At 42.0% G+C, this 144,179-nt stretch overlaps 1 protein-coding gene across 3 annotated transcripts; it reads right to left on the minus strand.

The window, feature by feature from the left end:
- Positions 1-5,416: 5,416 nt before the first annotated feature.
- On the minus strand, positions 5,417-94,234 carry SPSB4 (splA/ryanodine receptor domain and SOCS box containing 4). 3 transcript variants are annotated; one of them, XM_069865066.1, is made up of 3 exons: positions 94,025-94,234; positions 70,069-70,924; positions 5,417-6,699 (listed from the first exon to the last, which is right to left on the minus strand). In XM_069865066.1, exons 2-3 carry the CDS (start codon positions 70,760-70,762, stop codon positions 6,572-6,574), a joined length of 822 nt encoding a protein of 273 aa, XP_069721167.1. In that variant the 5' UTR covers positions 70,763-70,924; positions 94,025-94,234; the 3' UTR covers positions 5,417-6,571. The 3 variants fall into 3 exon arrangements, with proteins under 3 accessions (XP_069721167.1, XP_069721168.1, XP_069721169.1); XM_069865067.1 differs by lacking the exon at positions 94,025-94,234 and adding an exon at positions 86,929-87,051; XM_069865068.1 differs by lacking the exon at positions 94,025-94,234 and adding an exon at positions 84,863-84,971.
- Positions 94,235-144,179: the final 49,945 nt, after the last annotated feature.

The following is a 144,179-nucleotide window of genomic DNA, read 5'->3' on the forward strand; positions in this document are numbered from 1 at the left end:
TAGAGCTATAAAACAACAGTCCTACAATAGAATTAAAACCTACAGAGGCACTAAGTATAAAATAGGGAAGAAAAATGACTGCTATTTTGGATGTACACAGGGAAATGATGAAAAAAACAATAAAACCCATAACAGCAAATCATCAAGCTGATAAGAGTTTCTGGCTCAACCTCAATTTCAACTTAGATCTTCTGGAGGTCTATGTAGTACTTAAAATATCGTTTCTTTTTTGAGAGGGCTTTTTCCAAGGGAGATTTATTTATAGATGGTAGGATTTGGGAAATATTTTAAAAGCAGCAGCACCTAATGCCAGGCTATGTTTACCCAGGTAGTTTAATCTGTGGAGGAGTTTGGTTTTGGTTTGTTCAGTCTCCACAGAAGCCCTGGCAGAATACTAATTAGCCCAAGAGGATTCATATCCCATGAATTCCCAAGAATGATGTGCTGTTAAAATTTATCAATAAATAACGTAAAACTGCCATCCCCAAGACAATGCTTCAGGCACTTTTACTGTGCCCGAGAAGTCATTTCCAAATGAATATATTGACATTGTGGCCCCATGCCTCAGAGCTGTTCACACTTTGCTACACAACAAGCTATGCACTTGTTGAACTGATTTTCTTAAAAGAAAAGAAAAAAAGGCTGAAGCATTCTGCCATTAAAAACCTGCATCAGTTTCCCAGGCACATGTGCTGCACTTATTTCTGTCTCTGTTAATAAAGTCTTAAGTGTAATTTCAGTATTTTATTCATTAGAAGATTGAATTTTCAAATGGAGCTTGCAAGTTGAATATCATTATTTAATACCTTTTTTCTCTTTACAAAACAAATAAATACGGAGGGAACTGATCCAGGTACCACTGAACAGATGCTGACCTCAACTAAATGCCTCTGTGGAGACAGGCTTGTGACTGGTATCTGAAAGTCAGTAGAACTCGTTGTATATGAGGACTGTCAGAAACATCAGCTCATATCTATGCTTTGTTGCCTTTTCCTCAGCAGTTACAAGACACCTGCCTTTGGTGTTGTAGCCTGCAAAAGCCAGAGAAACAATACATTAAAATCCAAGACCACAGCTGTCTCAACTCAAGTACCCTCTAACATGTTAAAGTTATTACAAACATAACAACTCTACTTGTATAACTGCTGTCACCTGGAGAGATTAGAGACTGTGTATGTTACACATTTTCACAGCTACACAAACGAAACTGGAAGTATCTGATCCTGATACCTATTTTAAACAGGATTTTCAGCTCAAGCATTTATTTATCACTTCAGATATGCTGATACTGCTGTCTCACTGCTGCTTGGCACAAGCAAATGGCCCCATAATGAGCTCACTTCTGCCAGGCTTCTCCTTGGCTGGTATGGAAGTTTGGGTACCACAAAATGTTACTGCACTCAAAGCAATAATGACAGAGCAGCTATGCTTCTTGCCTAGAAGTTACTCATTAAGTGCCAAAAGGACAATATGTGGAATAGGGTGCTACGATACGTGGGTAGGGTGCTACTTCTAAAGCATATGCAGTCAGTGGTAGAGCTTTCGCATGCTAAGGTTGTGCAACAGCAGTTCAGTTGGGAAAAAGATCCTATTGCTTAAACTTCGGACATCCACACCAAGGTCCCGGTGGCAGTGGAAGTGTGAATGACTTTTCTTTTTTTCTTTCCTCCTGAACTTACTTGTACTTCACAACAGGGCTGAAAAAAAAGAAAAGGTAAACACTAAGGGAATTGCTGTTCTCTAGCAATCTGGTCCTTTAATCTCTGCCCCTACCGTAGCACATTCTAATTTGCTTCAATATACCTTGGGTGTTCTGCCTCGTAGCAGATGCTTTAAACATTTTTCTTTTAGACAGTGCCTGCAAAACACACGGAGTTCTTCCCCGAAGGAACAGCTGCAATCTCAAGAGACAAAATAAAAGAAGTAGGAGGCAGCACTCAGGCTGATGTGTTGTCTATTTTTCATGGCTCTGTATCTACAGAGAACGCTTCCCAGGGAGGAAGGGCCTTTTCTGGGTGACTTTTTAAATCAAGGAAACAAAGGACTTCCACTCATGACCATCAGACATTCTTTCTGAGATAAACAGGGACGGCTAAAGATCATATATGCCTTAAGGTACACAGAATAAAAATCACTGTGAGATTTTAAAGGTTTATAAACTAAAAAGCTTTTGAAAATCATCAAGGAGCCAAAAAGTCTAGCTTCCCCTTTGAATATTTCTGTTAGCCTCGACTAGACGCATTTTTTTGTTCAATGTTCTCACAACATTTACGTAAGTCCACTTGCCAGCATGTTTTGCAAAATTAGAAAAACTGCTGCAGAAACCATCTGCTTGACATTGCTTACATATAATAAAGTATCGCTCAATACAATGTATTGGAAATGTTTGGAGATTTGCACATGGGAACCAAATGCAGCAGTGCTGACTCAGGCAGATCTCCCGCTGATGTCAGTGGGAATTGCACCTGAATGAGTACTGCTGGATCTGATACAAAGCTTGCTGCATAGTGATTGCCGCTGACTAACATGAGAACATATGGTTATAGTTTAACCATACCAACTGTAAGGGAGATGAGAAGGAAATTTTATAGCATTTCTGGCTTGCTGCTCTTTTATAACTCTCAGAAACACCCAAATGATTCGTATGTATCTGCCTCTGTAACAGTTTTTTTCCCAGTGAAAACACTGAGAAACTTGCAAAGTTAGAGCCTACCTCAACATGAACACTTTGAGTCAATCTGTTGAGACAAAAACTTGAACACCAGAAAGACTACACATGAAGTCTAAAATAAGACACAATTCCCCTAGAAATTGTATTACATTATGTCTGGATGAGAACGCAGACATTTCAATGCATCTCCCTCGGTCCAATCTGAAGCAGAAATAAAACCTTCATAGCACTGACTTTGTTGGTCTAGTAATAGGGATACATGTGTGACAGCTGCTATACTAAAGCACAACGGATTCTCAAATCTGACCCCAAGTTAAGGTGCTATAAAGCACAGCTTTACTAAGTCTAAAAGCTAAGAGTGGTCCAAACCGTCACTGAGGTTACTGCACTTGCAAATCCTAACCAGAAAAGCAGCGACTCTAGGCAGATAAATTGCATCCCCTCCCTTACAAGAGTTGTAGAAGGATAAAGAACAGCAATGCAGAGAAAATGATGAAGAGAAGTTATGATGCATGTATCCACAAGTCTTAACCACAGTTTTAATAGAAGGGATCCTGCACCTTCAGTGCTTCTAAGGAAGGGGCCATATTAGAGACCCAAATTCAAGGAGTAAGTGCGATATATCCTATTGCAACCCACTAATTTGCACGCACCCATCACAAAGGTTGCAATTAGCAGCTCCCAGGCATGTGCCCTTTTCCATTGAATACTACAATAAAGACTCATGTGTTTTGCTTGGAAAGGTTTCAATTAATCTTACTTTACCAGCCATGGGAATGCTTCCAGATCACAGCTAGAAAAGCTACGCCCCTTTTGCTTAGACACAAGGACACAAAAGCTGAAAACCACATCTATTGCCTATGTATCTTCACATGATGAAAGCCAAAAGTGGCTGGAAATTAAAAATACCTATGTAAGAGAGATCTTACTGCAAATCTCAAAGAAGTAGTAAGCAATAATTCTCTCTGTTAAGATAGGCCTGACAGTGGACTTCTGGGTAGGTATCTTGCTGCATTTAAGCTTACAGGATAGAGAGACTGAGAAGTTTCAACTGCCCTAGTGAAGAGTGATCATAACTTAGCGTTTGACCTCTGTTTTCTGCAAAAACCAATGCATTGCCACCTTATAAATTATTGCTCAATCACACCCGAAGCTGTAAGCAACGATTGCATGCCAGTAAAGTGACCTTCAAGAATTAATGTGAGGGACATACCACCCAGGCTGGAATTCAGCAGCACAGAGACGGGGTTTTTCAGCACATTTTGTGAGAGGGTACTCCGAGTACTTGCTTAGCCTTAATGCTTGACTCACTCTTATCAATGCAGATGGGCACTCTAGTTTCCCCACAAGTCCTCTTGAAAGAGCATCTATTTGCAAAGGGACAATTAGCAGGAACACTGAAATATCACTAATATTCTCCACGGTACAACCTCTGCTTACAAGACTGCTGTGGACCAAGAAAACTATCTCAAAAATATACTGACCCCTGAAAACATGGCCCTAATCCCGCATGTATCTACCGTTCGCAGCATCAGAACATGCAAATAGGGAACAGTGAAAGAATAAAACTATCATTCCTGGAATACAGCTAAGTGTTAGAAAACCATTGCAAAGTTAAAACAAGGACATTTGGTTTAGAGGAATCATCATACAAGGGGCACCGACTGAAATTCCAATCCAACTGTAAAATAAGTAGGGTAATCAACATACAGAGGCACCATTAATTTTTCTCATGATATTAGTTCCCACTTTACTGTCACATTAAAAAGCTGTCAACCTGGGTTAAGTGAAAGCACAGAGAGGACAACACTGAACAGCTGTGTCACTGCAGTTATTCATAAGAACATGAAATCTACTTACAAACAGTAAGACGCTACTTTCAGGAAATGCTTACCTAAAATGGACTTCAGTGGTGGAAAAATGAAGTTCTATTGGGATTACCATGCCATTCCTGAACAGCTTCTTACCTTGCTTATGAAAGACCACTTGACACAGCTACGTCTTTCCTTTTGACTGAGTTAATATACCCATATATCTCCTTCTTCCTACATACCTGTTGAGACAAAGGTTTAAATTACACAAAGAAAATGGGGAAAGTAAGCAATACAGATCACAGCTGTCATTTCTTCCCATTTGCAAGACTAAGGTAAGGAATATGGTATGCACCTCTTGCCTTATGTGAAAGCAAGTCCAAAAGAAGTTGATGCTGAAGCAAGCATCAACTTACACAGTTAAGCCCAGAGGAGCAGTTGTTTGTTATTTAATTTCTGACATCCTTCTGTTACCTTGCCTTTGTTGCTTCCACTCTTGCTCATGGTGTTGTATCTTGTTTATCTCATGTTTCTCTCTTTCAATTGCAACTGTAATCCTGTCCCATGGGTGATCAAGAGAAGGGCCACCATCTGCAGCTCAGTAGGTTTGCCTTTATCATCAGTGCACAGCGATCAAGCTTCAGTCTAACTCCAAAGCAACAAGTCTCAAAGTGCAGCTTTGCACAACACTGAGGTTTGGTTTAGATGAAACAGGCCAGAATTGTGTTAAAAGCAAAAGTACAGCTATATTGAGAGCAAGTGGGATAAATGAGGAGCAGGACGACACTGCCTGCCATGTCTCTCGCATGTGAAGCCAAAGCACCAGCGCCAAAGAAGTGCTGAACAGAAACATTTGTAAAGCTGCAGGAGGAACTGAACTTCAGCACTGTAAGCAGTGTTATGTTATTTAGCACTTCATCAAAGGAGACCAGAGTTTTATTTTGGACAGTAGGCTTTATTAGAAATTTTCTCCTCATTCATCAGTAAATTCACATTAAAATATGCTGAAGGCAGCTCAGTCTAAACATTTGACATCCTGTCATAACAACAACTTCCAGTTTAAAAACTAGATAACTGATCAGGCCGATTAACTTGACACACGTAAGAAATGCGAACAGAAAGCAGCATCTTAAAACATGGGATGAGCCTGAAAAATTAATACGTTTCAGGTGGAGCTGGGGAAAAAACCAAAATCAGTCATCCCAAGATGGGAAACAGTTAAATGAGTACTCCACAGACTCTAAACAGATAAACAAACATTATAACCACACATACATTAAAAAGAGAACCAAGTACTTAAGAGTTCATACCACATAAAAATTATAAATTTGTTCAAATAAAAAAGTGACAAGCTTTCTAAAATACAAATATCCTAAATTCTTGGGATAGTGAACACTTTGTTATATAAACCGCAGAACTTTGGAGGGACTAGATTTGGTCTCGAAAACAATGGACTGCATCTCACTGTTACCACATCCAAAACCTGATTTTTCTGACATACGTACCAGTTTTTTCCTCTAGACAATAATCTGTTTCTTTTAAATGTGAGAACTTTTAGATATTACAGGCCTGATTACATTGAGGGCTGAATACTCAAAGCTCTCAACAACTCTGGATACCAAAGGCAAGGTTTAAACATATTTCACTAGTTGCTGTCAAGATTTTTCCTTTGATAATTTGTTTTTAGCTGTTGGGGTGAGGTGTAGGAGAGAGAAAGAAAGCAAAACTAAAAATCACATTATTGAAGAACGCTCTGTCCAGCCTGACAGCAGATCCTGCAGGTCAGAGTTTCTATTGGCATTTACCAGAGGCAACGAAGATAAACCCATATACGAGAAACGAGAATAATGGCCTTCAGGACTGTAAACACAACAGGCAACAGATAATGCACAAATCCTGATCAAATCAATGTTTTCACATTCTTTAATAGTCCCTCACAGTGATCTGCTTTCACTGGGTCAGAAAAAATATATATTAAAAATTAAATAACACTTCAGTGTCCATCATGAAGATTTATATTTTGCTGTAAACAATTTTCTGCCATTTGCATTGATGTAGTCCACTGTGAGGCCAGAGGGTTCTTGACGTCTTATTGGTACTGTAAATAATTTTTCAGAGACAGAGGCAAAGGTAGAATTTCTATGTCATGCAGGCGGTCTCTACCAAGAGCAAAACGAATTGATCTGCGGCACAGGTCCATTAAAGGCAGGGGTTCCGCTGGAAAAAAAAAAAAAAAGAAGAAGAAAGAAAGAAAGAAAATAAAGAGTTAATTTTTCCATTTACAGGCAATGTTTTATTTATCAACATAGATTCTGTATTGTATTCAACAATCATAAAGATAGCAATGGTATTGTGAAAAACCTGACAACCACGAGGGAATTAAGATAGTCGATAGAAGCAAAGACAAAATTCTCTTCATTTCACCCACAATAAGCAAGTACAAAGTTTCAGACTGAGCTTCTTTATTTGTCAGGCTTAAAATAATAACCCAAAGTGACTCTTCAAGCTTACCAAGTTGCAGCATAAGAAATAATTACATTTCCAAATTTCTAATGAGACAAGGAGCTTCTACTCTGTGTGTAGCACAACATCTGTCATGTTGTGTTAACGTGAACTACGTGGGCAACTTCTGACCTCTACATACCAGTTCCTTCTGCATATCAGGAACTAGAAACAGTACTGAAGGTTTATCAAACTTCTCAGCAGACACTGCTTTTCTTGCAACACTCTTTTAGCCTTTCTTTTTTAAGGAAGCAAAAAACTAAACAAAACACCCTCAGAAATCTAGAGGGAATTTAACCTCTTCCTCCATTAATAAATTAGGGGAGGAGGATTCAGCTGACTAGAAGGCAGGGAGTGTGTTCTCAAACATACACAACAAACATACACAAACACCATCCGTAGGTGCTCTTAGTTTAATTCAACAGAAGTTAACTAAGTATCTGTCAGAAATGTCTGGCTCACTGCATTTAAGATTGGAGGCTCAAACCTAGTGATCTGCAGCACCTCAAACCACCTCATCCCCGCATCCCATTCTGGCCTGCAAGACTCAAAGAACCGTGGGGAAAATCTCAGCATTTCCTTTCAATAGTAGTCTGAACCACCTTTGGGACTGCAGAGTTTGCAACGGAAACCTTCCTGCAGCAGAAACTAGAATTAAGCTGTAAAGTCGTTAATCAGTGATGGCTATCTTCAAGAACAACTTTAACCAGATGGGTTTGGTGGCACGTATTTGTTTAAAAAAGCTCAGAAGACTACATGGAATTATTCCTCTTTACTTGATAAAATAGTAGCAGCTTTTAAAACCTCACTAGCACTTTCAAACGGAGAAAAAAAAAATGTTGTGCCTATATTATAGTGACAACCTTTTATAAACCTATAAGTGCTCAACATTGTATAGCACTGAGAGGTTTTATCAGTTCTTCTACGTACCACACCCAGACTGACACAAACAATGTTAATCTACCAGTACTTTAGCTGACATTATTTTAAAACCTACTAGAAAAAAAAAACATTACAAAGCACAAAATAGCCTATTTAAGGATTGGTTTTATATGGCATAATTGTCTGCTCTGGTGACACACTACAGACTTAATGGATTTTCCATCATTTACCCCAGCATCACATTTGATTTGTGTAGTCCACAGTTCACTACGGCTTTTCCTGAAGTGTCTAGGGAAAAAGCTTAGAAAGCATTCTGTTGTACACTGAGAGACTAAAAAGCTTAGGTAACTTTATAACTCATTCAGGGACTTAGCTATGGAGTCTACTCTTAAAATCCACTTCATCTATAATTTTGGCTATTATAAGATTAAAAAAAGAGCTCCCACACTCCAGTAACAAAATAACATTTTCTAAACACCAGTGATTTTATCTTTTATTTTCACATGCCAGAATTAGAAACATTAAATCTTAAGGGATGAAGCTGTAAAATTCATTAACCAGGATTAATAAGTAGGAACAAAAATAGCTCATGAGTTCCAGGACACAGAACACAGCATCTCTACAAGTCTTAACCATAAACAATAATTTTCTGAGTATCTTCCCAGAGTCTCTGGGGTGCCATTAAGAAGATGTAAAATAAAGACTATGAGTGTTAATGCCATTAACTGACCATGTGGTCTCTTTTTTTCCCCTAGACAAAGGAATATGTAAAACGTAGCCATCTGTGCAGCCAGGCATAGAGTTAATCCTAAACTCCTAAACACAATTTTAAGGTTAAAATATTTTTCAAGCTTGAAATGCTAAATGAATGTCTCCTGTCTCACTTCGACAGGGAATATTCAAATGCTAAAGAAAATGCCCCCAAGTGTTTGCAACTGCTGCTAAATTACACATGCCGAATGTGGTTTTGCCACCTGAAAATTTAACTATACTCTTTTTATTCTTCTTTCTATCCAAGAGCACTTCAAGCCTACAACAAAATTAGAACTGGTCTGTCTCACAATACTAAATAAAAATTATGTTTTCTGGGGTGCTGGTTGTAAGAACCTGAGGAAAAATTGCAATAATAGTATTTTAAGTAAAAACTTTTTTGCAGCTGTGAATACTCCTAAATAATAAAAAATTAAATGCAGGAAAATAAATCATTTTGAGTTTCAAAATTGTTTATGGGATAAATGTAAAACTGTTTAAAATTAACGACTGACAATTTTCAGTCAGCCTAACTCACGGAACTGTTATTAAACATTTGCTATGTCCCTTAAAGCAAGCACTCTCCCACTCATCACATCTCACGTTTTTTTACTACATATTTTACAAAGGAGGATGATTTGGAAAATAGTTTGGGTTTTAAGAAGCACAAATTCAGGTTCTGCAAACTCTGTGAGTCCCAGGGGAAGCGCTGTTATTAATATGGGGAATGGGCAGAAGAAAGCTCATAAGGATTGCGCGGAGCTTTCATCCTGTGCTTTCCAGCAGCTAGGAGTGCTTTTCAGCTCCGCTATCTGGGTGCATTCCTCAGCAGCACCTTTCTCTGAAGTTGAGAAGACAGACTCAGTTATGCAGCCTCTTCCAGCACACAGGCCAGATGGGTGCCACTGGATGCCCCGCCAGGTGTCACCTCCCTAGGAACCCAGAGAGACGCTGCCCTGCAATCGAGACAGAAGCATGTGGTAATTCAGAGATGCTCAAACACTCATCAGGTGCCAAGCTGTGGCAAGCAGCCTGGCTGCCAATATCTGGCATTCACGCTGGATGCCAAGCCCAGGCTCTGCTGTGCCCGCCTTGCAGCTCTGATGATTCAACAGTTGCAAGGCAGTTCCTGCACTGGAGCTCAGGGAGAGGTAATTGGGATGATGTTAACGGAGCACAGCATGCTGGTGAGGAAATGGACCGCTGCAAAGAGGTTGATCATCATCTGCTGTAATGGCTGAACTGCCTCTTACACACACACAAATGCCAAAACTGCTTCAGCTTTTCAGGGAACATCAGTCAGAAATAAAGTAGCATCACCCTTTCAGAAAGGAAAAGTCTGACCATCCCAAGTACGTATTGTGATGCACCACCTAACACATAGTCACAGACTTCATGGATCCAAAGCACTCAACAGCACGTTCCAGTTTCCAAAATTTAGGATCCATTTGGGATCTTACAAACAATTCTGAGAATGGAACATTCTAATAATGCAAGAGTTGGGAAGAGGAATATACTGAAGTCACGTGGTTTGCTATAAGTGTGGCTGCTGAAAAAGTCTTTATTTCACAACAGTAAATATTTACCTTTGAAAAACTTTTACATTCAGGGATATTAACCAATTCTCAGAACATCTCACCACTTGGTATACCTCTAATATGCACTGGAAGTGGTGTATTTTTAGAATAATCTAAACCGGAATGGGACTGGCGCATTCAACCCCCCAGAAGGCCAAGAACCAGCCATTTGGCTGAAGTTATGTTAACTCCAGGCACGTTCTTGCCATTAGAAAAAGGAGGAATGAACTGCTGAGCTGGAATGCAAAATTGTAAAGAAAACATGATTCACAAGAATGGTTCTTTGTATTAAATTCCCAACCAGGCTAAAAAATTCAAAGTGAGACACTCCAGGGCACAGGAGCAAGCTTTGCACAGGAAACCCAGTGCTTCCTCTCAGGCTCCAGCAGAACTCGGAGAGAAAGCGCAGCTACAGCTTGGTGGGTAAGGGGCCAACCTCCACCACCTTCCTGAACAGGCTTGAAGGAATTATCTTCTCGTTTAAAAGTTTACTATGAAACCTCTTCATCACAAGGTATCTCCTCACAGCTGCCACATTACCAAAAGCTATTTTCGAGAGGAAAAAAAATAGTGAAAAATACTGCTTAATTTACATTCAGAGTTTAATTCCTGTGTCTCCCAATTTTATCGCTACAGTTTCTAAGAAGGACTGTGAAAAAAACCAAACCAGCCAAGACACAGAGCTTGGCTTCTGCTCCTCCTCAGAATTGTATCTGCAACAGATCCACCATGGGCCACAGTACAGGATGCTCCATCACTAATATTCCTCTCCCTACATTCCATGCATGCCTCTACTGGAAAACCTGGGAGCTGGGGTAAGGGCCAACATCAACTGCTCCTTCTCACGTGGAGCTGCATTTCACCAAGTGGCGTACAAAATAGCTTCAAGAGCTCTTCAACAAAACAGCTAAGAGCTTTAAAATAGCTTAAATAGCTATTCAATACATGAAATCAATTAAAATTAGCTACTTAGTAGCAATGTAGCTATTAATAAGACAAAATGGCTGGTTTTATATATCTAGATATATACGGTCTAATGGTATCACTGATGGTTTAGGGGCAAAGACAAAGAAACTTCGGAACTAGAAACAACTCTGTGCTTTTGAGTGCTTCTCCAATAAATATGCATCTGTGATAGCAATTTGCACATCATTACCAGCTGTAAAGTTCATTAGTTTTGGCAACCTGTAGTTATTTAACAATCTGGCACTCCAGCAAGACTGCCTCATCTTTGTAAACAGCCTTTAGAGTTGAGATAAAGTCATTCAGCATCCAATAACACTAAATGTTATTAACTGCAATGTTACAAAAGGCTCCTACAAAAGAGCAGCTTTCAGCACACAACAGTTATTTGCCAAACGACAATACTTATTTTTTAAAGGATTTTTTAAAGCTGTAACAGCACCCAAGGTTCAAGGCTTTCATTAATCTATCAAGCACATACTTTTATCTCATTTTATAAAATCAGTTGTCTGGAAGAAAAAAAAAAAAGAACCCACAATCAAAGCAAACCTAAAGCTGGTTGAGGAAAAAAAAGAAAAGGAATATTTCGTGAGTATAATCTGTCAGTAAAAGCTAAGAATTTTAAAAAGATCTACCTAAGATACCAAGTTATCTTATATTTTGCTATTTTGGGCCTTAAACTTAAAACTGTCATGGTTTGGCACTGCTCTGCTACCTGATGCCTGTATATTCCTATGGACAATCCTTGTCCCCAGGAGGGCACCCGAGCGCCTGCCACAATCCTGATAACAGCATGTTTTTCCTTAATCCTTTTTCCTGAATTTTCCCCCTTCCTCCAGGTACTGGAACACCTGCTAAAGGGTAATGTGGCCTGGGTGTTTCCATTAGGGTGAATAAGAGTATACAGAAATGTCTAACTATCATTTAATTATCACATACAATAAAAACTAAGATATATTTAAGGCAACGGTTTTCCTTCCAACCTTTCTGCCAAAGCTTAATTATTGTTCTAACTTCACACAGTACAGGCCAAATTCTTGCCCCAACATAACACAGTACATAAGTACACCCCCTGTGACATATTTATGGCTTCCCTAATGCATCTGATGGAAAATTTGAGTTGTGTTGCTTAAATGGCACAATCTAGAGAAAGGAAATTGCAAAAAATACAGTAAAGAACACAGGCTATGACCAGTCATAAAAGACACTAATAAATCTCTTAACAGTAATGAAAATTCAGTCTAAGGATAACAGGATAAAAGAAATCACTTGTCTATTTTTCCCACAGATGTCTTTAAGCTCTACAGCCTAACCCAGCAAACTATCTCGACAAAGCACTGTAGAACATCATATTTTAATTACAGCTCAGGAGGTCCAGAGGAATCACCGCTCTTAGAATTCTGTAATTCAAAAGGGAACACAGTGGTGTTTCAAAAGAGCACTGTCATTTTTCCCTAACTCCCACATGTACCCATCTGAGAGCTCCAGACTCTGGCAGATCATCACCAAAGTCACACTGACTTTGCAGGTCGCACACCACAAAGCCCTGATCTCTCCCCTCCTGCCAACAGATGCTGTTATGGCAGGCAAAGCACACCCACATCCTCCTCCAACATCACTCTCCCACCCATGCAGCCCCTTCATATACAGCTGGCAGCAATCACGCTTGCTTCTTCAAAGCAGAAGGGGTGGCAGATGGAGAGATTTTGTGTTATCCGTCAAGGCTGATAAAGAGCTGCGGTCTCCAGCAGTTGTCTACTAGGACAAATAAAGCCTCACCTAGTACCACATCAGCACATTCCCTTAGCGTCAGCAGTCAGCGTGGGGGTGTAACAACACAAAAATAACGCAAACACCTCCCATATCTGAGCTAACCCACATCCCACAAAACTGTAGTACTGGAAATTAAACATGTTAAGTAGAGAAAGGGAGGCAAGAAAGCTTGACTACAGGCAGGAGTCAGGGGTAAACCTCCCTACCCCTCTCCTTGCCTGCATGTCCTGAGCTGGGAAGGGGGGGCTGTTTTACAGACACCTTTAGCTTTTAAATGTTAAATGCAGTTACAGTTTAAAACTGTAACTGCAATCAGGCATCATTTTGCAGAATTAAGCTGAGAAAGCAGCAGTGAACAAGCAGATATTCTGCAGCATCATTTGCTTTCCGTTAATGCTCTCCAGATGTGCTTTCTTGAGAGGAAAAGAGTTGAAAAGCAGAACCAAATGAAAACAAACCAAAACCAACCCCAAAAGCCAGTGGCCTCCTGTTAAAGATTTGATTAAAAAAAAAAATCTGTCATTTGAGCACAAGTAAGCGTCTCTGCAGCATCTTCATTTGCATTTCAGTGTTAACAATCTTCTATGAAGAAGACACAAGACTTACAACTGGTCCTGACTCAAAAGCACCACAGCACATGCCCAAATCCAATGAATTCAACACAGGCTTAAAATTTATTGTTAAAGATCTCAATGTAGCAGAATTATGCATATGCCTAAACACTTTTTTTGAACCCTATTTGTTATAGGAGTGTTTTTCCTATAAGTAATTTGGCTGCATACATTTTTAGGAAGGCTGTAAATAGAGTCATATACAGGTAGAAACCTTCTTCTGACAGGTTCAATGTGCTCCACCGTTCTTATCGTCCAGGTGGGCTTATGATCCACCTAAAAAGGGCTCCAGATCAAGAACGTTCAATACGTGGAACAGGAGCAATGCAAAGTCTGGCCCCAGGCAAATACAAAAGTAAACTTCACCATGGAAGCTTTTCTGAAACTCTTCATTTTCTGAATTACACAAGCTAATTTACACACACCTATACTTTATAATAATTCCATTTCCAGTTATGATTTATATTTGAAAACATTTTACCGTGGTGTTTCTCCAGTGTACAGATAACTAAATCGTACTGCTCTATGTAATTTGGAAGCTGCAAACCAGAGCCAGAAAATAACAATTTTTTTTGACCAGCTAATAATCAGTTCTTGTTACAGCCTGGTAGATTTGCGTGCCGCCAGAGAGTGCGAGTGACAGCAGTGGCCACTTCCCTCCCAAAAAAAAGGAAGCGCATGTTCGATTTCATTCCTTGTGTGCACCAGCAAAATGCAAATAGGAAGGATGACCTGGCAAGATTTGGTTTCTGGTCTTGATTTATTTTTTCTTATCCTCTCCTCAAACACTTTCACAAAACAGCTCTTCCCTTTGTTCTTGAACACAGCATGACGGTAAACAGAAACAGTTATTTCGGTGATGATCTAAATGCTCTGTAGTGGAAAATACTCTCCCATAAATTCACACTCGTTTAAAACCAACAACAAAACCAAAATAAATGAAGTGCTCGATGTTAGAATATGAGCCTAAGTACGACTGTTTGTAGCTCCTCCCAACTCAAACTTCCCCAAGTTTAATGTGCTGGGAATGAGGATTTGACTTAGATTAATCTCTAATGTACATTTTATGGCTTTTCCTCTTATAAGTACATTTACCACCACTAAATTCAGCTTGCGTGCCAGGCCATAAAGAAGGAAGTTAAAATACATCAAGGTGAGAGAAGATGAAAGCTTGGATGAGAATTTCACTAAGCAGAGGCCCTGGAGTTCAAAGACAATGCTGTTCAGGGGTTACAGAGAGATTTAAATGCAAAGTAATAACTGAGAAAGTTGAAGGGAAGTTCAGGTTTCAGCATCCAACTATTGCAACAGGAGTTCACAACACACAACGCAATGGCTGCAACAGGATGGAGCCTGCGTTTTTGCTTCATGAAACGTGCTTCAGCAATGGGCAAATGCACAAGTACACATCTATATCGACCTTTATGGCTGTGAACAAGACTTTACCATATGGGGAACGGGGGGGATCAGAAAGAGATTTTAGGCGAATCATTTCCTATCCCTCAATTCAATGGCACATTTCTGCCTTAATAATATTACAGCAGATGATGAGATATCGTGGTGGGAAACCTAATCATACTGATTAAGATATTCTAAAGTTCAAAACTAAGTTGTCACAGCCATTCTCAGGCACATTTATTTTGGGTAAAGCTAATCAAGTACACTTTCTTTTTTTTGCGAGAGAGCCAGAGAAAGAGAGAGAGAATGAATGAGATGCATGCAGAAGACAAAATGTCAGAACTACACGCTGAACCAGGGGGTGCTTGGTTGCCTGACTGCCCTCCTCCCATAGCCTGTTTTATCTCTTCATTGTATGGGATGATAAGGCACACTCTCCCATAATTTCTTGCCCTGTGCGCAGCACATCAGAGCCTCACAAAAACCTCTAAACACTACCATAATTAACCAGCACATGTTCATTCAAGATTTCCACTGCTCAGAACTCAAACATTCTCATCTGGAACCTGACACAGTAGTTTTCTGTATGGGTGTTTAGTATTATACTAAATAATAGTTATTTACTCTCGTTATCAATTAAATTGATTCAAAACACCTTTGCACCACACCGCAGCTTTGTCCAGTTTCACCATATTGACAGGGCAACAGAGTTGATTACTCTCTGCCTGAAATTAATACAAATAGCGCTGAGCTGTTTCAGACAATAAATATTTGACTGTGCTCCTCATATCATTGTTACACAAAATTTTTTTCAACTGCTTCAATTTAAATTAGCTGGAAGCACTGACACATGCAGATTTCCTCAAACCAAGCAAAAAAAATGGCAGCAGCGTGTCATTTAAATTTTAATGCAATTGTATACAAGCTCATGATCTCCAGGCGAGATCCGCAGACAACAGACTGACTCATCACTTTGTTACTCTAGTTTTGATATTAATAGAATGGGAATAAATTTGGAGCAATGAAGTTGGAAATAGACTTTATATAATGAATTTGATTGTTAGTTTAGTACCATTTACATTTTCCATTTCATGAAAGTGAACTTTGCCTTAAGCATCATAATCTTTATCAGAAGAAAATGGGTGCTGGAGACAATCTGTATTATTTTCATGCTGAATTTCGGATTTGTCCTCATTCCTGGTCTGCAAACACAGCTGATACATTCTAAAGACATTTCTTAAGTATTCCTCTTGAGCACAAACACACTCTTGTATCACAGGTAGAGCTTTGCCAGTGAAGTGTCTTATCCTGTCTCTGGGTGTGGGGGGATCCAACATGATGAAAAGCATTAAAACTCACAAATAAAAAACCTGGAATTTCACAGAATCACTGGTTTGGAAAAGACCCCCAAGATCATCACACACAGAATCACTAGGTCAGAAAAGCCACCCCCGGATCATCGAGTCCAACCATTCCTATCAAACACTAAACCATGCCCCTCAGCACCTCATCCACCCGTTTTTTAAATACCTTCAAGGATGGTGACTCAACCACCTCCCTGGGCAGCCTGTTCCAGTGCCCAATGACCCTTTCCATGAATTTTTTTTTTTCTGCTGTCCAGCCTGAACCTCCCCTGGTGGAGCTTGAGGCCATTCCCTCTTGTCCTGTCCCCTGTCACTTGGGAGAAGAGGCCAGCACCCTCCTCCTCTCTACAACCTCATTTCAGGTAGTTGTAGAGAGCAATAAAGTCTCCCCTCAGCCTTCTCTTCTCCAGGCTAAACAACCCCAGTTCCCTCAGCCGCTCCTTGCAAGACTTGTTCTCCAGCCCCCTCACCAACTTCGTTGCTCTTCTCTGGACACTCTCATTGAGTCCAACCATAATGTTGGACCATAATTTCACATGGGTTTACTAGAATCTTACAGCTAACTTAGGTTTTGCTCACCTTTTCTTCACCTCCAGGTCATCATTACTGGGCAAAACTTTCCCGTATTTGGTCCTACTGGATACGTGGACAGGAAGAACCCTCTCTGAGCTGCCTTCTCTGACCTGATCATCTGAATAGGGGGGTGGTAGCTGTGGTGGAACCTGCTGCCATTCTCCATCCATCCATCATCCTATTTCTAACAGCACTGCTTAACACATTTGGAGAATGCTGCCTGCAGCAGCATACCACTGATGGCTTCTTCCTTGTCCTCCTCCAGCTCACCAGATCTAGCTAACATGTTTTCTCTGGACCTTTCAAACTACAAATGATAACTCTTCCCTAATGGTGTCTGCTTACTGTTCCAATGAATTCAGACACAAAGGGAAGGACAGAAGGAAGTAACCAGCATAGCTTTTACCTCAGCTCTCTCCTCTCACACACTTCCCAGCTTCACGCTTGGTCCTTCTGTCCCTCACGCTTTGTGTTTCCCACTCGTGGTTTTATGACCACCATCTGCACAGGACGCCACTGATGTCAAACCAGATGAGGAAAAAAACAAGTGCAACTGAACCACTGAGCAGTGTGGCTATGCTCTGGAAGAAACCATAAAACACCACAAAGGGTTTGGGCTTACTGCTTCTTACTGATTTATTATCAAACACACTTTGTCCATAACCAGCCTTTTCCAGCTCCCGCTCACTGCCAGCTGGTGAATGCAGTTGCCCAGGTGTAAATGAAAGCATAATGTGGCCTGCAGCAAAGCTATTATGAACAAAGATTTATCCAGATTTTCAGATTCCGAAGTCAATCTGTAAGGCTGGTAATTAAAAAACTGCATCTGAGTGCAACAAAGCACAGCTAAGCAACTCACTCACCTCTTTAACGTACGTGTACGCCTTATTTCTGCAGACAAGGGAATCCTATCAACCCACTAATACAGATGACTTCCAATAAAAAAACTCGAATTAAGAAAACTGAATTTGTACTAAAACTCCTATAACAATTACTGAGTTTGTATTTGCAGATTCCAGAAGAGATTCGGGCAGCAGCTTGAGGCACTCAGCTCACTCCTACGCATGTGTGTGTGTGTATTTACACATGGACATCTATAAACCAGACACGCACAGCAACAGGAAAAGGTATGAATACAAGGGGAACCATTTGAACCACCCTCTCCTCCTTCCTACACACATACCTTCTTTATTTTAGTGGCAGTAACATACCCTGGAGTTTAGCAACACAAAATAGCTGTTACTATTTGATTTTAGATTAAAGCAAAGGGAAAGAGACAAAAGAGATGAAACTGTGAGACAGAATTATTATTATTCTATTATACTAAGAACAATACTGTGATTAATAGCACAGAAAAATATTTCTAGAATTCTACAACTTACGGAGATGTACAATAATTGCTTACTACAAAATATAAACTAATTTCAACATGGTTTTAGCTACAAGAGAATTCATTTTCTTATCTGGGCTCTGGTACGTATGCAGGTTAAGGTTTTCAAGAATAAGTGAGTTTATGCAAGCCCATACTTAAATACCCCAGTGAATTACTTGACTCATTACAAACTGGCAGAGATGATAATAAGGTCACTTCCAGCCCCCACAACAGGATGACAGTTTTGGTCAACTTGTTCTTTGATATTTACAGTTTGGGAAACAATTTCAAAATTACATAGTAAGTTCTTTAATGGGAAGAATTGTACTTTTTTTTCCCCTTTTAATTAGCCGAATAACAGTTTGATAATTTCCCATTCTATTTTAATAGATACTGGACAAACTCCTTGACTATCAGTCTTGCATTTTGAACACTAGTTTTTACCTTTTCCTTAATGTCATTACAAAAAGAAAAAGACTGTGACAGAAAAATATAAACCCCATTTTATGCTTGTGGTATGTATAAACATTTTTCTATATGCATAATATAACTTCATTGTTTTCTTTTCAACTAAATCTTCTGAACTCTTAAATCATTTCAGACTGTCTTATTTTCTCCTCTTACCAGCCACATCCTTCCACTTTTTCTGTGCTCCTGCTTTCAAAGCAAGCAGTGCCACTTGGTGAAATGGTGTTTAAAAATGAAAAGCCCTCCTACCTGTGGGGCTGTAGACATGAGGCACAGTGTAGTTTGCTTTTTTTAAATCTAAAGTCTAGGTGACACTGGTGCAACAGATGACATGCTAAGTTATCAAAACAAATTCTGTAACTGGGTACTTTATCCAAAGTACAAAGCCCCAAAACATTAACAGCACATTCAGAATTACACACAGCACACAAGAATGCCTCCCACCAAATTCCTTCTGCTCCCTGTCAACTCAGCCTTTTTCGCTCCACCAGTATTGTCAGCAAAGCCAAAGGGAATTTTGCCAGGGTAAATACTGCTAAATGGGGTCTCCCATCCATAGATATTTTGCCTTTCTCTTGTGGCCAAGTCATTTCTGATGTCAATCTGCCTGAATTAGATTTTTTTTTTTCCCAAAGTACTCACAGTCTGGAGATAATCATAATCACTGACCCCTCAGGCATAAGAATATGCCCAGGCCATTTTGATGTCTTGCATATCTCTTAACTAATTAAGTTAATCACGCAAACAATGACTGAGTATAAAGCTATAGAGGTTTTCAAAAATCATCCTCCACAGTGGTGGAAACAGCTACCCAGACCAGACTTGCCAGGGAGTGCTCAATTTAACACATCCCCGAACCCATTACGGTCGTTAGTTGGTTACTTTGGTTGTGCTTTTACTCCTTTAGTCCAGGAGAGATCAAGACCTTGTTCTGGTTTTAAATCTTAGTCAGCGATACACAGAGTCAACAAAGCAACCCCAAAGCAGTCTGTTGTCAATCACTAGGGACAAGAAAACTCAACTTGACCCACTCATGTATTCCATTTCCCAAAGTATTGATAGTCATTTTGTATATCCTCCTTGTCATTTCAAAAATCAGAACACCTTTCTCCAAATAGGTTTAATAAATCAAAGAAGATGCTCTCCTTCAGAGCCATGAGACAGCAGCAAACACCACCACAGCAGAGACGATGACCAAGGGTACCACAGCAATGAGAAATGGACTAACTTCATCCTTCCAAGCACCTCCCAGCTCAAGAGACAAGGACGAGAGAGGGGCAGCGATCCTTCCTGAGGAACTCAAAAGTACAGCTCTTGAGTGTACTGCTCACCCAGACCATCCCTGCTGCCAGCAATGGTGCAGAGACCTGGAGTCCTCCGTCACCTGGTTTCCCTTGCAACTTGGGAGTGGTAGGCACTACACCAAGATCAGTAGAAAAAATGTCAGTGAGCAAAGGAAAATGAAAAACAAAGTCTCCTTCCCTTTCTCCGCATTAGTTTAATTGTATTGTTTTCTTATACTTCACATTATCACTGCTAAGAATGACATGTTTGTATATTGATGTCATGCATTTCATATTCTGGATGAAATCTTTTTATAACACATACTTTGATTTTATTTACAGGCATAAAATCAGAATTCTGGAAGTGGTATATTTGGGAATCGGTACCAACTGAAATACGTGTTTCACTGTCTCCGACGTAACTTGCCAGCTTAGTGAAAAAGGGTAACGTTTTCACATGATTTGCTTTATTGATACACCTTCCAAAGACAAAAGCAGGACTGTGTGTTATTCATCACTGCCTTTCCCTTGTTAGGTGACACCAACTAAAACAGACCTTCCAGGACATTCTTCCCTTTAAAACATCCAAGCCAGGTGACCTCTCTACGATACAGCTTTTGAACAAAAACTTCTTAATGCCTGAAAAGTAGCCACATTGACACCTGACATGCTTTGGCTTTCCTATCTTTCCAAAGATAGGATCCTGGCAACGTGGTACATCAGACATACAATAATTACAATAACACTCAGTAGACGTAACACAATGAATGACTGTAACACTCAGCAAAGGTCTATATACCATAACATTAAACAAGGTCTTTGGGAAGCTCTGCTCAGAAGAAGGTAAAGCTACTGCCTGCTATCAGAAAGTCAAATAATAACGCCTCCCCCTAGGTGCCATAAACAATTCATGATGCAGGAAATACAGCAGCTTTTGAAAACGTAACAACTATAAAGCATCTACCATTTGCAAGAACTTGAAATATCACTTCAAAACCCAAAGTTCATCTGATAAGGGCAAAACAGTACTGCTCACGTAACGCGACAAAGCTCTAAATCTCATCCAAGTCTCTAACCTTGGCTTTCAGAAACAAGAACATAAGTTTCTAGTTGCACCTCTGAGGCTCCATTCTCTCCAACAGAAAAAGGCCATTTATTACCACTCAACCATGAACTTTCCGCAGCACTGGGAGCCCCTGACAGGCAGTGGTGACAGCCACCTTTGTCAGATGGCTGTGGCCCCATTCCCAAAAGCACCAGCCAGCTTCAGCAGGTTAAGAAGCGTACACCACATTTTTCACCAGGATGTGGTCTGCGATGCAAATGAGGTTGGTCTCTAAGCTTTGGAAAGCACTCTCAGGAACTTAGATCAGCCATTTCCTCCTCAAAACCTCTCATTCCCAGAAGGAAAGAAAAAACCCTAAGCTTCCCTAGCAGTAAGCATCTGCCAAGAAATTTTAAGTGTTCCCATCCAAACCCTCCTCCTTTTTCTTAGGCTTTCCATTTCTTGCTGTATTATAAATCACTCCGGGGAAATACGATGGACTCTGAACATTTAAGTTGTGTTCCTAAGTGGTAGACCATCGAGTTTTATTAGACTCTTGAAAATAAAACAGTGTGGTCTATCTGCAGAAGCAAATTATACATTGCTTTTTCTATAATAATTACATGTTACACCTATTAATGGTCATAGTAACAGAAAGTTAAACTGGCCCTTATTATGGACAACTGCTACATCTGAAACAGAACAATGACCGCAAGGGTTGAACAAAGCTTTGGGGAATGCACTTGGCTCCAAAACAGTTTGCAAATACCAGCAAAATATCTTCTAAAATTCAAACAGCAGAGCACAGGCCTGTGGTCAGGCAACAGGCAGTGCCTTTCAGAGTGCTGGGGCTCTGGTTCAAGGCAGCAGGTACACTTCCCTCCGCAAGGGCTTCGCTTAGACATATATCCTCCAGTTTCGGTCTGTGAATATCCCTTACCTTATTAACAATCTCCTAATTAAATCCTTTGTTGCAGGAAGGTCACTGTAGGTTAAGAATAATGCATTAAAGTGCTTTCAAAGTATTTATAAAAGATGATGTAGAACAGAAGGAAGAGCTTACGTCCAACTGAGACTGTGCATCCCTAATGGAAGTTTCCACAGACGCTGTGCATTTTGGCAGGGCATCAGCCTGTGAGCAAAGTTCCTAAACCGGCAGAGACACAAACAAACAGCAGCGCCGGCCAGCAGTAAATGCCTTCACCTGGCATCAACTGCTGCTCTGGTTTCCTTTACTACTAAAGGATGATGCCAAGGAGCATTTCAGTTTCCTGTCAGTGGTGACAGAAATTAGGAAATATCATATGAAAGGCATGGGACAGAGCATGCCACGTTCACTGAGGCCCAGGGATTGTTTTATTTGCGCTTCAATAAATTTTCAGGTATCTAACTTTGGATATCAGATGTATAATGAAACAACACTGGGAAGTTATTCTCACATCAACAGGGAGAATAAAATACAACGTCAGCCCCTTGAAACTATACATCTAACTAATGAAAACCAACATCAGAGACATTAATTATCATGTTGCATCACTTTAACAGTGTGGGCATGCAATGTAAATGCACGTCAGCACTGGTTAGTCAGAGCCTACAAAACACAATAAAAAATCGTTATTTCAAGCTTGTAAAAAGAACAGTGTTTTGGGAGAACCTGAAGGCTCAACACCACAGCACGGCATGTGTGAAAACAGAGCAGTTGCAGAGCACTCATTCCTAGCCTTGACACATTTGCACTCGATGCTGGCCAACCTCCTTAGGTTGGGGTAACTGAGTGAGCTCTGCGGCACATCCACAGAGAGAGAAGCGGCGTGCACCACGATGCACACACCACTCGGCTGTTTCCAAACTGACACGCTTGTGCTGCACTTAGACCCGGCACATCCCCAGGAGGCCTTCTGCTTATGTACACTACATCGCTTTGCTGCATCTTAAAAGCATTTTGTAAGAGAACATTTACATGTAGGCTTCTGCCAATGCCCTCTGCTTCAACTGCTGCAGCAGCAGAGATCCAACTCCAGAGGCTGAGGTGCAAGGTCGGCTCATATTTGGAAACCCACTGGATATGAGATGTAGCAAAAAAAGGCAGACAACCCTGCCAAATACTGTGTGTGCATAACGCAGGCCTGAATAGAGCAGAAACCATGTGTGAATGAAAGGCCACAAGTAACATATAACACAACGAACTTTTATGTCGATTATTAAACTGTTCTTATCTCAACCACAAGTTTCTGTCACTTTTTTTGTTACCTCTGCAGTTCTCTTTTCCCCACACTGCTGAGGGGCAGTGAGCGAGTGCCGAGTGGCTGTGTGGTGCTGAGGGATACCACCCACTGGATCAGGTTGCTCAAAGCCCCAGCCACCCTGGCCTTGAACACCTCCAGGGAGGCTTTCACAACTTCCCTGGGCAACCTCGGCCAGTGCCTCACCATCCTCATCATGAAGAATTTCTTCTTAATGTCCAATCTAAATATTCCCCCTTTCAATTTAAAGCCATTCCCCCTTGTCCTATCACTCCATGCCCTTGTAAAAAGTCCCTCTCCAGCTTTCCTGTAGCCCCTTTCAGTACTGGGAGCTGCTCTAAGGTCTCTCCGGAGCCTTCTCTTCTCTAGGCTGAACAAGTCCAACTCTCAGCCTGTCCTCATAGAGGAGGTGCTCCAGCCCTTGGGTCACCTCTGTAGCCTCCTCTGGACCCATTCCAATAGTTCCACATCCTTCTTATGCTGGGGATTCCAGAAATGGACACGATACTCCAGATGGCGTCTCACAGGAGCGGAGTAGACGGGAAGCATCCCCTCCCTCGACCTGACGGCCACGCTTCTTTTGATGTGGTCCAGGACACATAGTTGGCCTTTTGGGCTGCAAGCGCACATTGCTGGCTCATGTCAAGCTCCTCATCAATCAGCGCCCCCAAGTCCTTCTCCTCAGGGCTGCTCTCAATCACATCACCTCCCATCCTGTATTGAAACCATGGATTGCCCCAACCCAGGTGCAGGACCTTGCACTTGGCCTCGTTGAACCTCATGAAGTTCACACAGGCCTACTTCACCAGCTTGTCCAGGTCCCTCTGGATGACAACCCATCCTTCTGGCGGACAACTGCTCAACCCTGCCTTTGAGTCACAATCACCAAATTTAAAAGAAAGAAAGAAAAGAAGGTGAGATGACGTTCTCACTTGCCAGCACCAAAAGCCTAAGTACTGCTGGCAAAGTTGTTAGTGCCTGTCAAATTAATTATTCATATGATGAATACCCACCTTAGTTTGCTGTATCATGACAAGCTGGAAAGAATCACAGTGACTCTTCATGCAGGCAGGAACGACATCAGAGTGCTCTAGTTCGGATGTTCCCAGTCTAATTCCATTATTAAACCGTTCAGTCTTGAGAAGCGAAGCTAGACGTCCTTTATTCCACTTAGTCAGACTTAAGTGCCTCAAAAATATCTCTTCCTCCAGCAGCTTTCAGCATATTTGAGTAAAACTGACTGTGAAATATACTGAGAGAATAACAGATGGCTTGTTCTGCAAACAGGCAGCAAAACACGTCAAGGGGATGGACACAGAAAGTGTCTTTCAGCAGTGAATTATGACGCGTGAGTCAAAGGCAAAGCTCAGCCATACCTCAGCTCCATCTAGTTTGAAACAAGAAAAAAAACAGCCTTCAATTTCTCAGATTTGCTGTAAAATCAAATCCCTAATCCACTTTCCTGGTACAGAACCATTAAATGGCAGTGTATGGCAAATGAATGGATTACATTAGTACACTGCTAATGTTTCTAACATTCACACGCAATAATTCAACGTTCAAGCCTGATCTAAAATTTACTGAATTTAGCTTGGAAGGAGAGATTAGAAGAACTTACACCACAGAAATTGTTAAAATGAAAGCAGTAAAGGGGAGATGGTTGTAAATCTCAGCACAAAGAGTAACTCATAAAGAAATCACACAACTCTGGAATAAAAGTGGTCTAAGATGAATACCAGAAATGAGCTGTGGAACAATCTCCCAAGGTGGAGTACGGAAGTTCCATCAAGTGATCCCTGTATAAAGGAAGGAGGTGGAGAGGAAGATGCTAAAACCATTCAGCCCAGAACAAGTCAGCCTTCTGTCAGATGAACAGAAGATATTTAAAAAAGGAAAAACCAACCCACCAGGGGAAAAAAAAAAAGGACTGAGTCATTGAATTTAATATCATGCAATATAGACTATTCCATTAACGGTTATCTTAGAGTAGCCCACAGTTCCTTGCCTTGTAACAACCATTGGAAAGAGTAGTAAAGGCTCAGACATAACAACTACAATTAGAGTTGGTAAACTAGAGAACAGATAAGCAAAAATTTTTGGTTTTCCATCCTCTTCTATCACTCAAACAAGCACTGAAAAATGAAACACCAAATATATAGCTATAATGTAAACAGAAATATCATCTGACCTACAGAAAAGTTACTCTGCATTTCCGCAATGAACTTCTGGTTGGCTTCTGTTCAAAGTCCGTTTAAATTACATGGGGTTTTAAAAGATTGCTGATGAACAGTGGAATGTAATAAAACACATCATCTTTTTCATTAATTTATGTTTTGCTTTGAATGTACTCTTGCTACAAAAACATACGAGCTATTACCAAGGACCAATGCAAAATGTGCCCTGAAAGCAGGTTTCACGTGTTACTGTCTGAAATTGCCTGGTTGATTAAAAAAAGCTATGGCCTTCGGTTTAAATTTTGCAGATTATTACCCGCCTTCCAACCAGTTCCCGAACTATCCCTTCCTCTCCTCTGAAAGGCCAGGCTGCAGGAGCACTGCATGGCATGGGATGGTAGCACATCCCATCGGGCAACCCCTCCAAGCGCAAGCCCAGTCAGCAGCCCCTGCTGCTCTCAGTAATGCCTGAGCCACTGCAACCACAAAGTGCAGCTGGCACAGCGAGAAAACAGCACAGCACTGCCTGACATTAGGAAGGCCGTGGTCAGGAGACCTTTTGTTCTCATGGAAGTCTTTCACACAGCAAAAGAAGAAAGAGGGAAAAAGCCGCTGTCCACTATACACGCATGGTGGGACACGTGTGGGTGCTCGGAGTCAGTGGCAGCGGCTGGAGTGACTGGTTATTAAGAGTGTTTCAGAAATGGCTTAATTTCCAGTTGATAATATGCTTATAACTATTAGCTTCTTCCACTGCCAGATGGGCTGTATAATGTGAAAAATAAATTATGAAACACTTCCCAGGGTTGCTTAAATGACAGACTTGTCGCTGCAGGCATCTAGTGCATTGTGAATGATTCCTGATGCAAAAGAGCAACTCTGGTGGGGACCAGTCATGACTCAACAAAATCCAGAGGCACATTAGCAGGGTAAAGAAGAGGAGACACAAGCAATTTATGCACCACAATTCACAACTGTTGGAACTTGCAAAAATTTATACTAGACGGACAAATACAGCATAGAACATGCAGCACCTGGAGACTTACTATCTTATCTAACAGTACCACTCTTCTTCTCTAAGAAAATATCAATTGTGTTAAGCATAGCAAATAACACACTATTTCATCCGCCCAAGTTCCCGCTTCTACTGCCACCAAACAGGTTTCTCCAATGATCCTCCTGTGCCAAGAAACCCTCTAAGTGTCCTCCCTTTCTCATTTTATTTATCGTAACACTTAATAAAGTGAGCCAGGTATCCAAGGAATAAACCAGCTAGGAGCTATTAAATTAGCTGGTGCCATAATTTCTTGCCATTTACATGCTATTAGCACAATAATTATGAATATTACAAAGTAACTTAATTATATAACACATTTAGAAACTCATTTTGATAACTATAATTGAAATATACGTATGCATGTATGCATATGTATACAGAGAAAGACATAAAAACGTTGAGGAAGAAACAGATAATAAATGTTTTTGAAGCTCAACACAAAATGAACCTGGAAGAAGCATGACTGTTTCCAACCTAAAAACCAATGAGCTAAGGAATCCAACAGAGCAGTTCCATTTCAGCTGCTACTGAATCTGCTTTCTGCCTGCACAAACCCCAGGCACTTCACAGGTAAGGGCAGTTTAGGGAGCACAGCACTCCCAACGCCAATTCATCCAATCCAGTGCTCTTGATATAAAACTGCACGCACTCCCAATGTTACGTGGTCTTTCTACATGGAGCAGTGTCTACTAACACTCCTCAATTTGAGAGCCAGCAGTGGAAACAAGCAATTTTACCTTGGAAATGCAGCAGCAGAAGGAAGGCAGCAGCAATGCTGGTAGAACTATTTCTTTGCAAGAAAACTATTCAGACCGACTGGATGCGACAGAGAGGTTCTGACTACATGGCACAAACTCCTCAGTTTTACCGCCAAAGCATTTATTGGAACAATATGGTAAAGTCAAAGCCAGGCTGTTGCTCACCAGCAGAGAATCCCACCCCCTACCTCCTGCCTGCCAGTGACAGCAATGATGATAAACTGATGCGATATATAAGATCCATCACTGAGCTGTTAGCATGCTATACCAATAAATCTCACCTATTCTCAACTGTTTTAGGACTGTATATAAATGTCACTAGATGCTACAAAAGAATTTTAATATTCCTGACACTCCAGTCCAGCTACGGCTTTTCATGAATCAAAAATCATCGTTAGGGTTCAGTTACTCTTTACAGAGGTCAGCACATCAAGTTAAAGAGCTGAAAAATTGTTGAATATAGTGCCTTGAGAAAAAGTACAATGTGTCAGGACCTGGTTCTACCTCCCGCCATCCAGAGAGGCTTGGGCTATCGGCACATGCTTCATAGCCTAACAGCCAAAGTTTTCCCTTTTAAAATAAACATTTGAATTACAGATTACAGAGAGCCGTCTGTTTTAGCAGGTGCACTGTCAATCCCTGCCATTCTCAAATTTTGCCCTACCTACTTAACATCAAGAGAATACGTTGCTAAAATTAACAGAGCACACAAAAAATTTCTGTCCAGCTGTGCTTGAGAGAACAGAGAAGAACAGATTTAAGCTTTAACAAATACATTCAAAAGGATATGTCATCCCAACCAAGAGAGAAAGGCAAGTCTCTATTTCTTAGCCATTGGAGGAAGGGTGCAGCATTTCAACAGTCTTCTGACCTTCAGAAACAGTGTAAAATATCCGAAGTACAAATGCAACAAAGACTGCAAACAGCAACCGTGCCAGTCGGTACCTCTGGGCTGTGCTAACTGGCAGGGTCAGGCCTGAGTGGGAGCACACGTGGAATCAAGCAGGAGCACACGCGTAAACAGTTGCAGGTCTCTCCCGATGCATTGCGTGTCCCAAAGCCTGCAGTTCCCAGCTCTCCTTGCCTGCTGTATCGGGTGCTCCCCTCCCTTGTACTGCAACACCCAGAGGGTTTCACAGAGATCTAATAAGGCTCTATAGACAAAATTATCCGAATATTGTTACACCAATGATGTCTGTGGCACAAGGGAGACGTTTAGTAACTCTACAGAGACAAATCTCTGCTGAAGAATTTGAGCACTGGAGCTGCTTTATTCATATAATGTAAGTGTCCCCAAAATTCACCAGCGTTTGTAGACTTGTGGTTAATTCATTCCCTTCAAACAGGCTGGCAGCTAAGTAATAACAGGGGGAGAAAAAGCCTTTAAAGACCAAGAGAATTAACTGTATCTTACTAAAGCTAGTAAGGTCATGCATTATTCATGCCTGGAGGACAGAAGTACACTCCTCGGCTTAAAGGGCTACAGGGAACTCAATCTGAAGCACTCATAATTTGCAGCCATTAAAAAGGCTGGCTGCGCTATTTTATCTGAAAGTAAATGATGTTTAACCGCTGCATTTCTTCCAGAGCCACACACAGGCAAAGGGGCGGACTGCTCCCAGTTCTCAGACACTGCTGGAGCCCTGTTGCAATGCCAATACAAGAACCTGACTGTTCCCCAGATGCAGCGGGGGAACACAGAGGAATAGTGAAGCCAACTGATATTCCTAAACACAAGAAAGAATTCTTTACTAAAAGATGTCAAAGCCTGTGGCTATTACACAGCATGCTTTCCTGGGCTCTAATGAAACCATCAGCGTTTAATGTTGGCCAATAGACCATCTTTCCAATTAATAAAACCACACAGAACAGCTACTCTGTACTAAAAGTAGCCTTCTCACTTAACCATTTACATAAGCTATGAAATGCCAGTATAAGCCAATGTTTGTGACCTTCTTTCTAAAAATACACCTTTATAGCACAGTAGCTATTATTTCTCTATAGTATAATCATGGAAACTGCATGACTGCACTACTTGTAGTCCACATGTTAAATAAGTGAGCTCATTTTGTAGAAAATTTCACACCCACGTCTGAAATCTGCCTGGTATAATACAGTATTTACTTTTCACCTAGCCTGTAAACTTTTAAAACCACAATGCTAAACCTTGCAGACAAAACTCACATTCACTGAAATCCTAATTGAAAACTGCAGAATTTTGCACGATGCTGTCGATGGTGAGGACAGTGATGGTGAAGGAGGGCTGAAGAACTTCAAAGAAATATTTCATTTCTGTAAACAAGCTCTCTTTAATAGGGTGCCTTTCCCTAAACTGGGCTTTCCAAGCTGACTATCCCTAATTTCTACTCTCCTTCATTCTTTTACATACACTGATATGAGCTATTTACACTACTTATGGTGGCTAAAACATGGAACATGAACAAAGACTCCACTCAAACACTCTTGTGTTAACCAACCACATGTGACAAACGAGTCTATAGATCTGATGAACTATTGATCGGTTTTCTCCTCCTTCCACTCTACAAATCTAATGAACTATTGATTTTCTCCTCCTTGCCCCATTTCCTGCTTTGGCTATGCATGCCCCTCCTCCACTGTCTAAATCTTTCCTGCATAGCCTTCAGCCGAGGCACAAGCTCATTCTGCTTCTCTATTTCAGCAGTGCCTTTCTGTATCCGAACAGCTGATGGTCTGTCCCGCAGTGGGGATCCAACAGCAAAACTCTTGAGTCAGAAATATATGACTGGATGTCGAGCTGTGCTCAGCAGTGGAAGAGCATTGCAAAGGAGCTGGCTCTCAACACCTCTGTCCCTTGTCCTATCACATTCTGGAGGTGCTGCAGGACATACCTGCCACCTCCTGCCCTCCACGAGGCCCCATCCTGCCACCGTGAAAACCACCATACAACCTGCAGGCGATGCTACTGATGAAGCGATGTGGAAGAGCAACTCTGCTCAATCCATCCTCCTCACATGCACAGTTCAACACAAGAGGACCCTCCCTGTTTTCTGAGAGGGCTGGCACAACCCAGACGCCCCAGAGACAGCCCAGCCACAGTAGAAAATTTCCTCCCAGTTCTTGCTGGTGCAGCACGTCAATGGCAGCATATTTACTGTGCTCCACAAGTCATCTCCAAGTGATTTCTCGGATACTTTAAACAGCAAAAACTCCAAGCCAAATCCCTTCCCAGGAGCAAACCGGTTGGTGCTGAGACTGCCCAAACCTCTTTGCTCATCCATCTTTCTTTCCAGAACAGCTCCCTTCTCCTTCCACCACAAATGCTGCTGGCATCCTGCACAGCGCAGCCATGTCAGGGCAAAACACAGCCAGCCACCTACCCTGGCTGCTGCTCCCCAAGCCAGAATACAGCTTGAACCTCTAGAACCTCAGGATAAAAGACACTAAGGTTTGTATTTTCAGTGTTTACATGAAATCTATCTGTTGTTTCACCTACTGAAGCTTTTCCTTCAATAAGCTGACAGCACAGAAAAGCTACATTTACATCTGTCAAATATCATTTCAGCCGAGAGTTTTCCCTCACACATCCACTCTCTGCTGCCCACCAGACTGATTAATACCTCATTAGAGCACCACCACAGACCTTTTAATTTCTCTATGCAGCCTACTTTCCTTTCACAAATCCCTGCCCTCCCCCCTCTGGAGGACACAGACATTAAATCCCACTAATCAGAGCTCTGCTTTGAACTCATTAGTGAGCATGACCTCAGTCCACCTTACTCTACCATCTTCTGTAATTTTCGCCAAGCACCAAGTGAAGCCACTTGCTTCATTGCATATACATGCTGCTTCTTAGACCTCAAATATTGGGAGCAAATCCTTTATCTTTGGCTTGTTATTCTACTTATGGAAATAATAGACAGCTTACATATGAAACAAGAAGTTCTTAAGTTTGGTAACACTTACAGCAGCATTATTTTTCCAGTTGAATTCTAGTCTAAAAAACCCCACTTGTGCCTTAATACTTGGAGAACTGGGATCATGAAGGAAAGAATACACTCCATATAGACTCTGAGCAATACCTAACGACCAAATATTAGCAATCAAACTTGGAGAAAAACCTCTAATTTTTGGAAGACTGCTAATAATTTCTCATTAGAAACTCTGCTCTCAAAAATAGCTACCATCACAAGAACAGAAGTGTAAACACCAGCCATTCCTAACTGGTGGTTGTTCCTTATTGTGCAATAATTTTAAAGCCTTTTTTTTTTTTTTTTGTCTCGAAGTACATCACTAATTCTCTTTTTACTTCAAAGAGGCCAGTCTGGGAGTCCTCCCAATAACGTACATAAAAATCTTGTAAGCAAGCTCCATCTTCCTTCTCCCAACAAGTTCTGCTCTAACTGTATGAAAAACACCATGTGCTAGCACAGTCCGAAAGATGAGATGAAGTCAAATGAGAACAAAAAATTAACCATGAGTACACTGATGTCATCTTTACCTCTGGATAAAGTTTAGTGGCCATGCGTTTTATAACTCAGAAGGCAGCATACCCTCATCCTTTCTGTAATAACTACAGCAATACAACCCTCTCATCTCTTCCGCTTTAAATTTCAAGTCTTTTGACAGAGTGAGGATTTCATCCCGGCATTTTTCAGTTAGAGCTCAGAAGTTCCCCCTCCACTAGAAAGCTTAACTTTAAAACTAAATTCACCAAACCCTCAGTGAGGTATAGCAGAACAGGTATGATCATCCACTGAAAAGGAGTGCAAGCCTGCAAGTACTTTGGGGAAAAAAGCCTTTCAAACCTTTTCTCTAAAGTAAGCATCGCAGAATAAACCTTTTCTCTAAAGTAAGCATCGCAGAAACATCACAAAACAATGCATTCTCAAAGCCTGGTTTCACCAGAACTACCTAAAGAAGACAACATTAAATAAAGAAATTTGACTCCCATAGGCCAGTCAGAATTCAAGTTAAAAGGTTTGTTAACAAGTCTCTTGTCCTGGCCCAGCGGTGGAGATCCTGTCTTTGGCTTGCCTTTCGCTAATCAGCTTGGTAGTTTTTCAGAGCTGGAACAAATTCCCTCTAGCATGTCCTCAGGGAAGCTGTTTTTTCCATATCTTGGTGACACAGACCTTGCCTGTGCATCAGCTGCCTGCTTGTCACAGCAGCCACCGAGCCCCGAGGAGCCTGAGCTCACCTCCAAGCTCTTGTCTTCCACTACATTCCACTCCCTTGGCTGAGACAATGAGGCTGCTTTCTAGGAAGGAACTGTAACAACTTTCCTCCCCAGGGTCCCACAGGAGCAAATTAAAGCAATCCTCACACTGTCTGCCAGTCACTCCTTATACTGAAAAACAGAACATCTGTTAATGTTCAGTATACAGGGAATAAATGCATTAAGCAATTTTATCACCCATCATATCTTCTTTGCTTTTGGTAGGAATTGCTCAGCCTTCACTTCAAAATCAATATTTCTTTGTCTTTTCTGACTTGCTTAAAAACATTTAGATGTGGAAAACTTATTGACCACTTAAAAGCTGAATTAGGAGTAAGTTCCAACGTGCATGAAAAAAAGCAATCTGTAAGGCAGCACTGGACTAGATCAGGAGCGCACAGGCTGTGCCCACTCCTGCATCACATATCGGGGCACAGAGGGAGGACAAGGGACAGCAGTGAGGCCAGCAGAAAGGACGTCTGGCAATCCAGCGACAGGTGTCCTGCTCCCCATCACCATATACTTCCACCATAAGATCTGGGATAAACAACAACAAAACCATGATCTATCCACCCTTTCACTCCCAAACTGGGACCATCAGAACAATGGGCCATCTCTGTAAGAAGGAATAGGCTAGGCTGAGAGCAAGCACAAATATAGATTTTTCCTGCTTTGCTTTTGTGTCCCGCTTTCAGCTAGCTGCAGAGGCTGAACCTTTCGCTTAACTGGAAAAAATTAACTTGGCTGCATAGTATTGCATCCCATAACTGTGCTCTCAGTGATATATAAATGCTAATAACAATAAACAATAAACTTAACATTTAGAGTTCATGTTTCCAAACTATCTCTCATCCTCCAATTCTGAGAAAGTCTTAAGAGTTCACATTATTATGAATCATGTACTCAACACATAATTTTCCACCTGGAATAGCATTTGACTTCTTCATTATTCTTGTAAATTCATGAGTGCTTTCACACCTATCACTACTAAATAATTTAAACAACCTTTGTCTTCAAATGAGGAGACCCAATGAGATAACTAAACCCAAACCCCAATAATTGAATCACAAGCTACCAGAGATAAGAAGCACGAAGAGTTTCACTTTGTCAGCCCCTTTTCTCTAGTTTGCTCAAATCCCAGTTCCTGTTCAATAGGGGTACAACAAGCAGCTCCAGGGAATTATTTCACTGATATATTATCATCACTGCATCAGCAGCATCAACGAAAGGGCGATGGGAAACATGCTAACAGCTCTGAGCTGCTACCCAAAACTAACTTTCACACAGCCTCCTCCTCTCCCAAAATACTTGATGGAACAAAAGCTTCATTGTTGTGGCTCCAACCCAAAGCAAGCAGTTGCTCACCAGATGCTGCCAGACTGGGAAGCAAGGCAGAAAACTGTGCCTCAGCTGTTAGGAACAAAACAGGGCTTGATCTGCTGCTATGAAAGTCAGCAGGAAAATGCCGCTGCGTTTCATACAGTAGATGCTTGCAGGCCAAGGCTTATCCTCTGGAGGCAAACACCTAGAATACCCTAAAATACGCTCTCTGAAAAACAGTCTAATTTTTCTATCACTTCTCAGGCTCAGGTGATGCATCCACCAGCTTACCTCGCTCTATGCAATGAGAGATGTCCTCTCTGTCAACACAGTGTGCTCCAGTACCAGGCAGTATGAGACACACAGGACACTCCTGAAAGACTGCGCACTGTGTAATGGCTACTTCATTTTATGAGCTATGAATCCTATTTTTATTTTCTGTTGATATAATCTGAGCATCACTTACAATTATTTATCTATGCACATTCCAGAGTCCATCAGTTCAAGCACTGGGGCTAATGCTACTGTGACAAATGTTTTATCTTGAAAAACTAACAAACATCCCAGGTTACAGAAACATTGCAGTTCACCACAACTTCTGAAAGGAGGAAAAATGGAAAACCTCCATGTGAGGATTTCCATCTAACTTTGACTGAAAAAACAACGTATTATTTCTAACAGTACTTCAATATTGTGCCTTCTGCTTATGCTTCAGAGTAATAACTGATCTCAGACAAAAGGAATATGCTCTTCACCTCCAGACCCATCATTGGTAGGGAACATACCAGAAACTATGGCGCTTAGCTCTGCTAGAAGACAACCTGTCCTTTGAGGCAGACAGCTTTCTACTCACATTTTACAGAGACAGAAGCCTCCCGAGTCAACGTCACCAACGTGGTTCCAGAGTGGAAGGAAACACCGCCATGAACTCTGTGGGAAAACTGCACACTGCCCTGGTGTTTTTTTTCATAGAATCATAGAATAACCAGGTTGGAAGAGACCCACCAGATCATCGAGTCCAACCATTCCTATCAAACACTAAACCATGCCCCTTAGCACCTTGTCCACCCGTGCCTTAAACACCTCCAGGGAAGGTGACTCAACCACCTCCCTGGGCAGCCTGTTCCAGTGCCCAATGACCCTTTCTGTGAAGAATTTTTTCCTAATGTCCAGCCTAAATCTCCCCTGGCGGAGCTTGAGGCCATTCCCTCTTGTCCTGTCCCCCGTCACTTGGGAGAAGAGACCAGCTCCCTCCTCTCAGGTAGTTGTAGAGAGCAATGACGTCTCCCCTCGGCCTCCTCTTCTCCAGGCTAAACAACCCCAGCTCTCTCAACCGCTCCTTGTAAGACTTGTTCTCCAGCCCCTTCACCAGCTTTGTTGCTCTTCTCTGGACTCTCTCCAGAGCCTCAACATCCTTCTCATAGCAAGTGGCCCAGAACTGAGCACAGGATTCGAGGAGCGGTCTCACCAGTGCAGAGTCCAGAGGGAGAAGAACCTCCTTGGACCTGCTGGTCACGCCATTTCTGATCCAAGCCAAGATGCCACTGGCCTTCTTGGCCACCTGGGCCACTGCTGGCTCATGTTCAGTCGCTGTCAACCAACACCCCCAGGTCCCTCTCCTCCAGGCAGCTTTCCAGCCAGACTTCTCCCAGTCTGTAGCACTGCTCAGGGTTGTTGTGCCTCAAGTGCAGGACCCGGCATTTGGCCTTGATAAACCTCATGCAGTTGGTCTCAGCCCAGCGGTCCAGACTCTTCAGATCCCTCTGGAGCCTCCCGACCCTCCAGCAGATCAACACTTCCACCCAGATTAGTGTCGTCCACAAACTTGCTAAGGGTGCACTCGATGCCTTCATCCAGGTCATTGCTAAAGACATTGAACAGGGCTGGACCCAGCACTGAGCCCTGGGGAACCCCACTTGTAACTGGCCTCCAGCCGGAGTTAACTCCATTTACCAGCACTCTCTGAGCCCAGCCATCCAACCAGTTTTCCACCCAGGAGAGTGTGCGCCTGTGCAGTCCAGAGGCTGACAGTTTTTGAAGCAGAATGCTGTGAGAAACTGTGTCAAAGGCTTTACTGAAGTCCAAGAAGGCAACATCCACAGCCTTTCCCTCGTCCAGTACGCGGGTCACTTTGTCATAGAAGGTGATCAGGTTAGTCTGGCAAGACCTGCCTTTTGTGAACCCATGTGGACTGGGCCTGATCACCCGGTTCTCTTGCATGTGCTTCATGACAGCACTCAAGATCACCTGCTCCATGACTTTCCCTGGCACTGACGTTAGACTGACAGGCCTGTAGTTTCCTGGGTCCTCCCTGTGACCCTTCTTGTAGACGGGCACAACATCAGCCTCCAGTCCAGTGGAACTTCCCCAGTCTTCCAGGACTGTTGGAAGATGATGGAAAGGGGTTTGGCCAGCACATCTGCCAGCTCCTTCAGTACCCTTGGATGAATCCCGTCCGGCCCCATAGACTTGTGGGTGTCTAGTCGGGCTAGCAAGGCTCTGACCACCTCCTCTTGGATCATGGGAGCCTCATTTTGCTCCTCTAGCTACTGGGTTTGTACACAGACGGAACGACTTTCTTTACAATTAAAGACTGAGGCAAAGAAGGCATTAAGTACCTCAGCCTTTTCCTCATCCCCTGTCACTGTTGTTCCTTCTGCGTCCAATAGGGACTGTATGGTCTCCTTAGTCCTCCTTTTATTATTTATATATTTATACAAGGATTTTTTTTTATCTTTCACAGACTTTGCCAATCTGATTTCTAGTTGAGCCTTAGCCCTTCTGATTTTTTCCCTACACAATCTCACTTCCCTCCTGTAGTCCACCCAAGAGGCCTGTCCCCTCTTCCAGAGCCCATAAACATTTCTCTTCCTCTTGATACCGCTCAAGATCTCTCTGTTCAACCAAGCTGGTTTTCTCCCCTGCCGGCTTTTTTTCTGGAACATGGGGATGGCTTTCTCCTGAGCTGCTAGGATTTCCTTTTTGAAGAGCTCCCAGCCCTCATGGGCTCCCTTGCCCTTAAGTACTGTCTCCCATGAGACTTTGCCAACCAGCCTTCTGAACACCGATCTTCATTCTTGCAGTGGAACTGTCACAATGTTCATTAGATGTTGAGAATCAGTAAGCTGAGCCACAGACTGCGGGCACGTCAGCAGCTCATCACATGAAACATAACCAAAAGAAGGCTGACATTTGCAAAGAGCAGTGAAGTTATTTATTTCTGGAGCTGCTGCATATTCCTTAGCTATCTAAATAGCATTTACACAGTTTCATTTGTGGTGTCTGACACTTGTGAACCCACCCAATGGACAGACTGTCAGTCACCCCATTTTCAAATAAATATAGAGCATTTAGACACACATCAATTTTAACCTGCGCCCTGAAAGACCAATTGGTGCTGCTGTGCAGCGTAGCATGAGGTCTTCTGCAGTTTGCAAATAAAACCCAAAATGAGTAAATGCAGCATAGTAAGAAAATTAGTACAATTGGTAGTGTGCGTTTCATGCCTAAAAATACTGTAATTACATTTTCTGCCATAACCACACTTACTGCCTTGATAAACACCAAGTTGACCCACTGTCCATTGCATTAAAGATTCAGCAAGTCATCCAAGTTGGTCATGCACCCCACCAGGGCCCCGGGCTCAGCACACAGCAGGCACCCCACAGCAGTCCCATATGGAGCTACCATGTCTGCTTGGCCTCAGCAAATGATACCTTAACAACAACAACAGCCAGAACAAAAAGCATTTTAAAAAAATGTCTTTTGCACTTGACACAGAAAGAAGTTGAAGCATGACTAAACACCTGGTTATTTCAAGAGCTCGCTGTGCGCCATAGGCTCTAACCATCTCACAGGCAAGTCCCATTCCTCTTGGTTTTTTTTCCTCCCATCTTCCAAGAATCACTGCAATAAATGTAGATAAAAATAACCTGATTTCTAATACATCAGAAGAGTGTTCTGACTGACTGAAAAACCAAACTTCCTCACCCCTCTAAAATGTCAAATACATCTTGGTTACACACACACAAGTCAAAACAGACAAAAAGGAGAAGTAGAGATAGCAGGGAGAGAATGAGGAGAAAGGGACTTTCAGTCATGTCTTCCACGTGACTGTGACATGCTTAGGAATCTTCACATGACTGACAAAGCCACAGCTCTCCTAGTAATAAGATTTGCTTCCTTGTGAGCTACACCAGGGCAGGGAAGACTTGTCCAAGAATGAAGCTCCTCTTCTGGAGGCAATGTGGGGTGGCACTGCTCGAGCTAAAGCTTTGTGATACCAATACTGATAAGGAGCGTATATGCATGCACACACACGCTGTGTGTGTGTTTGCATATATACATAAGCATATGGAATTCTCTTCAAGAGACACATAAAAGGAAGCAGTCATTAATACAGTAGTATCCTCAGATCTTCTGCTCATAAATATACATGTCTGCTTAGGTAAGTTACACTATTTTAGACCTCTGCAGAGGTGTAGGAATGGAAGAGACACAAACTGCATTGCTATGGTTGTAAGAACAGCATCCTGCAAGTACAGGTTCCCACAGGCGGCCAGTATCAGCTCCTGGGAAGCCCAGGCACATTCTGGCAGCAGAGACATTACAACCTGCCGCCTTTCTCCTTCATTGCGTTTTGCTACAGAGCGGTGACAATAAGAAGCTGACCAGCGCTGATCCTGCCTGCTGAATTGAATCTGGGACTTATCGGTCCAATTCTTTCAAATAAAATAACCGAAAGGTAGCAGCCATACGAATTCCTACAAATAATATTAAAAAGAAGTTGCACAACCCTGGTAAGGACAACTGCATCTTCGAATGTCATTGTCAGGCACTTTAGGGGGAGTAAAAAAAGACACAGAAAAATCATGGCTTATTTCAGAAGCATGTCCTCCATGACCATGCAGAAATAGTCCCATGCTTTTATTAAATTTTATTAAAGCTCTAATTGTTGTGGGTTTGGTTTTTTCCCTCATTTTATGCAATCATTCTGCAAACAAAACAGCCCTTGGGCTGGCATAAAGAGAAAGATGGGAGAAGACTGACCCCAAAGGACTACAGTGTGAGTCGTTCCTCAGTACTTCCAGTCTAAAAATAGGCTTTAAAGGCCCTGTCAGTGACTCCAGGCTTTCAAATCCCTGTTGAACAAGGACCTCCTGAAGTCCTGCCTTCCTCCCAGCACCAGCCAGCTCAGCCCACAAGAGAAGCAGCACAATATGCAATGTGACAGTTGAAAATCAGATTCAAGAAATGGAAATATACACATTTGTTCTCTTTAAAACACTGTGGGGCTTCTTGTCCTCTAAAGACGCTGGAAGGGAAAGACACAAGTAGACAGTGTCTAGGGCCGTATGGGAGAGCTGCTGCACCCTGCAGTGCCAAAGGAAAGCAAGCGTGGAGCCACGGCATCCGACACTGCAGATGACTAATGCTGCCTCTTGAAGCAGGCAAAGAAACTTAGGCCAAGCTGCAACAAGGAGCCTTCTGTCACTTTCCATTTGCCCATCCTTGCAGTCCAAGTACCACCTGCGTTCATCATGAAGCCAATCAGCAAGTCTGCACAGAGGGTCTCAAACACTCTCACAGCGGGGCCCAGAGCTGATACTGCCAGTCCGGAGCAGCAGCTGCACCAGGATTATCGCTTCCATGAAAAGCAACAGGTGCTCGCTCATAGAAACCAGATTGATTGTCTGAGACTGTCTTCCTGAGGACCATTATCCACAGATACTCATGTGGCTGGGGTTGGATTTCTTTTTGTACTCTCATTGTAGGATTGTAAGGGAAAAAAATTGATAGTCTGCAACCATGTGGACTTTCACCACCCCGGATCAGGACTGTCCAGTGATGGACCTGGGCTCTGAGAATATCGCTGTCTGTGGAGGCCAGCATATTATCTCTGCACAGACTGCACCGGCTGCTTCATCTCTTACATTCTGACTGCCTTTCCTTCTTTCCTCAAATTGGCTGCAGAAGCATCCTGAGCCATTAACAAACCACGCTGACACACTGTCAGAGGCTGCATTTGAACAGAAAAAAACACAACACCAATTTTGCAAACCCTTTATGGCTCTATATCCTGTATCTACAAGGCAGCATTTTGTGGGGCAGAGCTCTACTGTTGAAGCGAATGTTATTTTGCAATACTAGAACTCCTAATCCAATACTAAATAACTACCACCTATACTGCCAGCCAGCACAGTGACACCAAATTAAACACTAGGCATCAACGCAAGCTGCCTAACCATAAAATACAAAGCCTACAACAACTGAATGGCAACTTATCAATAAAAATCTTATGGTGATACATTGGTCTTTAATAAAGGAGAAAAAACACGTAAAGGAGAATGTTCCAGAAAACAACCTGTTAATCCTAATGTGATAATTTACCTTTTTTAACTTGCCAGGTGATATAAATACAAGTTTCTGAGCTTGTTTCCTTGGTTAGCAGAAGGATGAAAGTTACCCATGTTTATGGCAACAAACCCAGACTGCTGGAATACAACCACTACTCCAAATACACGGAGCAACAGTACGTGAGCTGAAACCAAAAGGTTGAGGGGTTGGAAACATTAAGAAAAAGGGGCATCAAGCCCTCAAGGAAGAGGAGATGCCAGGCCTGGAGCCGGTGAAATAACTAATGGAAGCAGCTTTCAAACGAGTCCACAGCTCTCACTGCACATCCTACTGACACCGCTGAGAGCAGGATGACCTCCCACATTACACCATAAGGAACCAGAACCACACATATTTTGCTGTGCTTTTGACTGCAACTCATACCCAGGTTTTAAGAACTTAAGCATATCACAATATAGTAAAAGGGTCATCTAGGCCCAGGATAAGAAATCAGAATAAAAAAGAATCAAATGTTTCAAATGGAAAAAAATTGTTTACGATAACTTTTTGCATATTCACCATTATTGTCAATAAATTGAACAGCATTCAAGTCGAAGCTTCTTCCAAATTAAAATGAGCCATTGACACAAGAATACTAATTGTATCAACAGCCGTAAGAAGCCCGTGCCATAACACCACGTGTCATGATGACAGCTCATGATGACGTATGATTTACTGGGGAACACACAGAAATACTGAGCTCTTGATGTTCATCCAGTTGACCTTTCCTAGCAGTAAGGCTCACCACACAGCCTGCTGCAATTTCCCAATTATAGGTATATCAAATATACTTTATTGCATTTGTTTGATTTTTACATGAAAAGGGAGACCACTGCTGTTTAAAATTATTCTGCACTGGCTTCAGAGACTATCCTGTAAACATAACATTAATTCATCCAGGCCAGCCACCAAAGGCACAGGCAGCTCTGCAGCAGAAACTGAGAACACTTATCAGCTTGTTCAGAATCAGCAGAGAAGGTGGGAGCCTTTCAATTCATCTGCAAAAAAATAGGTAGCTGCACAAAGAATAAACTTAAAAGTGCTCATCCAGAAATCCCCCTGAGAAAGAGTACACATTTTTCACATGCAAATTCCAACCATTAACTAGTAAGTGCTGCTTATTTAAAAACTTCTGGGTGAAATTTCAAAAGCCAATTACAAAAGTCACATTCCCTTCTTTTCAGCTCCATTAAAGTTCAAAGGATCCCCAAGCAGATGATTCAGCAGTTAATGCCCATCTTTCCTTACTGAACTGGTCAATCTCTTTCCTCAGACACAATCACCACCCTCCTCTTATTTTTAATGCATGAAGAACACTTCAGTCACGAGTCAGAAGAGGAAACTTTCCATTATTCGTGCTTTCTGTATGAGAGAATGGATGCTCTGGCCAGTCCCAGCGCTGCTCTCCATTGACCGCACAATGTTGGCTACCATCACCTTCATGCCATCCCCAGCAACGGCACATATGGCAGGGCTGCTCCAGACCTGCTCCTGCTGCAAGGAAGAATGCACACACCAAAATACTACAGTTCACCATATTAAGGTCCAAAAACTTGGAGGAAAACAAGGAGAGATAAAAACGTAGTAGCTCTAACTCATATACACTCTCATGGAGACACTCATTATTTCCAGGACAGTAAGCATCTTAAAACCCCAGCCCAGTTTGGTTTCCTGCTTGTCTCGCACCACAGTCACTAAGTCAATGGGGCCCAGGGCTGCCAATACCTGCACACTGAATCCAGGGGCTCAGGAAGGCATGGGGGCCTTGGGAACCACCAGCCAGGCAGGATTTTCAGCCTATGCCCCCTTCCAGATCGGCGTGTGTGGAACTGACTGCGTGTACATTGAACGTGAACATTATAAATATTTGGTTAGCAGAATTGAGGACTTTACATAACTTTGAGAAGTTTTTGAACAGAAGCAACAACTCTTTGAACCCAGACTACACACAGCTAGCTTGAAAGTGAAAAAGAGGATTGGTCGGTTTGTTATTTTAATATCTTACATTTCGTTCTTGCCTCATGCAGCAGCACTAGCAAGACTATCACAGACCCATATAAAAGCAACATCTTTGTTCTGCAACCAATTTCCACTTCAAAGCAGCAAATCTAGACATCACTGTTTGAATGATTTCTTAAATCTCATTTCCATGTGCCAAGCAGAGCAGCAACCTGCTTCTTCTCTTTGTACTGTGAAAGCTTCCAACCTACAGATTCATTTGATAAAGGCAAAAAAACAAAGTATACATAAGCTCCCTGGGGCTTTTTTGCTAAAGAGTAGATTTGCATGAGGCATTACAAATTAGCCTTTTTCAAATGAATGCAAAATCCTTAATTTACCCTGTGCACATATTTAACAGATTATGAAATTCATAATAGTGGGTAAATGAAAATAAATCAATCCTAAGTTCTGTTTTGGACAGGGGGATTATGGAGTGATCCTAACCACAGCAGTAGCTTCAGAAAGAAAAACAGGCTTTAAAACATACTCAATACTGTTAAAATACTATTCCTGAAGTAAAGCTACAGCTGGCCATATATTGAGAGAGTTCAAGCTCTTCCTCAATCAGCCTACCCAGGACACTTGTCTGCATGGCTGTTGTGCAACCAGACAGAAAACAACATCAAGCCTTCATGCTATTCCTCATTTTGGCCATGTTTCTAGTCTGCCTTTGGAAGCAGCTCTTGGTATATGCCTTGGTATATTTAGGCACTCCAAATATACAAACATAAGGTATGCAAGGAAAACCGGTTCGCTTCACACACTTCCACTTATTTCAGAGTTCAAATGGAGATGTGACATTTGTGAGTTTTTAACCACAGAAATACAAAAGCCATTCTCATAAAAATTAAATCAATACACATCCTATTTCAGCCACATCCTTCTCAAATGTTTTTGCAAGCTAAAAATCAAGATTTCAACCCAAGCTGTCTACAATTAAGAAACGTACTATCAGAAGCCATTCTCCACTCCACAGAGTGTAGTCCCAGACACAGAAATTGCTATACCCTCATGCTTAGGCTTCAATTATTATTGTTTTTTTCAAGAGTGCCATATTAAGATACTAGCCCAGAGCAACAGTCTGCAAGTTAAGTGTTTCCATGTAATTCGTGAAGGCAGCAACCATCACCGGGACACACAGACAGTCTACACAAGAAGGAATATTGCCCTTTGCTTTTCTGGCACCTTTAATCCCTTCCCTCCCCCTACAGCGTCTTCCAGCGAGGCAGACTCAAGAGTTACCTCGCGTAATGTCAATGACTATTTTGTGCTGATTACTGGAATCAGATATCCAGACAGGATGTATTTACAGCTGTCTACACTGTCTTACAACAGGCTGATGGATGACTCATCCCTTTCCCCCCTTCAGCTGAAGTCACTGGAAGCAGGATGGGAGCAGAGAGATGGCCCACAGGCAGCAAGGGTCCCTCCACACCTGCCTCGGCTCCCCTTCCCTTCCACAGGAGACTCCTCCACCAGGAGAGGTGAGCTGTAAAGATCTTGCACTCTGTGTAAATACATTAGACTGTAAGTCTTTACCGTGCATGCAGTGATAAAAAAACAACCCTAGAAAATGTTTCACTTCAAAGATGTCAGTATATGTACCTAAACACAGCCATCACTAAACAGGCTTTTATTTCGACTGTCAGTGCCTGCATGCTTGCACAGGCTGATATCCCAGCACCAGGAATGCACGGTGCCTTGTAATACACATTAAACTGAATATAACAAATTAAAAATCAATGACCACAAGTGTAACTGTGTTACAGAAAGGTGAAGTTTGGTAAGAACAAAAACTGGACTTTGTACAGCCACTACTTAAATACAGCAGATTTGGCAGGAGAATAAAGATATGACCAGATGCTGGGCTGATAGCACTGAGTGAATGACAGAGACTGTTAACTCAGCAAGTCTGCAGGCAAAGGGCATATCTGCTCTTTGTGTCAATGGGGAAGGATGTGAGTTTTCATTATCACAGACACATTTAAAAGAGGGCAATAAGTGTATTCATAGCATGCCTGCCTTATTTCTGTCAGCATCAGCATAACAGTGTTTGATGAAAGACCGAAAAGAGTTTGTGGGCTTGGTTTCTCGTTTGTTTTTTTTTAAAACCGGTTAAGTCAATTTATAATCACAGCTGATTATCTTTCGTAAGCTCTGTCAGTACTAATGAATCAGCTGTCTCAGTAAGACATACACGTACCCAACTCCTGCCACCGGGAAGTTGTCCCTTTCTACAGATCTGGGCCAGGCACTGGGGAAGTCCTCGAGTACAGTTAAGCGTGTGGCTCCATGCCATTGATTTCAAATTAATTTAGGCACACATTTGAAGAATTTGTTGAATAGCAATGATGCCCTGAACTGGGATTGGTGCTCAGTATAGAGGCACGCCTTTAGCACTTTCAACTTTTCTCATTACCTAAACACGCCTTTGCGGAACTAAACCCGAGGACGTTTGACTTCTCTACTGTACTGGTGTCCATGAGCATGGGGTGAAGAGCTTCTGGGTAAACATACAAATAGTTCTGTATCAATTTCTTGAGCAATACAAGCAAGCCCAGGAGCTGTTTGCAGCATTACTGGAACTAGAATTTTTAATGCTGAATAAAATACAACATTGTGTGCTACGTAAAAGGCATCCAACACTCGTACTGACTGCATGATTTTTCAGTGATAAAGTTTGCTCGTTTGTGGTTTAAGCCCTTGTCGGAAGTCAAAATGGAGCTGCTAAGCTACTGCATCAAGACACAAGATTTTGCCTACCAAAAAAAGTTCTCTTGAAATGAATTACACGTGTGCGGGACTTCCATGACCAAAATGGCTTTTCTCGCGTCTTAGTGCTCCATTTGCCAGTTCAAGGAATTACTCAGTAACCATGGGAAAACAATACTGAGAACAAATCTCACTTATCTTTACCACCTTGCCAGATAAAACAAAGAAAGAAGCAAAATATTCAATCTGGGAATGCTACCTGAAGCATACCTTCCATCAACAAAGAGGGAGTTAACACACATTTAGCCATCTCACATTCTTTTATCCACTCCACAATGAGCTGGCGGGTAGAACAACATGCTCAAACTTTTCCCCAAACTCATTATCCACTTGGCCCTGTGTTTTGCTGGACAAAGCTACACTCACATTTCATCAGTTGTATGAATCCTACTGCGTGATGGGTGCAGATTTATTAAATGAACATTGCTCAGTCAGCCTAGAAACCTAAAATAAGATTTCATAACTGTGCTCCTTTCCTTCATAGTGTAAGGTACCAATGTTGCAAGGAAACAAAAGAGCTAACCTTGAGTCTAAGGGAAAGATTTTTTATCAAAAGTAAGAAATTGAAAAGAACGGCAATAACACCTTTGAAGTATTTGCTACATAGGAATGCTGCATATTGAGCAGACAGCTGCCAATATGATAGATGAGGAAAAGCTTCATCTGAAATTTATCTCATTTTAATAAAAAAAGCAATTTCAGGTTTGGAACTCCAGTTCTTGCACATCTCTCCAAATACATGTTTGCTACAAATGTCTGAATATATATTTACACTGTGCAAAAGAAAATAATCAATTTATAGAAATAAACACATCAAAAAAACCCACTGTTTTTTCAATACTTCACACCCAGGGTAAACAAAACCAAGCAGGTATACGTTACCTCATGCATACAAAATCCAGACTTCCGAAGCTCTGAAAAGCAAATTAAATGTTTACTATCAGCCTTCAGAGGAAGTTCTGTCAACCAAAATCGCAGCTTGCAAAGTCCATTGCTTGCTTATCTACAAGTGGCAAACATTTCCAAGACTTTCTACCACAACATGGAATTGCGATCTTCTGAATAGAAACTAGCCAAGTCGGGAGCCTAAATTATGGCATTTCCTTGCAATCCAAAGGTGCAGGCAAGCTCAAGTTATTCCTCCATTCTGAAGGCAGCTTAGAGGATTCCACTGATCCTCTGAAAGGACACAGCAAACTTGGCACCAGCAAACAAAACTGCCGATTTTCTCTTGAATAAAGGACAATGGGCGTGGAAATAGCACACAGAAGAATTAACAATTCTTCTCAGAGGCTACCACATGGAAAAAAAAAAAAACCAAACAACCAGCCAACAGCCTAGTTTCCAGACAAAATAAAAGAGTGATATTACAACCTATTTAGCATAGCAAAACAAACTGTATAGTCTGAAGCACTTCTCTGTCTTTGCAGGATAACCTGCTTTGCTCCAGGAGTTATCAATTTTATTGTGTGCCTATAATATAGGGAGTCATCCAAAACAGCGATAAAATTTTACTGATTAGCCCCCTTGCTTCTAGATGTGACTTCAAGGTCACAACTAGAACCTACATTAAACTGGAATTATTAAAAGACACCTCTGACTGCTAAGAGTTAAATTATCTTTCTACTTCCCTCCCCAAACAAAACAAAGAAATAAATTCTTTATGTGGCCCATATTGCATTATTGATGATGACATAAAATATCCATAATTCCATTAGCTGCCATCTAAAATAAGTGTTAGTAAGTACCTGACATTTAGTGACAGAAAGAAAGGAATCCTGTGGTGCCACTCACAGCAGCTGAGCCCTATCCCTGCCCGGGTGCCCATGAACCCCACTGTCAGTCAGCCAGCCACGTGTCATTCCTGGGCCTCAGTGGTTTCCCTGACCACACTGCCACAGCTTTTACGCCTTAGCTCGCCAGCCAAGGTAATCCCCCAGCGATAAAGGTTATTTTGCAACATCTGTTAGTGAAAATCTTTAACTTTCAGCTCTCATAGAGAGGGAAAGACCAGCGTCTGCCTTGCTGCGCCCAAGAGCCACAAGAACACCAGCCTGCACTGGTTTTCCATCTCTAAATAGAGAACATAGTGGCCACGCTACAGCATTTGTCACAACTACAAACCTGCTGCAATAAGCACCAGGTTGTGACACTGGCACTGTGACACTGGCACTGTGGCACTGGTTGTGGCACAGACTCAGCTGTGAAAAGTTCAGAGTGGAGCTGCCCTGGCCGTGGCAGAACAAAGCCAAATCGGCATTTGATTCTGCAGAAACTGAATGAATATCAGCAGCTCCTGTTCAGCGAGCAGAAGCAAACCCACCCAACTTTAATCCCAAAATGCAACAGCCACAATCTCATCCCACAACTCCCCCACCGCATTCAATACACCAAGTACAGTTTTATCCAGATAGCTGAACTTAAAACAAAACGAAAAAAAACTAAAACAAAACTCCACAACTAGGGGGATTTACTGCATATCCCCAGATAAAGAGTTCTAAAGGATGATAAATTACTGTCACTACTAAAACACGCAACTTAGTTCCAGTTCCCATTTTCCCTTTCCCCAGCAGATCTTTATGGGCTCTGCACATGGTAACTGGAAGAGCTCTTTCTCATCATTTTTCTCCTGGAATACAGACTCCTAAGCTGAGGTGCATTTTCTGACCGCAGGAACACTCAGCCAGGAGACACAAACCACACAGGGAAGGGAGCAAAGCAGCTGCCAGCTGCTGGATAGAGAGCAACCTTGGTTGATGGACAAAGACAGAGACAGTTCTTCCAAGCTTAGAAGTGTTGCTTTTTTACAATTATGTAATTTTTTACAATATGTCGATGTACAGAGAGAAAAATCAGATATAGGAGTTGAGGTATTTTCTGAATAACAGATGTTTCTGATCTTTTTTTAGACAAAACCAAACAAACATGGCCCTAGCGTGATCTTAAAAATACACATTTCAATAATTTCAGTAAGCTTTACTGAGGACTTATGATTTGCTGGTTGGTTTACACATCCTTTTAAAGCCTAACATTGAAGGCACACGTATAAACTGTAATAGAAAACTGTGGATGTACCCACCTATTTTTCAATACTTCCCCTCAGGGAAAGCAAAAATCCCTTACCTGCAGGAATTGTTCATCAGGGGAGAGGCAGCAAAATTTCTCTTTAATAAGTCAAATAATCTGAATTTTACTTCCCCCTAGATGCACCCGATATATTTCCTCTATGGGACAATGTGATCCATAGCAACTGCAGGCAGCCCCTGAGCAATGATATGAATCCCAAGGAACCCCAAGAGCTGAAGATGCAAATCATAAACTCTGAGAGGTACTGGTGTTTAGTTTGGCCTCATCCCAACACAAGTTTTTTAGCTAAAGAAGTGCCAAGCTTTTTTCCTTGCCTCATGAACTCTCCTAGGAGCACGTGGCCACATTAGCTCTATAGTAATGGTAGCTACCTAAAGCAAGACAGACAGAGCCACTTGCTCCACAAAAAAGTTTCTTTGTAACAAAGCAACGTCAAGTAGGAAGGGAAATAATAGAGTCTGTGTTTCCAATACAGCAGTACTCTAGTCAAAAGGTTTTAGTAATAAAATTTAATAACAAATAAAAATTTGCATTAAGATTTGCATAATTTGCTTCAAAAATAATAACAAATAAGTACCTGGATGCACAGAGAATGAAGAATCTGATAGAACTGATTCTTATACAAAAAACTCTATGTCCATTTTATGTCTGCTTTATCTTAACGAAATCCTATTTCATAAAGCCTATCCCCAGAACCATCCTTTACCCAACAAGTGACCAACACCATCACGTCACCTTCCTCTCTTTTCAGTCCAGGATTCATTACAGTTTCAATGAAGTATGAGACATTACACCACCCAGATACTTCAGAACAAGAGCTTTATAAATAAGGCAAAGAACTACACTGTGTGATGTTATATGCTCTCCTTCTCCCCTGAAGCTTCACTCAGTCCACTCAGCACAGCATCAGTAATCGAACTTCACTCCTATGTCCCGGAAGCAACCTAGTGAAGTATTAAATGTCACTAGATAATACTGACTCCGAAAGTCTCTTCTAATCTTGCAACTGCAGTCAAAGTTTGCTTACTTTCAGTAGCTTCATTTTCCCAAGAGAAGCAAATTCTATAGTTGTGAAAGACAAAAGCCACAAACGATGGCTAGAACACCAAAACTGACCCCAAAGTGCACATATAACAGATGGAGTGAGGGGGGCAAGAGGGGAAAACAAAGCAAGATCACCATTTTCTTCAAATGCACTCCTCTTGCGCTTATCAGCAGAGATTACTAGAAAGAATTTACTAAGACACTCAGGCAAAGCAACAGTCCAAAACACCAGCATTAAAAGGAATACTGTGTTCAGTTTTGGGCCCCTCACTATAAGAAAGACATTGAGGTCCTGGAGCGTGTCCAGAGACGAGCAATGAAATTGAAGAAAGAAGCATTAATTTTTAACTTCTCTCTGTTTTTAACCCTGAGAAGCCTATTTAGAAAGATATCCTGTTTTAAGAAAAATGAGTTATGGATACCTTGAATGATTGAACAACCTTGGGATTAGTTCATTTGCAGATTGACGTATCTGCCAGCAAGCTTAATCTATTTGACATGCATTGATCCAGTCCATTAAAGAAGTCACTTTCTCACTATTCCCTGAATTGGAACTTACGATCCCAAATTGCCCAACGTTGGCACAGTCTTACATTAGGTAACGAAGTCTTCTTCCCCAACCCCCCGAATGACACTCCCTCCATCCTGTTTCTTCTCAGAGTTAAAAGAGAGAGAAGTTAAAAATTAATATTTTTTTCTTCTTATAATCCATCTTTTATAGACAGCAAAGCATGGCTATTAGCTTGAATAGGACACTATTTTGGTGATGTATTTGTTAGTGACGCTCACAGAGTCATACCAGCTCCACCGACTGCCAAAAAGGTATCCTGATGCCTCCCTCCCTGCCTTCAGTAGCAACTGTGTTCCACAACCAGCCCACTGAGGGCAAATTTGCACCAGTGCTTACACTAACCACACGAAACAACAAGAGGCGGCTTTTGTTACACGATACATAATGCTTTCAGGCCATATTATAGAGCATCAATCTCTAAGTGTAAGCAGGAATAAGACAGAAAGGTAGCGCCAGTCACCAAACGTTTTGAATATAAGTACACAATCTTTAAAAGTCTTTCTATATACATGCATGTGTGTGTATATATACACAGTGGAAGTAAACCGGAAAGGGCAAATTTGTCATAAACTCAGAAAAAACTCACTTGAAGCGAACTATTTCAAGGGTACATATCAACAATTGTACAATATCAGTTTTTACCTACTTCCTGAATACAGCTCCTACTTCCAACACTGCCCCTGTTACACTCTCGAAGTACTGTCTTACCAAGAAAATATAAAATCAATTGGGAAGCGGCATTTGCTTCCCTCGCTATCCTGAAGCACTGGTGATGGGTTTCAGCTGGATTTATAGATCAGACCTAACAAGGTACTTCATCTTAAATTGAACATTTTCCTTTTTCACAGGATGGGCTGAATCTGCTTTCTGCAGAGAGAAGGCAAAACACTTGCTGCTTTTCCTCAGCTGGGAAGATTTTACATTTGTGCTCTGTGTGTGATGACCGGTTCTGAATGAGCGATTGGTCAGTGGCTATAAGGACAGCTGCAAACATCATGTAGTGCTTCCTTTGAGGCGTAAAGGTTGCCTATATACGAACAGATGCCCCCATTCAGCTCAAGAAAAAAGGTGGAATTAACTCCACTATCAAGCAACAGCAGGAATTTAGCCATGGTCTAATCTTTATTGAGGACAGTTTTTAGTCATAACTTTAATAATCCATTTTAAGCTGTTTTCATTTTAAGTTGTTGAAACTACTTTATAAACTGTGTCTGACAAAAAATTTGGTTTTAGTCTCCTGGAGCTATTTTAAGCATTTAGTTGGTAATGGAAAGGACATGTGAGAAACAGAATATCTAATAATTCCAGTGGTACTATTTCCATAGTTAATTTTAATCTAATTCATAGAGGCGAAGTGGAAATGAAACTCATGTTATATGACCAGATAAATCACTCCTGTAATCCCTGCTGCAACTCACAGAACTGCTTCAGAACTCTTCAAAATTACTTGACATTTTACTAAAAATCAAGTTCCGCGCTCTTTCCTATCAGAGACCATTCTACGTAGAGCCACAAATTCTCCCGTGTTACCCTTTCAGCATTTTAGTTTTAATAAACATATAGCTAAAACTTGTATATTTTTAATATACAAGGAAGTACCATATGAAATGTCAACTTATTTCATAAGCAGGTAGTAATGCTATTTTGTTTTCCATTTTCCAACATTTCCTGTGCTGAAGGATGCAACTGCACTACCACGTTCAACCATTATCGGTAGATCCTCTATGAATACATTTAATCCCTTTTCAAACCCATTTAGACTTTTGATTTCCATGTGATCTCACTGTGGTGATTCACAGGACTGATTTTTTTCAATGTATAATTTATTTTTTTCTTAATAAGGCACCTGATATTTCAGTGGAACACCTCAGTCATCAGATTTTGGCACAAGACCTTCTATAGTCACTTCTTCTCTGCCATTGATGAATGCCGAGACATTTTTTAATATTCTCTGCAGTTATTTCTTTTTCAGGCTGAAGAGTTAAGCCAAAACAAACCAAAGGAGGTGGTTTGTCACGTAACACATATGCAAGCTGCCACAACACGCTCTGGATGCAAAATGCTTACTCAGCGCCACAAAAAGAGACCAGAGTTTAGGAAACTACTATTAAGGGTTTCTAAGTACATATACATCTGGCTATATCAGTCACTGAAATACAGATGATTAAAGGCTAAGGGATTACCCAGACAAAATAAGCTTCATTGGAATCAGGGAAAGAACAGGGATCACTATAAGCTTACCCAGCTCCTCTCCTCTCCCTTACCCAGCTATTAACTGTCAGTATTGCTGGATACCAAGCTAGGTGGGCCAGATCAAGGTCCATTTATTCTTTCTTTGTGCAGAAGCCATACTTTCCTTCTTATCCAGCCTATTAAGTTTTAGTATTTATTTAGTTTAGTATTTACTTACTTATTTTTACAACGGGGGGACAAGGGATAGACAACAGGAGCACACAGTACTCAAGAGAGTGGTGGTAAATGGTGTGAAATCCAGCTGGAGGCCAGTGACAAGTGGGGTTCCCCAGGGCTCAGCGCTGGGTCCAGCCCTGTTCAACGTCTTTATCAATGACCTGGATGAAGGCATCGAGTGCACCCTTAGCAAGTTTGTGGATGACACTAAGCTGGGGAGAAGCATGGATCTGTTACAGGGTAGGGAGGCTTCAAAGGGATCTGAACAAGCTGGATCGATGGCCTGAGACCAATGGCATGAGGTTTAACAAGGCCAAATGCCGGGTCCTGCACTTGGGGCACAACAACCCTGAGCAGCTACAGACTAGGAGAAGTCTGTCTAGAAAGCTGCCTGGAGGAGAGGGACCTGGGGGTGTTGGTTGACACCGACTGAACATGAGCCAGCAGTGTGCCCAGGTGGCCAAGAAGGCCAATGGCATCTTGGCTTGGATCAGACACGGCGTGGCCAGCAGGTCCAGGGAGGTTATTCTCCCTCTGTATTCGGCACCGGGGAGACCGCTCCTCGAATCCTGTGTTCAGTTCTGGGCCCCTCACCACAAGAAGGATGTTGAGGCTCTGGAGAGAGTCCAGAGAAGAGCAACAAAGCTGGTGAAGGGGCTGGAGAGCAGGTCTTACGAGGAACGGCTGAGAGAGCTGGGGGTGTTTAGCCTGGAGAAGAGGAGGCTGAGGGGACACCTCATTGCTCTCTACAACTACCTGAAAGGAGGTTGTAGAGAGGAGGGTATTGGCCTCTTCTCCCAAGTGACAGGGGACAGGACGAGAGGGAATGGCCTCAAGCTCCGCCAGGGGAGGTTTAGGCTGGACATTAGGAAAAAATTCTTTACAGAAAGGGTCATTGGGCACTGGAACAGGCTGCCCAGGGAGGTGGTTGAGTCACCTTCCCTGGAGGTGTTTAAGGCACGGGTGGACGAGGTGCTGAGGGGCATGGTTTTGTGTTTGATAGGAATGGTTGGACTCGATGATCCGGTGGGTCTCTTCCAACCTGGTTATTCTATGATTCTATGAAGACACGGTTTGGCCACAGTGACATAACCAGGTTTCCTGTTCTGCTCCGTTTCGCCCTTTGGATCACCCATTACTGATATTTTCATAATATCATGCGCAATGCCTCCAGGATCTCTTTCCAAGTGGCAACAGCTCATTGTGCACAAGAACTCTGCATACACTAAATACAGGCAGACAGGCTCCACTCACCCTTGCCCTCCATTCCACATTACTGGGCACGTAACAGTGCTCAGTTTCACCTACCATTTTATTATCCAATTGTTAAGTAATGTGGGACTCTTCTACAACTCTTCTTGGAGTCCAATTTAGATTTAGCCACCTTGAAAAGGTTTGTGTGAATTATTACTTCATGTTATTTTCCAGTACATCATTAACATACTGAGCAGAGTAGATCCCAGCAGAGAACCTAATAGCTCCTTCCAACTTAAAATCCAACCATTTGCTTCTATCTTTGGTTTGCCTGTCTTTTTTTAAAAGAAAAGTTCCACAAAGAAATGTCCAACTTTAACAACATGAAATTTTCTAAACACTACATGTGCAGCTTGGATTAATGAAAAGCAAAAACTATACGAGCTTCCCTCTGTAATGGATTCTATTGTACATAATGTTGACTAGATAGTTGAAAATATATTTGTTTTCTCAACTGGAACATCTAGCTAAACTAAAAACCACTGCAGAAGTAGGTCTGAGGCCTCAATGGGGGCAACATGATAACTTCTATAGCCAGAGCACAAAAATACCAGTTGAAGTGCTGCAGAGCCACCATTCCAGCTGTGTAATTCTTAGTTTCATGTAATTATCATTAAAGAGGGACTGAACTCAAATTGGCTGAAAAGATACCTAAATCCCTCTATAAAGAGAGAGTCTAAGTCAGCATTTAGCATTCATCAGGGTCACCACTTCTGCCAGGTCTTTTGTTCAGAAATACAGTTTGAGTACAAATTTTAGCAGCAAATCGGCAATAAAATGGAATCCCTAGTCTCTCAATAGCCGAAAGGAGGTCAATTGAACACTGCTTTCAGGACCAAGAGCACACAGCTGCTCAAAGTCTGGCACTGCAGCCGTGCGTTACACACTCGCCGCTTTCCTGTAACTGCACTGAACTCACAGAATTGTTTGGTTGGAAAAGACCTTTGAGATCAAGTTCAACCATACCTGTCCACTACTAAGCCACAGCAGCAGCTCATCTGCCCATCTTTTAAATACCTCCAGGGATGGTGACTCAACCACTTCCAGAAGCAGCCTTTTACAGTGTCTGATAACCTTTTCAGTGAAGAAATTTTTCCTGATATCCAATCTGAACCTCCTCTGGTGCAACTTGAGGCCATTTCCTCTCGTCCCATTGCTTGTGACCTGGGAGAAGAGACCAACACTCACCTCACCACAACCTCGTTTCAGGTAGTTGTAAAGAGCGATGAGGTCTCCCCTCAGCCTCCTTTTCTCTAGGCTAAACAATCTCAGCTCCCTCAGCCGCTCCTCATAAGATCTGCGCTTCAGAGGCTGGGCTGGCAGCATCCAAAGAGCAAGGAAGTGGGGAGGCCAAAAGCAACTTAGCCAACACTGCGCCGGGAGGTTCAGCAATCAGAGTGACACCAGCAGGCAATGCCGAGCAACCGGGATGGCAGTTCAGTGCAGGCTGGAGAAACAAGTCGAGAGAGATGCACACCTATCCTCACAGCCTGCTGAGCAGCAAATCCCTGGGCACACACAATTGTAAGGGAGATCCAGGAAATGCCTACAGGGACACTACACTTAATGACTACACCTTCTAACGTACTTCAGGGCACACAGCTTTGTCAGCCTCACTAAAACTAGAAATCATTTAGTGTTCACTGTTTTTCCAGTGAGGTAGGAAGGAGCTGAAGACTGATGGCAGTAGAAGTGCCCCAGAGAGCACTGAATTCCCTACAATTGCCTAGCAAAACGTGTAGTAACATCTTCAGAGACTGCTGTCTGCACCACACAATATGTGTTTAATAAAGCAGTTGGTTTCACTTTTCGAAAACCAGCTGACTGTGTTTTATAAGAATTTCAAGATAGGCCCTAAAATGGATACAAAATAAATGTATTAATTCATCCTGGACGACCCATGTCAGGCACGGGTACTACAGACACTCCGGTTCTGTCGGCAGAAGCTTATTTGTAAAATTATAATGCAGCCAAATGGGGAAGTCATAACCTAAAAATCAGATGAAGATTTGGAAAAAATAGAGGTCTAATCCCGTTTAATTCAGAACATTTCATTCTTTGAAAGTGTCATGTAATATGCAACATCAGCCCTGATGTGAGAAAAGCTCCATTTGTTTACCAATTCACTGCATTCCAGGTAAAACTAGAAAGCAAGCTGCTGAACCAAGTCAAGGAGCCCTTCAGAAACCCTGTGCCCAAGACTAACTTTGACACAGAAACAGATGCACCGGCAGTCAGAAGGTTCAGAAGGGCCTTTAGTCAGTACCTCTCCCACCTACCAGCTGGAAACCCACCTTATTCTGCAAGGTTAGGATTAAGGGAGTGAGTACTCTCTAACTGAATCAGTCTTCCAATTTTTGAAATTAAACAAAACTAATGACTTCTGGATTGTCACAGAAAACAATTCTTAAAAAAAAAAATGGAGTTTATTCAGGAAATGAATTCAAATTTTGGTGTGTTCAAGACACCTCTAGACAGTATGCACAACTGCATTTTTACAACTCACTCTGCTTACTTCAATTTCTTCAAAGGTCATTTCTCACTTTTTAACCCAAATGACTATTTCTAAACACTGTTTCTGCAAAACAACCGGGAGAATCAGCTGAACAGAGCCCATTTTTCAAATCTGTAGGAATAGACAGTATCATCTACAGATTAAAGAAAGCAAAAAAGAATAAGTAGAAGATAGCTTGCAGCCATCCATTCAGAAAAGTACAACACAGGACTCTTCTTTCCTGCCTCCTGAAACGACAGTATTTTATAATACCCCTTGCAGATAAACTAGAGAAACAGCGTTGCCTGTACCTGCTCGCTAGCAGGAGGCACTCCTTCATCACCAACTAAATCAAGAGAGAAGACTTTTTCCACAAGGATGTACCTTTTATCAGAAGCCCGTGGATTTCAGAGAAGTGCGCAGCATTACCGAGCTCCACAGAGGATCAGAACACAATTGTCAGATTAGCATTGGGAAATGGATTTGCCATCTGCCTTTTGGGTTTAAAATCTTAATCCTGAAAGCTTGAAAAACAAGCATTTTTTAAACTTAATGTGTGTTCACTTACTGGTTACATAAATGTGGTTTTCTTCTTAGTACTGAGCAGCTTTCTAAGTAGAGAGCACTCTTGATTGTCATTTTCCCTTGTTCTAGGAGCAAGTCAGTTCCCAGCATACACCTGCTTTCCTGTATTACTTCAAAATACTAACCTCAAAGAGCTAGCCAAAGCTCTAGTTTAAAAGCCTAAACTCTTTTTTAAAAATAATCCCTGCAAAGTTGTGCACTGAGGAGAGAATGTACCTGGAAGATGTTAAAATTAATGGGGCTTGGATCTATAGTTGATCTTGTTTATAAGGGTGACTAAACATACAACAGGGGAAAAAGACTAAATAACATTTGTTATTGCAAGGAATTGTGAACGATGAAAAAATAAACAATTGTTAAACGTGTTAATTCAGCTCCTTTCTGCCTAACGACTAGCAGCACACTTTTTCTGGTTTTATACAGTGGTCTTCCTCAACCCGCAAAGGACTTAATCTTCATGACACTATCAAAAATCCTTAAAATCAGAATGCTGACTGTGCATCAGTTAGGATCTGTGAATGTAAAACACACATATGTAAATACAGCTTAATGGTAGAGCTCTTGCTGAGCTCTGAATATTTACACTTGCAAGTAAGTTGTTTTCTTTGAAGCACCTGAGGCAAAATTGGCAATACTACCAGATACAGGATTTTGTTGCTTTCTACCTAGGAAAGCAACCTTTTTCTTCATTTAAAGTAACATGTTCAATGTAACAGTTTATTAAGATACACTTAAACTGAATTTCTGCTAAACTTAACTGACAATAATTCAGAATAACAGGGAATAAGTGATCTCATATACTGTTGTGAGAAACGCTCATTCACCAGTAAAATATTGAAAAGGACAAAGTCTTCAAAGCAAAGGCGATAATATTTCTATTTTACAATTCAGTGCTAAATTGGATGCCCTTCTAAAAAAAGCATAACATCTTACAAAAGCAGTGGGTATATATACTAGTTTTAGACAAAGAACCATTTAAATCTTCAAAGAATGCTCATTATATTTTTGAATTATCCAACCATGCCCGGAGACTCCTTTCAGGTTATGTCCTACAACAGCTGCATCTTACAAGGTCACTAACCATACTGATAAATTCGCACAGCCCTAAAACAGGCTATCTCTTGGCCTAAGTCAGATTTATATGATGAGATACTTAAGCATACAAGCCAGCTGCAGCAAAACTTATCAATTAATTCTCACACTATGGTAAGACAGACATGTAGAATTTATGCTCATTCACGTTTCATATGCAAAATGTTTCTTGATACTTGCATTTTAAGGAAGTTTCTACCAGTACAGAAATCTGGGAAACAGAAAGCAGAGGGTGGTTCTAGCCAACCAGTCTGCTGCGAAGTTATTTGGAGCTCTGGGATTTGTTGACTGGCACGTTCAAGGGGTTGCTGAGAAACCAATCCACCCCAACAGCATCATGGTTTTTCTTGCACCGAAAGTAGCACTGTACACAAAATTGTGGGCCACTTCCACAATGCTGTACCCCCCAATAGTAGATCTCTAAAGACAACAGCAAAACATCGCAGGGGAGTCCACTCTAAAGCAGCCAGACACCCACGCTTTTTTAGCCAGTTTCCCCAGCCAATTTCTACTGCAATTCCTTCTCAGCAGTGAGCTTTCACCCACTAACTACTCACATGTGCAGCACCTCATACACACTCCCCAACCAGGCAGGCTCTCACATGTGGTATCTCAACACCACCGCAAACCCTGAACCTCTAGAAACCCAGAGCAGCAGCGTGTGGGTGAGTAGAACAACACAGAAGTGCTGCAGCTCCACAGCCAGAGAAGCTGCTGAAGGCACAACCTTCTTTGGTACAAACAGTCATCCTGTTTTGTTCCATCTCCACTCTGTTTTAAAGACAAACTTATCTTCATCAGTATTTTAAGACTGTAGCTTTATATGCATTATGTATTACAGGTGTTTGAAAACAAATGGGCCAAAGGAAGCCTGGAAGTGGTTATGCATGAGTGATTTAGGAAAAGAATGGCATTTTGTGGAAGCTGCTGTTTGCATAGAGATGCTGGCATTGCTTATGCTGCCAATTCATCAGAGTTCCATTTCGGAAATGTTGCCCAGGATGATGATAAAAGGCCATCACTCCGGTATTTGCAGCACATGAAGTTACATGCTGGATTTTGAAAATGTTTGCATCATAGATGATTAAGCTTCTGTTTCATTCTTGATCAGAGAAATAATAAAATGCCTTAAACTTCTTAATGGTGTTCAGTTATACCCAGAAGTTAATAACATTCTTTAGAGGATGCAAGATCTGTTATGTTGAAAGAGCAGGTTTCAATTTTTAGTAAGTTGTCAGAAAATCAAGAAAAAAGAATTTTAGAAACATGGAAGTCTATCAGAAATTAATTAAGTACAGCGCAGTCAGCAAAACACACAAAGAGGTTTATTTAGCCTCTCAGATCCAGAAATATTAACAGTTCACTCATTTCTTTACAACTGAACTTTTCAGTCTGAGAAGTCATGGATGATGGAAGAACCTGTGAGGTGCCAAGAGCAGCGATTCCTGAAAAGTTCATACCAAACACACAGCAAACATCTGACTGATACTGCCCCTTCGCCTGACTTAGAAAAACAAGCAGTTACTGGTGGTCAGGAAAGCCCAGCATGGCTGTGCCTAACACCGGGAGGAGCCAAGTGAATGTTTACACCCCCCCATACAGCTGAGGGCTGGGATCGGAGCTCCCGTGCTCCTGCCAGAAAAACTGCTGAGGAAAGTAAAGAACGTAAAGTAGGGATGTTTGGTTATTCAGGAGCTTGGATAGTCTTGACCTTTTTTTTCCATGTGCTACTTGGCTTACTACACCAAAGCTTATTTCTTCCTGTCAGAATCTCAGCATCTGTTCTTTCAACCCTGCTACCATACTGTTTTCTCTCTTCCTTTTAAGCACTAGTGCCACCTTCACATTTGCTCTTTCAAACAGATCTTCCTAGATCTTGCTGGCACTTCACCTCTCACTTTTCCTCCTTTCTTGACACACATTTCACACCGTTGCCTGTGGGACATCGCTTTCTCATGATATCGTTCATTCTTTCTACACCACAGCCCTTTCTCCACTGGCCCGTCCCCTCTCCTTTAACATTTAAATCTCAATCTGCCTGTCCCCTCTCCTTTAACATTTAAATCTCAATCTAAATAAAAATTAAAGCATGTGCTCGCTTTTGCCTCCCTTCCTGAAACGAGGAAACACACTAATGCTGGTTTCTGAAGATAAACTCCATGTAGTTACGTTCCCCAAAGTCTCAACACACCAGGAGAGGCTCTCCTCCTTTCCCAAATGTGCCAAGAGTAAGTTATTTAGAAGTACAAAAAAAAACCAACATGGCTGTAATCAAATACCAAGATACCCTTAATGGACCGCAGATCTTGCAGGATGTTTGAAGTTTTCCCTCTGATCTCTCTGAACTCTGCCCTTCATTTGTTTATCCAGGCAAAGGCCAATAGGTCACACCTCTAACATCAGCAAATTGTTTACACATATGGCAAACATACATGGAGCGGTGATGTAGTCATAGCTACAAGCCACAGACAGCACATTAAAGGAATTGCTTCAGTTAAAATAACAAAGATACAGAGGGTCCATGTACGTGATGAGTGGACCTTCCAGCTCAATGCAGCTTGGTAGGAACTAAGACATCTACGGGCTTTTCTTCAGAAGCCAACGCACATGTTCCAGTCCAGCTCAACCCAAGCCACTCACTGTAACAGGGCTTGTTTTATAAAATGTGGCAGCCTTTGATATCACCAGTGTCAACATTTTATGACTTTTTAAGTGCAAGCGCTAATTCAGCACTGGGGCAGTTAATGCTGCGAAGAACATAAAAGCTTACAAAGCAAGGCTGGAAGAGAAGCTGTCTGGGAAGGTACGGGAATGCCAAGCACGCTGCTGGGCTGTGCTGGTTTCAACACCAGATTCTGATACTATGCCTGGGGCTGAGTGATGCATTTTACCAGAGGCAATTTACCTGGGAGAAGTTCTTTGTTCAGGGAAAAGACATTACCTTCATAATACTCATGGTAACTTTAAAACTAAAATTTGCTCTTTAAAAGAAAAATTAAGTGCTCAAAAAACCTAATCCCTAAGCCCTTAAAAATTACTTAAACCTTTATAGAGAAAGATCTCTAAAACATCCTCTCTACCGAGCTTATTTTACATAATACGAATCACTTGGAAAAGAAGCATTTTCAGCAGCACACACCATTTCAACTTTGGAAGTGTGAACAGAGCACTAATATAACTCCACTCTTTGTTTTGTCTTGATAGACAAAGGAACATATTTTTGAGAGCAATTGCAGGCTCTCTGCTTAAGAGAATGCAAGAAAATAAAAGTTACGCACAACAAGAAATGAGGAAACCTACGAAGATCTATAAGAAGCCAGTCCCTTTGTCTTGGTTAAATATACTGTAGCTGTCAAGTTTGCTGAAACCACAGAGAAGAGGAAACAATCCTTTTCAGCATCACAATGCTGTATCAAGGCTTTGTGGCATCCCAAACAGGCATACAGATACGCAGCATACACGAGAAGAATATTACTAAACACTTACAGTAACTTTTTATTGAAAAGCAGAAGCATGTCTTCTTTAAATTTCATGTCCCAACAACACGTGCAGACAGGAATTCTCATTTGCAACAGACATGCTGCATGTTGTAGAAATAAACATGTCTGTTAGGAGAAAATGCAACTGTGACTCCCAAACAAAAGTTATCCTTTTTTAACGTTACCTACTTTCTTGCTGAAAATATTTTTGTTTCACACAAATCGCTTTTCTAGAATAAGATGACTTGTTTGGCTGACCAGTGATAAGAAACTGGCAGAGACAGAGCTCACAAGCAATCTTTGGGGTATTTTTTTGGAAAAAGAAAGAAAAATCCAACTTAAAACTATGCCAGGTCTGAAAGGTCATTATTTTCAGAAAGAAATGTTCACATAAGACAGCGAAATACTCTTACATTGTTATTCAACATATGAGTTTGACACCTCTACAAAATTCGTGTTTTCTAATGCACTTCCATAGAAAATTCAGGCATACTTTGACTGACTGTAGGATGTTTTATTTCAAAGGGCAACACGAAAGTGAACCTGAGAATACAGGGACTGTCACGCTCTGTCAGCTTTCCAGGCTGGCTGTCCCAAGGATACTACAAAGTACACCAGCTCACAGACACAAAGGACTGTGGAGGAAAGATTCAACGGAAAAATGCTGGCAGAAATGGAACTCAGGAGTCTGACTTGCAGTAAAACTACCCCCCGTTTTTCCAGAGTGACACACTGGGAGAAAATGGGACACAGCACATTGAAGGCTGCAGAGCTCAGAATTATAGCTGCAAAAAGCAAATTCTGTTCTGCCAACTCTGAAGTGTTTGACTTCACAGCCTCAGCTTTATTTTAACAATGTTACTTCTGGGGCAGCTTTCCTCTACATGGGGAGGCAAACAGCACCACCACTGCTTTCTGCACAATCACCCGCAGGACAACTCCAGAAGTTCTGGATGTGCTCATTTCCACACACATTGCTTGTAAGTGTGCCATAAAAATATGGGGTTTGCTATAACTGAGAACTGGTATGTAAATTGCCCCTGACCACAATATACTCTTGGAAGATCAGGGTCTCCTCATGTTTATCTTTTTAAAGTGGAATTTGCTCTGAGCCCAAACTAGAAATTAGGTTGCTAACTGGCCCTCCTAATAGAAAAGCTGCACTACCTTTAAGACTAGACCGTAAGCAGAAAAAGAGGCCATCTGCAGAGAGAGCCTGTGATTAGAGAAGGGGAGAAACTTGCATGGCTGAAGAGACAAAGTAGTCTTTAAAGACAAAATATGACTTAATGAAACCTGTATGAAAACATTACGAAAATGGACAAAGCGGACACATTTTTGTTACTGAAGTAAATATATCACTGGATAAGGTATTGCAGAAGCATCAATACTTGCACTGAAGTCCGGATTTACACTGTACAAAGCCCAACAGCAATGCAGGCAGAACAAGTTGAAACATAAATGCCCTTTACAAATTTCCACTTCTAAAACGCACCTGCGAGAATTAGTTCACGTTGCTGAGCAATTCCAGCATCACAGCTCAAGTGAAATCATAAAAGGATTAAGCAAGGTTATCAAATTTCTAATTGCTGTTTTAGAGTAATAAGGATGATATTCAAAGCGTAACTTTAGATTCCAATATTCACTTCAGTTTTGAAAACAGAGGTGAAGGCGTTTCTCTTCAAGGTTCTAGTTTCTTAAAAACCGGATACATGGAAAATTAGTGGAAAAATGATCACAACACCCTAAAATGTGTTTGTCCCTTAAAATTGTCAGATTTGGCAGTTGCAATGGTACATTTATGAACCAGAATAGGAATATGAAGCACAGGTACGTCAGGATGCAAGTAAGCCGTAACACAGCTGGGGAATCCTGGTGCCTGTTCTTAGCCTTATGAGCTACAGAACTGAAAATAAAGTATGCCAGCAACTTCTTATATTTTATGTCAATGATAACTGGATTCCCTGCTAAATAAACAAATAAGACTAGACCGGAATCAGAAAAACCCATTATCTGCAAAGCTAATGAGTGCTTCACGCTGCCTGAAGAGTCACTATCACTGGAGCTCTTAATAGGTCAAAGCTGGATAAACGATGACAAGACTGATCTTGCAAGCATAGGAGCTTAAGAAGCTCTTTTGAGCTACGTACCTTCATAAGCAATTATTTGCTACCAATACTGAGGTAATCAGATGATTCTCTGCATGATTACAATTAATTTTTACAAATTAAAAAATACAACTATTCAGCATTTACCCTAAAAGACTTTTACAAAAACCATTCATCATTACAGCTGAAGTCACACCCTTAAACCTGCCATGTCCTTCCTCTGGAAGAGTAACACTGTACCCAGTATGTTCTACTGTTAACAGTGATACAAATTGCCCTATCAGAAGTTGGGGACGTGAAAAAGGTTAGGTAAGAATTTATTATTAATAACTGTGTGATACCATTAAAAAAAAAGGAGAAAAATCAGCTGGGAAAGAGAGGAAAGAAGCAGGAAGACTGAAAAACAGAAGAGTATCATGGAGAGAGATGTAATGCAGAGACCATCAGGGTGGGCGGTGCTGGAAGTGGCTGGGGTAAAAAGCCAGTGAACCAAGTGGCATTTTCTAGAGACAGTGCAGTAGTTTCAACCTGCTGAGAAAAAAAATTAAAAAAAAAAAAGAGAGAATTAGAAAGCATCAACAAATTAGGACTAAAGGAAAAGAAATACACTTAATACACTTAATGCAGGGAAGGAAGATGCGCAGGGAAGGAAGATACGCAGGGAAGAGGACAAATCAGCTCCAACAATGAGCTGCCTGATTCCTAAAGCAGGGACTGAAAGTACTGATTCCTGTTAGTCTTTAGAAGCTAAAGACTGCTTCCTCACAGCATTCACTTCTTCATTACTACCGCTTACTACCACTTCTTCGTCTCATTGCATGTCTGTAGAGAAAACTCTTCCCAAGGTTTCGCAGTATAGGATTTTCAGAGTACATTATTTCCATTGCAATCTCCAGAGTAATTTATTATATAAATACCATACAAAGCAAAGAGGTTTAGGTAAACAAACAAACAAACAAAAAACCACAAAAACCAGACACATTTTAAAAAATCCAGAGAATGCGATAAGAGATGAGATATTTCTTCTGGCAGCTAACAATTCTGCAATTTTGGCTGTGTCTTTATGATTAAAAGTTCTCCAAGGAGCAGAGTCCATATCTATCATCAGCATCTGTGGTACGTTAGAGACAGACCACTGTGAATTAAAATACACTGAGAATAGTAGGAAAGAGGAATGAAGTTGTGCTTAGCTCCATAGTTCCAAATACGTTGCTTTAGCTTAGAAACATCATTCTTACTTCACAATATCAGACACATGTAACTTAAGGTCTGAGAGTGATTCAAAGGGTTCAGTCGTGGTTTTCTGCAGGGCTAACAGCAAAGGGTTCAAACAGACCCCGCATCCCAGAACTTCTGAAGCTGGATCAGCAAACAGAGGGGATGTGCTGAGCCCCCTCCTCCCTCTTTTCTAGAGTCACCAAAACGTCTCCTCCCACAGCCTGGGAGAGGCAGGAACCAAAGGCATTATCTTCCCCCAGGCAACCAGGTGGAGAGGGAGCGCAGGATCCAGAAAGACAAACTACTGTTCCTGGGCCTCGCAGCAGGAACAGATACAGCTCCCTGGGCTGAGCCAACATTCCCTGAACATCCCCAGTGTTACATTTTCAAGAGCTCACTGCAGACACAGCCAACAGGGTGCTGGCACCTAACAACAGGAGTCCAGAATTCCTGTTTGGAAGACAGCTTGAATTCACCTATTCATTCATTGTAGGCAAGTTCAAAGCACGTACTTCAAATACTACTTGTGTATCATTCGGGGATGTAAATAGTTACGGATGTTAGGAACAGGCTCCCTGCTGCAGGACAGGGACAGCTACAGTTGACAGAGCACCCGGGCACCCTCGTGCATAAGTGCCAGAAACCACAAGAGCAATATATAGGTTAAAATGTGAACTGGTACACACAAACGTTTTCCATAAATTACATTTGTAAGTAAAGTCGTCTTCTCTTCTGCGACAAATGTTTCCAGCTCCCTGAACATGACAATTCAACTTATTTCCAAAACTGTGTAAGGGCTATGCAAGGTTCAGCACAAGAACCACAATAAGCTATCAGTATCGAGCTCAAGAAGCATTATTTCACACCTAAACAGCAAATAGAACCGTTAAGTACCACACAAAAGGAAATGAAGTCTGCTATAGAGTATTTGAAAATAGCTGTACTATTATGTAAAGGAAATTGGAAGCTATTATTTTGAAATCAACATTTCTAATTTTAGGAGGAGGAGGCTTAAGCATAAAGAACATCCAATATCCAAAATGTCTTGTAAATGCAATGCTCTTATCTAAGAAAACATCACTTTAAGACGAGATGGCTAAATGATGAATGGAGAATAAAAGGAAGCTAATGGGATACCATTGTTTATCTTACAGTCTATTTTCACAAAACAGGAGTTGTTCTTCCTAGAATTTTAAAAGGAAAAATGCTAAGAGTAATATATGTCTATGCTGGCCATCAGACATTATTGCTGAGAAGCTAACTGGGCAGTATTACCCCAAAATCTTGCCAATCTTACTAGTCTCTACGAAACAGCTTCTGGATTTGTAACCAGAACATATAAGTTGGTGGTAGCGGGGTGCGATTTTTTTTAATCTTCCATTACTGTAGTCTACTCAGCACTTCATAGTAGATAATTCAGAGTTCTTTCCTTTCATATGCAATTTGAAGACTTGTAGAGCTCATTTAAACATTGACTCATCCTTCCTTCATGCAAATCCACAACAATTCAGAGTTTGTGCAAGAGTTCGGCAAGTTGTAGCTTTCTTTAAAATCATCACAACCCCACAGAGACAGTGTCTCTAATTAGGACACATTCCACAGCATCTCCCAATCAGATGCTTCACCCCAAGGCAGCAGCTGTAGCAGCCAGCACTGTGCATGCTACAGGATGAAAGAATTTGAACGCGCTTCCAGCCAGCATTTTCAGTGATGGCCAGAAGGCCCATGCTGATGCACACCTGCAGATGTTTCTTCATGACACTAGTGAGAGCATGTGAGATGGTCCCCAAGGCCAGCAGAAACCAGAAACCCTCCTGCCACCACTCAGTCTTTCCAACTTTCAACCAACTCTACACTATGACACAAGGGTGACTGGAAAAATCTTTCTGCAGCCACTTGTTGCCTTCTCCCCACCTAGGAAGATATTAAATTCTAATTTGTTCCTATAAGTTGTATTACCAAACACTATGTCTATTGATTATATATACAGAACACAGACCATCTGGTTTGCTCATCCCTGCTGATTCAGAACAGAGCCAGACAGACCTGTAATGCATGCCTATAAAAAGCACTTTGACTTCTGGACTGACTATTCTATCAGGTATTTTTAAGGATCAAAATAAATCACTTAATTAAACTCACCTACCCAATGACCAAGTTTTCCACCACAGCACTGCCATATTCTCCTCCCACCACTTTCTTTAAACACACAAGTACTGCTCTATCAGTCATGATCTGCAGTGTACATCTCTACAAAGTTGTTTTGCTGTTTCTCTGTTCCAGTCTATAAATAGTATTCAAGACTCCTCAACAGAAAACAGACAGAAATAGCCCAGCTTTTTTTAAATACACGTGTACCCTAATGAAAAGAGCATCTGAAAAATAACATACACTGCATTTATGTTAATTGGGTAGTTTAATTACTGCAATAAGCAATGAGTCACAAGTCTGATGCAAAATTCTGTACAACTTGGGCACTAGGCAAACATCAATTTGATAGGAATGGTTGGACTCGATGATCCGGTGGGTCTCTTCCAACCTGGTTATTCTATGATTCTGTGATTCTAAATACCAATAGCACCTGATCAACGCAGTTTTTCCTGGGAAGGACTCAATGTGTTTACAATGAGCACTCTCCATCCTGTCCCCCTGCCTTCCCTCCCAAACCTTAACAAATATTAGCCTCTCAAATGTGAGTGAAATGTGACTTTCTTGGGAAAGTCACAGTTCACTGTCACATGATGCTCAAGGATGCTTCTGAAAGTGGAATACTTTGAGCATCAGAGCAGGAAGAACTACAATTGATTTTAAGTACAGCATTATTCTAGAAGCAATATCCAGAGACCAGAGGGCACACAAGTTCTTCATCTTTGACCTGCAGCCTTATCCTTCTATGATTGTGCATTCTATGCAGTAATTAACATACTTCAAAGTCTGCATCGTCTCTGTATCACTATGACACACGTTTAAGTTCACTGCAGCTGCACAAGCCGATCATTTGATCCATTCCCACACACCTTTCACTCTTTGCCAGGCAACTGCAATACACAAGCCTTTAAAGTATTCAGAGGTCTCCTATTTAAACAGCAAGTACTGAAAACACTAGAAATCCCTGCAGCCAAGGTCTCCATTTGCTCAGTAAGGCAGCACACGAACAGCCAGCGCAAACTGTAGTATGCATTGAGCAGCAGCAATCCATCACAAAATAGCAAGTTAGGAGTCACTGTTTGACAGCACAATTTCAAGAACAGCTAAATTACTATTGCCAGATCTACTAAAAGCTGCAATCAGCAGTGTGAGATACTTCCAGGGAAGGAAAAACACAGAGACACTTTATAAGGTTAGAAAGCAAGCACACAACAATTCCAGCCCAACAAACACAGATATTTAAATCACAGAATCATAGAATAACCAGGTTGGAAGAGACCCATCGGATCATCAAGTCCAACCATTCCTATCAAACACTAACCCATGTCCCTTAGCACCTCGTCCACCCGTGCCTTAAACCCCTCCAGGGAAGGTGACTCAACCACCTCTCTGGGCAGCCTGTTCCAGTGAATTTAAATGCATTTAAATCTGTGAATGCAACACGAGCATCTCATGGTTCTTGATAATCTACTCTGATTTTCACAACAACAAACTATTACAAAAACCTGTAATATTAAGTTGTATGAGAGCAAACATGCAGAGTGTCATGACCAAATTGGCATTGCTGCACAAGGGCTGGCTGGATAGAGACGCTTCTGGCAGAGCAAGGAAGTATTTGCTTTAGAGCACCAGCTAAACAAGCTACTTGGGTTTCTTGAATGTCGTTTTTGTTCCAGGACAATAATGGATCAGTGAACATGTGAGAACAAACGATGTGGTTCCAGGATGTCAAACTGCCCCGCGGCGAAGTGGCTTTAAACTTCCTCTTCACATGATCACATTCACACTCCAGCCTACAGAAAAGTTTAGTTTACAAGTTTACTTTTAGCCATGAGTTCACGCTTAGAATAAAAGACTACTTTGACTTTCTCAGGAATGGTTTAGGAGGCCATCCTGCCTCTTCCAGCAAAATTATCCCACGAGAAACCGGATGGGAATTTTTCTCTGCCATCTCACAGACCACAGCTATCCTGTTCTACTTAGCCCCTTTTATTTTGTAATTTCTACCACACTCACTCACATCCTCCTCCTGTGTTTTCATCTTTCTCGAGCTCCCTTGAGCAGCCCATACAAGGAATGCAGAACAATTTACTTGTGTGGATGAGGAGCATGAAGCCGAGTTGTAGTTTGCTTAGTTCGGCAGACACTCCTATTACTATAAAAACTGCTTTCACACACAAATATTTAATTTACAAAATTATCTCTCCCTCATCACCCTCCAAAAGAAACCCAGTGCTGACAGCACACCACTCTTGGCAACGTCTGAGTAACTGCAGAATACTTGCACTCCCCCGTATTCCCCTGTATGAAAGCACTCAGGAAGCTGCCATTGAGCACCTGGCTGTAATAACCTGCAGGGCTTCTGTGGAGAAAGATATTTTCCCCCAGTGCTTATTGCAGGTGTTTATGAAAAGGTAATCTTAAAACAGGGTCAAATTATTTCATTATGTTTCTGCCTTGTATGTCAGATGTAAAGCTAATGGGCAGAGAATTAGTTTTTGACAGAAAAAAAAATGAGACCACCCCATGCTAATTGAATAGCAAATTTCTTTAGAGATTACTAATTGAAAGGCAGGGGCTGTACACTTGCTATTACTCTCTTTTTACAAGACCAAGTTCCATTCATAAAGCCCCAAAACTATGAAAATTTTGTTCAGTCATCTATTTTTGTTAAATCTATACATTTATATGCACGGTTCTTCCTATGGCTCAGATAACGCAGTCTTAAACAAGAACAGAATTCCGCTTACCAGCTCATTCAGCCTTCCCCAATTCTCAGCCACCAGTTCGCTGACTGAAGAAAACTGAGCATGATGGAATGAATGCATGACCTGACAGAGCACAAGTCTTCCTGAGCAGTGAGAAGAACTGGGCAAGACCCTATTCTGCAACTCATCTTCTGGTGGGCTGCCCCTTCAAGATCACAGCAGCAACACGCTGCTACTTACCACGTAGTGATTTCATTCTGTTGTTACCCCTTGACAACAAAAATAGCTAATGCTTATCCAAGACACCATATTTCTGGAGAAGTTAATACCCTGAGAGACCACCTTCTGAAATGAAGTAAGGAACAGAGCTCTCTTTCAGAAAAACTGCTGAAAGCAATACGTGACCTGAGCTCCCAGATTCTCGGGGATCCACAGCTGCTTCTGAGGGACCTGGAAAGGCAACTGTGGAAAGAAAGCCTCGTGGACTGAATTTGGGTATGTTTAGGCACACCATACAAATGTTCCCACTACTACAGGAAATTTTCACAGGATCCACAAATCCTATTTGAAAACCACAGATTTAAAACATATCCTCCAATAAACAAGAGTTTTACTGTTAAGCATACCCAAGATCTTTTTACTGTTGAGCATCTCAAGATCTTTTTTCTCAGTCTGTTCACTTTCTTTGGACACTGATTTCTTGCCGCTCTGTTTGTTAAAATGCAAGCTCTTTTGATGCAATCCGTATCATCATTACAAGACACAAGTAACTACAGGATGCAATCTACTCACAGTGGAGAGCGCATTCCCCCCTCCAGCACACTCTGTTCACAACAAAAGGATAAAGAACAAAAATCCTGCATGAGAAAAATTGAAAGACAGTGCATTAAAGGAACATGACAACACTTACGGTCAAGTCCGTTGATGTATCTCATTGTAATTTCACAGTGCCCCCAAACTGCACTAACTATGGGGTAAAGTTTTTTCCCTTTTAGTCCCCTGAAGGCCACTCCAAGATACTGTCCATCCACCATGAAGCTAAGCGTCCCTTCGTCCATGTCCAAAACCACCAGTAAGGAGTCTGGGAGTACAAAAGACTCATCCGGTTCCAAAAAGACAGGATACGTGATCCCAGGCTGGTTTTTACAATTGTGGTAGAGTTTGTTGCGTCCCAGATCCCAGCCCCACGATTCGCTGTTGCTCCCAACCAAGGACGTGTATCCCACTGAGTGCAGCGGAGCTTCGGCTGTGGAGACGCCCACCACAGCATGAGTTCCCCGCTGCCTCGTGGGCCAGTGGATTTGCCAGACGTGCAAGCCTCTCGTGTAACCGACCTTGCCCCGAATGCAATCCGTGCTTTGGGCAACTGGGTGTCTATGAAAAGTCAGTTTATCATCTTCCTTTACAAAAATATTTAAGGAGCGATCTTCATTGTTCCAAGCATGTTTGTACTGGACCTCCAGCTTGGCTGGGGGCATATCCAATAGCATGTCCAGTCGCGCCGGCTTGCAAAAATCCGGGCCTCTCAGCTCTCGTTTAACAGGTCTATAAGGGGGCTCCCTCACATCCACAGACTTTATGCTCCCTGAGATTTTCTGGCCCATTTCTTGGCTGCAGCTTTACAGAGGAGAAAGAAAAGTTGACTTTGGCCCAACGTTACCTCATGAAAGTGCTTTTACACTGAGCCAGTGCCCTGACAAGCTGACTGGATGTGCTTCTCCCGTTTGGAGCTTTTTAGCAGCAATGTTTTCAGAGACAAAACACTCCTGAAAGAAAGCAGAAAGTTTCCAGTTAGTTTAAGCCAGCCAACAGAAAATCCACGGCATAGTTTTAAAGAACTTCTTCTCATCCCTAGTAGTTACTTCAAACACCGAAGCTGACAATTTACCATTTTTTGTTCAGTACCCTCCAGTGCGAGCCAGCCTGCCGGCAGGATACTCCAGACCCACCAGCGTGCAGAGCACAGACAGTCATTTCCTCCAATTCAGAATCGGATGCAGACATTCCCCACCTTCTGCCCTTCCACCCACTCTGTCTGGCCAAGTTCACAGCAGTCCTGACGAAGGCATATGCTATTCCCCAGCAACAGTGATAAACTCTATGTTCAGCAGCAGCTTCACTTTCACTTGTGCTTTTGTTTCATAGCCTTAGAAATACACCCGATGCCAGAATCTACTTTTATTTTCAGCCATTCTCTTCCCTTGGCTCTGGTGACATAGGTTTTCAGCTTCTGCACTGTTATTAAAACAAATGCAGCCAACAGCAAATGGCTGCAAATTTTAAATGCTTACTTTTGGCATACTTTGTCATTAATAAAAGAACAAACCAAAAATTCATGAAGGTTTAGTTTGTTTTAAAAGGTGCTTACATAAAAAAAAAAGAAATAATGAGGGAATAGAAGGCATGGACAGACAAACACAGGGCAATTTCAGATCTTTGGCAGACTCTTGTACACAGGCAGCTACTACAATCTGGTATTTCTTCATGTTATGGGACAGCAGGCTAATCCACATTTTCTACATTGCAGTATTGGGCTGATGTGAAGGGTTGAAAGACAGCAAAGCACATTAAGGGGTACAGATGATTTTGAACTGTATTCTTCCTGTGCTCCCCCAGACAAAACATGGCAACATAGCTGAAAGCAGTCAAAAGCACCCAGGAAAGATTCTTTGCAGCCTGGAGTTAGATCCACTCACCTTTTAGAGCTCAGGTAGAGTGCAAAGGGATGCCTAGAACCTCTGAAAGTACTAAAGAGGTAAAAATGAAGACAAAGTCCTATAAACTTAAGTAACTGATTGGCATAGTATCAAATAAAGTATCTGCACCAGCAGATGTACTTCCGCCTTCTAGCAAAGTAAGTACCATGTGCAGGAATGCTCAAACACAGCTGAGGTGCCCCACGCTGTTTATTTACTGACAGAGCAATGAAGTGTTTCGTAAAACAGCACAAACCACCAGGCTCTCCAGAGCCTGAAGAGTCAAGGTGACGGCTGGGCTTCATTAAGCACCAAAGAGCAGGCAGGGGCAGAAGCATATCACAAAAAAAGCTTTGTGATACTTTGCTTGCTAAGTCACAAGCCCATGTCCTTTCTTCTAAAGAACTTCTACTGCAGATGCAACGTCCCATAGCAAAAATCGTCTCTGAAAGACAACTACAAAGCACTTGCACACAATGAAAGGAAATAAAAGAGAGAAGTCTAGAAAAACATCACCTGTAAAATTTACCATCCAACCATGTTTTAGAAGTGAAGGAAGTCCTTGTATTATTTACAATGGTCAATATCATGTGAAGTGTTTTGTGCATGTATTAAATTCAGAAATGAAACAACGTCTGTGTTATGTGAAAGCGCCCTTCCCCCCCGAAAAAAAGTAGTAAAAAAAGCTGATTTTCAAATCCATGGGGACAGTTAAGTTACTGATTAAACTATTCTTTTCTGGTGGCTGGTCCCACATATGTATATCTGCACACCTGAGCATAAAGCAACCACATCTTTGCATCTAATTTTAATCTTTAAAATCTAAATTAAATGTAAGCCTCCAATTGTGCTTACAGGAGGAGCCAGAACAATTCAGAGGAGCTTCTCATCACTGAAATGGTACCACAACTTCAAAATGACCCACATGAAATCAGCTGGAACAATCCTTCTTACTTATCTCTGATCATAAAAAGAATCTGGAACTTTAAATAGGAAATACGTTTTACCTGCCACTTCCACTGCTGCAGAAGTGCTCACAGGTTGTTTCAAAGTTACAAAGGCAAATTTTGCCCACCGAAGTTCAATACCTGATTCCACGCTGATAATCCTGCAGTAAATGAAATACTGATGCTAATATACACACAGGGAAGCAAAGGGGAGTAAAGGTTATCAGGCTGCAAGTTTTCCTAGGAGGACACATGCTCAGGGACTTGGTAACTCTATTAAAAAAGGTGCCTGATTATTTGAGCTTCAAAGAAGGATATGAAAAAGGAAAATATCAGCCATTCAAATTGGACACCACCAATTTCTATAGGAGATTTAGCTCTACAGGCCTTTGAAAATATCCTCTTTAAAGCACAAGACAATTGCTATGTTCCTCTCAAGGTGCTGAGGGACATGGCTGGGTAAGCCCTCAGTGCATCCTCTTCCTGATCCCATGAGAAACTCAGCTTGGCACAGAGATTTACCTGCAAACCACCACGAGATTATAAACAGCGACACAACTCACTTGGCAAGCCATGGACAAACGTTCTTCTTAATGTGCCCCACACTCCAACACATATAGGTTGCTAATAGATTCATCAGTAATTCAAAGGAGTAAAATACATCATTTTAAGTATCTCGGTATGTGCACAACTGTAATGTTACTCTGCGATGTGCTCAGTAAGAACTTCAGTTTGAAACTGTATCTTACAATATTAGGTCTTTCTTCACTCACTGACATTACTACGTAATCATGCAGCGTAACATCTTGCCAAATAGGTTTGTTCGGACATAGGACTGAGCAACAGCATAAAAAACTTATAGTTACTGATGCGTTCAAGACGCAGCAGCTCCTAAGCAGCGGTACAACTCAATCTACCTTTCATAAAATATTTTCTCCCACCTACCTACTCACTCACCACATTTACACTCTATCACACCCTAGTTCTGTGTAGCTGATAGTCGTCCTCAGCTTCTAGTAGAAGGCTAATTATGGCCATACTAATCTCATTCAAGTATTGATGGACTTGAACAAGTAAATGCAAAAAAAAAAACCCAAAAGCCAACATTTAATCATTTGTACCAGTATTGCAATGAAAGTGCAACCCTATGCTGCTCTCATCTCAGTGCTCTGATTGCTGGTGCTCAGTATAGGTGACATGAAAACTCCACATGATGCAGCAGTGAGGGGTTGCCACACACGCCTCCTGCTCGCAGTCCATGCAACAGGACTGTGTACTCCACAGGGAGCAACACATGCAGAAAGTCTGCCTGGCAGTTCACAATGGCCCCACTGGTTGCCTGCAGGAGTAACCTGTCTTGAAGCCAACACCATCTATTCCCTTTTTTTTTGTCTGTATCCTGTCTATTTTCACCCAGCAGCTGACAGAGATCCACACCGAGGTGAGAATGGCAGCAAAGGCATCATCTTGTCCCTCACTCCATCAGAAGCTGCTGGTGGAGAAGCAGCTTCTGACCATTTCTACTGACCATCATCCTCCTTCTACTTCCACGGGTAACACCATGCTTCCAGCACAGAAGCCTTGGAAACCTCACACTCGTACCACTACTGTCAGGACCTCCTTGAACCTTCTCCCCAAGATGCTGCGCAATTACGGCGCCCCAGAAGCTGTTGGAAAGGCAAAGCACAAGGCTTTACAAGGGGAAGCGGAGTGGAAAGGCAGAGCACATGGCTCACAACGGGAAGTGGAGTGACTATCATTTCATCTGGCAAAGATACCCCAAACCAGCTTCCTGCCCACAGGACTAGATGGCTACACCGCACAGGATTACAGAGAGCTGTGGGTTGGTCTGAAAGGACAGAAGATTATTGCTTTCCGCTATGTACTAATCAATCCATTTACAGAAATCTTGGGTTGTAAAACCTTCTTACCATCTCTCACGAGTTAATAAAAACTTGCCAAAGCACAATACTGTCATTCAGCTGTTGGGACTTTCTGTAATCTTGTAGTACTTATAGAAACTTACATTTCCTTGTCTGGATTTTCTCAATAGACAGGTAAATATTCTGGAATTAAAACTCGCATTTTCACTGTGTGGTTTAGGTATGAAGGTCTTCCCAAAGCATTCGTCTTCCAGTAATTTCAGACCACTGCAGGAGTTGGTAAACAAGACAATATTTGAATCTGGCTCCATATAGGACCTCTCCCATTATACCCGTTCAATAACTATAACGGAAAAACCAAAGTTCATCAATCACCCCTGCGACAAAAGCTCTTTTGTGGATAATAAAGTAATATTTTCATGGGAAGAGAAGAACCCCCACATTAGTATACTCCTCCAGCAACTGGAAATCTATGGTTGAGAAGACTGTTCTTTTTTGTAACCGAAATTCTTTCTGTCTCGGTTTCACATTCATGCCACGCTTTGTCAGGATATGATGATTAGATTAAACATACTGTACAATAACAAGTCAGCTCCAAACAGGAAAAGTGTGTCAACATCGCTTAGCAGTGTCCTCATGCAGACTGCCAAAATATTTAGGGAAATCATTCACAATACAAACACAAAAAGGAAAGGCTTGCTGGGACATCACGATGCAGCAATTAACTAGGGTGGACTTTTTAACAAGTCGGGACATTGCCATCAATAGAACATAACTGCTGATAAAAGAAGCATGCTTTTTGCAAAGTCAGCTTTCAGCACCCATAGTTATGTTTCCCTCTGGATTATGAGCTAGAATCATAGAATCACCAGGTTGGAAGAGACCCACGGGATCATTGAGTCCAACCATTCCCACCGATCTCTAACCCATGCCCCTCAGTACCTCATCCACCCACACCTTAAACACCTCCAGGGAAGGCGAGTCAACCACCTCCCTGGGCAGACCATTCCATTGCCTAATGACCCTTTCAGTGAAGAATTTTTTCCTAATGTCCAGCCTGAACCTCCCCTGGTGGAGCTTGAGGCCATTCCCTCTTGTCCTGTCCCTTGGGAGAAGAGGCCAGCACCCTCCTCTCCACAACCTCCTTTCAGTTAATTGTAGAGAGCAATGAGGTGTCCCCTCAGCATCCTCTTCTCCAGGCTAAACAACCCCAGCTCTCTCAGCCGCTCCTCGTAAGACCTGCTCTCCAGCCCCCTCACCAGCTTTGTTGCTCTTCTCTGGACTCTCTCCAGAGCCTCAACATCCTTCTTGTGGTGAGGGGCCCAGAACTGAACACAGGATTCGAGGAGCGGTCTCCCCGGTGCCGAATACAGAGGGAGAAGAACCACCCTGGCCCTGCTGGTCATGCCATTTCTGATACAGGCCAAGATGCCAAGCTAGATACACAGAAAGCTTGAAAAACATGCATGAGAAATGACACCCCATAAACGTGATTCAAAACTACAGTAAGAATGTGCTAAGGCTTAGGTTAATTCTGCTACACTGACCCCAAAAAAGCAAAAAGCAGTGTGGCAAGTCTTAACTAACGATACAGACGGATGAAACTGTCTTTCAGGAAAAGCAGGGAAAGCGATGCCTCTGTCTCACAGCAATTCAAACTTCTACACAGCAGTTCCAAATCTTTTTTCTATTGACCCTCATTGGGTTTCTTCCCTCCTGCAACCAGACTTGACCGCCACGTCATCTCCCCCGCCAACCCGGGCTTTGTCATCAGCAAGCAAGAACCTCTGAACACTGAGAGAGTTTCAAGAGGAGGCACTGAACCAAGGCTTCTTCTCGATGGACACCAAAACTGTTTGCTTCCCAGACGCCTGAACAGAATTCATAGTTAAGTGTCTGAGTACTCTAAATCTAACCTCGGTCCTATTGACTCTCCATGACAAACAGGAAGAAAAAAAAACACCAGCTCTGCTACACTGGGTAAGTTGACGAAGAAGTGTTTTTAAGTTCAACAACCAGGACTTTTACCCCCATTCAGACACTGTAAAGGCATGAGGCCTGGTGTCTAACAAACTATATTCCCAGTGTGCAAACAGTTACATAACCATGACAACACTGTTTTGATGGTGAAAATGAATTAAGCAGAATTTTGACACCCTAAAAAGATCGGCTAGGTTGGATGCAACTATAGATCCTGGCATCCAACATAATTGATCTACTGCCTGTTTTGAACAATGTTGGCTTCCTTTGTCGCACTGGGAATATACAGTAATAATGCAACCAGCCAAAACCACTTGGAAACTCTAAACTATTCTGTGCTACAGATAAAATACTATGCTGCATACACACTTAGCAAGTGACATTTAAGGTGAGATGAACAATGCAGCAGTTTAGTCGTGACTTTTTCAGTTCCTGAAAGGAATGCAAATCCTGTAATTCCAAGGACATTCCTCCATAAAGAGTAACTCATTTGTAATGTTATAAAAATGTAATTGTTTCAAAATTCAAGATAAACTTGTTGTTAAAATAGACTGTGCATTTAGCTGCTTGGAATTAGAATAATCTGCAATACCACACCATCTGTACCACCAGAGTTAGAAGCAGTGTAGTCATATGATGAAGAATTCAGAAAGAATCTTGAGTATCTATGAGTACAGCAGAATGTATACTTTTTAATACTTCTATCTACCGTACTTTGGAACTGGGCTGATTTGAGGTTGGGGTTGGTTTTATGTCTCATGTCACTCTGCATGTGTTTCTGGAATTTGCCTCTCCCCGTACTGAAAGCTGGTTATAGATGCAAACATTTATATTCTGAAGAAACATGAAAGATGACAAAAACCCACTTCAACTCTGTAAACAGGCTTTTCGCATAATGACTTCAGTGAGAATACAATGGTGTAATTTGAAAAACAAATATAGTAACATGATACAACAAAACCCACCTTTTTTGCTATGCAAGTACTTCTAAAAACAGTAACATTCCAGTTCTAAAATTACTGAAAGGAAACAATTACTTTTTTTTCAGAGTATTTAACAGGAATACCCATATGATTCCACAATTACCATAAGATCACAAGTGCTCAAGCTGCTACATCCCTTCTACCATCCTTTCTTATTCATTCTTTTTGTGTCACAGCCACCTGTATTCAAATAGACTGGAAATGGGTCTGCCTCCCTAAACTGTGGGCAAAATCCAGTGCTTTATTTTTCCAGGTTATTTTCAGGTGGACAAGCCCCCTGATCTGACACATCAGTCAGGTAAAATGCTTGCTCTAGCATAAGAAAAGAGAGAAAATAAAATAAAATGCTGAAAGGAAGGACCATCTATTTTGGCAGCACCACAAACCATGGAGTGGGTCACACCAAGCTGCCCCAAGGAACAGAGATGAACTTCAGGTCTAAATTCAGTATAGTCATGAGCTGCTGCTGCTTAGACCTTCCTCACCCTTCTGGCACAAAATCGGGCACCTCTCATCCTCCAACCACCCTTCTGTTACAGGTAATACCCTCCCATCTCTCCTGAACGGCTGACATAGCCATTTTGAACATTCAAGTGTCCAGGTTATATTTAAAGAACACATGAAAAAGGCTTAACACTAGGTTGAGAACTATGTTTTCAGCTCCGCTTTGCATTTTACTGATTCATTTGCCATTTTACATTTCTAGTCTGCCACGCTCCACCAAGTAAGGAACACATAGATGTCATAGCATGTGAGATTTAAAGCCCAAGGAACAATTAAGTTTTAATACTGCCATTGCTCTCCAGTCATTACTACTTTTCACCAGCCTAACACTTTTTAAGACAATTTATTTTACATCTACAGTTTTTACCAAAACAGCTTAAATGTCAAAAAGAGAACATTCATTAATCAATGACCTCAGACGTGGCTGAAAACAGCAAAAAGGCCTTACAGCAAAAGAAAGAGAGTGGGAAGGTGATGTCCAGTGGAGCCAGCTGGCCTTTAAAATGAAAGAAAAGTTAGAAAGCCACAGATGAGAAAAATACCTGGAAAGCATCATTCCTCAGTGTAGGCAGCAGCAAATGCCAGGTGATGTGCCTGAGCAGACTGACGGAGGGTCCAAAAGACAGCAGAAAGTGACAGTCAGACAGACAAGAGCTCCTCTAGGTTGACACAGTTGTTCATCAGAACTTCATTGCAACTGCAGAAGCTGTAATAACATGTTCTAGGGAAAAAATTGTCCCTTAGCTCAAGCTGCAGTCAGTATACATTATGTATCAATGTTTCCCAAGCTTGGTGAGTCTCCAAAAATCAGGATGGAGCCTAGGTCTACAACTGGTTTTCTAGGGGCAGTATCACAATAAGGATGCGGCAAGGAGGAACACCCCCTAATAGTAGCTCTGTAAGCATCTACAGCATCACAAGGCTGTTGTAGACTTAGACTCTAGAAGAGATGCCTTCACTCTGCCTGTACATTTTGCCATGGATTATTCTAGTGCTATCTTCTGTATAAAGACATTCACCAATGGCTTTAAATTTGCAATGCTCCTGGAGTAGCTAGGATACTTTTGTCATCTTCTTTCGCTTCTAAGTCTTACTTTGTTTAATCCTCATTTGAATTGAAGCAGCAGCATACAGACGATACCTGTTTGATGCTCTCACTGTTGGTGGACCAGAAGCAAACCCACTGGATGCTCCAGTTGAAGCAGCCCACTAGAGGCAGTTCCTGATCCGACCTGGACGACTTTAATACTTCCAATAGTGATGTCAAATTCCAGTGACAAAAACATACGGCTCCCAAGGCCAAACACAACAGACAAGAGTTGAAGACATTCTTCCCCCTACAATGATCTGAGTAAATTGATGAAGAAGAGGTGCCCAAAAACGCAGTCTTGGACAAACTGCGGGTGATCTGCTCTAGGGAAGCCACAAATGCACACAGGGCTTGGGCACATTCCTGCCACTCTGGATTGCATGGGGAGAGGCGGGGGAGCAAGGTTGGAGGGAACCCAGCCATTGTACTTGCACAAACACGTAGGAGATGAATACATGAGAACAAGTTCCATCCTGAACAAAAGCGTATTTTTTGGTTTAATAAGAAAATAGACTTACACAATCACACCATCTGCACCCCTCCTAACCCTTCCCCCTTAACCAATGCAGTCAATAGCCACCACCAGCCAAATCCAACAGAACGGCAGAAGGCTTAAAGACATCAATGCTCCTACAAGGAGAGGCAGCTGGGGAAAGGACAGAGAGATCTTGGAAGTCCAGGCTGGGCTGTGAGTTGCCATCTTGCCAAGGAATACAGAAGAGAATGAGCTCACTTCAAAGCTGTAACTGCAGGTAAAGAGTCCTAAAGATTTTGCGTCAAGTTAGCCGAGACACAACTCCAGGAAGCAATGCTTCCTCAGTCCTGCACTTTCTGAAGTGACTGTTTTTGAAGAATTGAAATTAAGCAAACACGCTATACATATGTTAAGGAGGTATCATCATCAAATTCAGATTGTGCATATGATTCGCATTTCCCAGGTAAGATGACAAATGGAAGTTACACATGGCTTTTGAGCGCTAACAAAAAGACAAACCAACTTCCTGTTGCATAAGTAAATAAACATTTTCTCAAAAAACTCAATACATTTCTTAAACAATAATAATGAATTTCATCCGTCCTACATGCACGCCTCTGCTAAAGGCCATCTGTCAGCACAGACACACAGGGATGATGGAGAAAGTAACATCACAGAAACAAACTGCTTGAGCTCTAAGCAACAAAATTGATTTGCTTTATGCACTTAAAAGCTTTCCCCTTGCACAGAGTAGTATTTCCATTTGTGCTTGCTATTAATTTAGGAGATGGGGTACTTCATAATGCAGGAGAGCCTGGGAAAGGCCACAGGGCTTTAAGGAGTTAAAGCCTGACTGCCAGTTATGCCCCATGTCAGGAGTCTCAAGGGACATGGTGAGAACCCAAGATGGGTTGCTCAGTGCTGAAGGCTACAGGCAATGGTATTTTCTTTCTGGATATTTCATTGTCCTAGAACCAGATGAAGTTGAAAGGCTGCTGTTTCAAACACTGTCCTACAAAGAAACGACCCCAGACTGTTTCCAGTTTTAAAATCAGAAAGGGCCTCCAGCTAATAAAAGCCATGGTGAAAAAGCCTGCTAATCTCAGTAGCATTTACATCTCATTACTACTGACCGAACAACGTACATCCTAGAAGAATTTCACGTTCCAAGTGCCAACAATTCCAGGTATTTTTGACCACAGGAAAGTATTTTAAAAAATGCAGGCTAGACTTCCTAATGGAGGCATGGATAAACACAAATCAGCTTTGTGCCTGCCTACAGGAGTCTCGCCACAGACGACGACCTATAAGCCCAAACACAAGGTCTGTACTTCTCAAAAGAGCTTCACACGTTAGTTCCCCCTGCTAAGCAGTCTTCCACAGAGAATCTTCTTTCAAGCAGCATTTTATTTGTAACAATTAATTAGTGATTTTATTTCATTCTTTAATGCACTGGGGAAAAGAGGGGAAAAAAAATAAAGAGAGAGAGGTTGAAAATGATCTGGAAGAAAACTGTACCAGGATGCAAGTTCTGATGGGAATAAAGAGCTATTAGTAGTCAGTCTCTAGGTGTACTGTCACCGACAGAAAATAACTAGCATCACATTCTGGCTTTGTGAAAACTACATAAAAATGAACACGCTCTAATTAATCTTTGTACAAAAAAAGGCATATTGAAGATTCTTTGCAACAATATCAAAGACATCACATAAACATCCTTCCAGAATCACTTGACATCTAACCAAGTATTCACATGAGCATAAATGCATGCTTGCATTTATCAAGCAAACTACGGTGTACTATTGAAAAGGTCTTGGGAGGCACATGCAACCCATGCCATTCTGTTCAACGTAGAAACTACATTGGATACCGCAAACACTCCAGATTCTTTCACTAGAGGAAAGCAAGCCCTCAGGCCAATAAGGGCATCTAAAGATACTGCAAGTCTGAGGAGTTTAAAGATCCAAGCATTCTTCCAAAAGACAAATTTACATCTGCTTTTCCCAGAAGCATTGTGCAGACATGGATATTGCTGCTGTAACCATGGGATCAAGAGCAGTTGTGTGTTTTTATGTTTATCATTAACTCTGTTACAATTTACAGTAAAGACAGATGAAAAATAGAGCCAAGTCTGAAGAAAGTACACAGGATAGAAGTTAAAATGGGGGGGGTGTTAAAATCCAGAAGTCTCATGAACAGAGATCTTTCCAGTGAGAGAAGGAATGAAAAGCAGGTATTTTCAACTGTTGCGCACATCATCATCAAGGATCTATGGCAAAGGGTTTTCTGTTATAATCTCAGTCTTTCCTATCTCTGTCTCCTTCACAACCCTTTCCCTCCTTCTTTCCCTGTACATCCCATCGTCAGCTACTGTAACACTGGGAAGTTGTGTGGCTTGATTAATCAAGCAGCCTTCCTAATGGATTTAAATCTGCTCTCTTATCAGGACTCAACTACTCAAATAAAGCTGAAATTTCCAAAATAATTACAGTTCAGCAAGACTGATCTAGAAAAGCTAACTGGCTTTCGTTAGCCATGATGACAATATTCTACACCAAACTTGCCTCACTGCCTAACAGAACGAAAGATCTTATTTGTGCGTCCCCGTTGGGTTTTAATTCTTAATTCTTCTCAAGAATTTAGGCTTTGAGTCTCCCCCATCTCATGAGGTCTTTCCATGTGAGTCACCATAACCTCACTCCAGAGGCCTCATGATCACAACTAATCACCAGTGGATGCTGCTCCTATTTTCTCCACAGGCACCAGCCCATTTCAATTCCTGAAAGACCCCACATTTCCAAATTACAAATGTCAGCTGCAAACATTAACCAGACCCCACAGGTGGAATTTGCCTGACTAAATTTAGGTTCTATAATGCAGTTGAGTTCATCTCTAGCATACAATTAAAGCCAGAAACAGATTGAAAGACCTGTAATTTGGAAATCAACAAGTTGTTAGGCCAGTCATTGCGAAGTCGAGAGACGAGCCGCACAGAGCTCCAGGCTACCAGAACACCCAGAACTCAATCCTTTTTGTGCTGCAGAAGTTACTAACGGGTGGGTTCCTAGCACCATCAGGGTCTGTAGGATACACAGAAATTGGTTCCATCTGAGGCCACCCATCTGTGCTCTGAAAAATACAGGATACTATAAAATAACCACCATCCTCAACGGAGGTACCTACGTCAGGAGCTAACCTTGCACTAAAGAACACAGCTCCGAGGCAGAGGCAAAGGCAACTGGAAAAGAGGGCACGCTCTTCTCTGTGATATAAGCAGGAGGGAAGTTTCACTAGTAATAAAAAATAAGGTAGTCAGTCTCCATTCAACTGCACCATGCGGAAATCACTATGATTTATGACTTCTGCCGAGAACCAACTGCGGAGAGGAAAAACTCCCATCCCCACCTGTGCCTCTCAGACAAAGCACACGGCATCTCATGTCTGTGCAAGGCATGGGGGCAGCCAAGGCTGCCTGCTTCACACAGGCAAAATATTAACGGCATTAATTCCTAAGGCAATGGGAAAATAATACAGGGGAGAACTTCCAAGTCACAAATACTGCTTATTTAAGCTAAGCTGCTTAATCAAGTTAATTGAAGGAATTAAAAAAGCATCTGGAGAACACCACATTCACCAACCAGTCTCCAGCCATTCCTGATCTTGTGTTGCTTTTCCTGGGCACAAGCTCCCCTGCTGGCACAGCACAATCCATCATCAGCCATTACACTGATTACCATCCATTAGTTCTGTCAAGCATAGGCAGGAAATTTAAACCTCCTTGTGTTAGTTATTTACAAGCTATTCGCATACTGGATATGAAGCAACTATATAACGCTTCGTGTTAACAAGAGGAGTGCAGCTGAATATTAGAGTTGCACATTAAAAATTACCAGTGAAAGTAATAATTCTATTCACAAAACATCGCTTATGGAATTTTTGTTTGGTAACACGAACAGGACAGAAGCTTATACTCTTTAAAAATACAACTGATCGATACATAGTGGGGGAACAGGTAAGAACCAAGGAGAATGACAAGTTTTAAGTATGAGTCCCATAAATATAAAATTTAATTAAAATGTAATTTTAGAAAACAGAGAACAGACTTGGGGCTCTTACAAAATGATGATTTTTCTTCCCTGCTGTTAAGGCAGAGTGATTACAACGAAAAGTAATCCCGGTCATTTCAAAAGCTAATTATTACACGTAATAAAAATTTCTTCATCCACCATACAAGACCTAATCAGAAGAACTGAATTCTACCAAGACCACCAACCCACACAACTTTGCTGTAACACAGCAACTGCTTGATTTTCCCCTTACAATTATATTTATACAGTAGACTATCAGGCTCAGCTTGGATTGCAGCATACTAAATTTCTTACCACTTAAGAAGCCAAATGCAGAGCAGCTGTGAAAGCAGAAACCACTGTGTGCAAATATTCAGATCAAAAAGTGCAAGCAGAAAACCCCTTGTGAAAGGCCATTTTAGTGGGAACTCTGCGATGGACGTTCTGTTAAAATGCCAGTTACAGCTTGGTGTAATGCTAGTCGGAGGAAGCATCCCACAAACATTTCTTGTAATGGGTGTAAAGAGACACCTGCAAGAGTCAAGTACTCCAGCTGTCGGTACTGCCAGCACTGGTCTGGAGGAAGAGAGCTGCTTGATACTCTCATCACTTTTTCCCGCGTTGCCAACTCAGACATCTAAATTTAGTTGCTACATTTAGTCAGTGGTTTTCCCACTCTTTCCAACACCCAAAATGAAAAGTCCTTCTGCATTAATTCACTATCTCCACCCAACTGTAGAAGCGAACAGCATGTCAGGCCTCCGCACCCTGAATTATGCTACACCAACAATCAATCAATGAATCTCAGCCACCTCCAGCTCCACGAAATGAGAAATCGTCTCCCCGTTCATGTCCTGAAGAACTCCACACCAGGCAGCATTCACTACTCAGTCACACTTCTGCTCAGCCTCGGGTATTATCTCCTCCATGTTCCAAACTAATTCACCACAAGGAAAACAAAGTCTAAAAATAGAGGGAATAAAGAAAGAGGGCTGGCTTCTGTGTTCATTAAGACATCCTGCTCCAATGTCCTCTATTAGCAGGATGCGCAAAGAACACAGAAGCAAAACTAAGCTCACCAGTCAGTCTTGCATCCTTGAAGCGCCGATACACTTCAGCTTGAACTTCCCTTTGGTGCCTTCTTCCAGCAGTTAAACCAAGGTGGCCTGACAAGGATGGATTTGTTTCTTCTCTTGCACTATCATTCAACACTGCTCGAATGAGGTACATACGAGTAAAATACACTGTTGAGCATTGCTACAGAGTCTAAGATCAGGAAAAGTCAGTCAGTTATCAATGCTGAAGGGGGTTCACTGGAGAAAAAAAACAAACAAAACAAAAGTAAACTGAAGAACCGCTGTATCCCTAGACATGGATTCACAGCAGCAGCCTCCTGCATTTCTCCCATCACACTGCAGCTGAGTGAGGCAAGGGAAGGGATGTCAGTGCTAACTTCTCAACGGAGTCTTGAGTGTCACAGAAGTACCCTGTAGCAACTCCAAAAGTTGGATTGGCTGGCTGAGCCCAGAGAGTGGTGGTGAATGGAGTTAACTCCAGCTGGAGGCCAGTTACAAGTGGTGTCCCCCAAGGCTCAGTGCTGGGTCCAGCCCTGTTCCATGTCTTCACCAATGACCTGGATGAAGGCATCGAGTGCACCCTTAGCAAGTTTGCAGATGACACAAAGCTGGGATGTAGTGTTGATCTGCTAGAGGGTAGGGAGGCTCCAAAGGGATCTGAACAGGCTGGATCCATGGGCTGAGACCAAGGGCATGAGGTTTAACAAGGCCAAATGCTGGGTCCTGCACTTGGGGCACAACAACCCTGAGCAGCTACAGACTAGGAGAAGTCTGGCTGGAAACTGCCTGGAGGAGAAAGACCTGGGGGTGCTGGTTGACAGCGACTGAACATGAGCCAGCAGTGGCCCAGGTTGCCAAGAAGGCCAATGGCATCTTGGCTTGGATCAGAAACGGCGTGACCAGCAGGCCCAGGGAGGTTATTCTCCCTCTGGACTCGGCACTGGTGAGACCGCTCCTCCAATCCTGTGCTCAGTTCTGGGCCACTTGCTACGAGAAGGATGTTGAGGCTCTAGAGCGAGTCCAGAGAAGAGCAACGAAGCTGGTGAAAGGGCTGGAGAACAAGTCTTACGAGGACTACGGCTGAGGAACTAGGGTTGTTTAGCCTGGAGAAGAGGAGGCTGAGGGGAGACCTCATTGCTCTCTACAACTACCTGAAAGGAGATTATGGAGAGGAGGGAGCTAACCTCTTCTCCCAAGTGACAGGGGACAGGACAAGGGGGAATGGCCTCAAGCTCCACCAGGGGAGGTTTAGGCTGAACATTAGGAAAAAATTTTTCACAGAAAGGGTTGTTAGGCACTGGAACAGGCTGCCCAGGGAGGTGGTAGAGTCACCATCCCTGGAGATATTTAAAAGACAGGCAGACAAAGTGCTCAGGGACATGGTTTAGTGTTTGATAGGAATGGTTGGACTCGATGATCCAGTTGGTCTTTTCCAACCTGGTGATTCTATGATTTGTGCACCCTGCCTTTCAAATCTATTTTCATTTCCCATTTCATTTTAAAATCCTGATGAATACTTAAGCTTGGTCCCTTTGACAAAAGGATCATGTTTCCTCCAAGTGCACCTCCAAAAACTTGTGTTGTTGAGTGTTCATCTCCTTCCTCTACAACCATGCCTCAGTCCACGGCTACTGGGAGAGTTATCGTACAGGCGAGTCGCTCTTTCCTTCCTTCTCTCCACCCACACATTTTACTTCACATACCATTAGCACAAATGTCAGGAAACTTAAGAACTACTAGTATATATTCCATGTCTCGTGCTCATGCTTGTTTAATATCTCTTGTTATATTTAAACCTCAAAGGACAAGATAGGATGCATGTTGTAACAAATCCTTCCCCAGCACATTCTCACATCCTCACTACATGATTGTTGCACTTACAAGGCTGCATCCTAGTCTAAACAAGCCATCAATGAACTAGGAGTAAGATCTTCTAGACTACTGGAAACAGTCATGTCAGCACTGACCCAAGTACAAAGAACTTCTTCATTTTATGTTTTAATCATTTCAAATAATGAGCAACTTCAATGCATTATTTGCCTTTGACAACCACAAGACCGAAAACTCACCCTTTTTATCTTGCAGCATCAAAACCCAGGACTATATAAATATTTAGTGAATGATCAGTATACTTAAAGTTAAAAGCGACACTACTACCGTAAGGCTTGCCCAGATGTTTACAGCACCAGTGACTGACAAGAGTGAGATGCAGGGACACAGGCAATACCTAGCACAAACCAAGTGTAACACTAGTACACAGCAACGCAGACAAAATGAGGTCAGGATGGCAGTGTTTGCTGTCTTTTATACACTTTGATGTGTCATCGTCTTTAATTCAAACCACTTCTGTCATCTTGACAGGCTTGTCAATAGTTTTCAATGACAGGGGAAAACAGTATCTAGGCTTCTTCATGCTGCACCATAATCTACAAAAGCGAGACAACGGAATGCACCTAAAGCTTCTTGCAGGCTCTCACTCTCAAAATACACATCTGGCTGCTGTGCTCCACATACAGAAACTTTGCCCAAGCTCAGAATTTAATTGATCAAGAGTCTCAGGTTTAACACATGCTGAAGGGTGTGCTCCTGCTTCTTTCCTATGCAAAGAATAAAATAACGACTCTGCCCAAGTAAGCTAGCCGGAATATGCCCAGGGCCTTGAAATAATTCAGCACGAGCTACCATCATGCACTGAGGTCCTCAATTTAAGTCCAAGTAGACCCGTAAACTACGAGGAACAGACACTCAATCCCCCATGTCACACAATCTAAAAGTCAATCTTTCTACAGGTTAAGTAAGGATAAACTTCAAAGATAACCAAACAAATGGAGTAGTTACAATTTAATTTTAAAGGGCTATTTTAACCTCAACTAAGTGTCTCTTTCAGCCAGGAAAGCAAAGAATACAAGACAAACAATGCCATAAAACCAGATTTCAATTTTAACTCCTAAATCCCCCTATTACCTATAATGAATTCTGAGATTGTTTTTAACCTTGGCCAACAGTTCACATAAGCAAAGTCAAACACAGGATACACCACAAATTATATGTAGTGACATCACTGAGTAAGGAACGCTAGTATAAACAAATTAACATTTGAACTTTCTTTTAAAGCAACCGTTCACTTCAAAACAGTACAGTGATCCTGCTGCCAAAGGCACACGACAACCTTTGGCGAGGAACACAGCAGAGCTTACTCTGGAAAGAGTGTCTGAAATATTTAACTTGGAAAATAAAGTTTCAGATATATCAGTGCTGACCCCAGATTGGTCTGTATGTCCAAGCTACCCTTAAAGTAATTCTCAAAACAAGAAACCTTTTAGAATTTGGCTAGCGACTTATAAAATAGTTACAGCTCCGAATTAAAAATTCCCTTTACCCAACACTTAATCAAGCTATTTCCTTGGCTGCACGTAGTTTTGACTGCCACAGCATTTTCTTACCTGGGAAGCAGAAGAGTCAGCATGGACAAAACTGTCCATCACATGACTTCTGTCAAAAATGGTTTAATTACAAAATAAGTTCAAGATTTTGGGGAACAGGTCCACATTCAAAGATAACAACAGCCAACTTCCTTCCAAAACATTTTGGCCCTCCCCAGCAAAACTATGTTTCAGGATATTTTTAAAGAAAAACAAAGAACACCAAACTCCTGGGTCATGACCATGCCTATGAGCATCCTTTCAGGATTTCTGTGGACAGCATGTTCTTAGTATGAACGTGCCACCGACGTATACCATTTGTGCACCGAGGCTTTGTTTTAAAATCATGACCTCCAATATCTAACAAAAAATGTAGCCCTCCACTGGAGGGAATTTATTTCTGCATTCATTGAAGAAGAGATGGAGGAGAAACAGTAAAAATGAAATGAATATTTAAACCTTTTGGCACTTTTGAAAACTCCCACCTTTTTCCATGCCTAAAGATAAGCAAGTGCTCTGGCATAATTAACAGCTCCTTGGAAGAAATACTTTCTAAATATTCAAGAAACATCACTTTTAACAAAGGCTACTGAATTTAAAAAGAAATTGAACCAGTATTACTCGAACTACTGAATATTGCAGTCTAATTCCAAGAAAAATTAAAAGTCACATGAGGCAGCTGCTGCTACGAGGTGTAGAGGGAGCTGGAATGGTGTTTAGGTACCCACTTCCCCTTCCTCCCGCATACAGAGCTTTGCTGTCAGGTACCAAGCAGAAAAACTACTCACGAAATCCAACAGTGCTGTACCAGTCATACCATAGCTGCAGACAGCGCTCGCCAGGGCTGCCCAGCCCACCCACAGAAAGCACAGCTGCTGCCCCACACAGGGGAGGTCTTGGGAGACAGAGCTACTGCAGTTCCCACCCTGGTGAGGTTCCAGGGCATGGGCCTCTTTCTGCAGGAAGGAAATCCTCTTTCTTCTGACATGATAGCATAAACATGGGCCATCTTTTCTCTCTCTCAGAAACCCTTGGTAAGATCTTCTTTGCAAGCTTTTAACACAGAAAGGGACAACCCTGTCTAACAGAAGACAAGTGCACACAAAGCTTTGGCAACACGGTAAAAGAAAGGCAGTATTTGAATGAGATTTTGGAAATGCACGTATTTAAATCAAGAAAGCAAATTCAACTACAGCGTCTCCTGTACAGCTCTGAAAGAATTAGCTTGCAGTCAGCTCACAGATGGATTGTCTGCACTACCGCGCTCTGCGCTGCACAATGTGCGCTTGTCACTTCAGCCTCTGACAAATCCTCCAAGATAAAGTTGCTAAGTCACCCGCACTCTGCAGTGCCAGATAATAAAACCTGTCATCTGACACCAGCCATGAGCAGGATTAGTCAGTGATGCCCAACTCCGAGATACACAGAATAAGCAAAGAGCAGAAAAATTAAACAAAATACTGCTCAGCGTTGGTCTAAGTTCAAGTGACTTGAGGATGATCAAATTTGTGTCAAAGCTGAGCACCCACGTTTAGCCCAGGTACTTCACTTCTTATTAAGGAAGAAAACCAGATAAACTCCCTTATGAGATCAGGGGGGTTTTGTTTGCTTGCTTTTTTTTTTTCCTTGCTATGGACAAAACAACAAGCTATGCTAAATTTCTGCATTTCTGTCACTACACACATTAGGAGCTTCACAGCATTGACCTCTGAGGCAAAGATGACATTCCTTTAAAAAAGGACACACGCCCCCAAACGTATATACACATACACATGCATCACGAAAAAGGCCAGTACTTGCAACCACTCCATTTGTGGTCTAAAAGAAACCAAAGGAAGGAAAGAAAGGAGCAATACCCAATGCTCCCGGCGGACAGTCTTTAACAGAGCAGAGGTAGCCATCAGGTTTGAATCCAATATTGCCAGTCAAATCGCAACTGCACTTCTCTGCTGAAAATCTGGCACCCCACAAGCACCACTTCCCGCTATCGCTGGGCTTTGCTTTAAAACAGAACCCCCTCAGGCCAAGGACTTTTCCTTGCTAGGTCGTAGATGCTACCCATAATCCTGTCAGCTTTCCACACACAAAACACCAGAACTACAGTTCTATCACTACACAATCTAAGGGACTGCGGGCTGTAAAGCAGCACAGGCAGTTGAGGGGAGGCAAAGGCATTTCCTGACATCATTCCAGACCTTGTCTTAGAGTGGGATTCAGATAGCGCCCACCATTTCAAATACTTCCACCCTGGGGAGAGCACAGGTCAAGTACACAGCTGTCTTCAAGCAACAAAAGCTTTAACAGCATAACAAAATAACTTTCTCCAAGTAAAGCACAAAAGTTCATTGTGCCCTACCAGTAAACTCCAGACTCGGTCCTTCTGGAGTGTCGCATCCTGGTATCTCTGCGAGACATGGTCACCAACCGCGTCAGTGATACACACACGTGCTTTCAAAGGAAAAAAGCAGATAAGCAAAATCCCCCAATCGACCCTCACAAACAAATGGAGCATAAGTTGAATAAATCATAGAATCATTAAGGCTAGAAAAGACCTCTAAGATCATCCAGTCCAACCGTAAAGAAGTCTGAAAACACAAACACCACTCCTCTAGCAAGCACATCACATATTAACACCTTATCCTGCAGCATCACAGTACACCAGTTCAGAGTTCTCAATCACCTACATAGCATGGTAAAAAGGAAGCTTTAAGCCATGGCTGAAGGATGCATGTGCTGCAAAGCGCAACACAGATTAACAAGCATGTACACAGTCCCACGAGAGATAGCATATGTGTGGGCGAGGCAGCTATCTGGTCTGGCAAGGTTCAATCCACAGCACATGTTTATTTTCAAATAGTTAAGTTCAACAACAGCACTTCCAGAATTAGCAAATATTTAACTACACATAACAACCTTACATTGAGTTTTCACTCCAAAAACTGATTCACTGTTCAACAGGCAGCCTTAAGAATTGCCCTCATCACAGACAACGTCCTAACAAACACTAGGACCCCAGGACAACCCACGGCTTACAACTGCATCAGCCTCAAGTTGTGTGCTGCATTAACATAGCTCTGCAAGCCTGCACTAAACCAGCTGCATCCATCTAAACAGAGCTTTGCCAGCAGAGTCCTTCACTGCTCCAGTCACAAGCCCCAATCTACTTCCCAGACAGCGCCAGGAAGGTAGGCACCCTTGCCTCTGCTCCTCTCTACTACCACTCTTGCCTTGGCCTTAAGCCAGGATTTATGAAGTCCAGCAACACTGACGTCAAACCTCTATCCTGGGAAACCTGCTAAAACGAAAATACGTCTAGACTGCCTCTATACAGATACTCTATTAAGAAGAGGAGTGCATTTATCCTCACTAACTGAGGGAGGAAATGGAAGTGAGTATCAAGGCTGCTTTACATTACCATTATTCAAGCTGGGATTTACCATGTCTGGAAGCACTCTGAAAGCCTCAAATTCGCACTGAAGTGATGTTGCCCCAGCATAAAAAGCACAGAGTAAAGGATGTCAGCGCGGCAGCAGAGAGCAGGCTAAAGAGAGAAGACAGCTAAAGCGCAGCACAGCTTAGAGAAGTGCAATCTGGTCAAGGCATCCCTCTTTCCACTCTCCTCTTGGCCAAGAAGAATTATGGGAATGGGTCAGGGAGCACCTAACATGAAGTTGCTAGTCACTTCAACTAAGTAATCTTGGCAATTAACATCTCAGAAAAACATGCTCTGCTTTCTTCCTCAATTGCTGTTGAGCAATTGTTGCTGTGTTTCAAAAGCACAGGCAAAACAGCTCCTCCAGGGAAAATTCTCCAGCAGGCTGAATTAAGAGAAATCAACTCAAAGTAATAATCACACAGAGTCCTGCGACGCAGCACCAAGTTCCACTGTGAAAACTATCTTACTTCTCCACAAGAGAGGACAGTGGCCTACACACCAAAAGGGGGTAAACAGTGAACAGTGAAGGACAATGAGACAAAAACAGCTTGCTCGGTTTTCTTGGTACATGGAAAATCCATTACTAAAGTTTACACAGCAACAATGAAGCCTGACAAATTAATGAGCAGCTTCTTGCGGAGTTGCAGGAGACGGTCCACCATTCAGAAATTCCTGTGCTGCACAAGCAGGACTAAAAGATCACCGTAATTCGGTCAAAACAAAAAACAGAAGTTCTGGTTCTTTCAAGGAGCAAAATACTTAACTAGTGCATTGCGAGGGGAGGGCTGAGCTTCTATGTGAAAGCCCTCCTTGCAAAGAGGTGGCACGGCTTTATCCCTCCCAAGCTGGTCGAACAGGAAGCCTGGTGTCTCAGAGCTGGCTGCAGTGACATTCGCAAAGACAAACACAAGTCCCACGATCACACTGGTACGGTCAGATGGTATTGGTGCGAATACCGGGCTCTCCAAGCCTCTCCAGCATGTACTTCCAGAGCAACACCCACACGAGGGCCTCAGCAATGCATGGAGCTGGGAAGTTTGATCATCCTTGCAACGCAGGGAGGTACAGGGCCTCCCTTCAGCCCTGGCAGGGACACTGAGGCACAGGACGGTCATCCAAGGACATCCAGAGTCAGCAGCAAGATACCGAGGCATAGCAACTACCAAGAAAACCAGACTTCCATTACTCAGGCCAGTTATAAAACTTCCGCTTGTCGTTAAGAGAACGCACGGTATCTGGCATTACTCTGTCAGCAGCACCAAATAACCTAACAGCAATCTGATATTCGTGTCCCCGACGGGTTGCTTAAGTTACAACAACAACAACATTAAAAATGCAGTGTCGTTTGATACACGCTGCGCGAGCCAAGCCAGCTCCAAGCCACAGGCATCCAGAGCAACTTTTTGGGGCTAGTTTTTTCCCTGGAGGACAAGCTCTCTTGCAACACAGAGATACCTTATCAGGGATTGCTTCTGTCAGGGAAGGCGAAGAGAGCCCGGGGAAAGCCTCAGTTACGACTCCGGCATCGAAGGGCTGCAGCCAACATCAAGCTAGCGGCGGCTGCCCATCTCTCCAGGCGGGATGCCCTCCCCCAGCCGCAACCTACGCTCTCAGTCCTAAACACAAAGGAATAAAAATCACTTGCTGGCAGCACAGCTGCTGCCACAGCCGCTTCCTCGGCTGCCCTTCCGCCAAATCCCTCTCTTCAGGAACGAATGGGAGCGCCGGGGCCCCTGCAGGAATAGCCACCCGAGGGCAGGGATGCCCGGTGGGAACAAATCCACTCTGCACCGTTCTTTGTTGAAAGCCGAGCCTCCCCTAGGAATCGGCGAGGAGACAGGTCGGCGTTTCACATGGAGCTGAAGGAACGAGCCGAGAGCTGTTTTTTCCTGCCGGAAAAAAAGGACCCAGGAACCGCTGTGAAACACCAGATCGTGGCAAGGCGTTAGGCGAGAGGTTTTGCTTCCTTCCACCAGCGCGAGAAGTCACATAAACTCAGTTTATAAGGAACGCAAATCTCCAGCTCCCCAATTTCTAGAAACAATTCTCTTTCACAGCTCAGGACACCAGCCCGAAAAAACAGCACTGCTCAAAAGGAAAAAAAAGAAAAAAAGAATAAAAAAAAGAACTTCTCTATATGGTTGGGATCGACGATCCATGAGGTCTTTTCCAACCTGGTGATTCTATGATTCTACACACACGCTGCAACCGGAGACTTCTCGCTCCAAGAATCACAGAATAGTTGGGGTTGGAAGGGAGCTTAAAGACCATCTAGTTCCAACCCCCGAAAGACACCCCGAAACTCACCATAAACGCGCCCGCAGCCCCTCCGCCGATCCGCTAGGCGAGGGGAGAGGGGGAGTCCGGAGCGAGAGCCGCCGACCCGAAGTAAACGAAACTCGTCCGGCCGGGGCAGCCCCGTCTCTCCCGGGAAAGGACCGTCTCCCGGCTCCGGGAGCTCCGCCCGGTGCGGGGATGCCGCCCCCCGCCAGCCCGGGAGCCGCGGCCCGAGCCGTGCCCCCTGGCGAAAGCCGATCCCGCTGATCTCATCGCGCCGGGACACGAATCCAATGGCCGGGGAATTCACGGCGGAGGGAGACGCCCCTGCACCGCCCCGGCCCGCCCCCGGCGGCACCCGCAGCCGGAGCGCGCTGCGGCCCCAGCGGGGGCTCCTTCCGCCCCTCTGCTCACCCTCCTGAGGCGCAGCGCTGGAGCCCCCAACATTAGAAGGAGGTGGAACTGTTAGAAAGAGCCAAGAGGAGCGCACGGGGCTGATCCAAGGGCTCGGAGCATCGCGGCGATAGGGACAGGCTGAGAGAGTTGAGGTTGTGCAGCCTGGAGAGGAGAAGGCACCCGGGAGACCTTAGAGAAGCTTCCAGTGCTGAATGGGGCTGCAGGAAAGCTGGGGAGGGAGATTCCTAAGGGCATGGAGTGATAAGACAAGGGGGAATGGCTTTAGATTGGAGTGGGGAAGATTTAGACTAGACATTAGGAAGAAATTCGTCACAATGAGGGTGGTGAGGTGCTGCCACAGGTTGTCCAGGGAGGTCGTGGCTGCCCCATCCCTGGAGGTGTTCAAGGCCAGGTTGGATGGGGCTCTGAGCCCCTGGTCCAGTGGGAGGTGCCCCTGCCCTTGGCAGGGGGTTTGGAACTGGATGGGCTTTAAGGCCCCTTCCAATCCAAACCATTCTATGATTCTAGGAAAGAAGGGGAAAACTTTTTAGAAAGACCTGTAGCAAAAGGACAAGGGGTGATGATTTTAAACTAAAAGAGGAGAAGTTTAGATATTGGGAAGAAATGTTGTTCACTGAGGGTGGTGAAACACAGAGGTTGCAGAGAAGTCATGGATGTCCCATCCTTGGAAACGTTCAAGGTCAGGTTGGATGGGGCTCTGACCAACCTGATGTAGTTGGAAGATGGCCCTGCTCACTGCAGGGGGCTTGGACTGGATGATCTTCCTTGTCCTTTCCAATCCAAACCACTCTACAATTCTATGTACCAGTACATAAAGGGTGTCTGCCAAGAGAAGGTAGACTCACTCTTTAGAAGAGGCCACTTGCCTTTTATAAGGGGTAATGAGCCTGAGTTGCCCCTGGGGAGATTCCAGTTGGATCCCCGAAGAAAACTTTTTCCCCATGAGAACAGTTAAACATTGGAATAATCTCCCCAGGGAAGTGGTGGATTCCTCTACACTGGACACTTTTAAGGCTCAGCTTGACAGGGTGCTGGGCCGTTTCAATTAAACTACAGATCGCTTGGACCTGATGATCCTTGTGGTCCCTTCCTACGTGGCATACTATGATTCTCCTGAAAGACAGAATGGGGCACCTGCCTCCCCTCCCAAAATCCTGCTGGGGGGTTTCTGCTGTCGTCTCATGGCTGGCACAGGAGAGAAGAGCCAGGGACAGAGATACCACAGGGCAAGCAGCACGGTTGGGTTCCTGGGGTGGTTTGGCATTGACCCATTTCCCCAGGCCACGTGCATCCCAGCGCGACATTCCTGAATGCCAACACCAAACACTTCGAGCCTTCTGCAAGGTGAGGCAAGTCCGGTCAGACCAGTGCCAGGTTATAAGGCAGTCAAAAGGCAGGCACTCCATTACCACTCATTAATATCAGTAAACACAAAACTGAAAAAATCAGTGTTTTCTAATCCCAGCCATCTCTGGCTCTACATAGAATTACAGAATCATAGAATGGTTTGGGTTAGAAAGGACCTTAAAGCCCATCCAGTTCCAGCCCCCCTGCCATGGGCAGGGTCATCTCCGACTGGATCAGGTTGCTCAAAGCCTCATGCAACCTGTCCTTAAACACCTCCAGGGATGGGGCAGCCACAACTTCTCTGGGCAACCTGTGTCTGTGCCTCGCCGCCCTCACAGGAAAACATCTCTTCTGAATATCTCATCTAAATTTCCCCTCTTTCAGCTGAAAACCATTCCTCCTCATCCTGTCCCTGCAGTCCATCTTGACAGAGTCCCTCCTCACTTTCCTGTAGCCCCTTTCAGTACTGGAAGGCTGCTATAATGTCTCTCTGGAGCTTCATTTTCTCCAGGCTGCAAAAGCCCAACTCTCTCAGCCTACCCTTGTATAGGAGGTGCTCCAGCCCTCGTATCATCTTTGTGGCTTTCTCAAGGCTTGCTCAAACAGATCCGTGTCCTTCCTGTGCTGAGGACCCCAGAAATGAATGCAGAACTCCAGGTGAGGTCTCACCAGAGCAGAGTAGAGGGGCAGAATCACCTCCCTCAACCTGCTGACCACACTTCTTTAGATGTAGCCCAAAAGGAACACACCAGCACAGGTTTACACAGACAAAGCACCTGGGGCAGAGCTCCAGAGAGATGTCCGGTCCTGCTGCTTCTCATGCTGTCCGTGCATTCCCATCCCACAACTGGATTAACCCCATTCAGAGGCTCTGGAAAGGTGACATAAAATATCTGTCTCTTGCAGGACTAGACAATAAAAACTCAGAAAGGTGAAGAACTCACATTAAGAAGTATTTTTCCTCAAATTCTGCTCTTCTACCTGTGGTTTATACTTATTGGGAGGAAGGAGTCAAGATTCTTGCCTGCCTCCCCCCCTCCCTTCATGTTAATACTCATTTCTATGTTACTTTTATTTCTTTTACTGAAATTTTCAGACAGGGTTTCAGCAAAGAGTAGACCCAGACAAGAGAAATACCCATGCTCAGACCATAAAAATTGGAGAGGAAATTCTGCAAATTCTTTGAGAGCCTTCAGTCAAGAAACCCTCAGCAGAAACTGCAGGAAAGCTGGCTGTGTGTTTCACACGTGCCATGGGGGCAGAAAAAGTGTCAGATAACAGCAGCACCCCTTCTGTGGGGACCTGGAGGTGCCTCCAAGGCTCAGGCATGCCAGAACCCTACCAAGACATTTGAGAGAAGAGCACTAAACTCAAGTTTCTCTTCAGGCCATGCATGCACTGCACACCCCGTCCCCCCCAGCCTTTGGGATAACTGGTAGAAGTACAGTAAATAGAAAACAAAGGATGAATGGGAGTTTTCTATAATGCACTGCAGTTCTTTAAGCCTAGCAAAGGCTTTCTACTGCTTCCCATTCCCTCAGGCGGTCTTTGTCTGGTTTATATATACACATGTGGAAGTCTTGAAATGAGTAGTCGTCTGTGCTCTTTCCTAGCAGGCAAGTTACTGACTTTAAATCCTCCTCTTGGATGTGAGCACAGGCTAATATCTGTTCCGTGGCACTGATTTGGAAGAGGAGCCCTAGAACAGGCAATGTTTGAACAGAGTAAGTGGGGCAAGCCTGTGCTTTGAAGGATGTTTTGCTTTCTTTTCCTCAGGTTTTAACACACTTATTTCTCTTACACACTTTCCCAGAGCAGCAGTGTCTCCTAACACTTATTTTGGCAGTAGGCAGTATGTTTTCCAGTGTAAGATGGGATGAGGTCCTTCATGTCTGTGCCAAAGCTTCATGCAAAAAGCGAACTTGGAAGGACTTTCTATATGGTTTCTAATACTAACTCTACAAAAGAAGATTAAAGAACTCATATTAGAAGTCAACTTCTGTATCTTTCCAGCCACCTTTAGACATGTAGGTCTGAAAATTGAACAATGACAAGATCAATCAGGCAGCACAAAGTTTTGGGAACACGCTTCATGTGCAAATGTGAAAACACTTGAGGGTGTAAAAGGTGTCATTTAGATTAATGAGGGCTAGAACTTGATATTTGTGTATAGATGAGAAATGTATATACACCTCGCCTCAGGGCTCATTTAAAGAATAGGAAAAAAATCACATTTTACAATATTAACACGATTTTAAAACAGACTTTGAGAATGGTATAGATTCAGCCGGTTCTTTTGAGCTGATCTCATACAATACCTGGGGAGAGGAGGAAGAGGTGCATGCTTGTATAACATTATGAACCTTTCAGTATAAATTCTGTGACACAAAAATCAACAAAAAGAACCATTTGCTTCAGTTTCTGGAGCAGCATACCACAAGGGGAGAACCCAGGCAGTAGCACAAGCATGGTGCATTGCTCAGAATCCCCAAGTCTTCCACTGCTTTGATTTAACTCACAAAACAAAAATCACAGTCAGAAAGGAAATCTTAAGAATCTTAAGAATCTTAAGAACTGGCAAACACCACTGTTAGATGCTGAGGGACAGGTAAGAAATCTTCCACCTCACCTATCTGCTTGGAATTGCTAGGCAGACAGTTGGGAGTAGAAGCTGCTCACTACTGCCACAAAAGAGTAAATGCAGTTAAAAAAAAAAAATTTATTTAGATCGAGAGAGAGAAGGCAATAACCTGCATTCTGCTTGTATCGCACAGAAGAATCATAGTTTGAAGTTGTGTTGTGTCTTGGCACCTGAGCTTGGCAAGCAGACTGAAAAGAATTATCTGCCCAAATTTGTTCTTCCCACAGACACTCACCATCGAGGTAGAGTTCCACGTTTATCACATGGTGAACTTTCGTCCACCCTCAGCTCTGCTCAAAGGAATAAAAAAACATTTCCTACACACATGCAGTAAGTAGTGAGCCCTGACCCTACAATCTGTCTAAATAATAAATCAATGACTATGATGTTATCCACTTGGTTTCTGAGGATAGCTCTACTCAGGGTGTCAGTGTCTACTCTGGTTTCTAGTACCATGCTGAGCTGCTCTGCCGACAGGCCAGGAAGCGTGCCTTGCATCCACCCTGTGTTCCCATCAGAGCTGCCTCCATGCACAGGCAGAAGGAGCTCGCAACAAAGAGCATTTAGGCACTGCTTCTATATACCTTGTATCCCTCAATAACCCTGGAATTCTTCCTGTTTGCATGCAGGCCTGAATGATGCAGGTCTGTTTGATGCAGGTCTGAGCTTTGGGCAAGCTCCAGATAAGGGCAGAAGGGAGAGAGGGAGAGCTGAGAAAGGGCAGAGGGGTGATCTGAGCAAGGCCAGAACAGCAAGCTTGTCAGCAGAATGGACAAAGTCCACCTTGAAATCCACAAGACAGCACAAATGCATAACTGAGATTTATGGATTGTAAAGAATCGTGTTGCATTGTATCGTATTTTCCATTTAAGGTGCTTAAGCAACCCATATAATTTCTAACAGCCCTCCTAGGTACAACAGTACTACAATCGTCGTTCTTACAGAGGAACTAAAACTGAGAGTTATGATGAAAATCTTCATTTTCACACATTTTAGATAGCCACATTAAAAGACACGACCTTAGCTAAGGCTGTCTAAAGCTCACAAAATTCCCACAGAAGATGTTTAAATCTTAAGAGTACCCCACTCCCAAAGCTTCCATGAATGCCAGACATTTGTATCAAAGGATCCAGAGAAACACAGAAGCATACACCTTCTTGGAACCACTCAAAGCACTATCTGGTGACAGAGCTTCTCTACATGGGTGTTTTCATTGTGACCTGGCCACATACTTGTAACACTGAATTCAGAATTTACCACTGTTCCTTGGAGTCTACCAGAACTATGAACCAGGAAGGTAGCATACGTTCATCTCTCAATGAACTGACAAATTGCTACTGAGACTGAGATCTGCTCCCACAGGCCATTGGGCAGAAATTGGAATTTACCTTCTTAGAGTACATCCCCCTACAGCCGCAATGAGGAAAACCCTCAGAGATCAGGAAATCAGCACTTGCACAAATGTTTCATTAGTTCGAAGAGACTAAACAGAGGATGAAGATTTTGCATGCCCCATTTGAGAAAGAAGGATGACATTCAGAAATGCTTAACATGGCAAAAGTAGCTTATTTTAAAGTATCAGAAGTCCGTCTATCCAAAAGCAGAGCCACCCACACTCTCAGATGCATTTCCAAAGCTTACTATATATTTCATATCCTATTACATAGTCAAGTCTTTTCCTCAAACACATCAGAAAAGGAAAAAAAAAGACACACACAACATGCTCAGGTAAGAAGAAAGCAGCTCAAGCCCCCTTTTGTATTTCTTGTGTATTGGCTTCATCAGAGCTCATGGTCTCAAGGACTGTGTGGAGTAACCAGCTGCTCTGTGGAACTGGTATTCAAGTCTTTCCTTCATGAAAAATTTAGTTGGACATAGACAGCCATAAGTTTCACCAACACAGAAACAAGGCAGCTGAAGGTTTTTAGGGAAGGGGTTTTCCTTAAGCACTGTAACGACTACTTGGCCTGTGCTAGCGGTAAACAAGGTAGGGACATCTTAAAAGATGCAACAGAATCCATTGATAAATAATGGCAATAGTTATTAAAGTACTGAAAACAATCTAAAACTCATTCTACTTAATTATTTTCGGTTCTGCACAACCTAAGGGCAAATTCCAGCAGTTAAATTCCAACACAGAAACCTCTGTCTGAGAATGACCTGTGAGGAGGTAGTTCCTGCTTGGGAAGCCCCGAGAGCCTGTACTTCTACTGGCTGCTGCAGTCCACTACAAAGAGGCATTTTCTTAGAACTGGCTTTGAAACTTCTTCAGACCCTTTCAAGTCACTACAATGCCACAAACCCCATCAAAACCAGGCTGGCAGCTAGTTCACATCACAAGACTCGTGGCCTCCACTTTGAAATCTAATAACGCACATAATCATATTTTGCACTAATTTACAAGTGGTATTACTACATAGCGTTTCCCAGAGTACATTATAGCAATCAAATGCAACTAGGTCCACTTCAGAAGTAGGAACTTTTTTCAGTAGGAATACATGGATGTAGAATCTGGGACAATGGGTGTCACAGGAACTCGTCAAACCAAGTCAGTAGACAAGACTGCTGACCCTGCAGTACATAATGTGCTTGTTTTGTAAAAGGACAGCAACACTGATGAGTTTGGGATGCAAGTGGATCCTCATTACCTCATGTAAGTCTCCTCAATCCATCAGGATCATCTTAGCCTGATTTAGATTGACTCATGATTGATCCAACCCCCTAAATCATTAGGTCACTGTGTATGCATTCTATTACATCAGACTACATCTACATTACATCTATTACACATGTGAAGGAAACTCAGATTCGATATTATTGATGCTTTTGATAATATTGGTTGCCCATTGAGCCAGTCAAGTGAGATAATAGGTTTTTCTGGTCTCCCATGGGAGAAGTTTTGACTTCATAGTTACCAAGAAGTGACTGTGATGATCTTTCTCTGCTATCTTATTTTAATGTGAATATGACATCTGAAAATAATTACTTGTGGAAAGCCACAAGACACATACTTTGGATCACGGACATTTTGAGTGTGCAAAACCTTAGCATATTAGCTGTTCTTTCAAATCCTGTCACAAGGAGCTAATGTGGGAAGGTCCATCACGCAGATTTCCCCTCCAGATATTTCTGGAAATAGAAGTAGTAAATATATCTCTCATAGACAGCACCCAGATTTTTTTTAATTGAAACAGACATTTTGTTTCAAAACTGCTTTCCCAAACTACTTAGTGGATAATTTCCTCAAGATTTCAAAATAAAACTATCAGACAAATGAAGAGGTAGATCCAAAAAAGATCCTCCTCTTTGAAAAGGCACAATTGACCATGCATTCTGCCTTACTTCTGAAAGAAAAACCCTGCATTTTCCAAAACTTGCCAAAGCTATCTCAAAGATGGATTTATTCACATCTTTCCTATAAAAATACCCACTGCTGTTACCCAGCAATTCCGAAACATTCACTTTTGTTTTATAGGGGGTTTGCTTATATTTCTATTAAAAAAATCACAGGAATATTACCAATATGTAAAACTTTCACTGTTTCATAATCTTACCTTCTATGTCAAAAAAAAAGTCCAGTACTAATTACTACTGCTAGAATAATAAAAAAAAAATGTACTTAGTTGTTAGAAACACATTTTAGCAACATGCCTCCGAGAATTAAAAAAAAAAGTACATTAATGTATTTTTTGTCATGTTAAAAACTCAAAGAAACAAGAAAAGCTCCACAACTTTGTTTTTCCAACCCTGGAATACTTACTTAAAGATACCACTCAGGCCTGATTAATATCCACGTGGACTCTTTTTTGGACTCTGGTTGATCACCACCATCTGAAACTCCTGGAAACTCCCTCTGAAACTCTCAGGATGTCTCACATTTTTCTGTTCCCCAATTTGAAGGGCAGAGGGAGGGGAGCGAGCCTCAAAGGTTTTCAGTTATTGCCACTGCACATTTCTGGAAATACTCTAGCAACTACTGTCTTCTTCTTAAAAGCATTTTCTTCCAGTAAAATTAAACCATTAAGTATTCCAGGTATCACATAAGGCCTGTGTGAATTCAGAACATGCAGAAAAAGTCTGTGTTACTTACTTAGCTGCAATAATCGAGACAATGGGATTTAAGAGATACTCTACTAATTCTAGGTTTTAATCTTCAACTTCTGCAGTGCTTGTTTCCTCAGCACAGTAAGCAGTTGTAATTTATTCATCTTGGGCCACCCCCCCTTTAAGATTTACAATGACACATCTCTTCGGCAACTTTCCCCAGGAGATCTTTTGTTTCATCAACTTGAAAACATCCATTCACACCAACAGCAAAGTCAGTACATTTTATTATCCCTTAGACAATTTGAATATGATTCTTCCACTGAAGGCTGTGACTGCAGGCAACCATCTGGGGTCCGGGCACACAAAAGGCTGTTCGTAAGGGTGTACGCACAAAAGCGCCGTGGGGAGATGGAAGTGTGGGCCATATAAAGAGACCCAATTGTCTTTGGTTTTCGGGGAGGGTAGGTTGAGGGTGCCATAAGCATCTAATCAGAGAATTAAGCATCAGGGAGGCAGCTCTCAGATGGCAGACATTAGCTCAAGCAAGGACAGATGGCGAACAACAGTGAAAAGAACACAATACGCGTGGGCCAGCTTATACAAAAAAGCACTTCCCCTCCTCAATTAACATGTGTTACAACTCTTGTGGCATCCTGTGTTGCGAAGGGAAAATGTATCGTTTTCTTTATGGGACCATCACACCTACAAGGCCACTTTCCAACACCTAACAGTGTATGCAGACTGCTGTTAATATTTCCTGTGAAGTAGGAAACCCTACCTGCAACAATGCACAGAGCTCACAAGTGGTGTGGTTTAACCCCAGCTGGCAACTCAGCACCACGCAGCCATTCACTCACCTCCCACCCCACACTGGTGGATGGGAAGGAGAAAGGAAAAAGACTAAAAAGTTGAGATAAAGACACTTTAATAGGCCTGTAAGAGGGATGATGATGATGATAATAATAATAGACAAACAAGTGATGCACAGTTGCTCAACACTCAATGGCCGATGCCCAACCCATCTGCAAGCAGCAATTTTCCCTCCTGCCCCAGGCAACTCCGTTTGTCAAGGGGAATGCATCTCACCGACTGTATGTTAGAACAGAAATTCAAGGTCTGAGGAGGCAGAGAAAACAATGTCATCACGTAGCTTACCCCCAAAATACACTTGAAAACCATTATTCACTTATTTTTCAATGTGTTATGATTGATTTAAAAACAGGATTCATAAAGGAAGAAGTTGACCTCCAACCAAGATTTTTCTTACAGCAATGTACAAGCAGTTCACGTGATGTCAGATATCCTGTGACATCCATCCCACTGCTAACTGAACTCCAACAGACCAAGGGTACTTCTAGCAGGATGCCAGCAGGAAAACTTAAAAATCTAAGAGCTCATTGGTCAGTATAAACAAGCATCAGTCTCCTGGTATGACACAGTCCTCGAGGAATTTGTAAAGCACTTAAACTACTGCTGTTGCTGTTGTCTAGGAGAGGAGAAGTCCTTCCTTTTTTCTTTTGTAATGTTTTCTCTCTTTCGGAATAGGATTAAAAAAGAAAATGCAGAGGTGCTTGCATAAGGGGCTGCACAATACAATCTCCTAATTTTAAAAAAATTACGACGGTCTGCCTTTCTTCCTATTCCTATGTATATAGGAATACATAGAAGTCTTGAAAGACTTTTCTTGTTTTGTGGAACATTGCCCAAGCATGGACACGTTCAGCATCTTTGGGAGGGTTTCAATTGTTTGCTTTAGACTCTCTGAAAACTGATCCATGAACAAATCATGGTGCACTGTGGATTAGCCCATCTGCCTTCCAGATGGGGGGGGAAAAGGTATTCTCGTGTAGCAGCTGCTCCAACAAGTCCAGCAGGTCACAGAAGCCGAAGGATGAGGAGTACCACTAGGAGAGCCACTGCTCAGGAAGTGTGTGCAGTTTTAATGAGAGCGAGATGAGCAAACACAGAAATGTCTTGCTGCCACATCAACACAGAGGAGGCACCGGGCAAGTTTAAAGATGTGAAAGAGAAATCAAACAAGACTATGTTCATTTATTTAGGGAAAAAAGGGAAAGCTATTCAGGACTAATATAGAGTCCCCTTTGTTATCTGCAGCTTTGGTGTAAAAGCCTCTAAACCGTGAGACTCAGGATTTCTTTTGTATTGTTATCACAGCAGAGCTCCAGCCCTTGAAAATGAAAGTGAAGCGTGTGTGCAATTGGAGATGAGCTTTTGTTTTTTCACCTTTGGAGTTACAAGTGAAGTCATAAATCAAACGTTCATATTGATGGAGCTAAGAGCTAGACAGAACTTCCATTAAATCATCCTACTTTTCTCAAGAATTAACACTGCTCTATGTTGTCTCTGAGGTGAGTCTGCTTCCCAAATTTTAGCCTGCATTTAGCTTGAGATAAACTCCAACATGCTATGAACATCATCCTACAAGCAAGTTAACAGCCTGGGTTTCCTTGAATTCACTGGGAGAAAAGAACATTTAATTGCAAATGTGGAGAATGAGAAAGGAAAAAAAGAACCTATTTCTCTGCTGGAAGTTAAACAAGGACTCCATAAACTCTGATTTCCTTCTTTCAACACATTGTCTGCATCACAGCATTCCTACCTACAAACTATTCACCTCTAACTGATTTTATTCCGCGATCCAAACATTTCACCAAGACAGCTGTTGTTTGAAAGAAGTGCTGTCGTGAGTCTTGCTTTGAGACACCAGGAAGCACAGCCAGTACGTGAAATTGGATATGCCAAGAACTCCTTCCTTTGAAAGACTAAATGGATAGTATCTAAAATAATTGCATGGTATTATGCATTCCATGATGCTGACTTGCATGCAGTTCAGCTCTTTTCACTTTTTTAGAGAAAACTACTTTTTTAATATTTATTTTAATCAGAAATCTGTACATCTTAAAGACATCTTTAATAGAAACAAATGAGTCATTGTTTAGCTCTATTAATAAAATATATCCTCAGGGTATACTCCAAAATATATTTTATAATATCTTATGCATTCTATATACATGTCATGAGATGGAACATTCCATATCTACACTTGCAGATTGTTCTGTCAAGGAAAATCATAGAATCATAGAATCACCAGGTTGGAAAAGACCTCTTGGATCATCAGGTTCAACCATTCCTATCTGCCACTAAACCATGTCCCTGAGCACCTTGTCTACCTGTCTTTTAAACACCTCCAGGGATGGTGACTACACCACCTCCCTGGGCAGCTTGTTCCAGTGCCTGATGAACCCTTCTGTGAAAAATTTCATTCTGATATCTAGTCTGGACAGTAAGTTCTTCCCAACTCCGCCATATGACAGAACAAAAATTTCAAGAGAGAAAAAGAAAATGTAACAGGAATCACTTTATGAGTTCAGAAAGTTAACTAACAATAACAGTAGATTCAAGCAGTCAGACACACCGGGAGTTTGCCAGAGCAATAAAACCTCTTTTGAAGACATATAGAATACTAAAACTCATCAGAATCAGCTTCTAAAAAAGCAAACTCATTTGCTCTACAACATGTATGGCGATGGTTGATACAGGCTCCTTTTCTGTTTATTAGAAGCCTGTGATGTATCATTTAGAAAAAAAAAACTTAGCACCAAAAATGCTAACACTCTCCCAAACATTTGTTTGCTGAGTTTGGATCTAAACAGAACAAGTTACAACTCCATACCGCAGAAAGTGCTGACTTCTTGGGCTCTGCCCCGTCCTGCCATTGTCCGACATTCCCACAGAATCACAGAATAACCAGGTTGGAAGAGACCCACCGGATCACCGAGTCCAACCGTTCCTACCAAACACTAAACCATGTCCCTTAGCACCTCGTCCACCCGTGCCTTAAACACCTCCAGGGAACGTGACTCAACCACCTCCCTGGGCAGCCTCTGCCAGTGCCCAATGACCCTTTCTGTGAAGAATTTTTTCCTAATGTCCAGCCTAAGCCTCCCCTGGCGGAGCTTGAGGCCATTCCCTCTCGTCCTGTCCCCCGTCACTTGGGAGAAGAGCCCAGCTCCCTCCTCTCCACAACCTCCTTTCAGGTAGTTGTAGAGAGCAATGAGGTCTCCCCTCAGCCTCCTCTTCTCCAGGCTAAACAACCCCAGCTCTCTCAGCCAAATATGGGATATATATGGGATATATTTATATATCCCATATGGTACTGGAGATCACATGCTTAAGTACTTTTGCCATAGATTTTTCACATGAAGAAAGCATTAAATACACCTATTTCAGTGGGTTAGGAAACTAAAGTTTAGCATTGAAACCCCTGGGAGGAGGGTTCAAGTAAGTTTTGTTCCGTCTCATATCAGTCCAATCCCAAAGCATGTTATTAGAGAATTTCCATGACTTCTAAATTTCAGATGCTGCTCACAGGTACATTATCACAAAATCAACTCATGTTTCAATACGACCTCAAACGATCACGTTCAGCAGCACAACACTAGACATCAGAGACAATTTGTGGGATTGCCCTAGCAGCACATGCTCAGTATTTTTGGTACTGGCTGTGCACGAGCTCCATGGAACATCCAGATGCTTCCACCAGGAGCAGGCACAACTGCACACTTGATTCCGAGGAGACACTATCCTCCTGCAGGCTTCAGTAAGTCTGTGCAACTCCTCTGTTCAAGCAGCCCAGGAAAACCAATCCTACCATCCTTACCACAAGAACATGGTTGGATACCTGGTCCTCAAGAGAGCCTGGTGAGATGGGTCAGAGGAGCATGAAAACACATTCACTACCCTCCTATTCCTAAACAGGGAATTTTCTTACATGTATACCCTTTCCTTAAGCTATGGAGGAGGAATGCAAAGCGAAGTGTGAGCACACAGTCACAGAAGGCAATGATGGAGGCCAAGGAGGAAGATTTTGCTCTGGTCTGTTCGTTTGCCTTGAGACGGGGAGGCTGAGGGAGACCTTATTGCTCTCTACAACTACGTGAAAGGAGGTTGTAGAGAGGAGGGTGCTGGCCTCTTCTCCCCAGTGACAGGGGACAGGACAAGGAGCAATGGCCTCAAGCTGCACCAGGGGTGGTTCAGACTAGATATCAGAAAGAATTTTTTCACAGAAAGGGTGATTGGGCACTGGAACTGGCTGCCCAGGGAGGTGGTGGAATCACCATCCCTGGAGGTATTTTAAAAGACGTGTAGAGGAGGTGCTCAGGGACATGGTTTAGGGGCAGGTAGGAATGGTTGGCCTCAATGTTCCAAGAGGTCTTTTCCAACCTGGTGATTCTATGATTTTAGAACTTGTGGTCCCTGTTAAAACCTGATCCAATGGAGCAGGGGCAGGATATTCAGTCCTTCCATCCAGAAGTAATTCAGAAGCCCGGGCTTCTCTCCCCCAAATATCTTACAGTGGGACGCTGAAGTGAACCGTGACCAGGGAGTGTCAGCCAGCTCAGGGGCAGTCACACATGGAAGCGGAGCTGGGGATGAGAGCACGCTGCTGAAGAAGTTTGGTAATGTCATGCTAGTTAAATTGTACGCCAGCAGCTTGATCATTAAACTGCAATAATATTACTGCGATGCAAAAAGCCCGATTCAGAGACAGAGTGAAATAGTACATTGCCAAACTGTGTTCATGTTGGCAAATAAAATAAACCTTAATCGTACCACAATATCACCACATGGTTAATTAGAGGCTTTTTTTTTTAATTGAAAAGAAAAAGGTTATCTACTGGATAGGACAGCAGGCTTTTAGAAATTATATATAGGCAGCTAGCTCTCTATTACATAGCTCTGATCTCTCATGCATATAAACAGCTACACACTTCAAAAAGCTTTTAACATGAGTTCTTTAGATCAATACAAAGAAATCAACTTTTACAAGATCCTTCACGATATTCTTAGGTAAAAAAAAAGCCCCCCATACAAGATGCACAAAGCTTTTTTCTTTTTCCTTAAAACAAACATAAATCACATTGTCAAAAATGGATTAAAAATCTAGAAGATGAAAGGAGAAGGATGCTATAGAAAAAACTAAAGGCAACAAAAAGCACGTTCAGCAAAGGAGGCACTCACCAAAGAACATTTCTTTACAGCCAACACTACAACCATGACTGTATTGCTCAGCTGGGGAGCTTATAATCATCTTTCCCTTCAGCAAACTCCTAAGATACTAACTCATTTTCTTCCAATGATTATGCTGCTGGATTTGTTTTTTTGCAGGGGGCGGGGCTGCATTTTCTTTGCTTTTGGCTTTTAAGGAGCAGGTGTTTTATTATTTACCCAACTGTTTATTTGCTTTTGAAGCATCTGAAATCTTGCTATTGAGATACAGTTCCATGTGAATGCATTTCTCTCTCTGGACTGCAAGGAAATTCACTCCACTTGGAATAAGGAACTTTTGAGGAGGTCCTCTCGTCCTGTCCCCTGTCCCTTGGGAGAAGAGGCCAGCACCCTCCTCTCCACAACCTCCTTTCAGGTAGTTGTAGAGAGCAATGAGGTCTCCCCTCAGCCTCCTCTTCTCCAGGCTAAACACCCCCAGCTCTCTCAGCCGTTCCTCATAAGGCCTGTTCTCCAGCCCCTTCTCCAGCTTTGTTGCTCTTCTCTGGACTCTCTCCAGAACCTCAACATCCTTCTTATCGTGAGGGGCCCAGAACTGAACACAGGATTCGAGGAGATTATGAGATTACTAAAATGAAGATGCTAAACATATATATCAAAAATTGAATTAAATAATTTTAAGATCCCATTTATGTCTACAACTACCTGAAAGGAGGTTGTAGAGAGGAGGGAGCTGGCCTCTTCTCCAAGTGACAGGGGACAGGACAAGGGGGAATGGCCTCAAGCTCCGCCAGGGAAGGTTCAGGCTGGACATTAGGAAAAAACTTTTCACAGAAAGGGTCATTGGACACTGGCAGAGGCTGCCCAGGGAGGGAGTTGAGTCACCTTCCCTGGAGGGGTTTAAAGGACCGGTTGATGAGGTGCCGAGGGACATGGTTTAGTGATTGATGGGAATGGTTGGACTCAATGATCCAGTCAGTCTTTTCCAACCTGGTGATTCTATGATAACTATTTAATGGTGAGAACACGAGACACGTAGCTTAAAATGTTGATGGGAAATATTTAAAAAACATTAAGTGCAGGACATGTTGTAACCAATCAGAGCCAGAGAAACAGAAAAATAGCCAAACCAAACAACTAACAAAATCTCTACCCTCATTTTGCCAAATAAGGCATCAACTGTATTTTCATTGCAACATAGCAAAATGCAGGCTCTAGAAAATTCCTACATGGAGGAAGGAAAATTGATTGATAACATTAATCCATGCTGCTGACAACTTAACATGCGATTTGAAGTAGGGTTGCTCTGAGAAGCACATGCAAGCACATGAAGCACATGCAAGAGAACTGGGTGATCAGGCCCAGTCAACATGGGTTCACAAAAGGCAGGTCTTGCCAGACTAACCTGATTGCCTTCTATGACAAAGTGACTCGGCTGCTGGATGAGGGAAAGGCTGTGGATGTGGTCTTCCTGGACTTCAGCAAAGCCTTTGACACAGTTTCTCACAGCGTTCTGCTTGAGACACTGTCAGCCTCTGGGCTGGACAGGCGCACACTCTCCTGGGTGGAAAACTGGTTGGCTGGAGGGCCCAGAGAGTGGTGGGAAATGGAGTTAACTCCGGCTGGAGGCCAGTGACAAGTGGGGTTCCCCAGGGCTCAGTGCTGGGTCCAGCCCTGTTCAATGTCTTCATCAATGATCTGGATGAAGGCATTGAGTGCACCCTTAGCAAGTTTGCGGACGACACTAAGCTGGGTGGAAGTGTGGATCTGCTGGAGGGTCGGGAGGCTCTGCAAAGGGATCTGAACAGGCTGGACCGCTGGGCAGAGTCCAATGGCATGAGGTTTAACAAGGCCAAATGCCGGGTCCTGCACTTGGGGCACAACAACCCTATGCAGTGCTACAGACTAGGAGAAGTCTGTCTAGAAAGCTGCCTGGAGGAGAAGGACCTGGGGGTGTTGGTTGACAGCTGACTGAACATGAGCCAGCAGTGGCCCAGGTGGCCAAGAAGGCCAATGGCATCTTGGCTTGGATCAGAAACGGTGTGACCAGCAGGTCCAGGGAGGTTATCCTCCCTCTGGACTCGGCACTGGTGAGACCGCTCCTCGAATACTGTGTTCAGTTCTGGGCCCCTCACCACAAGAAGGATGTTGAGGCTCTGGAGAGAGTCCAGAGAAGAGCAACAAAGCTGGTGAAAGGGCTGGAGAACAGGCCTTATGAGGAACGGCTGAGAGAGCTGGGGGTGTTTAGCCTGGAGAAGAGGAGGCTGAGGGGAGACCTCATTGCTCTCTACAACTACCTGAAAGGACGTTGTAGAGAGGAGGGTGCTGGCCTCTTCTCCCAAGTGACAGGGGACAGGACAAGAGGGAATGGCCTCAAGCTCCGCCAGGGGAGGTTTAGGCTAGACGTTAGGAAAAAATTCTTTACAGAAAGGGTCATTGGGCACTGGAACAGGCTGCCCAGGGAGGTGGTTGAGTCACCTTCCCTGGAGGTGTTTAAGGCACGGGTGGACGAGGTGCTGAGGGACATGGTTTAGTGTTTGATAGGAACGGTTGGACTCGATGATCCGGTGGGTCTCTTCCAACCTGGTTATTCTATGATTCTGTGATTCTGTGAGAATATGGAAATCCAAAACCCTAAAATAAACCAATGTTTGGTACAGGTACCTGAAATCTGTTATGAAGCTGACTAACTCAAATGTATTTTTAGGGCCCCTTTGCCACTTCAAATTCAGCCTGGTAGCAATACAGACAGACACATTTAACACTATCTTGTCATAAAAGCATAGCTCAGGAGAGATGCTTTTGAAAAATGAGCTGATACAAAAATTCTCTTACTGTTCATTTCTTAAAAAGCACAGGTATTAATACCTGTTAATTGTCTTACTAGGCAGCACTAAAGCAATGACAGGATTAATTTATCTTCCAGACAATGTCCCGACGTCTTAATTCACGTCCAACACCAGTGGCACTCTGTTTGGCAACTCCTGAAGAGCGGCTTTTGGGCAGTTCTAGTTGGATCTCCCCTTTTGCAGCTCTGCCTCCAGCCAAACGCCTCTGCAAGGACAGCAGGGGAGGGGACAGAGGAGGATGAAATCCGCAGAGAGCATAAGGAATGTACACACTCTCCCATTCTACCAACTATGAATCTAAGGGAAAGTAATATAGCTAAGGCTGAATGTTGCTCCTCCACACTTTTAAGGACAAAACCCTCTTTAAGGGCTGGTTCCATGGGCAACAGACAACAAAGACATTTCCAGAAGCGTGTTCTCATTACTACTGTGCTTCAAGGGAGCCAGGAAAGTCACTGCTGACCTGGAGCCAAGAGAGAGGAGAAAGTCTTGCAAGGGAAAAACCATCTTAACAAAACAAACTAGAGGAAGCTCTCCCAGTTTCCTTCACAGTCTGTTCCTCCAGGCCTCTTCTGCAAAAGTAAAGTTCTGCTCTAAATAAGGAAATTGTTCTGAAATTGGTTAAATGCACAATTAGGTTCTCTCTAGAAGAAAGTGATTCTCAATGTATGAGTTAACAATTCTTGCAGCAACTCACCACGTAGATTTTCTCAGACCGGAGCAAAACGGATCCTTTTACTAAAACTATTCCGTGTTTTAGTGAACCGACTATGAAAGAGATTATTAATTTTAGCAAAAAGCAGGAAAACTTTCTTCTTAGATTAAGATGCTATGTTATGTTTTACTTCTTATTTTGTAAAAATCAGATTAACACACATTTTCACCCATCTAGCGCACAACCGTACATGCAGATTAAGTGTTCTTCTGATGCCTTACTCAAGTTTTCCTGTAAAATCTTCAAGTTTTGGTGAATGTTTGCAAAACTATTAGAAACCGTCAGGACACATATTTTAAAAATTATTTCCTTACTTACATCTAGCTTTAGATTATAAGTAGGCTCACTTTGAAATGAGTGGCAGATTTGCCACAAATATGAGAAGCATTTGTTTGCACAAGTATTGTTCTTTAAACATTATGTAAGGAAAACTCTACTCTGCAGCAAACAGAAGTTAGTCATAACTCACTATGCATGGGGCAACTGACAACTGTCAATAAAGAAATCTACATTAAAGCCAGTAATTGAGATTAGAATCTTGCATGAAGCAACCTTTCTACATCAACAAGTTCTCAGATGGTTGTGTTTCAGGGATGTTAAAAAACGCGTTTATAAAATGAGATCATCAAAAGCTCTGAATGTCTGAAGAAGCACAACTGCTGAGGTGCAGTTGGAAGTCTGGAGTCCACGAGGTCTAAGTGTATTCTAAACCAGGACAGGTGGTGCTCCTTATCCTTTTCCTAGGCACTCACCCATGTAAGACAGCACGTAACAGGCAACAGCGTGGATTTGCAGTGTGTGACTCGACTTGTGTGCCCCTATGGAGTTGTACCCAGTGGACACAGAGGGGGACAGTTGCAATGCTGACTGCAGATGTTTCACTTCACATCCCTAAGTGAGGATTCTCCTCCCAACCCTGTACGAAGACCTGGGTAGGGTGTCTTCTACGTGGACGTGGGCTACTCCTAACTATAATTATACTCATAACTATAATTATGTTAGAAATAACTATAATTATAGTTATGTTAGAAATCACCTGTGGGGGTTACCCATGTCTAAGTCATCACTAGATCAGAATTCTCTGCATCTCAGTTAGGAGTCTAAAGATAGAAGCTCTGTAGAACAGCATGAATACACAGTAATTTCATCTTCAACCTGTGGAACGTTCGTTTTCCCGAATAAATCAGAAAGCATCCCAAAATGCACCACCAGCTTTGCAGATACTAAGGAAGAGAAAGCCATAACCCAGAGAGCTCTTTGCTTTAGTAATCCTTAACGCTTTTCACAGACAATGACTAAACTTGAATACTCAAAAATAGAATAATTTCCTGAGAGGCTGAAAGGACTGAAGTCACTACATGAAAGCTTTCAAGTACTTACAGAGTCTCCCAAAATATGGTAAAATCATCCAGCTACTGTATTACATGACATTGCACAACCGAGAAAAACATGCCAAATGGCTGTCATCCATGCTTAACGGTTTGGGAAGTTCTTGTCTGAATTGCTGCCAGTTTTAGATTATTTACACATGATCAGGAATTTGGTTGGCTTTTTATTCCTTCCTGGTTAAAAAAAAAAAAAAAAAAAAAGGAAAACGGCTGCATTTCTTATTTTCAAACCATCACTGCAACAGCCACAAAGCCATCATCTTATATTTTTTAAACCACTAATAAAACCAGAAACTTGTGACTCAAAAGGTCATTGCAATGGTTTGTGAAACACCTTGAAGTTTTAAAACAAAGTAAAATGAAAACAACCTGCATAAGTATAGTGTTCTTTCCCTAATTGTTTTTATTTTATTCTTGTATAAATATGCAAATATAAAGCCAATAAAGATAAATTAGTCTCTCACATAATTTGGTGATAAATGGGCGTCTACCATGAATAGTCTGGTTTATAAACATGCTTTCCCAGATTTCCTTCATTTGTTTCACCTCATGTGAGCTACAAGAGCCACGCAAAAACAAATGCCTTATTTGCATCAAAGTAAATGACAACTCTGTCCCGGTCCTTGTTACTTTACACATATGATGATCTTTATCACTTCTTATCACTGTACCATTAATTCTTAAAACTGCAAATTACACTCATGGTTCTGTTAAGATAACAGATTGCAACATCCGCCCTTAGCTGCACCCACAGGAGCAGTGGAAGGACTTAATCATCTGCACAGGTCTTCAAACAGTAAACTGTGTGGGGACACAGTATTCTGTACCACAAGTTCGACATTAAAAAGTATCCAATCTCCTTTGTTAAAAGCTCAGAATTGCATCTTAATCTGTGTCAAGGTTTATTTCAACAGCAAAACATACTTCAGTTACGCGGTCACAGGGAAGCTGCACATTTAGTTTGAGGACTGAATGTTTTAACGATCAAAAGTTTTCACTGATCAAAGAAATGCTCTCTGCCATTGCGGTGAAATCCTAAAGAGCCAACAGCCATGATTGTCTCCATATACCCCAGTCTACACCAGTTATTTCAGTGACAGTGCAAGAAGCAGCAGGCAAATCTCTTGGAGCAATGGCAGTGTTTCCTGCTATCCAACCCTGAGCGTGAGGGTCAGTAGACCTCAGCCTCTGCTTATCTGTCTACTCCAACATACATTGCTCAAGACCAAGACAACAAAACTCTTCCCTTATGCTGGCAGCAAATTGAATTCAAGCTGTATATGGTCAAAACATGAAAATTCTACAGCCGAGTAAAATCCAAGCTGCTGCTCCCTGCCTGCCACCAGTGCCTCCTCTCTCCACTACCACGGATGCCTCCAGTACCTGGAGCAAAGCCAAAACTTACATAAAGGAGGCTTTAAAGGATTTGCCCCCCTCCCCAACTTTTTTTCTTTTTTTTTTTAACATTATATTACTGCCAAAAATATGACAAAAAGGACTTGCTTATCCACTGCCACTCTTGGAAGGAAAAATAAAAAAGCCAGTCCTACAGTTTAACAGACTTTCCAACAATTATGCCCTGGGAGGTTTCAGATTCTTCTAAGATCTTGCAGAATATCAGATTAATACAATCTTGGAACAGGTATATGAATGCCTTTCTCCTAAGTACGTAGTTATGGCACGGCACCTCTGCAGAAGAGCTGGAGAGTTGCTGAGCACCTCACTCATGTGTTCCCATCCCACCTGTGACAGTGGGACATCCTTTGAAATGCCTTTAGTTCTACCGTCACTACAACTAGAAAAGTAGATTGCTAAATTTAATAATAACACTATACCATATAAGCTACTGAAACTTATTCCCTACTATAGTTTCATTTGGGAGATAAGGGGGAGTGGAGGGATGTGGGTAAAAGTTCTGAAACAAGCTCAGGAATTAGCATCCAAAATCCGCTTGATTTAACCCGGCATCTTATATCTGGGTTTCTTTTTTACTACAGAGTAGTTTTCATATTTATTTGTTTTAGGAGGAGCATTCAATTTACTTAGAACAAAGCCATCTGTGTTGCTGTGCTTCTAAAACAAAGCTTGACTTACAAAATGTGATTAAAATTTCCAAGTGCTAAGAGCTACCCTTTGACTTTCAACTTTCTCATGCTTTTTTTTTTAACATAGTCTGACACAAAGACTAGATTGTTGTAATGTTTTCTTTTGAAACCCTCTTATGTGTAAAGCACCATGGAAATCTTTTTCAGAGAGATGACAAGAAGTGAAATTGTAAAAGAAAGAGAAAGGACTTAAATTTAAAAAAAAAAAAAAGCAAAAAATATAACAAAATGATTGGGTTTGCAGAGGTTGTGTTGGTTTTTTTTGGGGGGTGTCGTGTTTTGGTTTGGTTTTGTATCAACTAAGTGAAAATGGAAGTCAGTCTCAGGAACTCTACAGTTTTCTCTCAAATCCACTTCAATCGTGCTAATCAAACAGATTTTGATATCTAAACCAGTTTAAGACCATGCACTACTATTCGGGGTAAACCATTATCAAGCTTCACACACATGGGAAAGGCCAAAGCCCAAACACTCTGAGACCCAACATGTACGAACATGCACCAAACAGGATGAGCATCTCAGAAAAAAAGTTAAAAAAATCCTAATCCTGCAGTGGCCTCCAAATATTCCCAAATGTAATTGCCTGGAAATTATACTGTTCTGCTACAGTATTTTAATGCAACACTGAATAAATTAAGAGTTATCAGGTTTGAGTTTGGTTTTCTCCCTACCCCCTATTCCTCTCCTTTCTCTCTTGGCATGTGAAAGATTTCTATACTTGAGAAAGTTTGAATGCCTGAATGTGGATAGTTAGGGTACAGGTCAAAATAAGGGCATGTTCATCACTATGCTTTTTGACTAACAAGATCATAGAAACAATTATTAATTCTCACTTTTAGACTTGCATTGGAAGACAAGACTGAGGACAATCAATGTAATTGAAAAACAGAAAATAAGTTTGCAATGCATGGGTCATGCTAGTCCTGTTCTGTGGTGGTTGTGTCTACTTCTACATTTTTTTGTATTCCATCTGTAACAGGTTCCACACCTCATACCCATCCAGTGATGGGTAATGTTTCCTGCCTTCTCCACTCATTGCTGGAAATCAGTTTTTTATCAGTAAATTGCTGTAATCAAAGATCCCCCTATATGTTCTAGGAATGGTACATAACTGGAAAAAAACAGCCCCTCCCACAAACCCACTACACTCTTAACATGCTGCTGTCCCTTCTCCTGCATTTTTTCTCACTTACTACCATGCTACTTTCCTGTAAATCAACCAGCTTCCAACGCTGTCTTTGCAGAAAGCATCTCAGATGGGCAAAGGTGCTAAGTTTTTGACCCTCCCCTTTAGTATGAAATACATCAGCAAAAAAGTAAAGTAGTGCAAGATTTAACCCGTATGCTGTAAAACTAATTGACCTTAGAAAAACATGCAGTCAGCTGTGTTCAGCATTCACTGTTCCCCCCCCTCTTCTCATACTAACATAAATATACCGACATGTTGCTACTAAACCCATCATACACGTTACAGCAACCCAGTATGGAGAACCTCGCTGCTGTTCTTCTGTTCAAGCCTGGATTTTCATCTGCAAACAACAACCTAGCAAGGGGGATGCTCTCCCATGAACTTATCTCAGATCAGCCAGACCCATTCCTCCCCTTCCCCATCTTCTGAGCGAGGTGGTTCCAATAAAAGCCCCACCCTGGCAGCCAGACAATGAAGCTGCGAATAACTTATTCTAATCAAAGCCCCATCTGCTTGGCAGCAGCAATTCAACTGCACTTGTGGTTTTTTGTATGGCTGCAGCTTCTGAATTGAATGATCCTTTCATTTAGATAGAAGTTTAAACAAAATATGGTAATTAGCATCAACCACTGGGGCTTTCATGGCTACTGTCTACAAAGACATCTCTAATAAAGGACTTTCCTGCTTTCCCATCTAATTACACAACATTGTTGAACAATACAATTTAAATTTAAATCAGGCAGCTCTTTTTCTTTCAGTCAGCTAACAGACTTCCTGCCTTGCACTACCTATGGGATGGTAGGGGCTGATTAAAAAGAAGAATTCTACCTCAAAACCATCTCAATGAATTTTGTTTCATCCCCTGAGAAACGTGGCTGCAGTTGTTAACATTCGCCACTAACCTTGCTATGTACTGTTTGAAAGTAAAGCAGGACTTAGCTTTTCACCACGTCAGGGCGAAAAATCAGACATCGTGTAGCATTGCAGTTTTATGACATAATAAAATATGCCAGCATGCAATGATGATTGTTTTTAATGAGACATCCACAATGCTGTAGTCAATAAAAAAACTTTATAGGCATGCTCCTAAGTGATATTAACAAGATTAAATTTAGTTTATTTTAACCACTACCAGTTTTTGTTTAGGTACTATAAACCCACATTGCAATAAAAATCAATAGTGGAAAATTCAATCTCACAAAAAAAAAAAAATCTTTGGAAAAAACTATTTTACAGTCAGACAATCACACCCTGGGCTGGCCGGACCTGACCCTACAGCCAAGCCAGCACTTGGGCTGAAAGAGAAACCCCTGGGGTCTAACTGCAGGTGCTGCAGAGAAAAAGCCAGTGGCTCAGTGTCAAACACTGAGTAAACATTAGCCCACAAAACCTGACTGAATGGAAAGACTTAATCTGGCTCCATCATTGCTGATGAGCTGGTAGGCAGGAATAAAATACTGTTTGAAAGCATCTGGCTTGGGCAGAGATTTGGACACCTGAATTCCCTCAGGCTGCTCTGACAACTCCAATCTAAAGATTTATCTTGAAGAGTTTTCTCCCCATCTTCTATCTGCCAAGTGAAACAAAAAAGGGCAGACAAACGAAATTATCTGAGGGAGCCACCTTGTTTAGTAGTATAAGTTGTAATTTGAGGGAACCATTTTAATGTGTGTATTACAAGCCTGACATGTTTGTGAAACTCATTTTTATATATATAATTGGAAGGGAAAGCTCCAGATGTGTAAGCGGCATCCTCCATTGGTTCCAAAACAATGAGAGTAACACAAGGCACCAAGAGAGGAAAACTTTCTATTTAAATAACATCATCAACTCTATGTTCCACAAACGGCTAAATCCCAAACCAGACTGGGAACTGGAATACAGGCAGACAGCATTCCTCACTTACATTCCACTGGAGAGCTGAACAGTAAAACAGAGTGAGTGAAAATAGAAACTGTGTTCAATCCAACTCGACAGTCCCAGCTTTTAATAACCATGCCAAGGAAGTGGTCTCCCACCCAGACACCTTGGGCAGACTAGCTTGGAAGCCCCTCGTGTCCCACGCTGCAGTACGGCTACTTTCATCAAGCAATTAGTTCTTTCTCTTCCCAGCCTGAGCTACTTTTCCCCCTCTCCTCACAAGAGAAGGAGGCTCCTTCTCCAGGTTTGTTGCCCAGGAAGATGGTATGTGGACTTTTCTCACCTACCAACACACCGAACCCTGCAGTTAAATACAAGCACTTCACTGACTTCCACTGAAAAAAAAACCCACAAAGCATCTTGACAGTCGTGGAGAGAAGTGGCAAAAAAGAATGGAATCTGAAAGTGCTACTCCTCAGGAAACTGATCCAGAGCCATTCAGCTGTCCCCTGAGCAAGGGGAACTCACAGCAATCTTTAAACCTGCAGCAGACAAAAATAGGAATTCTCGCCCTAACTTACTGTCTCCTTCAGAATTATTTTTCCTGTGTCCTCTTGATAATATCTTAAGGTACATTTAGAAATAGTCAATAGAAAATCCATGAATGTTTAATAAGCTTTCATATTATGCAATACTGATGGTTATCTCCACGTTAGAGGAAAACATTTTACACAAGGTACAATACGACATTTGATACCCAAGGCTCCAAAACAGCAGAGACTTTTCAATTCCCCTTTAAATACGTGACAATTCTGTAATTCCTTCGTATTTATTTCCCTCTCACATGGCACCTTTGTGTTTCACAGGGGGAAGACAGTAGTTTGTGCCTGGGTGCAGTTTCCAAACATATGTTATAATACTATCATTTTGTTTAACTTGCTATCCAAATATTGCTTTGAATTAAAAAAAAAAAAATTAAAAAGCAACCTTCTGAAGTTGTGTTTCTTGGCAGAAATGCTGCCAAATACCTTGCCTTTAATTGTTGCAAGTAGAAAATTGCATTAACCTGACAATTGTGTGTCCTGCGCGCCTTACTGAAAAAAAAAAAAAAACCTGCACAGAGGAAATCATTTGACAGCTGCAGAGCCACCGTCATGCTCAGATAAACCACAGGGGATTGCACTATGATACAGCAGTTTTGTTTTAACTCAAACCTTTCAGCATTGGCTAAGCTGGAAATATTACTTTGAAGCAAAACTCTAATATCTCCAAAAAAGAAAACCACCCTCGCTGTCACGGCTACAGGCACAGAGGAGCAGAACTCTGGCTTCAGCATAAGTGCACACACATGCAATGTAACAGGGAGAGCAACGCATCCCTAGGGAGAGAGAGATTCCCAGGGTAGGCCTCGTTCCCCCAGTCCTGCTGTTGTCCGAAAAGTCGGATTTGTTACCCTGCATGCAAATAGCCAATCTCGCACGGCAAGTTGAGACATCGGTTTTATTACACAGTTTGAATTGAATGGCACCATGTTAAAACTAAGTATTTTCCTTCCATTAAAAAAAATTTAAAAACCAACAAAATACATTTTACTACTTTAAAAGGCACTATAAAATTAAATGGGAAAATGGAAGGTGTGGAATGCAGATTTTTCAATGGAAAGGGACCGACAAAACCTAAAATACATATTGAGCTCACATTAGCAAACCTGAGACTAGACGAGTCCTAAATAAAAAAGGAAGTCCAGCTCATCATTTCATAGCATTCATCCTCTTGGAAAAGACTTCTGGAACCAAGCTGCTTAGCAACATCTCAGTTACCAGGCCTGGGTCTTCCCATCACCAGGAAGTAGGGTTTGCTCCTTAGGGAAGCAGACTCTCACACAATCTCATTTCTGCTGACAAGCAGCCAGGATGGATTCATACCCACTATAGAAATTTGTATGTATTCAAGATTCTTTTGTGAGAATTAATTGATAAGTTTTGCTGCAGTTGGTTCGTACATTTAATTATCTTGTCATATAAATCTGTCTTGTAAGATGTAGCTATTTTAGGCCAAGAGATAGCCTGTCTTAGGTCTGTGAGAATGTATCAATATGCTTAGTTGCCTTGTAAGATGCAGCTGTTGTAGGAGATAACCTGGAGGGAGTCTCCGGACGTGGTTGGATAATCAAAAAAAAAAAAACCCGAAACCAAAAACATTCTTTGGAGATTTATATGATTCTTTGTCTAAAACTAGTATATATACCCACTGCTTTTGTAAGATGTTATGCCTTTTTATAGAAGGGCATCTAATTCAGCGCTGAATTGTAAAATAAAAATATTATTGCCTTTGCTTTGAAGACTTTGTCCTTTTCAATATTTTACCAGTGAATGAGTGTTTCTCACACTTTCAAACAGAGGAAGATTTACTTTACAATCACTAGTTTTGAACCATGTTCCTACCACCTGAGATTAAGCTAACATCCAATCTACTGCCAGTCTCCTGCCAACAGCCTTTAATACACTCTCATCCACAACAGCCTGGGAGGGGACTCAATAGAAGTTATAGGCAACAGCTCTCAAGGGAAAGGATGACTACATCGCCTGTAATAAGACTGCACGGAAGATATTAGTTTAGGGTACCGCGTCTACATGAAACGTAGTTGCAGTTAGACAAAGCCATTATTATGACTATTTTTCCCCAATAAATGCCGTGGCTTGACAGAACCATGAATCTCATTACAGTATGTATTGCACCAAACACCGGTAGTGTTTGGTGCCTTGTGTTTAAAACTAAGCACAGAAACCTTTCAAGAGAACCTGAATTTCATTTTACAAAATGGCGAATGGCTCTTTTACAGCGGAAAGCAGAAACAGGCCTACCTTTCCCTCCCCTTCTCCATCAGTGCCATTCATTTCGCAGTGCACGTATGGATCAAGTTGTCCCTCAAAGGATCTCTCAAAAGTCACTGCTACTTGTTAATACACGGACAACTGGCTCCTGGGCAGTAACTGGACCTGCTTGGACCCGGATGAGAATTGCACACCTTTTGTATTTGTATTGATTATTCCATCCCTTCCTCACATTAGTCTCTCTTATTAAATTTTGCTTTAGGAAGCTAGAATAGAGGTGCTTGAGAAGTTTCTTCCAGCATAAATTAATCTATGATTTCATTAACTTTTGGTTCTCTTGGGAAAAAGCACATCATAAAGTGACCAAACGTGAACATATTTTTTATTTCACGCTATAAAAATAATAGGTCTGGGTACGGTAATGAATATGTAGAATTATTTGTGAAAATGTTAAGTTTTCTGAATATGGACACACACGAAAAGCCAGCTGTCACTTTCTATGCAGAAGAGCACTCTCAGACTCAGTTTGCCTTCATTAGCATTAGCATATATGTGATTACAGTTCACCATGTCTCCTGTGCTTGTTCTAACATTTCTATTGAACTTGGCAGGCCAAAAATCAATTAGCACAGGTAGCAGGAATAGGCACTGTTTCACTTTGATCAAAGGATAATAAATTTGTTTCTTATAAAATGTCATTAAAACACCTTACAGGAAGATCCAAAAACATAAGCATCACATTCACAGCTATATCCAACTCTAGCCAATGCCAGTGGCACATTATCAGCTGTAACACTCATCTGAAAGTGCAGTACTGTGTGGTCTTCCCACCTTGAAATGTCTGCTTAACGTTGGCAGAAAGATATTCCAGCAGTGAATTGAAAGGATTACTACAGTTTTCCACAACTGAAGTCACTTGCCTCTGGCCTGATGCCTTATAACACCGCAGAGGCACAAAATAATACTTCAGAAAAGGACTGCCTGTCATGTCTTATTATTTAAATACTGAAAGCCTGATAAGTGTCCCACTTAAAAGAGACAGGGCTTAATCTGTAAACACTTCAAAGGGATCTCTAATGACTTGGTTTTAACTCATCTTTCTTCATTTTATCTGCAGCTTTGATGTTCTTCCTAATTTCATCTACCCCTCTGCTCAAGAACACATCATCACACGGGAGCTTTTGTGAACATAACATGTACAACTGACATATCTAATAAAAGTCACAAGTAGGTTAGACCTGGCAATCTGGTTTCCTTCAGAAACCAATGAGGTCCCTGTATGCCACGCTTACTCCTGACAGATACGCCTTACCCACAGACTGATACAAGACCACCAGAGACGAACACAATTAAGTTCCATGGCATTTGGCCACGCCTGGTGATAGTAACATGGGAAGCATTTGCAGATACTATTGACAAACATTTCACCTTCACCATGGCGACTTTGGGTACTTGTCCCATCCTGGTTTGTGTTTCATCAAGGATTTACCCCTGTTACTCCACTGAGATATTTTAAATCAGTAATATATGCAAATAATGGGCATTTCTAGCAGACTAAAGGTTTTTTTAAAATGCAAACCAAATTTCAAGTAAGACAATTTTCATAATATTGAGATGGACAGAATTGCTTTTACTTCAAAGGTATTTCTTATAACCTGATGCAACTGCAGTGCTATGTGGAATGGAAAGTTAGTGACTGATTTTTAGTCTCCAGAGAAGCTACCTGCCAGTATAAATACCTTTAATAAACGTCATTTTTGGATCATGTATTAAACATTCGCACTATTAAAAAATGGCACACATACACTAACCCTGTAAGACTAAATACTAATAAGTTACAGTACTATTAACTACTGATGACTAAGACATATATGACAGGATAATGTTCCAAAACATTACCATGAAGTTTCTTCTTAAGGAAATACACATTGTATTTGTAAGTAAGTGTGAGTTTCAGAGGTGAAGGATTCAGTGGCTGCTCTGTCTAAAGAGATGATTGTAAAGGGCAGAGCAAAGAACTAGCAGAATCCGATAACGACCTGCCAGGGAATCGTAGCAGATATTGAACAACTGCAAGAGTGCTGGCAATCCTGGTTTCTCCAATGCTTAGAAAGTGTAGGACTCATTGCAGAAGCATTAACCAGTTTCTTTTTTCTGTCACATCATCTTAAGCAGCTTTTTCAGTACTCAGAAATGTAAATGTTTATCATAGTTTGCATGCAAACTCTGTTACCCTGGCTAAGGGCGTGAAAGAGAGAAGCTACACAAGAGAAGACGCCAAGCAAAGGCATCTCAGAAAGGCAAACATGGGATTCACCTCTATGACAGCTCAGGCAGTAAAATAAACGGCATGCCAGCTCTGAATGGTGTAACCAGAGTTCAAGTTACACAGCGGCCTAGACATGCTGCCAGTGAAATGCTCTATACCAGCCGATCTGTGGGTATAGGATAGAAGAGTCTATAAATAGTCCCAAAGCAGTGAGACACCTGAGTCAGTGCAAGACTCAGGTAATTCTGTTTTTTGATACAATGCTTCATGAATAACCAATAAGCCCTGTGTCAAGTCCCACTGCACTGTAACACTGGTGTTTTCCTGCCATCCCCAGTGGGTAGTTTATAATGCCTCCATTAACCTAAGAGACTTCAGCTAAGCACTAAAGACGTCACTTTTTTGCACCTCAGGAATTCAGATGGCTTTTGAAAGTCATAGCAATAAACTGGCAAAAACCTTCAACAACAAAAACAAGCCAATATTTAAATCATATTTTTTTTATCTAAAATGTGAATGAAAAACTCCTCTCCTTCATGCAAGCAGAATGCAAATGAAAACATAAAATACAAATTCAATCCTGATGGTTTGAGATGTTAATTTCTGTTCCTACTCTCACTTCACCATATAACTTTCCCTAAATTTTCACAGAAGACCATCACATTGAAGAAGCCCCCAGTACATATGAAACATACCAGGGAACAGAATCCCAAACCATCATAAAATGAATACCTGATTTTTCACAGCAAAGGACTCAATAGCCCTTTGAGAACAACAGGTAAAAAAAAAAAAAAAAAAAAGGCTAAATAGCCACAACTCATTCGCTAATTCACAGCTGCTAATTTGCTGAGTTACAGTGGCATTTGACACTGAAAAGCTGGTGGTTCCCATTGCATAGATTTCAAATATAGTATTCCAAGCAGATGGCTGTAGGAGTCCACATCATTTTCTTGTTTACTTCTTTTACTTGTTGTTTTCACATTTGGACCAATTCCTACTCAAGCACAAAAGTACAATGAGATAAGGGAAGTTCAGCTGTGTATTTGCAGGCTGTGCTAATAACAGCATGTTTAATTATGCCATCTAGTAACTGGCATAAGCCTCAAAATAAACATTTGAAGTTTGGGGTTTTTTTACAGAAAGTTATATACTCTCTAATCTATTGCACCTGGCATTTCTTTGAACTGCAAGTTCCTGTAAAATCTAAGACAGACAGAAAAATAAGGTGGAAAAGAAATCAGCCAAACAATCAGTCCTGGGAATGACTTAGTGCCTTGAAGGGCAGCCTAAGCACACATCTAAACTGGTGGCAACATCTTCCTGTATGAGACAAAGTTCTCAAACAAGGCAGCAGGGTTGGTTACCTACATTGACAGCAGCAGCTCCCATTTCCCTGCTGGGCTTCAAAGATGCGCTGGAGGAGCAGCGCCTCCAGCCAGCTCACAAGGGCCGACACGAGGCCAGCAAGGTCCTACTCTGCGCCACACGCCTCCAGGGCTGGAAGCGATATTCAGAGAGGCCAGGAGTGCATCCTGTTTCCCTGTCTCGTTGGAGGGGCCACTCTACGCAAGTCTTTGCCATGTTGATGGCAAAGAAACAGCATGACAACCATAAGCCACTTTGTGGTGTGAAGCACCTTTTCAAACAGGATGTTTAACAGGGCAGGGATCCTGGAAATAAAGGCCGTGTAGCTATAGAAGAAAGCTAAAAATAACTCTTCTCACTTCTGACATAGTAAGGAATCCCAGTGAGGACTTTTCAGGGACCAGCATCTCCAATAGCATCCAGCTAAGAAAAAGTTTGAGTGTTTGCTTACTTCCTTGCTTATTCTTTAAACAAAAGAGAATTCATGGGATTGTTCAAATTAGGGTGGTGCCAAGTAAGATGAATTGCAAGGTCCTACTATAAAATTAGGAACCAGTTTAAGGTAGTTATTTGGGACAAAAGAAGAAGAGGAAGCCAGGGCAAAGTTGGGTTCAACTGAGACTAAGCAAAATGTGATTGGATTTTTTATATTATTCAGTCTGTATCTTAATAATCATAGAATAGTTTGTGTTGGAAGGGACCTTAAAGATCATCTAGTTCCAACCCTCCTGCAATAGGCAGGGGCATGTCCCACTAGATCAGGCTGCGCAAGGCCCCATCCAACCTGGCCTTGAATATAGAAGAAGAGATCCTACTTCTTGGACTCCAAACAATAGCAAAGATGAACCTTTTGATTACAAAACTCGGAGAATTTAATTTCTACATGTTCGACTACCTATGAATACCTGCAAACACTGAGTGAGAAAAAACATTTCTTTTCAAATACAACTTCCAACTCTGCTTGGAGATTTTTAATTCATCAATTTCACATCTCCCTGCATGTGGCTGTAGATCTCAGAGTGACCTTGTGCAAGTGCTGAAGGTGAAAAAGCCACAAAGGGAAGAAAAACACTTCTGTCAGCATCAGGATACAATCAATAGCATCCCGGATTAGATAATCAGTGCCACAGTATTTCATTCCTTTTTATTTTTTTAAAGAAACATTTTAAATTGAATTCTTAAATAATTTAAAATTATCTACTTCCTAGAAAATAAGAGGCCATTAAGGAAGCGCTTTACAAGAAACCCACAACTTCCATCACCTTCAGCTGAACTGAGTTGAACTGAGCCTAAACTTGCAACATTTGTGTAAACAAATTAAAAAGTCCATAGCATAAACCCACAGATTTACAAGATTCCTCTAAAAATATATTTAACTAAATAAATTATGTCATCTAACTACGCACCCACAACTTTCCAGCTCACCAATTGCTGGCAGGAGTTATTTTGTTTTCCCTTTCCATTGAATTTTTCCTACACTGACATTACTTGAGTAATTCTACACAAGTGAATTTCCAGTGGGACTCAAGTGCATTGATATTTGCAGAACCTTTCTGTTAATGTAAGTTAAAGTTAAGGCTGAAACATTATGTTATTCTATTGCTGCTTTCACTAAAAGGCATGAAAGGCCTTAGATACTGAATTAAATTCAAAAGGCAAGCAGGCCCATCAATCACACACATGGTTAATTGTGAATTTTCTTACTTTTTAGCAGAAAACCCCAGCAGGTCGTATGCTTCAAAACTTAATAAGAAATAGTGTAATAAAGATACCACGGTTCTTACACATTACTTCAAAACTGTCCTATAGAACGTGATAGGATTCTGTACATGAATGCATTTTCTTCAGAAAAGTTTAACATTTCTAGGAGAGAACCACACTGACTCAGAATTCAAAACCCATTCCTACTGCATGTCAACTCCATTATAATGATTTCATTCAAAACCTCAATTTCTGTAAAAATTCTCTGAAAGAAACCTGTGCTAGAAACCATTTCCTATGGCAGAACTCCTTATCTGACACACAATCAATGAACCCACAAAGATAAAAGAATCAAGAAGACTGAGAACACGTGTACCACCTAAGCGCACACACTGGGAGTTTATGAATTCATATCGAAGTCCATACACATTAGTAGTTTTAGTATTTCAAACGTTATTTAATTTTGCAGTGTTTCCTGATAACAATTGCTGGGAACATCCATAGTACCATCAGATGCTATGCATAAAATTTATTCTCAAGTCCCACCAGAACACAAGAAGCCCAGAGGGTGCACAAACTGTTCTGAATTCTACACCTCTTTGCATGCACGAAGAAGCATACATGGCCTTTCCCAGTTTCAAGGTCCCTTTGAACACACTGTCAGGCAGCTGCAGACTGCAGAGCCAACTGCAATGACACACCTGCAGCAATTCCATTTCCCAGGCAACTGAACACGGAGTGTTAGAACTTTTTTCAGGGAGAATTTGTGTTTATTCTCAATGTCTGCAAAAGTATTATTGAAAACAAGCTTAAAGTTAGCTTTGTCCCTGCTGTTTACTGCAAATTCATATGCGGTTCCTAAGGAGAAAAGGCTATTGACAGGCTATTGCTTCCTTTGCATTCCTTCTGCGAGGAGAATTCTGCAAGCAGCCCAGCACTGAGTAAACCAGGGTGTGCAGCTGGAACTAGTCCACACTCCACTTTAGTCACAGAACAACTCAGATGTTGGCCCATTTTTCAGATAAACCTCTGGACAAACTGGCCAGTGAGATTAATTTGGAGTCCTTATTCCTTATTCCATTCAGTCGCTGCTTTGTTTGATGAGAACAGCATCACAAACATGCAAGCCAAGAGAGTTGGGGTTGTTCAGCCTGGAGAAGAGAAGGCTCCGAGGATATCTCAGAGGAACCTTCCAGTACCTGAAGGGGCTACAGGAAAGATGGGGAGGGACTGTTTACAAAGGCTTGCAGTTATAGGAAGAGGGGGAATGGGTATAAACTGGGAAGCAACAGATTTAGAATAGACATAAGGAGGAATTTCTTCACGATGAGGGTGGTGAGGCACTGGAACAGGTTGCCCAGGGAAGCTGTGGCTGCCCCATCCCTGGAGGGGTTCAAGGCCAGGCTGGATGGGCCTTGGGCACCTGATCCAGTGGGAGGTGTCCCTGCCTATGGCAGGGGTGGAACTGGATGATCTTTAAGGTCCCTTCCAACCCAAACTATTCTATGATTCTATGCTATGTGGCAAGGCCTCTCTGATCACCAAGCTGGTGCTAAGAACCACCAGCCCATCTGCCTGGTCAGTCCAGGAATAGCACCTGAACATCCACAGTGACTTATGGCTCAGTGTTTTACCTGTCCAATAGATTTCAGCTGCAGCACTGCACAGTTTAATTTCTCACTAACACCTTGAGCAACTCAATTCCTGCAGCACAACATGTCACTGAAACTAAGGTTTCCTGCCTTTCTCTCACCTATTTCTTTAATTTTCTTCCCTTGGTTTATACATGTCATGATTTGAACTGCAACTAAAACTTTTGGGGAAGATAACAGTTACAAACCCTGTGAGGGAATCAAAATCTCCTTGCCGATTGTTAAAACAAAATTCTATAACTGCAAACTTCCCATTAAACATATATATTTCCCCTTGGCACACGAGAAGTCCATGGTACCATCCTTTCAGTGACCAGCATGCAGCCAAACATCAGAGCATATGGACAGCTAATTTGCTAAGGTCTCACGCTGCAACCGCTCCTAGCGGCAATCTGCAGAGCTATCATGCTGAAAAAGGAATGAGTAATTAAGACCATAGAGTTATTTGGGTTGGAAGGGACTTTAAAGATCTTCCAGTTCCAAGCTCCTGCCATAAGCAGGGACATCTCCCACTGGATCAGGTTGCTCCAAGCCCCATCCAACCTGGACTTGAACCCCTCCAGGGATGCTGCAGGAAGCAGCAGACTTCTCTGGGCAATCTGGACCAGTGCTTCCCCACCCTTACAGGAAAACAATTCTTCCTAATATCGAATATAACACGCCCTCCCCTCCCCCCCCACCCCTTTCTGCTTAAAACCATTACCCTTCATCCTGTCCCTTCAGTCCCTGATTAAGAGCTCCTCTCCTGCAGCCCCTTTCTGTACTGGAAGCAGCTCTAAGGTCTCCCTGGAGCCTTCTCTTCCCCAGGCTGAACAACCCCAACCGATTATTTTTAAAAAAAAATTATTTTGCTTTAACTCAGATGGTTACAGTTTTTTTGCTACTTTACCATCACTTTAAAACATTAGACCCATTGAAAGAAGGTAGTAAAGAAATACTGACTCACAAGCTCTACCTCAGTACACCCAAAACACCTGATTCCGATCCACAGGTTTGAATCTACGGAAGCCCAGCCTCAGCTGCTTCTCAGGCTCGGTTTGCAGGCTGTCCCTCCTCGGTCTTTTCCTTCCTTGGGTGCCTCTGCCACTTAGGAAGCCTTTCCACAAGAGCAGGCTGGGTTCAGTGTCTTTCCCCTGGCAGGAGCCTGACTCGTCTCACAGTCTCACCACTATCTGGATCAGACCAGCAGGGAGGGGCTAATGCCTACAGGTGGTGTGTGGTGTGGCCAAAGCCCATCTCTTAACCCCTTCCTTTGCCAGTTCAGAAAACAGAGCCGCACTCTGCTAAATACACAGGTAAGATGAATGCACAGGGGCCACTGGTGAGGAGCATCTCCAGGGATTCCAGCCATGGGACACAGTGGCTTCTTAAGGGAGGTAAGCATAGATATGGACATAACTGCCTGTAGGATAAACCTGTTTGTAGATCCTTAGGGGCTCTCAAAACAGATCAATCAATAAGCATTAATCTGTAGTCTACAGGAATTTAATTGTTGCTCTTGATTGTCCCTCAGTCCACTGGATGATCACACAAGGGGTAGCTAATATGGGTTAACATACAGTAAACTGTGCATCAGAATGTTTAGGGTGAAATCCCTGGTGGAAATTCTCTACTTTGCTCTACTTCTTAAAAAAATCTTTTAAAAAAAGTTAAAGAATACCAGAAATCATCCAGGCAAAGCTGTGCATGAAAAAGAACAGCACATGTAAAGTTATTAAATAACTTTTTTTTTTTTTACCTACTCCATGTACTTGCATGAATTTAAATTTTCAGAATATTTGCTATCAGTACAATTTCTACCACTAACACATTTTCTTCTAGCAAGGAGAGCTCATCCTTTGTCAAACCCTTTACTGAACTGAATATTGCTGGAGGATTTCCATGAGGTGCACTCTTTGATAAGAAGTGTGGTAATGAATGTGAGAACACTTGATGTAACCCGAAACTGTCTACATCAGGGTTTAGCCTCTTTTTGGAGATCAGTGTCTACTCCTCAGAGATATAAATGGTAGTGGACAGGTATGGTTGGACTCAATGATCATTTCCAACCAAAAGATTCTATGATTCTATTAGGATGAGAGACCAGTGCTGTTTTCACCAAGACCAACTACGCTCTCAAAAGTTTCCTGGCCACTTTCTTTGCCACTATGAAAGTGAATTTTAAAATTCCAACGTGGACTGCAAATTAAACAAACAGATAATGGGCTTTTGCCTATTTGTTTTTCTTAACTGTCATCTTTTGATTCACTGACAAGTTCAGGCTGATACGATATTACCAAATCCAAGTGTTCAGAGGTGATGAGTCAGGCCACAAATTCCATCAGAACTTATAGAGAAACAGCTAAGCTGGACAAGGACTTATTTTTAGTTTTTATTTTACTTTTGGTTTATATCATCTCTTTTTAAATAAGGCCCACAAACTCTTAATGGCCTGCAGATATTTTGTTTTCCAGAAAAGTATGTAAATACTTGAGGCTTGGAAGCAAACAAATGAGAGATTCATTGCCAATACCGCGTCAAGGGGGAATAACTGAAGTGAATAAACTGGCAACATTGTGCCAATGTAAGAAATACAGATATTATGAACTTAAAAATAAAATAAACCTCCATCGAGTATAAACTAGTTAGCTTGGTTTTTTGGCGGTGTTTTTTTTTGTTGCTGTGAGTTGGTTTGGGGTTTTTTGTTTTGGTTTTGGGAGGGGACTAGAGGCATATTAAAGAATATCTGAATGTGTTGTTCATAAGTTATGACTTCTGTAAAAAACCTATATATATATAAAAAAAACAATACACATCATCCATGAATATTTTCCTAAAATCCAGGGGACCACATTAATCACTGCTGCAGCACATAATCCCTGCTTGGCCGCCACAAAAACTGTTCTCTCAGAGGAAGCTATATGTAGGATCAGAATCTAAGTTACTTCAAATGAACATACTGACATTTACTGTTGCCCCATACCTGAAGGTGTCCAAGGCCAGGTTGGATGGGGCCTTGAGCAGCCTGGTCTGTTGGAAGGTGTCCCTGCCCATGGCGAGGGGGTTGGAACTAGATGATCTTTAAGGTCCTTTCCAACCCAAACCATTCTATGATACTGCCAATGCCAGTCTAGACCAAGCTAAAAATGTGCGTCTTGGATGAACCACCCTGTGCTTACCTGAACTGGTCAGTGAGATGCCTCAGTGAGCCCAGCAACCAACCAGTCTCCTTCGAAGGAGAAGTAAATCAAGCCATTCCCCGTGGAGCTTTCCAGGGCCCCATGGATCTGTGCTGTACCCATCAACAATGGAAGTGGTGAAGCCAGCCACTCATCAATGCACCTTCCGCTGCCTGTGTAAAAAAGATGAAAGGAGAGAAGACACATGAACCTAGAGAAATTCAGCTCGAGAGAAAAGATTCATCAGCACTAAGTAACAGGAAGAGTTTCTCTGATGTAATGCCCAGCTCTGATGTAATTAGAGTGAGGAAAAACTACAGCACACTGCTGGCATGTGCTGGATTCACACTGGTGAATGTGGACGCTGGTGTCCACTCTGCTTCATGGGCCGTCACCAACACTGGTGGAGTTCTTCTGTTTGTTTTTAAGGCAGACAGCAATGCTGGAAAAGGAAAGACCTCTAAAGGATGACCTAAAATATGAAATAGAAGAGAAGCTCTTCCATTAGGGTTCCCTGATTTAGGAAGAGAGGATCAAGAACGACACAGGCAGATTTATAGATGAGTGGTGATGCTAAGCTGACAGTCTGGCAGAACCCGTGACAGATGATTAAGAAGAAAAGGAAAAAATGTGATTAAGCCCTACTGTAGGTCATAGTTCCGTCCTGTAGGGTCATCTTTGGAACGCTCTATAAGGAGCTTTTTACGAGGTATGACATAACACATCTACAAACACACTTTAAAGGCAAGAACCTATAACAAGTGAATACAGGAAAAATAAAATGTATTCTTAAAAAGTAAATTGAATTTGCGCAGAAGAGCTTCAGATTCAGGTCAAACTCGGCAGACTTGAATAAAAGCAGTCAAAGGTGCATCGCAGTTTAAGTACCCTGGTCTATAGTTCAATATTGGTTTAGTTCCTTTGCTGAAAAAAAAGACATAAAGAAGCTAAATGAGGCGAGTATGTGCAGAGAATTCAAACTAAACAGCCCCAACCTCAAACACAGCTCTTCACATTTATCCTTAGAGATGCAAATGAGCATTGTCCTCGTTAACAGGTGCTAACGACCAAGGCAGCAGGCTGCTCTCAGATGGGTTACGGATGAGCAGATGCTTTTATGGATTTCTGCTGGTAGCCTTAGGAAATGTGTCACACATCGAAAAAACAAAGATCAAACGCTCCTCAAAGCCGCCTGTGAGATTTCAAAATGTAAAACCAGTGATGGGGTTGAGAAGTAACACCACCAGTAGTGAAAGAGAACACTGCCAGTTGCCCAATTTGTACAGGGATACCTGTGATGTAAGCGTGTGAGAGTTAGTGTGCGCGCACAACTTCTTTTTCAAGACCCTTCTTTCAGCAATGCCAGATTCACCAATTATTTTCAACAGAGACCTGATTGTTCGGTCACTTTGGTACAAATTGGGAATAGGTTCATAGAAGCAAGGGCAAGAGTGATGCAAGAGACTTCTTATACATGCCAGGGGAGGTTCAGACTGGGTATCAGGAAAAAAAATTCACAGAAAGGGCCATTGGGCACTGGAACAGGCTGCCCAGGGAGGTGGTATATAAATACCTCCACCATTGCTGGAGGTATTTAAAAGATGGGTAGATGAGGTGCTCGGGGACGTGGTTTAGTGGCAGATAGGAATGGTTGTACTTCGTGATCTAAGAGTCTTTTCCAACCTAGTGATTCTATGATTATATGATAAAAGATTTTCCAAACTTTTGTCTGCTGTATTTTGCACTCCCTGTCACCACGTGCTTCACCATCACCACGGTGAGACAAGGCAAAGCTTGTTTCATTTCACAGATGGGACACGTATTGGGATAAAACACAGAAATACAGCAGAACAGAGACAAATGTTCTGGTAAACGTGCACATTCAGGTAGCCAGAGACACACACAGCATACGTAGGTATCTGTGGGCTGTAGAAACCTACAAGTTTAGCAAGTAGTTGTGCAGGTATGCACCTATATATATGAGCTGATGTAAGATCCATAGAGAACCCTGTCCTACTGAGTTTCCCAGTATCACACAGAATATGCTTGCATTGCATGCTAAAGAACAGTAAAAAGGAACTTGAGCTACAAGTAAAACAAAGCAGCACAGTCACACAAGCAAAGTTTAAGTCACATACATTGTTGTTGAGGCTAAGGTGTCTTTCAAATGAAAACCGGTATCTTTGTGTGGCCCTGTTGATCTGCGTAGTCCTAGAGAAAGAATGGCCAAAGATATCTGATGGATCACAGAGTTAGGTTTGCAGATACCAAATTCAGACTTGTCCTCTGAACAGAGGTTTCTCCATTCCTTGAGACTACTTCTCCACATAATTTGGTAATCTGGCCAAACTGAAATTCTGCCTAGCAGTCCAAATGGACATTTTCTGTACCACTTCATCTGAAACTCTACAAGATTAAATTAATCCTGCCCTCTGGCAGGGAAGCAGATTAGATGACCTTGCAAATCCTTGACAGACCTGTTTCCTGTGATTCTACTGTTGCTCTGGATTGCTCTGTTTGCACCCTGCCCAGATGGCATTTGTACATTCACTACCTTTAAATACTTAAAGTTGTTCAATTTTGTTTTCACAAGCAGTCAGTTACCAGTATGGAATATCCCCATCGTCGATATGACGACAAAATATCCACGTCCATGAAAAAAATGTTTCAACTTCATTTCATCCACACCATCTCTTGCAAAATCTTCCAGGAAGGAAATACAGGTAAGCAGAACCCTTTTCCCAGTTCAGTCTGCAACCTCTCCCCATCTTGGCTTAGTTAAGAGGGCCCAGCCTACAAAATCTGCTTGCATTACTGGGAACAACCTCAACTGAATGGTGCTCCTACGAGGAACAGATGCTTTAAAGGTATATTGAAATTGAAGCACAAGCCAGGCATATCTGACTCAGATTTGAAAGACTGGGCTTACAGCAGATCTTTCTCATTTATTTTGCTCTTTTCTGTACCAGCCATGGGAAAGTATTGAGCCATTCTCTGCTCTGGAAATTCATTATCCGCAACTTGGTTCTAACAGGACTCATAGTTAATTCATCTCTTGACAGTGAAATAGATGTTGCAAGGGAAGGAGAGATACCCCAAGGTCAAACATTGCTTGGTGTCTATGATTCACACAGCTACATGTGATACTCCTGCTTTCTGCTTTCCTTGGTTGGATTCAAGAGAGACAACCGAGTCAAGAGAAAATCTAGCTTCTAAATGATCTAAGAACTGTGCAGCTGGGGAATTGACATTTTAAAAGGTTATTGATTAACATTATAATTAACATAGATAATCTATAAAATTTAGTTAACATTAATGTAGACATATTAAATAGAGTAGGAAAACTGACTGTGAACACCTGACAAATGTCTCCACTAGAAATCTATTGACACATGTGAAGAAAAGTGCTTTCCTACAATCCTAAAACATGTAATAAATCTGAAAAAAATCCTCTGCTAGACCCATTTAGCACACTGATCTATCTGCAAACTGTTTTTACCCACTGATAAATTCCTTAGACACCACCCAAAGCAAGTAGCAAGGCAGCATCACAGCATGGATTTGTCATTAATCATGGTCAGAAGTAACTGCCTTTTCTCCTGAAAGGCCAGCCTCTGTATTGCTCAGAGCATGCTGTCTCGCTCCTTATGAGCACTGAAAAAACAGCAAAAAAAGTCCTCGTCAAGCATCAGCTATAGGTTCTAGGGGTATTTAAAAAAAAAAAAAAGTCTTTTACTCAGAATATGCTCATTTGGGGGGTGAGAGGAAGAGAAAGGGTGAAAAGAATCTTTTTCTTGAAACAAACCCATCTCTCAGAGGTTTTGTGGGAGAGATTTGTCATGGGTAGGCTCTATTTTCCCATCTGAGTAGCCAATATGAGAGCAGCTGGAAACTGCAGACGGGAATCAAGCAGAAAATCTAATCAGTGGTTACTGGCTGTTTTGGACTGTGTAATTTCTTTGCTGCTAAGGCTGGTTTTAAGTGCTTGAAAGCTCTGTTTCACCTCTGCGGCAGAAAAGGAAACTTCACATTTTGCAGCAGAGAATCTGGATTTCTAATTAGGTTGTAATTGCATTCTTTCCTTTCCTACCTCACCCAGGCTCTCAGCAGGCTTTTTCACAGACCACCCAACTATGGAGACTCCCACTCCTTCCAACACCTCTTGTGAGGCTTTCTGTGAAATAGCTGAGTTAATGCTGAAAGTGCTCCTTTTAAAGAAAGGTAAATGTATGCAGCTCTTCCCTGGAATGAATGAGCTGAAATGCAAGCCAAAAGGCAGAAAAGCAGTTGGGGTAAAACAGCACCAGGCCCCCTAAATATCCTGTAAACACTAAGGAATCGTGAGTTAGTGATTAAAAGATTCATTTTTGTCTATGTTATCTGTAGATCTAATTAAACTAAGCAAGAATGGAAACTAAGTGCGACATATCTGGTAATGCGGAAGTTACTTTTGCGACTTTTTCTTTCAGTATAACCCCAAATTTTCCCCCAAACAAGTTAAGCTCTGCAAACTTGTTCTGTGTTATTTATGGATCGTTCATTCATAGAATCATAGAATCACCAGATTGGAAAAGACCTCTTGGATCATCAAGTACAACCATTCCTATCTGCCCCTAAACCATGTCCCTGAGCACCTCCTCTACCCATCTTTTAAATACCTCCAGAGATGGAGACTCCACCACCTCCCTCAGCAGCCCAATGACCGTTTCTGTGAAAAAATTCTTTCTGGTATCTAGTCTGAACCTCCCCTGGTGCAGCTTGAGGCCATTCCCTCTCATCCTGTCCCCTGTCACCTGGGAGAAGAGCCCAGCTCCCTCCTCTCTACAACCTCCTTTCAGGTAGTTGTAGAGAGCAATAAGGTCAATTCGGACAAGGCAATCTCAGCAGAACCAAAATAGCCACACTGAAGAGCAGGGGTGATGCTCAGTGAGTAAATGGACAGAACATGCACTGCTGAGGTATCAGAAGAGTGGAGCATATTTGTATTTTTTCAGAGGGACACATTGTTTCCTTAATAAACCCAAAACTTTAAAAACACAAAACCTATTTCAGCCACAACTAACACATAGGTAAATGTATACACACATTAGAAATAAAACAAAAAAAGCACTAACCTTCAGGTAATTACTTTGCCACAACATGCCTAGACTGCCCAAAATAACTTTAAACAGCTGCCGTAAAAACGAAAGATTTTAAAAAAAAATTCCATATGAATTCTCCATATAAATGCTCCATTTTTCTTTTGAGCAAGGCAGTTTGGAAAGGCTTTACTGCTTTCATAGTAACAATCCAAGCACAATGATTCTGAAGAATGAAATTCAATCTCCTGTTCAAATAATCTCATCTACACCGTAAACAATGAAATATGATGCTGAGATAAATGAAGGCATGAATGAAAAAGACCTCGGTAGCAGTGAAGTGATTCTTCACAGTTACTAATGCTCCTTTGCTCTGCCAGCATTTCCACCCCTGGATGCCGGCCGCTAAAGTGGCAAGCAGACCCAAACAGTTTGAAAAAAGCGTCTCCAAAGCTACCAGCACTAATAGTGAATAAACTTTTGCTAGCATATACTGACAACATGGATCATGTCCGAAGAGGAAAATGCCTCCTTAAGCTAACACTTCACCTAAATCACTCTGAACCAATAATTTGCCTGCTTCCTGTGACTGCTCCGAGGGAAAATGGTAATTTTATCACAGAAAGCAGTACATAGCATCAATGAGAGACAAACATTAAAATAAAGATCTGCAAAAGAGATAGTAAGATTGCCCTGAATGAAGCATGAATGGAAACATCTGTGTGTAAAGGCACCAGAAGACTACCCAGAACAGTGGCATGTGCTGAGGACCTGTCTGACAGCAATCAAACTGGTGAGCACAATAGCATGGTTTCCATAAGATCTGTCAGACTAAGCAATTTCTCTTCCTCTTTCCTTAATGGAACTGCAGCCATAAAGTTACCACAAACCTGAGAAACAAAGAAAATGGGCAGCTTGAGACGTATGCAGGATAAAGCAAGACTGAGGCAAGTCTCGTCACATAATTGCTGACCCCTAAAGGATATAAAAGACCTCTCTATGACTCAGTTTATCAACGCAATCCAAGTGAAATCCAAAAGATACAGTGAGGAGTCAAACCTTGCACCCTTGATCTGAGAGCTGCAGGCAAAGATCCTCTCCAGACCACTTGGGCACACACGGTTTGGTGCTGGTGTTCTCTCAACAGCCTGAGACTGAAAAGAAACCAGTTTTCCCACGCATCATGAAAAATGTCTCATGGTTATTTCCAGAGCCTGTGAACTAGCTTTTCACTGGGTGTATGTCATCGCAAGAGTTAGACCCTCTTTGCCCTCACCCTCCTCAGTGAGTCCCTCTAAAAGTACCAGAAGATCATCACAAAAACTTTTTTGCTTGCCTGAAGTGTGTCTACCTCCTCCTGATTCCAGCCCCAACAGCTGATTCCCAGCACACAACAGTGGGTGTTATGAAGGAGGTGAATGCTTCTTGGTTTCCTGTAGCTATACTTATGCATGCTTTCCAACAGATAGGAACAAAGACCTTTTTATCTCCTAAGGACTCAGATCACGAGTACAAATTAGTGTCAGTCAAACATACAATTTTGGTATTTCCTTGTCAGCAGTTAAGAAACAAAACAAACTCTCCCCTTCTCTACAGGGGAAGAAAACACAAGAATGAACAGTAATGGCATAAAATAACAATGCATCTTAATAGTTTTGTTCTATTCTGGTTCATTCTATCCTTGTTACTGAGTCACCGTTCTCACTAAAGAGAACCAATAATATAAGCCACAATGTGATGCAAGTGAAAGATGACGCATTCTTCACTTATCTGAAGCCAAAGCAAAAATATTTCTCTCATCTCTGTTAATACCAAGATTTGTGCTATACCAGTTCAAGCTAGTTTTGGGACATTTTCTCCAATTATTCACCCAAAGTGGTCCTTTATATTTCAGCCAGGATTATCCAGAGAATAATACACTTTTATCCCTTTCCTCAAAACACACTTGTGCCCCAGGAAATTTAACTGCCTTTATCTAATCCCATGAAAGTCCTTTCTGAATCACTTGGGGATTGACCTCATGAATTTTTCATTGTTATTTCTTGGTGGGACTGTCAATCAGAGATGAAAAAGACGAAAACAAAACAGAGAGTGAAGTGGTTTGCTAGAAAAATCACCTCAGCCAGCACCAAAATTAGAGCAGATGACATAAAGAAGAATGACTTTGAAGAAGTGGCATGGAAAAAGTGTCTATTTTGTGTCCTTTTCTCTCTCTTTTCTAGGATTAATAGCTTATTTCCTTTTTGCATTTGTTTGTTTTTTTTCAGGCACACTCAGTGTTGCATTCTGGTTCCTAAAGAACATCATGGTCACTTCACAGAAGTTGCGGAAGCATCAGTTATGTTTTACTAAGTTTTCATGAAATCATCCTCAAATCAAACACCAGGAGGTGTTTTCACACTTCTGCGCAGTTACATTCACAGCAGTGACAGAGACGTGGAAGGTGTGGCTCAGATTCTGAGAGACGTGCGATCCCTACTGACAAGTTAAATGTAAACACAAGGAATGTGCTCCCACAAGCACTCAAAGCACAAACACTGTACAGAAGCTTGGGATAAGCAGCCTAGACCCGGTATTACTTAGAAGTCCCAGCCACACAGGAAGACCTCACATGCGCTTCGCAAATGCAGATCAGAAGGGCTGATCCTTCCCTAAAGGATGAAGAGGAATCACGGCTAAAGGCAGGCAGAGGCGATGTAGCAGCCACAGGACTTTTGCGGATGTTTTCAGCTGGTCTTAAAATAATTTATACTCTATGCAGCATGTTCTTCTAAGTTAAAGGTTTTTAAAAAATAAATCTGTTCGCTTAAAGGCAAAAAAAAGGGTCATGAAAGAAGAGAATCGAAAGATGTGCTCACAACTGAGAAACAGAAAACACAGCGCGGTTCTCACCCCTAAAAGCTACACCTAAGCACAAAGCACAGGGTCTGACACGGTCAGGTGGTCAGGTAAACACAGGCAACAACATTACTTGGAAGAAATGCATCTATTCTTCCCAGACACAGGAAGACAGTTCAAATACAGCTGCCTTCTGTATTTCTAGTAGTACAATTCTATACTAGTGAGGTCCACATCTTTGCAATGTAAGAATCAAGTCCCATCTAGGCTCAAAGATGCAAAGATGTCAAATATGGCTATATATGAGTAATAAACCGAGTGTTTTTAGAAATATAGGGACCCAACCTCTGCCTCATCCAATGTATACATTCCTTTTTCATACTTTTGATACTGCAATATTTTAAATTCATTTCTAGTGTGTTATGATTAATATTTTCAATAGATGATCATTGAAAACCTTTATTCAAAGCTGATTCCTTAAACTGACAGGTTGGAGCTCTTTCTGTACAGCACTAGCAATCTGCAGGAACTGCCTGGACTCAGGGGTTGCTACAGTGCCAGCACAGAGGAGGAAGCTATATCTGCCAGACGTGACCTGTTCCAATACAGTTCATCAACTGGGACCGACTTCCCTCCCCCAGTCATTCCTGTGAGCACTTTGTCCTGGGAAAATAGAAGTAAATTTTCATTTGGGAATAATTGCTCTGCTGTGAGAGTGAGTCCAGAATAAACAGTCAGCATGGGAATGGGCCAAACCAATTCATGTCACAAAGTTCTGCCACACTGTCTCCCTGAAGGGAAAAAAAAACCTCAAAAAAAGATTATGGAACTGCATCAACAGGTTTACTTTTGCTGGCAAGCTGGCAAGGTTTTTCTGAAATGGATTTGAGCAGCAGGTCTGACCCTGAGTGATGGGGGGCTTAGTCTGCTCACCTATTACAGAGAATTCAGAATATCCTTACACATGTGCAGGAGAGGAGGAGTAGGATTTCTTTAATCAGTATAAATCCAAGACTTACCTCATATAAGAACCAACAAAGCATATAAAGCTCACACAAGGGGCTCTAGCTGGGAATCCTAACACTGCTTGTGGGTGGGTACTCATGGAGCAACATGAAACTAGATTTTGTTTCGCGGGGGATGAACTTGGAGTCTGAGATTATACATGTCTAAATGAGTAACTCTAGTACAAAGTTAAAGGAGATTTCTGAGATGGAATAGATGGCTTTATGCAAGTCAGAGGCCAAGCAGCTGCAGAGCCCTCCCATTCCCACCGTGGCTACTCAGGGTCAAAGGAGCACTACGAAATGTAGGGTGGGTTTCAATTGATTAGTTTTTGTTTGCATACATGGGTTTGTGTTGGCTGCTGGAGAATTCATTGTTTTCAGGCTGTTTTGTTTGTTTTAAGTGGACTAGTAAGTTGTCAAGCCTGCCCTGCAACAACGATTGGTAACTGTAAACAACGCTCCCTCTGTTTTGCCACCCCTCTGGCCCTTCTCTACTCCAAAATGCAACTGTTTTCCCTACAGGAAAGTTTAAAACAGGATTTCTCAACTCTCCTTAGCTTAACTCTCCTGGGAGAAGCATAATCAGGACAACTAAACAAAGGGTTAGTAGGAACTTGGTGTTAAATAATGATCAGAGACACATAATGTCTAAAATAACATCATCCCCTGAAGCCATTTAAACAAATCTTATTGAGAAGTAAACTGCAATTTATTTTAGTTCCTTTCCTTTGGTAAAGAAAAGCAATAACAATAAGCTGTGTAAAGAAAAATCTGTTCACAATATGAATTTCATTTTGATGCTGTCCCTTCAGGAAAATAAAAAAAAGTTTATAAATATATATGTCTGTTTTAATTAACTAAAGCCTCTGCACTCATTAACTAAAGACTCTGCGTTCTCTGCACTGAGAAGGCTGCAGATTAAGTTTAGTCTGTTTTAGCACCAGTATCACACTTATCCAAAAGGTCCTAGAGCAAAGTGAGGAGTAGGTAGGCTTTGGGGTTTTGTTAAATTACATTTTAAAAAGAAGGTAAGAATCAATTTTGTTAAAACTCTGCCACTTGAGTACATCATGAGGGAAGAAATGGTACATTTTTTCTTGCCAGCTGAAGTTTAAAGCTCAGTGAAATCTCTTTGAACCTTCTTTGTGCAACTTCAGTCACAGGCCAGACTTAAAAAAGAAGTAATACAGCAATTACATTAAAAAAGCAAAATAATTTTGGGAAAGGAAAGTCATCAGACCACCAAAGGATTGAACAGAGCTCTAGTTAAGAGAGGAAAAACATCACAGTCTTTACGAATAGAGCAGTATTCTTTTCCAAGCAAGCCAAGAAGAGCTAAGCTTTGAGAGTTAGAAGTAAACCTTTCTAGTAAGACCACATCCTTCTTAGTAAAGAGATGCTCTTTCTTCAGTTTCACTTTGCTTCCTTTCCTGTTCTGTAATCATCCTATCTGGCAATTATATCTTTCATCTTTCTTTTTGACTTTGGTAATTCTTCCCTTATTGGTTGCACAGGTCACTAACGGAGGCAAACAAGTTTTGTTATCAGCTGGCCTACATAGAAAGTAAAATGTGTCCAAAACATACAGACGTGAAATAGTGTCTCTGTCTACATTTATAATGCAAAGAGATTATGTGCAGCTATGAAAGTAATATGACTTTTACCGGTAACAGTACCCCTTTCTTCTCCTTTTAACAGCTGGTGTCGGCTCAGAGCCTCCATCTGTGTGTGCAGTTTGTTAGCCTTCACACACTGAGTGGCATGGTTTTGGTCACACTCCCACATGCTGGTGTCTCCATCATCTCTATTTGCAGCATGGCACTGCTGCTCCCTCTTGTTCCAGACCGCTTGCGCCAGGAACAGCAGATTAACCTGGTGAAGGAGAGAAAAATAACAAAGCAGGGGAGAAAGACGTTGCTGGAAGACAGCAGCAGCTCTGCCCTGCAGGATTCTGCATCAGGTTTCTTGTGGTTGTACTTTTGCTATGGTTTTCCACCCACTCAACAGTGGCAGAAGCTCCAAAGTGCTGGGTGGTTCTATGGGTGATAAACCCATTGTACAGCAGGCTAAGGGGTCTATACATGCTTAAACCCATCCTCATTCAGCATGTTTAACCCCAAAGGAGACTGAAGGGCATTCCTTAAGCATGCGTATAAATGCACACCTCCGTAGGTCCTACATCAATAAAAGTTGTAATGCATTCTACAAACTGCCAAATCTCCCTTCCGCTAATATTCTGCATTCTTTTACCTTCAACAGGCCTTTACATTCACAGAACAAAACCAGAAACAGCTTCAACGCATAAATGTCATTTTTCTGGCATATCTTAAAATATACATCTTAACATATTCATAAAATGAAAACAGAGCCTCATGTTGTAACGTGCTGTCAAACAGCACCCGGGTCCAAGACGGGGCTTCCACATCTGAGGAAGAAAGGATGGAGACAACTGACCTTTAAGGCCAGGAAAAGCAGAAAATCTCCCAAGAATGGACAGCATTAGGAAGAATAAAGTGCAAGCTGGACCTGTTTTTAAAACTGGAACAATTTTAACTACTCATTCAAGTGAAGCATCACAGGCACAGCTTTCAGGGATCTTGATCAAGTGTTTCAGACCTAACACACGTACATATTCCTTGCCTACAAAAAAGGCTGGATTTGCACGTTTGTCAGAGCGTTTGTGGTACCTGTCACAATAGTCATCCTGTAAGAGACCTGAGGGACCTCATGAAGTTGCTAGTCAGAACTCCCACTCAAAGCAGAGTCTGCTGTGGGGTCAGATCAGGTCGCTCATGGGTTATACAGTCAGGTCTTGAAACCCTTAAAGGATGGAGACTGAATAATCTCTCTAAGCAACCTGTTCCATTGCCCTCATATATTAAAAAAAAAAAAGGGATTTTATCCCACCTGAACCTGTTTTCTTTCAATTTATGTCTGTTGTTGCTCATCTGTAGAAAGCTCCACTCCTCATAAGGAAAGGCACTGCTTTTCCTAGAAGTTTATGACTGCTTAGCAAACTAAATGAGAGATTTCCAGGAAAGTTCTTCAATCAAGAAGAGGAACCATGAATAAAACGTACAGCATTTGTTAAAACATCTCAAAGAGTTCACTGTAAACTGTATTTGCCTTACAGAAAGGCTGATTCCTCATTACTTTATGGTAAGCATAAACACTTTGAAAGAGTAGAAAATATTCATCAGCTAAAAGCCAGAGATTTCAATTTCAAGGACAAAACAAACAAAAAAAAAAGTTGATTGTGGAAACTTCAAACCAAAAATCAGGCAGCTTAGCCGGTTGGCTGTGACATGAACCACAATTTTCTAATCACTGCCTAAAGCAAAAATGTAAGAGCTGAAATAAATTGCCTAGATTAGGATGTTTAACTTGACATGTTTATTCTAGCTGAAAGCCAAACAAACCTTTCCAACTTTCTAGAGTTTTCTTTATCCGTTTTCTTATTTTTTTAGAAAAAGCTAATAAACTATTTTTCTAGGAATTGTACAATAAATGAAGCGTAATTACAAATGCATACATGCAAACATTTATACATTAATGTCCATAAAATACAATGATCATATATTACTTTTTATATATATAAAACCGATCCATTTTCTTATTATTTGCAATGATGGCCTGAGTTGGTAAAAGGTTTCATATAGTTTATACTGATTGCCTCTAATAATCATAGACAAATGTAC

The sequence above is a fragment of the Phaenicophaeus curvirostris genome, chromosome 10 (assembly GCF_032191515.1).
Source record: "Phaenicophaeus curvirostris isolate KB17595 chromosome 10, BPBGC_Pcur_1.0, whole genome shotgun sequence".
Lineage (NCBI taxonomy): Eukaryota > Metazoa > Chordata > Aves > Cuculiformes > Cuculidae > Phaenicophaeus > Phaenicophaeus curvirostris.

Bases quoted from the DNA above. Each gene is read 5' to 3' on its own strand.
- SPSB4 (XM_069865066.1), bottom strand. From the start codon at position 70,762: ATGGGCCAGAAAATCTCAGGGAGCATAAAGTCTGTGGATGTGAGGGAG. The intron at 6,700-70,068 runs GTAAGTGTTGTC...TTTTTTTTCCAG, and splicing joins ATACATCAACGGACTTGACC to CGGAACCCCTGCCTTTAATG.